Genomic DNA, 144,179 nt, shown 5'->3' on the forward strand with positions numbered 1-144,179 from the left:
AAAGAGTAATATAACTCCATTTTGTTTGTCTTGGACATCAAGTTACAATTTTTTAGCTGTGGTGGGGGCGGGTGAGAGGGTAAGTTTGTGACAGTAAATATTTCGTTTTCCGAATAGCTAGTAGGGCAAAAGAAAGCTAATTTCAAATTCATGTGATAAAGATTACAGAATTCTACATATGTGGCATCTAAGAGTCTCACTTCATATTTTTAAAAGATTATGTTACAAAAACTGCTAAACGTGTTACAAAGTTACCCACTTTTGTGGGTATATCCTTTTACAGAGAAGACAGAATGTGATTCCTAGAAAAAACAAAACAAAACAAGGAAATTATAACGATGCCAAAGTAATTCGTTTGTTAAACTCTCTCGCGTTCTTGAATATTTTAAATCAGTCTTGGACCTGTGGCAAACTAGATTCGTTGAGTAGATGGAAATAGTAAAACAAGAGCTGCCATTTTCATCGCAGGTTGTTTTGCGTTTGTTAAGAGAAATTCTCAGCTTACTGTGGGAGACGCAACGGGAAACATTTAATGAGTCATGGAGTCGTTTACGCTTTATCACTTTGAAAACAGATGTCCCAAGGAGTGAGAGAAGGCAGATATTTCTACCTCCAATGTTGATCTTGCTTAATGGTCATGATAAATATAGAGATACTTCAGGCTACACATATAAGTACCAGGAGTTGATTTTCCCAAGTGCTAGATGTAGACTTAGATTTGATTCTAAATATCTTTTTTATGCAGAAATATTCCATCACTGTCAATAGGCATAATGGTTTGATGCCGCTTGTGGTCGGCAGATACCAGCGCACATATCATTAGGGATACAGTTTATTCACACATTCGGCAATATGCAGTGTACAATGCAGTAGCGAACGTAGACAGTGCCTTATTGAGGTAGGATTTGTTTCCAAAAGTCCATACGCTCCTTGAGGAGATCTTGCCGGGTGACAAACTCCAGCTTCATGTCCAGGTAGTTAGCAGTTTCCGCCGTGAACTTTTCCCAAGTTACTGGACTTCCACCTGTTGTAGGCTCTCTGCGGAAACAAAACGTCCACAATAAAAACCTCGACATAACCACTTATCCAAAAGGCACCCACTGTCACTAAGCACAGTACAACAATAAGCAGTAACATACAACTACTTCAGTGATCTAATGACGGAAGTAAACTGGTGATTAGAAGCGTAAGAATCACGCAGTAGTGAAATGTTTATGACAATTGTAAGTGAGAAACGTATGGAAATGACGTCACATACTTTATAATGTATCGAATAGTCACTGAGGTGTGATGTACTTCTTCAAAAGACAGGGACTTGCATGCGGTGTCAACAGATACTTTTCAGTGCACTGAAGATCAAAATAGCATACTGAAATCAAGGGAGAGAGCAATGTGCACAGGTTTTTCTAATACTCAAAAATCTAACTGCATAAATTATACACAGTGCATTTGTACATATTTATACATACCGGTTTTATGAATGATGTGCCCATGAATCAAATGAGGCCTACATTTGCAGGTTTTTGTCAAAGGAAGTTACTATATGAAAGTAAATAATCCAGAAAAACATTTATATCATCACTGAGATATATTAGATACAGCAAAAAATGACGGAAGTGTGTGTATGTGTGTGTGTGTGTGTGTGTGTGTGTGTGTGTGTGTGTGAGAGAGAGAGAGAGAGAGAGAGAGAGAGAGAGAGAGAGGGAGGGAGAGGGAGGGAGAGAGACTACTTTCTTTGAGTGCGCCTTATTCACAGCCTACTACGTAAGAAAAGCCATTATGACTACCAACCATTATGACATGAAAATGATTTACATTACGTTTTGAGATACTGAAATATCCTCTTCCCAGTATTATAAGGCTCATACGCGACGTCTACGGCAATAAAATTAAGAGATTTAGTAGTCTGGGAGTACTTACCCGAACTTAGCGAAATTTGTCCACAGAGTTGTTAGCAGCTCAATCACCTTCACGTCATTAGAATTCGGGTCCATGTCTGGCCCAAATGAAAGAAACAGGTATTGTGTTTCTGCTGCGTGGCTCATACCTGCAACAGGCGTCTCAGAAGAAAATACGACCTTTGCTTCATAACAGACATAGCTCCAGCTAATCACGTTCACCAAGTGTAAGAAATGAAGGTTCTAGTTCTAGTCCGGCATTTTTTCTTCTACCATTTCACTGCTGATGAATAATTTCGAGAGAAGAACATTTCTCTCATTAATTGCATTCATTCTGGAACTATTAAGCAAATTTTGATCTTATCTATGTATACTGGCGAGGCAGATGTGTATGTGTTATCAACAAACAAGTGACAAGAAGAAAATAATTTTTGTTTTCCTTTAACAGCCATTTCTATTAGTTTTGTCATAATCTGTTTAAAGAATCGTAAAAATCATCACATGTGTAAATGTGTGCAGTATACTTTTTCGTATTATTTAGGCAGTCATGAAATGTGTGGCTAGGGCCTCCCGTCGGGTAGACCGTTCGCCTGGTGCAGGTCTTTCGATTTGACGCCACTTCGGCGACCTGCTCGTCGATGGGGATGAAATGATGATGATTAGGACAACACAACACCCAGTCCCCGAGCAGAGAAAATCTCCGACCCAGCCGGCAATCGAACCCGGGCCCTTAGGATTCACAGTCTGTCACGCTGACCACTCATCTACCGAGGGCGGACTAGGCAGTCATGAAGATAATGTAACTGAATGTTAAGAATCGTCTTGTTCGGGCTGGAAGCCCCTGTCGACGGTTTTTGTTGTATAGGAAGTGAATTTCCGCTTTCAAACTCCACTTCATGCCGAAACGTTGGTTTTTCTCCAGCAGCAGTAGTTTTTTACATTATGACGCGGTACCATACCCAAAAAACTTTTATGTCACCAAAAACACAATGTTTCGACACATTCTCGTAAGTATCATCTACTGTGCGTTTTGATTCACTTTTGTAAAATATCATACAAACATCATGATTGTTTTCCTGTTTCAAGTAAGAAACTCTAGCCTGTGCATTTTGTTTCATTCGCTTGAATTACTCACCTAAAACTACATTATCTCTGAAAATGAATTGCAGCTTTCTAAACGATAAAAGGCATAAAAAGAAATTCATATTCACAGGTAGTGTAGTTTCATGTGAACCGTCGAAACAAATTAAACAAAACTATTGTAGGCATCAAACAAACAAAAAAAAAAAAAAACAGCCGTGAACCATGTATGAAATTTTACAGAAATAATTTGAGATAGACAGAAGTTGACTTACAGGGTTCGGAACACGTGTTGATAAATAGTAAAAGAAATCGTTATGTTTTGCATAAGGCTGAGTTTATAATGCCCTGCTTTAATTTCTTAATTATTTTAAATTTGCCTTGTAGTACCCTCTATAAAAATTAAGAGTGAATCGAGTTTGTAAATGAAAAGATAGGAAATAGGGGCAAACATAGCAGTTACCGATCAGGGACATATATGAAATTTAAAGGTCACATTATGTACGACTTGGAGAAAGGACACTACATTTGTGGAGCGTCAGCTTCGAGGCAACACAATTCCGGCGTTGACTACAGTGAAGAGGGTCATTTTGACGGGAGGAAAGTCATTGTGACCTACGTTGGTGCATCCATAGGTGACGGTCGTAGCGGTGGATGGTCCACTAAGATAATAGATTTACACTTAATTTATCCTTGATATTAATGGCTGAGTTCTGTGACTGTGGATTAAATTACTTGAAGACATAGAGCAGGGAGCTGTTGATGGCTGTAACCATCAGTGTGTCGCGTCATCGAATACTTTGCACGAATCTTCAGTAAAGGATGCAAAACTTCCAGCTGCTAACGTACCACGAACCTGATAACAGAGAATGCAGATCTGCGTACCAACATGTATAGTAAAATGAGAAACAACAGTGACATCAAGAGTATTTCAATTTGTTCATCCTGTCACACTGCCCTCGATGGAATGCAAGTCACTGATTTTCGCATAGGTCGATCACCGTAGATACAGTACTTTTAGCACTTATTTTGTGTTAATCATAATTCGCCCATTTGTAAGCTCCAAAACGTTCATTTGTATCATGATAGTATAACACAAATTTTCTGAACACAAAATATTTCCGATTAAAAAAGTATTTTCCTAAACGGATCGTACCTTAAACCACACTCCTTGAAGATTCCATGCTCATCAAACCCTCAAATCGTGCTTTTGATACCTTCTTACTTTGTAAATTCGCTGCCGAAACTATTGGTCTCTACACACACACTACAATCTCCCTCCTCCCCCCCCCCTCCCCCCGGCATGCACACAGACCAAAGATCCGAAAACCTCTTTCCGACCGTTAAGTTTTTTCTCCAAATAATTCACTCACCATTATATTAACTTAGACTTTTTAGAAGCTTCCCCACCTCGAGTCCAAGAATACTACTGCAAAAAATGTGTTACTGACTATTTAAACTAGAACGGTTTTAAACCCTACCCTCTTGCCTGCAATGATGTGCTAACCTGCTGTAATCCCATACTGTAACACGACCCACCTAAAATATAAGATAATGTATCCTCCTGATACACTTGAATTAACAGCACCCATCGGCTCATCGGCTCCATCAATACAGTACTCCACTCTAAGAAATCACCTGGACCCACTCTGACCAATATATCTGACTAAATGGTTACATCTAGGTCCCACTATCTTCTACACTGCTACCGAAGTCCTGAAGCACATCAGTCCTAGAGCCCAAAATTCTCCAAAAAATTCAGCTGTCCACCAGTTCCGCATTTTATCTAAATGCCATACTCCTTAAATGGTTCCCACTTCCTTTTCTCCCAAATAGATATCTTTATTCAATCCCATATCCATTCTATCACACACATTGTGCCCCTCCCCACTGCATTCAGTTCCCTATAAAATATGGCCGGATAGTTTCTAATTCTAAGAATTTGCGTAGTACATATTTTCTGATTACTCCCACATCAGCTCCCAGTCAATACAACACTTCTACCCCTATTTTCGTGCTACATTCTCATCAAACTGCTACAGAACCGGCTCCCAAGTTTCAGAAGTCGTTAACCGCTACATAGACCACCCCTGTATTAATAAAAAGCTTTTATTTGTGGTTATTGTACTTCGTGTTATATGAACATGCATGGCTGAATTGCCACCACATAAGTCCGTCCGGCCCTCCTCCCTCTTTCTGACGGGCAAATATAATGACAACAAAGCAGGAAAACTTGCTTGACGTATTTAATATCAAAGAGCCTCCCCAATTTCTTTAGTCACGCAACAAATAAAATCAGCAGCCTCCACCATCTATAGCCGTGCTCAGACGTCGGACCCATCATAACTGTTGAAGCTCTGTTTCCTTCAATTTTCTGTGCCATGTGCTCTTCCGTATTGTGTTTTATACATAGCTTTCCTGCCTGTCTTTATTCTCAACTGATTGCGTTTGTGACGGCCGCGGTGGCCGAGCGGTTCTAGGCGACTCAGTACGGAACCGCGCGACTGCTACGGTCGCAGGTTCGAATCCTGCCTCGGGCATGGATATGTGTGATGTCCTTAGGTTAATAGGTTGAAGTAGTTCTAAGTTCTAGCGGACTGATGACGTCAGATGTTAAGTTTTTGATTGCGTTTGCTGTGTCCGATTCTTTCTGTGCTCATATTGTAGCAGAAATGCAGAACGACTGTCTGATTTATTCATCTACTTAGTTGGAAATTATATGTTTATTTTATTAGTAATTGTAAGATATATTAAGAATGTTTTCTTTTCGTTATTGTTATTTTGAAACCTGTGTACAGGCAGGCCAGCAGCAGCATACTACGCCGCTCTTGGGCCTCAGAGAAACACAAAAGATACAAATGAAGACATTTAGAGAAAAAAAAAATACGGTGGACATATAAACGGAGATAAACACTTCTTAAAATACATGGAGCCGTTCACGGGCGTAGAGTCCAAGATAAAATTTGTTCAGACACTTGGACACATACATAGACGAAAATTGTTACACGTGAACGTAGGTGCACAAAACGAATAACACTGAACCACTTAAGCACAAAACGACGGCACACACAGAACACGAGGCGTTAATCTTCGGCGCGCAAATGTTCACTAACCGTGTACGAGTCCGGGGACCTGCCAAGAGAGGAGGAGGGGGGATGAGAGAGGGAGAAGGGAGAGCAGATGCCATGGGCAAGGGAGATAGGGGGAAGGGAGGAAGGGGGAAGAGGGGTGGAGGGAGGGGACGGGGAAAAGGAAAGAGATGGGAGGGAGGGTGCCTAAAGGAAAGGACACAGGACGTGGGGGGGAGGAGGGGAGGATCAAAGTTGATAGGATAGGTAGATGGAGGGGAGGAGGACATCATCAGGGAGGGGGAGCTGGCGGAAGCCACCTTGGGAGAGGGTAAGGAGGGTGGAGAGATGGAGACAGGGTGGTACATGGGAATACAGGTGCGGCAGTGGGCGGGGGTGGGAGAGGATGGGTCAGATAAGCAGATGAGGAGGATCGAGTTTTCGGGAGGTGTACAGGATCCGTATTCTTTCAAGGAAAAGGAGGAGGTGGGGGAAGGGGATGAGATCGTACAGGATCCGCGTGGGGGAGGGCTGACAGATGCGATAGGCGAGGCAGAGAGCATGGCGTTCAAGGATTTGAAGGGATTTATAAAAGTTAGGGGGGACAGAGATACAGGCCGGATGGGCGTAACAAAGGATAGGGCAGATGAGGGATTTATAGGTGTGGAGGATGGTGGAGGGGTCCAGACCCCACGTACGGCCGGAAAGGAGCTTGAGGAGATGGAGTCGGGAGCATGCCTTGGCTTGGATTGTCCGGAGATGGGGAGTCCAGGAGAGGCGACGGTCGAGGGTGACGCCAAGGTACTTAAGGGTGGGAGTGAGGGTGATAGGACGGCCATAGATGGTGAGATAGAAATCAAGGAGGCGGAAGGAAGGGGTGGTTTTGCCTACAATGATCGCCTGGGTTTTGGAGGGATTGACCTTGAGCAACCACTGGTTGCACCAAGCAGTGAAACGGCAAGATGGGATTGGAGAAAGTGTTGGGAGCGCTGCAGGGTGGGGGCAAGGGCAAGGAAGGCGGTGTCATCGGCAAACTGGAGAAGGTGGACGGGGGGTGACGGCAGCGGCATGTCCGCCGTATACAAAAGGTACGGAAGGTGGGAGAGGACGGAGCCTTGGGGCACACCAGCGGAGGGGGAAAAGGTGTAGGAGTCTGTGTTATGGATGGTGACGTAGGAAGGACGGTGAGAGAGAAAGGAGCCGATCAGACGGACGTAGTTAATGGGAAGGGCGAAGGTTTGGAGCTTGAAGAGGAGACCGGAATGCCATGCGCGGTCATAAGCTCGTTCGAGGTCCAGGGAGAGGAAGATTGCGGACCGACAGGAATTAAGCTGGTCGGAAAGGAGATGAGTGAGGTGAAGGAGAAGGCGTCGGAAGAGAAGGACGACTGAAAGCCACACTGGGTAACGGGAAGGAGGCGGTGCTGGCGGAGATGCTGGTGGATGCGACGGGTGAGGAGAGATTCCAGGACCTTACTGAAGACCGAGGTAAGGCTGATGGGACGGTAGGACGAGACGGCGGACGGCGGTTTGCCAGGTTTAAGGAACATCAGGATACGGGAGGTTTTCCACAGGTCGGGGTAGTAATTGGTGGACAGGATTACATTGTAGAGCCTGGCCAGGGTGGAGAGGAAAGAGACAGGAGCTTCACGAAGGTGACGGTAGGTGACACGATCATGACCAGGAGCGGTGTTGCGTTTTGTGCGGAGTGTAGCAATGAGATCCTGTGTTGTGATAGGGGCATTGAGTTCCGTGCGTGCAGTGTTGTCCAAGTACTGGAAACCAGGTGCGAGGGGATGGACAGTGGTGTCAGTTCGATCGCGGACATCGGGGAAGAAGGAGTAATCGAACTGGGTATCATCGGGGATGGAAAATACATCGGAGAGGTAGGAGGCAAAGTGATTGGCCTTACTAAGGGTGTCAGGGAAGGGGTGATTATCATGAAGAAGAGGATAGTAGGGAGAGGGTTTAGTTCCGGTAAGGCGACGGAAGGCTGACCAGAACTTGGATGAGTTGATAGGTAGGGTAGCATTTAAACGGGTGCATGTCTGTCGCCAGTCCCGGCGTTTCTTAGCCGCTATTAAGATTGAAAGGTTTTTTTGTAAAACGCTAAGTAATATTATCATCTATTCGAGAACTGTTTCTCAGCTTTGAAGATGACAGCATATTCTAGAAGGAAGAAGTGGTTATTATACATCTAAAGTCTGACGAAGGAGTTCCAATCAACATCACCTTCGAAAATGAAGACATCCGCAGAAAAACGGGTTAAACGTCAATTATAAAAACTTACGGATAAGTGCTGCCATCTGTTGCTGGGTACAGGAAGTACCAAAATTAACATTGATCTCACCCCTTAATATCACTCAGGGGTGAGACCAGTGTGAATTTTGATAGTTCCCATACCCAGCAACAGATGGCTACACTTATCTCTGAGCTTTCACATTTGAGGGTCAGCCCGTTTGTTCGCTTATGCCTTTGAATGTTTCATGTTATAACTTTAAGCATGCACACAGCTGTACTGACAACTCGTTGGAGCTGTGACTGGAGCAACATGGATGATCTCCATGTTATGTTTACAGTCATTCCTTGATTTATGGACCTCACTTCCTTGGTCTCATGATCACCGACTGTCATCAGTGATTTTCTGGTACTTCGTAAAGCAACACTAACAAGGGAACCTCCCCATCGCACCCCCTCAGATTTAGTTATAGGTTGGCACAGTAGATAGGCCTTGAAAAATTGAACACAGATCAATCGAGAAAACAGGAAGAAGTTGTGTGAAACTGTGGAAAAAATAAGCAAAATATACAAACTGAGTAGTCCATGCGCAACATAAGCAATTTCAAGGATAATCTGAACTGAGGAGCGCCGTGGTCCCGTGGTTAGCGTGAGCAGCTGCGGAACGAGAGGTCCTTGGTTCAAGTCTTCCGTCGTGTGAAAAGTTTACTGTTTTTATTTTTCCGTTCGTTCAATGACGTCTCTGTTAACTGTAATAAGTTTAGTGTCTGTGTTTTGCGACCGCACCGCAAAACCGTGCGATTAGTAGACGAAAGGACGTGCCTCTCCAATGGGAACCGAAAATATTTGATCGCAAGGTCATAAGTCAACCGATTCCTCCACAGGAAAACACGTCCGATATATTTTATACGACACTGGTGACGGCATGTGCGTCACATGACAGGAATATGTTGTCGACCCACCTAACTTGTACACTTGGCGAATGGGTAAAAAGATTCTTCTACCTTGCCCGATTTAGGTTTTCTTGTGAATGTGATAATCACTCCCAAAAAAGTGATAGAAAATATAAGAGTTTTTCACATAAATTGCAGCAAATGAATGCAAGAGTTTCACAGTCCCACTGTTTTCCCTGTGCTCTATCAAAACATATGTTTTCGACGTTTTCAAATTTTTCCGTGTGTAGACCGTCAAATCCATCGGACGGACGGACGGACGGATAATAATTGTCTGAAAATAGGAGATTAAACTTTTCACTCGAGAGAAGACTTGAACTAAGGACTTCTCGTCCCGCAGCTGCTCACGCTAACCACGGGACCACGGCGCTCCTGAGGTCACACTCTCCTTTATGGAGCGTATCTTGCGCATGGACTACTCAGTTTTTATATTTTGCGTATTTTTTTCATAGTTGCACACAACTTCTTCCAGTTTTCTCGATTGATCTGTGTTCAGTTTTTAAAGGCCTATCCACTGTGCCAACTTATAACTTAATCTGAGGGGGGTGCGATGGGAAGTTTCCCTTGTAAGTAAGGGAAGCTATAGCGCGGAGAAATACACCCTTGTCTCAGGTATTTTTACTATGATATTCTCGCATATCTCTGTCACCGCAACATCATTATTATTCATCATCATCATATCCCTTTCCTTCTCATCTTATCTTTGTTTTTCTTCTGTTGGTTCTGCCAATTCTTAAAACATTATCAGTCAGAGGACATCTTTTCATCGTAGAGCTACTTTTGTCACGTTAGCTCATTTCCCTAAAAGTTGTACAGCCTATAACATCTTAGCGTGTAATATTTCGTCCTTGTCTGCTATTCCGTAGGTTTGTTCTTTTTCTCCGACTACTTCTGAAACTGTGACTAAAACCTCCTGAAGCTGAATAATATTCTCTCAATATTTTTATTTCGCTTCATATTTTGCTATTTTTTTCATATTAATTTTCCCTAGTACGTCTTATCCATATCTAAACCTATCCAAGGAGTATTCCAAAATACTGTTAAATCACTATAGCTTGAAAACTCTTGCATACATTGTACTGTCGTAAAATTATGTGTAATTTGTGGTTGAAAAAAAGCATTTCCTGGCAATACTTACCGTATTCTGTGGCACCGTAGCCATCATAGTCGAAGTAATACAAATAGACAGGTAGGTCGCTGGTATTTGCCACAATCCTGGCTAGTTCTTCAGCTGGCTGTATGAAGCCCATATCAGAATACATCTGTAAACAAACAACAAATAAAAATACCACTACCAAGTGAAGAATTTCTGCTATTATCATTCTCTGCTGTTTTTTTTTTAATATTGTATCCCATTAGCTCATTAATAAGATGGTGTAAAGGTGCCGAAAAGTTATTGTTTGAAGGTAAAGGAAGTAACACAGGAATGATGCAATAACTATTGAACCGTTCAGCTTCACTAAGTCGATGATGTTGGAAAATTATCCTGCAACAAACTGTGCACTTTTACAATATTGTTGTGGAGACGCAGACTTCAGAGTACTTGAAGTATAATGTTCAGTGAATTCGCGACCACGGTTTTCCCTCAAATCCGGGCCGTATGAGAATGTGACGAGATAGGCCTAAATTTACCAGGAAAAAAGGAAAGAAAGATAATTCAGGAATTATTCACCATCTATGAAAAGAAGGCTTTGCCTCGACCCACGACTGTAAGCACACATGTTCTTCACAGTGCTATTTCTACAGTGTAATTCATGCAAGTATCATCACAAAGAAACAACGACTACAGGACAAACGTCTATCGCTAAAATGATTTACGTGGCAACAGTTTGCTTGCATTACACAACTGCTGCCTTCACAATCTGGTCGTGTTTATCAGCTGAAGTTTTCTGCTATTTCGCAACAGTCTTATAGGATCTCTTAAGTTCAGCGGGTGACCGATGAAGCAAATATGCTTTTGCCGATACATGCTGACTGAGAATAGTTCAGAGGCTCACGACAACTCAGGAAGCAATCAGACAAGATGGAGGGAATATGTAATCTACTGAACCCCTTAGCCAATACATTTGTTGGTCCCCACATCATTTGATAGGATTTGGTGTGTAAATAAAAATTAATTCTCGAGTAAGCCTCGTGTGGGTGGGAAATAATGGATGTGTGAATTGTTTGTCGCTTTGTCTATAGAAAGACGGAGCGAAGAAACTGCGCTTGGGTGCTACAGTAATAAATGAAACTGAAAACAGATTTCACATGTATACATGTACCTAATTATTTCATCTGACTTTAATCACCTGTCAGGACAACCCTTAAATGAAATCTCAGTATCTTGTATTGAAAAATGTGCAGCCATTCGGATCCGCAGGGGGAGTGTGAAAGGGGGGCGGGGGCGACGTCCACTCACCCCGGTGGAATCTGGAGTAAATAGTGTCGTATCTTTCTTCTTATATAGTGATACATGGTACTTCCTGGAATTAAGGAAAAATTGGAAGGCAAGGCCCTCCAATATATCTTTCTTTTCACACAACCTGTTTGTTTAACAATATACAGGGTGGTCCATTGATAGTGAACGGCCCAAATATCGCACGAAATAAGTATCAAACGAAAAAACTACAAAGAACAAATCTCGTCTAGCTGGAAGGGGGAAACAAGATGGCGCTATGGTTGGCCCACTAGATGGCGCTGCCACAGGTCAAACGGATATCAGCTGCGTTTTTTTTAAATAGGAACCCCCATTTATTGTTACATATTGGTGTGGTACGTAAAGAAATATGAATGTTTTAGTTGGACCACTTTTTTCGCTTTGTGATAGATGGCGCTGTAATGGTCACAAACGTATAAGTACGTGGTATAACGTAACATTCCGCGAATGCGGACGGTATTTGCTTCGTGATACATTACTCGTGTTAAAATGGACTGTTTACCAATTGCGAAAAAGGTCGAGTCCGTGTTGATGAATGGTTGTTGTGATCATAGTGCCCAACGGGGGTGTGCTCTGTATGATGCTCGGTATCCTGGACGACATCATCCAAATGTCCGGACCGTTCGCTGGATAGTTACGTTATTTAAGGAGACAGGAAGTGTTCAGCCACATGTGAAACTTCAACCACGACCTGCAACAAATGATGATGCCCAAGTAGGTGTTTTAGCTGCTGTTGCGGCTAATCCGCACATCAGTAGCAGACAAATTGCGCGAGAATCGGGAATCTCAAAAACGTCGGTGTTGAGAATGCTACATCAACATCGATTTCACCCGTGCCGTGTTTCTATGCACCAGGAATTGCATGGCGACGACTTTGAACGTCGTGTATAGTTCTGCCACTGGGCACAAGAGAAATTACGGGACGATGACAGGTTTTTTGCACGCTTTCTATTTAGTGGCGAAGCGTCATTCACCAAAAGCGGTAACGTAAAGCGGCATAATATGCATTACTGGGCAACGGAAAATCCACGATGGCTGCGACAAGTGGAACATCGGCGACCTTGACGGGTTATGTATGGTGCGGCATTATGGGAGGAAGGATTATTGGCCCCAATTATATCGATGGCAGTCTAAATGGTGCATTGTATGCTGATATCCTACGTAATGTTCTACCGATCTTACTACAAAATGTTTCACTGCATGACGGAATGGCGATGTACTTCCAACATCCTTTCGTATCCCAGTCCTAAAAATGTCAATGCGGAATGGTCAATTACTCCCGAATATTTGTGCCAAATTTTGCCCAACTAGCGGTACCATTGAACGATCTCCGAAAGAAAGGAAAAAAAAACAGATTGGGGCCCTTCCCAACAAGCATCTTTTGAGGCCTTAAAGAAAGCTCTAACGCCGGCCGAAGTGGCCGTGCGGTTAAAGGCGCTGCAGTCTGGAACCGCAAGACCGCTACGGTCGCAGGTTCGAATCCTGCCACGGGCATGGATGTTTGTGATGTCCTTAGGTTAGTTAGGTTTAACTAGTTCTAAGTTCTAGGGGACTAATGACCTCAGCAGTTGAGTCCCATAGTGCTCAGAGCCATTTGAACCATTTTTAGAAAGCCCTAACCACCGCCCTTTGTTGGCTATGACTGATTTCATCAAGGACTTTATTGTACAAACAGAGGCCTCCAAGTTTACGTCTGCTCGAAGAAGAGTCTTGGAGGCGCACTGCAGCTTACGATGATTTTAAGTCGTATTTGGGACACCAACCATTTTTGTTAGAAGTCGATAATCTTGGTTTCAGCTGGGTGTTGGCAAGGCCAAGTAGAGTAGGGCGAACTGCTAGACGGGCAGTACGTATTTTCACGTATCAGTTTAAGGTCAGATATATCCGTGGTTCGGAAAATTTTGTGACCCATGGCCTAAACGGAATGTTGGACCACTACTCGGAGGATCAACTGATGGTGAAGAAACTCCAGAGGGGGTTACTCGGGAGGCACTGGTTAATCAAAGTTGTGTCATTCTTAGTGGGCTTCCGCTTCTTTTTAATGACATTTCCGTGCATCAGGATGGGGACCCAGTGATAAGTAGCATTAAAGAACGGATAAGGAAAGGAGAAAACGTCAGACCCTACTGCTTAAATGGAAAAGTAATTATGTTGCACTGGCGTGGGCAAAGAGGTGAGAAAGTAGTGATTCCGGTGATCTGGTGTCCTTAGTCTTTGAATATTATCATGAAACTCTGGTGGGGAGGTCATTTGGGAGTGTCCGAAACACATATGAAGGTTAGGGACGACTTTGTTTAGAAGGCCATGGATAGACAGGTCAAGGATATGGTGTTAGGTTCTAAAACCTGTGGGATCAGTAAACCGGCCTTGACTTTTGGTCGTCCGATGTTGCGACTGAACCCGTGGAAAAATTGTATGTTGATTTCGTGGGACCTTTCCTACGTTCCAGAGAGGGTAACCGGTATGTGTTCGTTTGTGTAGATGCGTTCATGCGCTTCTGCTGCTTGCTTCCCACTTGAAATATTACCCCGTAAACGTCTATAAAGTGCCTGGAGCGACTTTTTGGTACCTTTGGGCCTTGTCGCATACTGGTTTCTAATAAAGCTGCTTCCTTGATATCAGGGGCATTCCGTAATTTTTGCTTCGAAATAGGGGTGGCTCGTAGTACAACCACACCCTATAACCCGAGTCCTTCCCCGTCTTTGCGGATGAATCACAATCTGAGGGCCGCATTGATCGCTTTCCATCATAGTGATGAGACCCGGTCGGATAGTTCCTTATTTTGATTAGGGTACGCCTTCAATACCGCCATGCACGAGGCCGACAAGGCCACACCGGCTAGCTTGATGTTTGCGTACAAACCTCATTTGGCACTCGGATGATTTGCATCCGAAGAGGATGGACGCGCTTATTGGAAGTGCGCCGTTAATAACTTGAGGGTAGCCCATAGAAAGACGAAAAATCGGTATGACGCTGGAAGGCAGCCGAGACCAGGGTATCAGGTGTGGGTGAAGAACTTTGGGGTGACAAGTCGTGAGGCAGATATAGTTAAGGGAAAGCTTCTGCCCAGATATGTGAGAAATAGGAGAATTTTTAGAACCCATCAAACTTAAACCGAATGTGAAGGAGAAAGCACCAAAATAAGAAAGTGTAGTTGTGCTTCAGTTGATTGATGAAAGGAGAAAGTACAAACATGTTCCGGGAAAATCAGGAATACAGAAATACAAATAGGAAGTGCAGGGAAGCTAAGACGAAATGGCTGCAGGAAAAATGTGAAGACATCGAAAAAGATATGATTGTCGGAAGGACAGACTCAGCATACAGGAAAGTCAAAACAAACTTTGGTGACATTAAAAGCAACGGTGGTAGTATTAAGAGTGCAACGGGAATTCCACTGTTAAATGCAAAGGAGAGAGCAGATAGGTGGAAAGAATACATTGAAAGCCTCTATGAGGGTGAAGAATTTGTCTGATGTGATAGAAGAAGAAACGGGAGTCGATTTAGAAGAGATAGGGGATCCAGTATTAGAATCGGAATTTAAAAGAGCTTTGGAGGAATTACGGTCAAATAAGGCAGAAGGGATAGATAACATTCCACCAGAATTTCTAAAATCATTGGGGGAAGTGGCAACAAAGCGACTATTCACGTTGGTGTGTAGAATATATGAGTCTGGCGATATACCATCTGACTTTCGGAAAAGCATCATCCACACAATTCCGAAGACGGCAAGAGCTGACAAGTGCGAGAATTATCGCACAATCAGCTTAACAGCTCATGCATCGAAGCTGCTTACAAGAATAATATACAGAAGAATGGAAAAGAAAATTGAGAATGCGCTAGGTGACGATCAGTTTGACTTTAGGAAAAGTAAATGGACGAGAGAGGCAATTCTGACGTTACGGCTAATAATGGAAGCAAGGCTAAAGAAAAATCAAGACGCTTTCATAGGATTTGTCGACCTGGAAAAAGCGTTCGACAATATAAAATGGTGCAAGCTATTCGAGATTCTGAAAAAAGTAGCGGGTAAGCCATAGGGAGAGACGGGTCATATACAATATGTACAACAACCAAGAGGGAATAATAAGAGTGGACGATCAAGAACGAAGTGCTCGTATTAAGAAGGGTGTAAGACAAGGCTGTAGCCTTTCGCCCCTACTGTTCAATCTGTACATCGAGGAAGCAATGATGGAAATAAAAGAAAGGTTCAGGAGTGGAATTAAAATACAAGGTGAAGGATATCAATGATACGATTCGCTGATGACATTGCTATCCTGAGTGAAAGTGAAGAAGAATTAAATGATCTGCTGAACGAAATGAACAGTCTAATGAGTACACAGTATGGTTTGAGAGTAAATCGGAGAAAGACGAAGGTAATGAGAAGTAGTAGAAATGAGAACAGCGAGAAACTTAACATCAGGATTGATGGTCATGAAGTCAATGAAGTTAAGGAATTCTGTTACCTAGGCAGTAAAATAACCAATGACGGACGGAGCAAGGAGGACATCAAAAGCAGACTCGCTATGGCAAAAAAGGCATTTCTGGCCAAGAGAAGTCTACTAATATCAAATACCGGCCTTAATTTGAGGAAGAAATTTCTGCGGATGTACGTCTGGAGTACAGCATTGTATGGTAGTGAAACATGGACTGTGGGAAAACCGGAACAGAAGAGAATCGAAGCATTTGAGATGTGGTGCTATAGACGAATGTTGAAAATTAGGTGGACTGATAAGGCATGGAATGAGGAGGTTCTACGCAGAATCGGAGAGGAAAGGAATATGTGGGAAACACTGATAAGGAGAAGGGACAGGATGATAGGACATCTGCTAAGACATGAGGGAATGACTCCCATGGTACTAGAGGGAGTTGTAGAGGGCAAAAACTGTAGGAAGACAGAGATTGGAATACGTCAAGCAAATAATTGAGGACGTAGGTTGCAAGTTGTACTCTGAGATGAAGAGGTTAACACAGGAAAGGAATTCGCGGCGGGCCGCATCAAACCAGTCAGTAGACGCCCAAAAAAAAAAAAAAAAAAAAAAAAAGTTGTGCTGATGGAACTAGTATTATAGTTGTTTGCTCAGCGTAGTAGTTGGGTCCAGTGATTTGACCAATCTGTTCAGACCACCATGTTGCTTTTCCTTGTTGAAATTAACAACTTATGGAAATGAGCGTTTGGCCTCATTGGCCGGGTGGCCCCTTGCGGGGCAGGTCTGGGTCCGGCCGCCTTGCTGCAGGTCTTATTACATTCGACGTCACATTGGGCAACCTGCGCGCCGGATGGGGATGAAATATGATAAAGACACTACAACACCCAGTCCCTGAGAGGAGAAAATCCCCGACCCAGCCGTGAATCGAACCCCGGCCTGTAGAACGGCAATGCGTCTCGCTGACCACTCAGCTATCGGGGCGGACAGTTAATACCTTATAATTTAGAGGCGAAGATGAACTGTTTTCTCGCTGCTTACTATTGTAAGATAGAGTGCAGAATTGTGTTTAATGCGGAAGTGCGAGTTTCAACCAGAATCAACTCTCTGTGGGCTTCAGTTTGGCGAGGAAGGATGTGCCGACATTAATTCGTCAAGAGTTGCGGCGACTTGAATTTCCGCGCCGCCTCGTCGGGACTCGCTGTGGCGCCGACTGCTGGCAGCCGCTCCTTGCCGGCCACGTCGCCACCTCTCTTATGACCCAGCCGTACCTCTGCAAGGGTCCAGGAGTCGGCTCACCTGCCTGCAGCAGGCCGATCGCCGCACCGCCGTGTTAGCATCTTGGTTCGTTTCGGTGTCAACGTCGCTGACACTGAACTTTTTGTTTTCATTAAAGAAGACTTTCCGCTGGTAGAGGAACCAGTTGGGCGCTGCATAAAGACTTGGTCGATGTACTTTAGCGGGAGCTGGTTTTTTTAAATTGTACTAGTACTATTTAATGCAAGCAGATTTGTTGTTTTGGTAAACAGACAGTGTGGGCTGTCTTGTGTATAGAGCTTTTGTGGCAGTCTTGTTCAGGAGTGGAGTGTTAAATTTTTCGTGTTTTAAGGTGGTGCATTCTCAATATCATTTATCTGTATACAAGTTCTTTTGTTCAACACATTCAGTTATACGTTCAATTAATCTAAGTCATTGAAATCAATTGTTTGAAAGTGTGTATCATTTACTGTGTCAAGTAGTATATTAACTATTTATCTTACAGGTGATCCTGGGCTTTTAAAATTTTTGCTGGTTTTCAAACTGTAGTTAATAGTTGTTCAAAAGAATGTCATACGCACTTCCTCGTAGCCCTCCCACCGATTACAAGTGCCAACTACCATTCCACGTTCAAAGTCCGTTAATCTTCATCGTGCGACCTTAATCAAGTAGGGAGTGTTTTCACGTGAGCCGCTGACTGCAAATGACAGTTCCGCCAATGCACTGTCCATTCATACCTTGTGAACGTGATACACCACCGTCTGAATATGAGAATATCGCTATCCAATCACTTTTGTCACCTCAGTGTACGAACACATGCCAAATATATTAAAAAACATTCACAGCAATAATAATAATTAGGTCAGGAGTTCACTATACTCAGCTGGCGACTTCACGGGTAGCGGAGGCTGTGTGGCGTGGACTGGGCGGTTTTTTAGGTTAGAAGGCCTCAGGAAAGTACGGAGTGGGCTGCAATCTCAAAGGGTGCATGGCAAATACAGGACGTGCTTGGGTCAAGGAACAGTCGGAATTGTAGATGTAAATTGTTGTAGTTGTCCTGGGAAAGTCCCTGAGCTACAAGCGCTAATAGAAAGCACAGAAACTGAAATCGTTATAGGTACAGAAAGCTGGCTAAAGCCTGACATAAACTCTGCAGAAATTTTTACGAAATCTCAGACGGTGTTCGGGAATGATAGATTAGGCAGAATTGGTGGTGGAGTGTTTGTGTCTGTCAGTAGTGGTTTATCTTGTAGTGAAGTCGAAGTAGATACTCCGTGCGAATTGGTATGGGTGGAGGTTATACTTAACAGCCGAACTAAGTTAATAATTGGCTCCTTCTACCAACCCCCAGACTCCGATGATACAGTTGCGGAACAGTTCAGAGAAAAATTTGAGTCTCGTGACAAATAAATAGCCCACTCATACGGTTATAGTTGGTGGGGACTTCAACCTTCCCTTGATAAGTTGGCAAAAATACTTGTTCAAAACCGATGGTAGTCAGAAAACATCTTCCGAGTTTGTCCTAAATGCTTTCTCCGAAAATTATTTTGAGGAGTTAGTCCACGAACCCACGCGAATTGTAAATGGTTGCGAAAACACACTTGACCTCTTAGTCACAAACAATCCAGAGCTAATAGAGAGCATCATGACTGATACAGGGATTAGTGATCACAAGGTCGTTCTAGCTACGCTCAATACCGTTTCTTCCAAACCCACCAGAAACAAACGCAAAATAATTTTATTTAAAAAAGCGGATAAAGTGTCACTAGAAGCCTTCCTAAGAGACAATCTCCATTCCTTCCGAACTGACTATGCAAATGTAGACGAGATGTGGCTCAAATTCAAAGACATAGTAGCAACAGCAATTGAGAGAATCATACCTCATAAATTGGTAAGAGATGGAACTGATCCCCCATGGTACACAGGTCCGAACGATGTTGCAGGTCAACAGAAAAAGCATGCGAAGTTCAGAAGAACGCGAAATCCCGAGGATTGGCTAAAATTCACAGACGCGCGAAATTTGGGACGGACGTCAATGCGAGATGCCATTAATAGGTTCCACAACGAAACATTGTCTCGAAATTTGGTAGAAAATCCGAAGAAATTCTGGTCGTATGTAAAGTGCACAAGCGGCAAGACGCAGTCAATACCTTCGCTGCGCAGTGCCGATGGTACTGTTACCGACGACTGTGCCGCTAAAGAGGAGTTATTGAACGCAGTTTTCCGAAATTCCTTCACCAGGGAAGGCGAATGGAATATTCCAGAATTTGAAACACGGACAGCGGCTAGCATGAGTTTCTTAGAAGTAGATACCTTAGGGGTTGCGAAGCAACTCAAATCGCTTGATACGGGTAAGTCTTCAGGTCCAGATTGTATACCGATTAGGTTCCTTTCAGATTACGCTGATACAATAGCTCCCTACTTAGCAATCATGTACAACCGCTCGCTCACCGATAGATCTGTACCTACAGATTGGAAAATAGCGCAGGTCGCACCAGTGTTTAAGAAGGGTAGTAGGAGTAATCCATCGAACTACAGACCTATATCATTGACGTCGGTTTGCAGTCGGGTTTTGGAGCATATACTGTATGCGAACATTATGAATCACCTCGAAGGGAACGATCTATTGATACGTAATCAGCATGGTTTCAGAAAACATCGGTCTTGTGCAACGCAGCTAGTTCTTTATTCGCACCGAAGTAATGGCCACCATCGACAGGGGATCTCAGGTTGATTCCGTATTTCTGGATTTCCGGAAAGCTTTTGACACCGCTCCTCACAAGCGACTTCTAATCAAGCTGCGGGCCTATGGGGTATCGTCTCAGTTGTGCGACTGGATTCGTGATTTCCTGTCAGGAAGGTCGCAGTTGGTAGTAATAGACGGCAAATCATCGAGTAAAACTGAAGTGATATCAGGTGTTCCCCAGGGAAGCGCCCTGGGACCTCTGCTGTTCCTGATCTATGTAAATGACCTGGGTGACAATCTGAGCAGTTCTCTTGGGTTGTTCACAGATGATGCTGTAATTTGCCGTCTAGTAAGGTCATCCGAAGACTGGTATCAGTTGCAAAGCGATTTAGAAAAGATTGCTGTATGGTGTGGCAGGTGGCAGTTGACGCTAAATAACGAAAAGTGTGAGGTGATCCGCATGATTTCCAAATGAAATCCGTTGGAATTCGATTACTCGATAAATAGTACAATTCTCAAGGCTGTCAATTCAACTAAGTACCTGGGTGTGAAAATCACGAACAACTTCAGTTGGAAAGACCACACAGATAATATTGTGGGGAAGTCGAGCCAAAGGTTGCGTTTCATTGGCAGGACACTTAGAAGATGCAACAAATCCACGAAAGAGACAGCTTACGCTACACTCGCTCGTCCTCTGTTAGAATATTGCTGCGCGGTTGTGGTATCCTTAACAGATGGGATTGACGGAGGACATCGAAAGGGTGTAAAAAAGGGCAGCTCGTTTTGTATTATCACGTAATAGGGGAGAGAGTGTGGCAGGTATGATACGCGAGTTGGGATGGAAGTCATTAAAGCAAAGACGTTTCTCGTCGCGGCGGGATCTATTTACGAACTTTCAGTCACCAACTTTCTCTTCCGAATGCGAAAACATTTTGTTGAGCCCAACCTACATAGGTAGGAATGATCATCAAAATAAAATAAGAGAAATCAGAGCTCGAACAGAAAGGTTTAGGTGTTAGTTTTCCCCGCTCGCTGTTCGGGAGTGGAATGGTAGAGAGATAGTATGATTGTGGTTCGACGAACCCTCTGCCAAGCACTTAAATGTGAATTGCAGAGTAGTCATGTAGATGTAGATGTAGTAATAATTGACGCTAATAATAATAATAATAATAATAATAGTAACAGTGATTGACATTTAGAATGATATATATTAGTTTAGAGTATTTGAAGCCTTTTCAGTATTATCGGGACGGGAACGATAAAGGAAAAGAGAAGACTGAAATGACAGTGACAGTGGCTATTACGAAAGAACAAAACATGAACAGGGAACTCTGCCTGAGACGATGGGGCTCATTTCGCTTTCCTGCTACCGATAACTTTCAGCTGGCTCTCACCAGTGAGCGCGGATTACACCTTTGTTCGATCATCGCTGCCTCCCCTAGACTTCAAAAGGAGGCGCTAGAGTCGCATTTGCGGAGAGGCCTCCGAAGAGCGCGGTCCTGGCAATTGGCAGGTAGTTTTCGCAGTCTGGAGCTGGGTACAGTGGCAGTGTTCGGAGCAGCGGTGCGGATCGGCACGATGTCTTTCCCGGGTCGTCATTCACTCTTTTTCACCAGGGCTGGGCAGAAGGCAAAGGCCCGGTTCGCTTAAGCTGTGGCCAACTAGTTCAGCTCTGTGCACCGATTTCCCGGTCCGCAAAATGTTTGAGCAGATGTTCGTGTTTATGTTCATTGAGTCGTCATGCACTCCTTCTTATTTGGATCGCGTGATTTTATGACTAGTGTACTGCCTGTCTTCTTTGTGTGATTTTGAAGTAATATGATTTAATCTGCTCGCCAGCATTCTCTCTCAAAAAATTTGCCATGGTTAATGTTACGGTTATGTAATGTGCCCGGCTGTCACGCATAGCCATATCAAGGGCCTACGCCTTATCTGGTTTTCCCTCTCTCTCTCTTTTGAGTTGTGTTTGTTTTAAAATTGTCATGCAATAGAATCAGCTGTTTCTGAATTTTAATTTGTTTTCACGATGTTTTAGAAGATGGCTGGTTCTCCCTTACTATTATTCAGCCCTTTAAGCATGTTACAAGCTAATGGTAAGACCCTAGCGAGTGGTTATTTATATTCCTACCTGGAAGATATTGTCGCTCCCTTTCAGCAGTTCCCTGTTACCGAAGCTTATTTCCTAGTGCATATACACTTATTCGAAAGGCTCTATAAGTGCAGTTATGGGTGAACCATCACTTTTGATTGTAGTATAATCCTTCTGGTCTGTTAACTCCACTTTTTAAGTTACCGTGTCGGCGGCCTCTTATCGCATGGGTCTGGTCTACTTGCGGTCGTGTGCACGGCTCTCCACCATTACCCAGCGCTGGTTGCTATTGTTTGCAGTCGCTAGTCCTGGTTGTGTCTGCTCAAGTTGAGTATCTTATGTTATCTAACTTGGACTGTAACCGAAATTTTGTCGTCGGCTAAAAGGCCTTTGAATAACTGGCTTCACAGGGGGAATTTTCTGTTTAATGTTTTATACTTGAACTTGTGCGTTTTATTGTAATTTTATGGTGTAAGCCACTCGGGTATCCCCTAAAGGCCAATTGTAATTTTTTTAATATTTATCTTTTGGGGGTCTGCCTAATGTCTTGAATTTTAATTTGTTTCAAGAAACTTATCTAGACCTGTTTTAATTATTTTAATTGGCTGGTATATTTAAACTTTTCAAATTTAAAAATGTTAAGATAGGCCAATTTGTTAAGGTCTTACTTCTTGAATTTGTTTGAGGTTATTATCATTGTAATTCAACGGCTGTCGCTTTCACCATTTGAAGGCCTTCATCTGTATAATGACAAATTAACATCATGCTATTTTGTCGAAACTGCATGATTCTCTTTTCTATGTACATGTATACCCATAATCTAACGCGCCACTGATGATGGAAATCTTTCTCATTGTTATGGTTGTAATATCGCCTTCTCCGTATACGTACTTCCATGTTTAACATTTTAAAGAACATAGTTCTTATTATAGGAAACAGCGGTCTATAATTATTATAAATCAAATGGAAGCAGTCTCGATCGCATATTTTCTTTTTTTAAATGTGGTGACCAGGTGACCGGTTTCGATTTTATTATAAGATCATCTTCAGACCATAGATGTGTGCCGGAGGCAGCGGCGCATGCCAATCGTCTTACTTATGGATGGTGGTGCACCGGCAGACATCTATGGTCTGAAGATGATCTTATAATAAGATCGAAACCGGTCACCGCATTGAAAAAATTTATTCCATCAAGACTGCTTCCAGTTTATTTATACTTCTATGTGGTGAAACTTCTTGGTGTGTGAGAGGTGCTTTACGTTATGTGTATATATGTATACATAAAAAGGTGCATCATACAGTTTTCGCTGCTGCATGATCATAGTCAGCATTGGAGCGTAAATAACTAATTTTGCATCGTAAGTAATGAAAACATCTTCTCTTTAATAATTGATTTACATGACTTAAAATCTTTGCGAGGCACAATTACACTTGAAAGGCACTGTCTCACATCTTGTTTTGGCTGTAGGGCACCATCACTCCAAGGAAATTTATCAGCTGGGAAAACAAAAAGTGAAAGCTAATGTAAAATGTCTGAAGCTGAATTTGTCGGTTCCAAACCGGGTAACGGCACTGTTTAAATAAATAAACATATTGAAGAAAGTGGCTGGTTGCTGTTTTCTTCTATGCCAGAGTCAATCTATATAAATTAACTTCAATTGTCCTGCCGGTTTCTCGAAGGGGACCTGTTGTTACTCAAAAAATTATTTGAAAATAAATGTTGTTTTCCAAGGATAAATGATGTTAGTTGAAGAGGTCTAGTCCTCCCATGTCATTTCCCTGATCCTGGTAACTCCACAAGTCACTGCCGACAAGACGGGGGACTGACGAGAGTGAGCTGCACCTAATGTGGGGGAGTGATGTGACTTGAGATACAGTGAAACGCAGGGACAAACCCGTTTGTCGGATAATTTTCTTTGCTCAGTGGTGAATTTTATTCATACTTTGAGTATGGTATTCTTATTTCCATCTTTCCAGGTACTGTAGACCTCTAAACTGGATTTTATATGGATCGCGAACACGTTCCCTTTTCCAGGCATACGTCTACTTCAGCCGTTGTTATATGCGTACCAATTCCTCCCACGTTCTTTATTAATTCTGCATGCTATGACTCAGGCCTACCGCTGTAATTCTCTTTGCAAAAGCAAAAGGTTTATTAACTTGTATAGTTGTGTGACATAATAGTTTTCAGATATCACTTCACGGACACCTCACCACTAAAAGCTATGCAATGTAACCACTGAATAGTGGAGAGCTAAGAACACACGTAGGGGTGAATTGGAGACGTTCTGAAATCCATCAAACGAAATGTGACTATACGGAAGCTCATTTAAAAGTCTATACAGTTCAGCACGAAGTTGTAAACAGTGGTGTTTTACTTGAATGCAGAAAACATTGATCTGTCTACCATTAATTTCACCGAATGCACGGGAAAGCAGATAACGTCTACAGTAAGACAGTACTTACGTCGTAAACAGCCTGGGTGTTATTCACGGAGAACCCTTCTTCCCCAAAGTAGAAATTCTCCACCTTTACTGCCGCTTCGGTTTGTTCCTCCACAGTTGGCAACGGCAGCTGGGAGCCAACGAGAAGTGTGAAGTTCTCTCTCATGTCCGCAGCGAAAGCTTCGTCTGTCAGAATTCCAGACGCTGAAACAACATACACGTTGCCCGCGAAATGCCACCTTCCTGGATAAGCATGTCGTTTTACATGTATTTTGTTACAACAGTATTTTACGGACTATAAGACGCATTGTTTCCTTCGAAAAACTGCCTCCAAAATTCAGGTGCCTCTTATACTCGAAACTAAAATAAAAATTTCCAGTGTTGATTTAAAATTCCTGTCCGTCTTAAAAATGGCCATATATTAGATGCCGCGGGGAACCTATCTCTATCTGGCAACACTGTATTCAACTGGCAGTAGCAGTGCACCGATGCAACGAAAATGGGTTCACAAGCTTGCTAACACTGCCTCGCTCCCGCCCCGCCAAACCCAGAATCTGTTTAACCTACGACGCGTCGTTGCTGTCTACGGTACCAGTAAACTCGAATTGAAAGTGATTTGTGTTATCGATAACAGTACAATAATTTTGTTAACAGCTAGATATTTAATGGAAAAAGTGAAAGGCATTGATATGCTGCGACCTGTAAATTGAAAGTAATAATATATGCAGCAGTACATGGACACAGGACAGCTGAGAGGCATTTCGGTCCTCCAACGGAAAATGCCATTTCGGATTAGCGGTCTAGAAAAGAAGAACTAGAAAAAATGAGGAAGACTAAATGTGCAAACAAAGGACTGAATGGAAAACGGTCAAAGCTAGAGAATGACCTATTCAAGCGGATTCACATCTCCCAAAATAGCATTAATACAAAAATGATTCAGATACATTCTCGCAAGGTAGCGCGACAATGTAACTTAACAGACTTTAAGGGTGGACTTTTCGGGAAGCAGCGGCCTTGTAATCTATATAATATCAATGAAAAAATTTTGTAGATTGCTATCGTACTTTATGGAAACGACCGGTTTCGGCCTAGATTTGTCCCTTCTTCAGACAGCACCACCAGTTGAAGTTGACTGTGTGTAGAATACTCAGTTGACCTCAGATTCAGCGACAGAGGTCAGCTGACTGTTCTGCACATCGTCAACTTCAGATGATGGCGCTGTCTGATGATGGTCTCAGCCTTCGCCGAAACAGATTATTTTAATAAAGTACACTCGCGATCTAGAGTGTTTTTTCACAGATTTTAAGTGTGGAGTTTTTTGGTGCTACAGGTTTATGAAACATCACGGACTTACCTGCGAAACAAAAACAAAATGTATCTTAAAATGCCACAAGAAAATGAAGAGAAAATATTATCTTTTCATCTCTTTATTACTTAACATCGAAAAAACACCAGTGTTGAACTAAGCCAAACAGCGAATATGGACGAAGCTCCTCTGACATTTGATGTGCCGAGTAAGAGAAATGTTGCCATGAAAGGTGCTAAAACTGTAACTATAAAAATAACTGGACACGAAAATATGCACTACTCTGTTGTCCTTTCCTATTGTGTTGACGGTACTAAACTTAACCCAATGATCATTTTCAGACAAAACAGAATGCCAAAACTTTCTGGAATACCACCAGGTGTTATTGTTCACGTACATGTCAAGAGCAGGATGCACGAGGCTGGTATGAAATTATGGATAAACGGAGTGTGGGGGAGAAGGAAAGGTGCTTTGCCGATGAAGAGTTCTAGTGTTGGATCACTTTAGTAGTCATTTGAAAATAACTGTAGAAGAGAAATTAAAGCGGGAAAATGCATAGCTTGGTGTTATTCCGAGAGGACTTACATCACAACTGCAACATCTCGATGTCTCGATAAGTAAACCATTGAAAAATTTACATGAGAGAGAAATGGAGCAATTGGATGAGGGATGAAACCCAACACGAATTCATGCTGAAGGGAGCTTTAAAACGACCTGCAATCGAGCAAGTGTGTCAGTGAATAAAACAGTCGTGGTCTAGAGTGAAAGAAGCCGTTATTGTTAAGTGCGGCATAAGTAACGCTCGCGATGGCAGCGAAGACCAGCTTACATATGAAGAGGACAACGATGAAGATAAAGATGAATAAGAAGAAGAAGAAGAAGAAAGTTCAGATGACGATTCTGAGGCATATAAAGATCAATTCGGCTTTATAAACTAAGAATTTTTTTAGACTGTCTTTGCAATCTCAAATGTTCAAATGTGTGTGAATTCATAAGGGACAAAACTGCTGAGGTCATCGGTCACTAGACTTAAACATACTACTTAAATTAACTTAACGCTAAGGACAACACACACACCCAAGCTCGAGGGTGGATTCGAACCTCCGGCGGGAGGGGCCGCACGATTAGTACATGGCGCCTCGAACCACGCGGCCACTCCGCGCGGCTGTTGCAATTTATTAACTAAAATAGTAAACATGTTATTTCTTAAAAAACTGTTTAAGAAATAAGGTGCGTCTTATAGTAAGTAAAATGCCGTATGTACAACACACTCTATACCTCTTATAATCCATCCGCCGCAGAAAAGGTGTCAAAATGAGTCGACAAAGCGAAAGATGTAAGATAATTCTTTGGAAACAAGGTATACTTCCCAAAGTAAACGTTGTCTTAGATAGTCCACGATATTTCAGTTGCGATTAATAAAATTTACAAAACACGAACAGGATGGAAGCTCTCAGGACTTAGGTAAGGTCGCCATTTTTCGTAGGACCGCAAGAACAATGTTTCTCACAGCGCATAGTCCTTGAGGATCTGTGATGATTGCCTCACGTGGACTGAAACAGCCTGTATCAGACCAAATGCCAAGGCCAACCACGTGTTGATGGCAGGGGTTTGCGGCACAGATTGTGACGACTCATAGGTAGACTACAGTCCAACAAATAACCATGCACTTCAGCGCTGGATAAACCTTAGTAACTCATCTTTCCACACAATTAACGTCTACAGGAAGATCGGTGCTGAGACTAGTATGATGACACTAATGTGACGGCGATTGTTTACAAAGTGGTTCGTTTTGTTTTCCCAATTATTAGGTAACATTTTAGAAACAAAGAAAAGAGACTACGGTTTTGTGTATTGTATTTATGTTAATTCTTCCTGTACAGCTGAAAGAGTTTAATTTCAAGGGAAAAGAGAAACTGGGGTTTCACATGTGTTGACAACAGGAACTACCATAAGCTGTGGAAACGTTTCCTTTCCAACACGTGCTAAATATGTCTTACATGTATTTATAATGATTTCCAGGTAACAGGGTTTTAAAGTTAATTAGAAAATTGAACCGAAATATTTATACTGCAATGAGATCGTGCAGGTCAAGAGTTCTTCACACTCAAACAGTAAACAATTGTGGAATCTTTCTGACACTAGCTGCATTAGAAATGAAAGTATTCTCTTTTTGATAACACATGAAAATTTCTCGCGAACCGGGCCTCGAATTCGGATTTTCTGTTTGCTGTGAGAGGTCGCCTTAACGACTTTGGCTACCCGAGCATCCTTCCAGGACAGATCCAAATTTCCATACGTTATTCTATCAACGAATTTCTCGCAACTTCACCTGAATTCTGTCAACAGGGTTTCAATTAGATAATCGTAATCAACGTTAGTATTATGTTAGTCATTTTGCCTGTAGAGGCTTCTGATAATCATTTTTAACAACGTCTGAAGAAACATACATTGGTAAATATTTTGCAGCTGTACTAAATTTATGAAATTTCACGTGTCACCAACAGATAATATCTTTATACCTGAATCAGAAAAATTTTGCAATTGCTAATAAATTGAAGTTTAGTACAGCTGCAAGTTCATCACCAGTGTCTGTTTACTCAAATAGTGTTAAAAATTAGTATTACAAGCCTAGATATGTAAAAAGACGATCGTAATACTGAAGTTGAATACGTTTATGTGCTTGTATCCCTGTGGCAGGAATCCGAGTTGCGAGCGATGGGGTCGTTGACAGCCGATCTTATATGCTGATCCAATAAGAACTAACTTTTGGCACCTCTGGAAGAAATGTACTTTGATTTGCAAATTATATCAGTTTGAATGGTAAGAACGTAAGGGGTGTTCTATTGTTTGAAGATAAACAGACTAAGTCAGTGGACATTGTCTTTTATTACAGAGGATCCTTTTCATCACCAGTTATTAATTTTCTGTCGCAGTTTATTATATGTACGTCACGGAGATACAAACATGGTTTGATCATTTTGCCTGGTGTGATCAGTTTGTAAATTGCCCCCCTTCGAAAGAAACTATTGCATTCAAATGAAATGTACTGCAAAGTTACGAGAAAAATGGAGGAGGAGCATTCACAACGACCATGTTTGTTACAAAAATTGATATTTTCTTTTACTTTCAGCATTCTCCGGTCAAAAACATCCTGTGAATGGCGAAGGATTTCTGACGCATCGATAAATCGGACAACAAGGTAATCAAAATTCCTCATATAGATTCACCAGTGAAACTCAGGAGTCTTAATGTCCAAACTCCCAGCTAATTCATTCCAGGTAGTCTCTTATAGTATCTGCAAAAGTAGATTGGACACCACTGTGCTGGAAGCACATTTCTACTCTAATCGTCAAATTTCCTTTCTTCTATCAGTCGGTAGTTACATTGGACTGGCCTAAATATAAAATTTCAATCATTGTTTCTTAGTGTTACTTGTTTACTTTTGGTGTTTCTTTGTCACTTTGTTAGCTGCTATGACACTATTAGCGGATATTAGTTTATTTGTATTTAAAAAATCGGAGTTTATAAGGATTTCTCCGTAATTAGTATGATTATGAAAAGAGACTACGGAGACTTTTCACTACTCATCTGCATGAAAAGAGACTTGTAATATCTTATCTGGTTGCCCTGTTTCTGATTGCAGCTGTCGCGAGACCGTTCGCCTACTTAAAGGTATTTTAGCACATCTGGTAACTCTGAGGAACAGGACGGCAACAGGAATCTTAGCAGTGGGTTTAAAAATCTGTCGAGACGAGTTCAATAGGGATGGAGCCATAGATCTTACGGAGTGTGATGGTGGAAGAAAGAATCCGCCGATTGTATGAATCAACGACACCGGCAAACCACTGAAGTTACTTGGGGAAAATTGAGAACTTAAATCAAGATGCTTAAACGGGATCCCAAGCTGCCCTCCTTCGGAACACAGGTCCACCGTCTTAGCCACAGCGCCAGTTCTCTGTTGATTAGCCACGATGTTTGTCAGGGCTATGTGCATTCCTTAATTTCCTGAAGATATTTTGACGAAAATAAAGAAGGAATGTGCGACAACGGAACATATGTGAATAATATGTTTGTTTGCACGGTCATCTTATGCAGAAGCTGTAAAAATCGGTTTTGTTTGTTTCTCCGCCTTAAGCTCACTGCAATTTAAATAAACAGAGTTTTACATCAGATGCGTTTCGCTTTTATTTATAAAGCATCTTCTGTGCTCATCCCGTAAATTAGATACGTATGTTTGCATATTTTGGTTGTTTTAGAAAAAAAGAGCATTTTGTTAAAGAAATTGGTGTGTAGTTTACTTGCAGTGATTCTGCCTCTGTCCGTGCTAACAAAGAGGGTGTAAGCAATGGTTTGAGCATATGTAAACAATAGGAAGAAACACCATAAGCAAATTGCATGCCAGCTTTATAAGCAAAGTGTTGTTTTTAATATAAAAACAAAAATGTACAAACATATCTACCCTATTTGCAGCATGACGACAGAAGATGTTTTATATACATGAGCGAAACGCGTCTGGTGTAAAATTCTCTTTAATTAAACTGCAATAAGCTTAAGAAAGAGAAACCAATAATAACATCTGAATAACTCTTATTTAGCTAATGGCACTGTAATGATTACCTTTAGAGCAGACAAATCTCAACAAGGAACAGCAGAACTGAAGAAAGCACGTTTGAAAATATGCCTGAAATTAAAATTATTAAAATAATGTAGGCAATAACTAGCACGTCGACAGGAAAACAGTGCAAATAAACAATGAACTTATAAAAGTGGATCGGATTGTATATTTGTCAGTTCGAGGCAACAGCCAAACAGACAGAAAATAAATAAGTATACTGAATACTGAAATTTCTTTGTAGAGTTTTCAGTACACTAAACAGGTTTTTCAAAATTTGGCTCCTTCCTCCCATTGTGTCTCGAAAGAAAGGTTGACTGTGTTTATTTGACTTGAGACCATGTGACAAGTACGATGTTGTAGTGCCTATGTTATTCCGAATAACGATACACTGTTCCTTTAATAGGCACTGTGGCAACTACAGTCGTTATCAAATACATTAAATGTATTCGCAGTTGCGAATATGGACAACCATCGGGAGTGAAATGGAACAACGACTCAAAATTTTTGCTGGTCAAGGACTCGAACACGGATTTCCCTCTTACCGCTCGCGATAAGTAGAAGTATTGAAAATGTGATGGTGTCGGGCGGATCATGTATCTAGCCGAATCGATTGTACATGAAGCAAGGAAATTCTTTGCTGCATTTCAAGAGATGATATCAGATCGAGCTGACGACTTAAATGAAAGCGGGTACATAAGAGACAAACTAAAACTATTATGTGTCAGTCACTCTTCATTTTTTATCATGAATCGTTTCGAGGCCTTACACCACCATCATCGTCATGCGTATCAGTGGATTACATTACATTTTTGTTTTTTGGGTGGAGCCAGTTGTCTTAGATTTCATTTCGATAGAAATAATAAACATTTGTTAACATAATATGGCACAACAATTAAAATTTGTAAACAATAATTAATATACTCACATTACATAAACACAAAACAACAACATAAATAGTCCTGTGATTGTACGGATGTATACAGCCTTGAAAGTCAAATAGCATTCATTCCTAGCTTACATTGCGAATCAAATGCACAGATAACGTAATACAACATTTTGGCATCACAATATAAATTATAAACCTGTATTTCATCACATTTATTTGTTAATCTTTCGGTTTGATGATTTGGGAGTTGCTTTTCTGACTTCCTGTACATCGTCTAGTATACTTGAGATGCTTCTATGAAAGCTCATTGGCACGTTCTCAGCTGTATGAGTGAGTGTGTCTAGTCCATGTTCCCTGTTGTGAACAAAAATTGCGGGTTATTCATAGAGGTTCAGTTGTTGATCTTTTTTAGTTTGTAGAATATTGTTAAACTACTGTCTACGTAGTGTAGAACATGTTTTGTGTCGTTAATGTGACTAGTATCTAAATGTATTTACATGTTCTGTAAACCCAGTTAGGAAACGTCGTCTAGTCTGGCTATAATGGGTGCTTTGTCTCGTAAATATACGAGCTGCAAAATTTGTTTATTTTTTATTTTTGTTGTAGTGCAGTGAATTACATAATGTGTTATGGTGAAAAAAACAACTCTTACGTAACAGTGTGTTAGTATATTAGCAATTCACAACAGAAAACATGGGCAGAACAGAACGACAAAGCTGAGACAGTGGCAGTGAACTCTTTTTGGAAGCCTCTTTGACACATTAGACGTTGTTTCTCAAGCATATTAGGCGAAGCACAGTAACTTTTATTGTTATAAATTTTGCCAGTGCCTAAATGGTAAAATAACTCCCAACACACCAAATCGAAAAATTATCAAATAAATATGCTGAAATATAAGTTTATAAGCTGTTTATTTTTCATATTTTTCGTTAATGCAATAATGATATTCTTGAGCGAAAAGGCCGTGAAGAGTTAAATACACACGTATTTGTTATCTCTGCTTTTTCCCAATGTAAGCTGGTGACGAAAGCTCTGTGACTGACAAAGCACTGTTTTTCTACCTCCATACAAGCTCTGTACTTTTAATGTTGTTTTTTCATATTTGTGTGACACCTAAAACTGATGTTGTATATTTATGACGAACTTCAGGGTTATTTCTGCTGGAACATACTCCAACTAGTTTCATTTTTCTTTAAAATGTGTGATCCTACTGTTATATTACGTTAACAAATACTGGTTATACCATGTTTGTAGCGCAGGAGAACTCTAGAACTCAGAACAGACAACCGACTACAGCCAGCAAACAAAAATGTAATGCAATCCACTCATCCACCTGATTATGACGGTGTAATTTACCTTTTACTGCCATAAATGGTCGTGGTTGACAAATCCACAGCCCATCATGGACGACACAACATCAACGTTGGTAGATGCTCTTAGAAAACATACATTAACAACACACAAAACCCAAACTACAGCCCATGATGTATGCACAGATATAGAGGACATCTTTATCCACATGTGGATATTAAACGTCTAGCGACGACGAAAATGATGATTATGATACGGTGCACTGGAACATAGCTTCGGAAACACACTATAAGATAGGCTTTGAATCTTAAATGTAGTCGCAGGCATCGTTGTCACGTGTTATGTTAGGTTAAGCAATGAGGCACACAGACCAGAAAGAAGTTAAGTAACAGAGCCTAAAAATAATGCACTCCCAGGTACCCATCTACATTGTGAGACGTGTTGTATGTCAGCAGTTATAAATGACATGTTAGTGTAGTAATTTATGTAGTCGGCTTTGAGGTAACAGTGCACTACATTTGTATACAAGTTTGTGTACGTACATTCAACAATGACACTGCCATCTGCAGAAGTGACGCCTGTCATGACGGCGACCTGGTTGTAGCGGCCGTCCCTCAGGATGTCTCCTGGAGACTCGGTGACCACAGCAGTGTCCGACTGTGGCTCAATAACGGGCGAAAAGGCGATTCCCTTGCGGCCTCGCTTCTCCTGTGTGGAGGTAACAGCAGGTGCTGCTCAAGGCACACTCAGTGTTGGAAATGGCAAATGAGAATGTTTATACTAAAGCTTGTGACAGGGGCACTTCTAATTGCAGTGGTCAGTTACAAACAACTCCACACATTCAATAAAGTCACCACATGACCGAACAATATTTACCACACAATATAAAATTCCGATTTTCATTTACATTTAAAGAGATAGCACAGTATAATTTTTTTCACGTTTAAATGTGAATACTTGTAATGAAAAGTTATTTCAGACAGACCACTGAAACAGTAAAAATGTGTTAAATATATTTTTATAATTTAGAAAAGATTACTAATGATTACCATTATTCTGATTAGTTCTAAGATTTTGAATAATCATTTAAAAACAGCTATAGTGTCAGTTACCGAAGTATGGATTACTCATAAATGTCATTTCTTGTGTAGATCGTTTTATGATAAAATGAATCTCTGACCTCTTCCTTCTTTTCGGTGTGTTCTAAGTAGTTGTTATTGAGAAGAGTATGGTGTTGATTGCCAATGCCTGTTAAGGAAACCTTTTAATTGAAAACATCTGTCGTCCAGTAAATTGTGTGTCTGATGACATATCCTTCATAACAAAGTAATAAATAATGAAAATATTAATGAGAAAAAAACCTCGCAGCTAATCATTTTATAGTGATGTATAACAAATTTAGCGATCCTAGATCTTTGCTTTTCAGACAGCAATGTAAAACATGGAGAAAACTACAAAGAAGAGACTAAGATAAGTAACAGACTATGTAACAGGTTTTGTTGGCAAGAACTATTTAGGCAGATCACACCAATGTTCACCACTGAGGTTAGGCGATCAGTTTCAAATATTGATTTTATCCTGATGCAAAATAGTGTTAGACGCTCAAAAGCCGTTGCTGAAACGTAATGAGCCTAACATTCTTAACCATTTCTGTAACTGCAGATTGTAAACTATATTAAGACAAAGAAGAATTAAAGACATTATTGCCAGTGGGCATTGACCTATATCAATTGGAGAAGTTAAAATTTTTTCTGGATTGGTATCGGAACCAGGGTCCTGTGTAAAAGGCTGATGTGCTAGCTACAGAGCTATCCGGACACAATGATCACCATAACCACGCAGACTACCCTAGCATATCCCATCACCACATGTTGGACACAAATTCTCAATTTATGCCACACACTACTGATGCAATGCCTCTGCTCATTAGCATCAATCCTCATGGCGTCTTGCTGATTTGTGTAAGAGTTCAAGCTTGACATGTATCTTCACTGAGGGGATCATTGCCCACCACCATGAATCAAGACACATTAGCTGCTAATGGGTATTGATTTATATCAATAGGGGAAGTTCAAAATATTTGCCGTACCATGGTTCAAACCTGGGCTCCTGCTTACTAGGCAGATGTGCTGGCCACTGTACATAATTAGAGTGATGACGGCAAATGATTCCTTCAGTGCAGTTGTACACCAAGCTAGACATCTCATGGGAATCGGATAGTGCTGCAAGTATTGAGGCTAATGACCAGGAGCACTATATCAATAGTGTGCGGTATAAGTTGAGATTTTTGGGTCTGGTAGGAGGTGTGCTAAAGCTATCCGTGTAGTCGTGGTGACCACTGTGTCTGGATGGCGTAGTGGCCAGTGGATCTGTCTAGTGAGCGGGGACCGATGTTCGAATACCACTCCACCACAAATTGTCAACTTGCCTCACTGATATAAATCAGTGCCCACTGCAGCTAATGCCTTCAAGTTATTTATGTCTTGATCCATAGTGGATGCAGGATCAAACTGGTGCCTTTTCTTTCAGACGTGTCCTGAAGAACAGATATCACATATGTAAAATATTAGTTAAACTCTGACTCATATGTTGTTGTTCTCAATCGGCGAAACTCATACGAAAACCGTGTATTGTACAAAACTGAGAACTGTCCATTTCGTTTTCCTGCAAAATCTTTGCAAATGAAACAAAATATGATCAAAGGATGCAAGTTAATGTATTCGGAAAAAATATGTTCTCCTGGTCACTTACAAATAACTGACAGGCCAATCACTCTGTTTAAAAATCTGTTTAGTTATGACAGGAAAAGACGTGTTCTCTGGTTAGAATGTAAAACATAACACGAAAAACATAGCAGCTCGTAACAGTCCCCCATCGTAAACATTTTACTTTCTGTTTTATGCTCTGGCTTCCTGCCAGTGTGAACAGTTGGTCATCAACTGTTTGAAAAGCTTCTAAAACACAACGAGAATTTAAGACTATTTTCGTACTTAATATTTCAGCAGTTGGCCCTGTGTCATTATACAGGTCCAGTGTACCTATTCTAAGACAAATTTGCTCCTGTCATTTGTTTTTACAGATGATTCCTGACAGGATTAACACAGAGCATGTATGCCCATTATCATTGAAATTTATTTCTCCCTATTATGTCAACTACTTTATAGGTGTCTGAACTTAATGTACATGTGTTAACAGTTTCGGAGCTCTTGTTAGTACCAAACTGTCTGAAATTCGTTCTTCCTTATTTCACAAGCATTACCTCGACGGTTCGTAAAGGCACCAATTCTTGCTTCACCAGAAGTCTACGTTTCTCTTAACTTTCCAAAGACTTGCCTTCTCGTTCAGGAATATAAATGCTGTTATTCAGAGTATCGTGATAGGGAGTATATGGATTCCACGTAAAAGCAATGAAAGTTCTGAGCTCATAACAAATGTATTTGACTTTGTGGAAGATGGAGCTGTTATTGCAAGCGTTGAAATGGTTTAGTAAGCATTCTGGACTGTCCAGAAATTCAAATAAATTTGTTATGAGCTCAGTACTTTAGTTGTTCCCACGTGCAATCCACTTACCCCCTAGCACGATACTTTGAATAACCGCGTTTACAGCCATCAGTGTCTCATGATATTATGATTTTTTTGAAGTTCAGTTGTTTGGAAATGTTCATTCTTCTCTAGCGTCTCCAGATGCAACTCAGACCTTGCTAGGTTGTGAGGAGGTGAGCAAGTCCCGACTCCACTCTACAAGAATAGCTGACTGTTGGACTGTTGCACCAGCCGGCCTGAGTGTGGTTTTTAAGCGGGTTTGCACGCTCGTTTAGGCTAATGCTGGGGCAGAGAAAATCTCCCTATCATGAAACACGATACGCAGTTATGTTAGGCTAACTGACGAAAGTGATGACAGAAATGGTATCACGCCACAAAGTTTAATAACATAATTTTTTTAGGTCATGAAAGCAGAGGGTTAATGAGAGAAATGAGAATTCACTTCTCATCCAGTTTTCGCTGTCTCAGCGAACTGGCGGTAATACTTGTCGGCTTAATATATTTTTCTGCTGAATTACTTAAAAATTTCGTGTAGCTCAATGGACAGGTAAAAATCTTCGATATAACGGCACTCCATCGACTTGAGTATTGCTAATCCATCATGATTATGCAACTTGGGAAAGGGGATCTGGAAATCGTTTCATAAACAAGTAGATAGATGAAATTTCCTTGCAGACCAGGGCTCAAATCCCTGACCTCTTATTTTGCTTACAGAGCTGTTACAACTGAACAAAACATCCACGATTCTCGTCCCGTCCATACTACCTCAATCCTAACAGTATTTATCTCCTGAGTTCCAAAAGTCACGGAAGCATTCCTGTATACCCTGGGGGTGAGGGGGGGGGGGGGGGGGTCAAGCGATCCTAAAAAGACGTTATCGTAAAGTTGAAACTTACTGATAGTGCTCTGTTTTCAAACTTACTGACATATCAAAAAAACAGTTCAAAAATGTGTTATAAACTGAGTCGAAGACCTTGCCTTTCGAAAGCAATGCTCTTTAGGACTGAGCTGTATGGGCACAAGTGACGACTCGTCCTTTGCTATGAGAATGAGTTGGGGCGTGTCTGCGTAACTCATTTGGAAAGAGAATGTTCGGGATTTGAGTCTTAACCCGTCACATAGTTGTAATCTGCCAAATAGTTTCAAAATAACACTCCACTGCAGAAAAACGCCTTTGTTTTCATTATTACCACCGTAATTGGCGTATCATACCCGTGGTTCTCTCCCCCTTCCTTCGCTATATACAAAACGAACTTTCCTCCATTGAACTTTTTCGATGTACTTCGTCATCCTATCTGATGCGGATCCCACTCAGTGCAGCCGTACTCCAGAACAGGTTGGACAAGCTCAGTTTTGGCATTTTCTTCAGTTGACCCGTTGCATCTTAAAAGGGTTCTTCCAATAAATCCAGGCCTTGGTTCGCTTTCTTCACAACATTATCTACGTGGTAATTCCAATTTGTTATTCGTAATTGTAATCCCTAAGTTCTTAGATGAATTTACAGCCTTTACATTTGTGTGATTTACCGTGTAGCTCAAATTTATCTGATTTCCTTCAATGTTCATACATATGACTTCATATTTTCCATTCTTTAGAGTAAATTACCACTTTTCGCATCATTCAGATATCATGTGTAAATCATTCTGCAATTGGTTTTGATCATCTGACGACTTTACAAGACCGTAAATGACAGTATTATCTGCAAATACTCTAATAGGGCTGGTGAGGTTTGTCTCTTAAATCCTTTACGTAGATCAGGAACAGGAAAGAGTCTATAACGGATCCTTGGGGAAGCCCGGGTATTACTTCCCTTGTATTCTATGACTTTCCCTCACTTACTACGAGCTGTGACTTTGCTAACAGGAAACCATAAATCCAGAGGCATAACTCAGGTGATTCCATGTAACCAAATATTTTGATTAGAAATCGCTTGTGAGGAGCTTTGTCAAAAGCCTTCTGAAAATCTAAAAGTATGTAATCAATGTAGGATTCCGTATAGATAGCCCTCGTTACTTCTTGCGAGTAAGGAGCTGATTGCGTTTCAGAAGAAACGGTAGTTTCTGAATCCGTGTTAGCTGTTTGTCAATAAATCGTTATCTTCGAGGTAATTTACAATGTTCGAACACAGACTTTGTTCCAAAATCCCATTGGAAATCTAGGTTAGTGATATGAGTCTGCAGTTCAGTGGATTACTCCAATTTTCTTTCTTGAGTACTGGTGTGACTTGCGCAACTTTCCAGTCTTAAGTACGTATCTTTCGTTGAGCGGGCGTTTTATATGTCTGCTAACTGTGGATCTATTGTATCAGCATTCTCTTAAAAGAACATGAGTGATATAGAATCTCGACCGGAGGCCTTGCTTTTCTTGAATAATTTAAGCTGTTTCGCTACACCGACAATACATATTTCTTGGTTTCTCATGTTAGAAGTTGTTGTTGAGTCGAATTCTGGGATATTTATTTCGTCTTATTTGGTAAAGGAATTTCTGAAAACTGTGTTTAGTAAGTATGCTTTAGTGACACTGTCATCAATAACAATACCACCTGCCTCCTCTTGGCGTAGTATTGGTTCTGCATTCGCTTTTCCACTTCACATCTATCGTCAACAAGCTTAGAACGCTTGAAAAGCGACTGAAGGGATTCTCACTCACAAAAATTTCGATGACTAGTCTATTTTTCAGGTCACTGAGTGCTCCTGGCCCACCCAGCCTGCTGTTAGCGCTTCTCTACTGACAATGCAATACCCCCCCCCCCCGGTCCCATCCCCCTTTCTTTTAAAGTGGTGGTTCCACCTGTAGTTACATCTAGTGGTCAATTCCGCGTTAAGTATGGCTGTCCAGATACTTTGATCATATAGTGTGTATTACTACACTGGAGAGTATCGCACGAAGCAAGTGTCCTTCATATGAAAATATTCAGAAAAACTTCATCAGAAATTTTGTCGCTAGAGCTCAGATTCACCTGGCATCAACGATCAGGAGGACAGGCGATTCAGGTAATTCCCTGGCAGAATGTCGAGCGATTGCTGCCACATACTGTCTAGGACCAACAAAATTGCCACAGTTCGACTCACGAAGTCTGAGAGGGCCTGGCTGTTGTCCCTGGTGAGGTCTGCGTGGTCGGCGGCCCTCAGGAAGGCAGCGACGGCAGAGTCGTTGGCGCCCTGCGGCTGGAAGCCGAGCGCCGCCGCCAGGCGGTACGCCTTCTCTCTGGGGCTCTGCTCCACGCTCCAGTTGCCGTTTGCTACGCCGCTCTCCATGATCACTCCACGGAACAGACCTGTAAAAATAGTCTCATTTCGTCAAAATAATCACACGTGATTAAGGAGACTGAACTTTCGTATCTCGTCTATTTACTGTCAGGAGACACATTGAGATGGCAAAAGTCATGGGATGTCTCCTAATATCGTGTCGGACCTCATTTTGAGTAGCGTAGTGCAGCAGCTCGACATGGCACCTGCGCAGCAAGTCGTTGGAAGCCTCCTGCAGAAATAATGAACCATGCTGCCTGTAAGTCGTCCATAACTGCGGAACTGTTGCCATTGCACGATTTTGTGCACAAAATGACTTCTAGATTATGTCCCACAAATGTTCGACTGGATTTGCGTTTGGCCACCTGGGTGGCTAAATCTCTCGCTCGAAGTGCCCAGAATACTCTTCAAGCCAATCGTTGCCCGTTGACACGGCGCATTGTCATCCAAAAATGTTCCAAATTTTTTTGTGAAGTTCATGAATGGCTTCAAATAGTCTCCAAGCAGCCGAAAATAACCATTTCGAGTCAATGATCGGTTCAGTTTGACCAGAGGACCCAGTCCATCCATGTACACACAGCCCACAACATTATGGAGCCACCACCGGATTGCAAAGTGCATTGTTTACAAATTCGGTCTATGACTTCGTGCTGTCTGCACCACACGCGAACCCTACCACCAGCTCTTAAAAATTGAAATCAGGACTAATGTGACGAGGGCACGATTTTCCAGTCGTCTACGGTCCAGCAGCTACGGTCACGAGACCTGGAGAGGCGCTGCAGGCGATGACGTGCTGTTGGCGAAGGCACTCGCATCGGTCGCCTGCTGGCAACTTTAAGTACAGTTTCTGTCTTGTAATAAATGTCATTTGATATACTTTTATTGTTTTGCCACATTTTTGTTCTATTGCCAGCTTGGGACACAGGTGTATGCTGTGCAATCTGCCACCCGTTTTAATGAACTATAGCAGCAAACCGTTTATGGTACTTGGGATTATTGGACTGAATTAATAGGAAGTTACAACATCCGAACGATGTCAATGTGTGGGAAGAACAATTGTTGATGTCCGTGTGAGCTAAAATATTTGTTACTTTACTTTTATGGCCTTTCTGCTAGATATACGTAGGAGGAAGCAATATATTGGCTGACTCTTCTAGAAAAGCGTGTTATGGATTTCTGACAGGTTACCGCATCTTCTTGCACAAGAGATCTCTTGTAGTGTCTGCCACTGGAGCTACAAGAGGGTCTCTGCAATGCTGTCGTGTTGACTAAAGGAAGGTGCTGTTCTTCTTCAGATCTCCTCTTTGTCTTCCATCTATTCTTTCAGTTATTGGTCCGAGAATGTCGAGGAATATTCAAGCTTCGGTCGAAAAATCGTTTTACAAGTTACTGCTTTCAACGTTATCTTTACAGGTTGCCTATATTTGCCTACTATCCATAACGGATCCATAAATTTAAATCGACCCTACTTTTACTACTTTGAAATATGCATTCTGACTTGACTTCTTGTGATTTTAATATTTCCAAATCATGATCACGTAAACTATTTATACGCTGATGTTACGTATGAGTAACTGTTTCCCTGTGCTATGTCTTGGCTGTAACACAGCAATACAGTAATTATCTTTTCTCTGGAAAAATAAACAAAAAGTTATCACTAAGGCCTTTGTAGGAAATAAACTCGTTTCTATCTCCAATTCTGCAGTGTTAAGTCTGCTAGAGCTTGAAGCGGGAACTATTTAGATGACCTACATCAAACATTTATACGGTTATTACAATGTCTGTATTTTACTGACACTGCATAGTTAGAAGCCGTTGTCTTCCAGACATGAATGTATGTTTGAAGGACATTAGCATAGAACTATACAGACGATGAAAAATACAGACACTATAATAATTATGTTTCACGCTAAGGCAAAATATTGTCTCTCCATGTGCGGTAATGACCTAATGTGCGAGCAGTATGGGACGTAGACACTTGGACGTATGAATGTTTGGATTGTTTCCAGAGCCTTCTGCTGATAGCGGAAGCGGTTAAGACCATCGCTCGCGACAAGCGGGAAATCAGGGTTCGAGTCCTGGCCCGGCACAAATTTTCATGTGTCTCTAGTAAATACACTCCTGGAAATTGAAATAAGAACACCGTGAATTCATTGTGCCAGGAAGGGGAAACTTTATTGACACATTCCTGGGGTCAGATACATCACATGATCACACTGACAGAACCACAGGCACATAGACACAGGCAACAGAGCATGCACAATGTCGGCACTAGTACAGTGTATATCCACCTTTCGCAGCAATGCAGGCTGCTATTCTCCCATGGAGACGATCGTAGAGATGCTGGATTTAGTCCTGTGGAACGGCTTGCCATGCCATTTCCACCTGGCGCCTCAGTTGGACCAGCGTTCGTGCTGGACGTGCAGACCGCGTGAGACGACGCTTCATCCAGTCCCAAACATGCTCAATGGGGGACAGATCCGGAGATCTTGCTGGCCAGGGTAGTTGACGTACACCTTCTAGAGCACGTTGGGTGGCACGGGATACATGCGGACGTGCATTGTCCTGTTGGAACAGCAAGTTTCCTTGCCGGTCTAGGAATGGTAGAACGATGGGTTCGATGACGGTTTGGATGTACTGTGCACTATTCAGTGTCCCCTCGACGATCACCAGTGGTGTACGGCCAGTGTAGGAGATCGCTCCCCACACCATGATGCCGGGTGTTGGCCCTGTGTGCCTCGGTCGTATGCAGTCCTGATTGTGGCGCTCACCTGCACGGCGCCAAACACGCATACGACCATCATTGGCACCAAGGCAGAAGCGACTCTCATCGCTGAAGACGACACGTCTCCATTCGTCCCTCCATTCACGCCTGTCGCGACACCACTGGAGGCGGGATGCACGATGTTGGGGCGTGAGCGGAAGACGGCCTAACGGTGTGCGGGACCGTAGCCCAGCTTCATGGAGACGGTTGCGAATGGTCCTCGCCGATACCCCAGGAGCAACAGTGTCCCTAATTTGCTGGGAAGTGGCGGTGCGGTCCCCTACGGCACTGCGTAGGATCCTACGGTCTTGGCGTGCATCCGTGCGTCGCTGCTGTCCGGTCCCAGGTCGACGGGCACGTGCACCTTCCGCCGACCACTGGCGACAACATCGATGTACTGTGGAGACATCACGCCCCACGTGTTGAGCAATTCGGCGGTACGTCCACCCGGCCTCCCGCATGCCCACTATACGCCCTCGCTCAAAGTCCGTCAACTGCACATACGGTTCACGTCCACGCTGTCGCGGCATGCTACCAGTGTTAAAGACTGCGATGGAGCTCCGTATGCCACGGCAAACTGGCTGACACTGACGGCGGCGGTGCACAAATGCTGCGCAGCTAGCGCCATTCGACGGCCAACACCGCGGTTCCTGGTGTGTCCGCTGTGCCGTGCGTGTGATCATTGCTTGTACAGCCCTCTCGCAGTGTCCGGAGCAAGTATGGTGGGTCTGACACACCGGTGTCAATGTGCTCTTTTTTCCATTTCCAGAAGTGTAGTATGGCTGAAATATTATCATATTCACAGTTTTCAGATAAATTTCATATAAGATATTTTTCCTTGTAGATACAACTACTCCTGCACCACAACCAAATCTTAGTTCATTGTAGTGTCCGACCTATATACAGCCTTAACGAGGCACCGAGAGAGATGAGCCTGTGGCAATCGGGAGGACAGTGGTTCAAAAATATGTTCGCCTACCAGACCTAGGTGTTCCGTGCTTTACCAGAATTCGAAGATAGTTCCATTAAAAAGGACACAGCCAGTTTCCTTCCTTATCTCTCCCCAGTCTCAGAATGTCCTACGTCTCTAATGACATTTCATATCTGAGTGACGCATTTAGTGTGAATGACTGTTCTTCCATCTCCACAGAATCCATTCACTAGAAATCAGCTACAAATGCGGCTGGAAAACATGTCTGTTTTTTCTCTGCGGAAGTAAATTCTAAGAGTAACATAATGTCACATTCAAATTACACTTTGACACTTTTCGTTAATATTTTGATGTAACAAGCTCATTGAGCACTGTTATCTGCATTCCCCATTTACTATAAGAATTATTCATTAAAGTAGCAGACCTTTGGGCTCCGAATCCCCGAATTATTTGTAAGCGGACGGAACCTCCACTTACCAACCTCATTTAGTTTTCCTGTCAAGCAGTGATTTCAAAACGGAATCATTTAAACTTTCATCTAGCAAAGACGTGATAGTGAGGTTCTCGTACCAGACTTCCGTTACTTACTCGGTATTGCACAGACTGGACTAAATATAACAATTTGATACCAATAGAAACTGAAGACATAACACTAACACTATCTATAAAGCGAAATACTACGTCCAGGCCCGACTCCATTGAATACTGTCGCCTAAAAAATTGTCCCTAGTCTTTTACGAATCCTTGCCATTCTTTGCAGTATCATCTTTTACTGAGATTACTACTTAGAGCAGTCTAAATTATCCTAAAGTCTAACCCTAATAACCTATCAGCCTCACGTCTGTTTTTAGCTAAATCTTGAAACCATCCTTAACTAACAGCTCCACCTCCACATGGCAACACACCAATTAAGACCCATGTGGTCTACGACGATAAACAACTTCAACTCAAAGACCTTATTTCCTATCAATTAAATAAACGTAAATGCTCAATACTGTTTTTTTCCTTGATGTCGAAAAAGCCTCTGGCTGTGTATGAAATTCTGGTCTGGTCTTCAAACTACTGACCTATCCACACGCCACTCACCACATCCACTTAATAGCATCACTCTCCTACATGTCTCACAAGCAGTCACACCCACGTCTGCATCTTTCACACTGCTGCTGGCATGCATCACTGAACCCCAATCCTTGCACTCCGTTATGTTCTTAACAGTACAAACATCTATTCCTTACCTATTTCTTCCAACAAGCGGACGGCATCAATTACTTTGCTACCCTTTAAATTCTCTAACTATTCGTTACCTCCTCTAATGCCACCTCAAACTCCTCACTAAAGGGCGTAACAAATGAATCCTATAAGTAAACCAAAGAAAAGCCAAGCCAACAACTTTTGCCTCATCAGTCGGCGATTCCGTCGCTCTGATTCCTATCTTCAGTCAAGTAATTCCTGTTACTAACGCTGTAAAGAGAACTACACCAATTAGAATGTAAAAATAAAATAAACTCCTGTTTTAAAATACGGAGATATGTCTTAGTACAGCTCATCATGGTGAAACAGAGAATTGTGACTAACTGAGTCACGATACTCATAAATGAGGCATTATCTGGCAAAAAGCTAAACAATAGCTTGAAACAATTTACGTTTAACCCAAACAGTAAGTATAGAGTCATATTTCCCGAAATATGTCCTTCCATTATCTGTCCTCTAATTGCAAATGTGAAGTTTCAATGAAGTGATCAAAACAAAGTTGAATGGAATAGTTCATTGCGACGCTCTGGACAACGTGAGCACTGTGGCTTTAGACTACGGCATTAAGGATGCATGGAAAATGATATAAGTAGGTAACCATAGAGTTTCAATTAGGAAATCAAAAAATGAGTTACGTTATTATCTCTTGTTTGTAGCTACAACACGGCGTCATGTCAGACGCTGATCTCTGTGCAGATAGAACACTCAAAACAAAATGCAGCGGCCCATTTGTAAAGCGGGGTATTGTAAAGTGATTCGGTTCGACAGCAGCAGAAACACTGCATCTGTGTCACACGACTACAGAAATCATGTAGACTGACCTGACACGACAAACTACTCTACAAGTAAGGTATAAAAATGTAGCACGTAGTTTAACTCTGCTAGTAATGAATTTCCCTTCAGCCGCCAACGTATTCGGCTCTGATGCTTTTACGTTATATGGTTTTAAGATGTAAGGCCACATAAATATAGAATCATCAATCAGTCTACATATGGATTAATAAAACTTTGAGCTGATTGTCAGTAGTTATTAAAAATAGCGTAAGGTTGGGTCGATTAGGTTGGGTCGATGCCATTTAAGTCGTTCCTAGATTTCATGAGCTCATACCCTCTGCGGTTTAAAGAAGTTGGGGGAAGCAAAACTCAACCTGATGCTAAGGTTACAGGTAATTCCTTTGATACGATTCAGTAATCGGATTTCAACCTTTATAATAGCAGACCTTCAACAATATCTTTTATAGTAACAATCAATGTCTAACACTCCTTCCATATGCCATTTGACAGATTCAAAGCCAATATGTGCGATGTAGTCTGTACAAACGTATTTTTTCGTGTTTCAAGCTGTATAGTTAAGGCATTTTCTGAGTAAAAATTTTCTGAATCCCAATAGCGAACAGATTTATAAATGAAAAAAGTACTGGCTTCCAAACTCTGATACAGGATTACATTTCATACCCCATAAAATAAATGTGCAAATATGATATTAAAAATAGGCTGTTATAAAAAAGGTCAAAAGTGTTCGTTTCATAAAAAGGTCTAAAAACGTCGCAAACTGTTCCTTACTCAAAAAGATCTACATTTAGGTCCTCACTTGTAAATTTTTATAGCAATAAGTGTCTGGTATTGGTATTAGTCGTATTAGAGTACAGCACTAGCGTGGTTTGGTGGAATAAAATTGCTTACAGGACTGAAAAGCAAATAGCTTTCTCACCACAGGCAATCAGAAAGAGGAAAAATATCCACATACTGGTGAGGGGAAATTGCACACATTTGAAATAAAGAAATTTCACGTTTTTCTGTACAGTGCAAGCTTCCATTTAATAATGAATAAAAATTACTGATTATTGCACCCATGTTAAACCTCAAAAAAACAGATCGAAAATTTTTTATTACCTCGTTTGTATGGCAGTTCTAAAAATACGGATCATATTTAGTATTGACTTGAATAGCAAGCTCGTTATGGTCCAACATGCAATATGCAAATACCCATGTGTTGTGCCATTTCCCAGTTGAACCAGAAATGATTTCGAAAAATGGTTTGCGAATGATGACAAGGTGAAACTGATCCTGGATGAGACTCACCTCTAGCCGCCGGAGAGAAGAACAAGTGTGAAGTGGAGGAGCCGCCTGCGCTCTCCCCGAAGATGGTGACCTTGTCCGGGTCGCCGCCGAAGGCGGCGATGTTGCGCTGCACCCACTGCAGGGCGAACACCTGGTCCTTGAGGCCAGCGTTGCCAGGAATGTCATCGTTCTGAAGGCTCAGGAAACCTGGCACATGCCACAGCAAGTGTATGGATGAGCATCAGTTAGTGTGAGTGCGGAATTGTCTTTTAAGTAAGTGAGACTAAATTTGCTAAATTCTCATGATATATGTGCAAACTATACCAGCGCTATCCTGACAGTAATATTAATTTTCATGTACCTTGGGAAGCAGTGGACGGAGTGAAACTGTCATAGTATCACTAGCAGTCGAGATGATAGGCATTTTATCGACGTGGCTATAACGGATCATGCAGCCACGTCTCGATCCCCGAGTCCACAGATAGGGACGTTTGCAAGACAACAACCATCTGCACGAACAGTTCGACGACGTTTGCAGCAGCATGGACTATCAGCTCGGAGACCATGGCTGCGGTTACCCTTGACGCTGCATCACAGACAGGAGCGACTGCAATGCTGTACTCAGCGTCGAACCTGGGTGCACGAATGGCAAAACCTCATTTCTTCGGATGAATCCAGGTTTCGTTTACAGCATCATGATGGTCGCATCCGTGTTTGGCGACATCACAGTGAACGCACATTGGAAGCGTGTATTTGTCATCGCCATACTGGCGTATCACCCGGCGTGGTATGGGGTGCCATTGGTTACACGCCTCGGTCACCTCTTCTTCGCATTGACGGCACTTTGAACAGTGTACGTGTCATTTCAGATGTGTTACGACCAGTGTCTCTACCCTCCATTCGATCCTGCGAAACCCTACATTTCAGCAGGATAATGCACGACTGCGTGTTGCAGGTCATATACGGGCCTTTTTGGATACAGAAAATGTTCGACTGCTGCCCTGGCCAGCACATTCTCCAGACCTCTCACCAATTCAAAGCGTATGGTCAATGGTGACAGAGCAACGGGCTCGTCACAATACGCCAATCACTACTCTTGATGAACTGTGGTATCGTGTTGAAGCTGCATGGACAGCTGTACCTGTAGGCGCCATCCAAGCTCTGTTTGACTCAATGCCCAGGCGTATCAAGGCCGTTATTACGGCCAGAGGTGGTTGTTCTGGGTACTGATTTCTCAGGCTCTATGCACCCAAATTGCGTCAAAATATAATCACATGTCAGCTCTAGTATAATACATTTGTCCAATGAATACCCGTTTATCATCTGCATTTCTTCTTCGTGTGCAGTTTTAATGGGCAGTAGTGTATATTTTGGTGAGAATCTTGGAGCTGCTGACATTCATTATGAAACTTGTGCTGCCAACGGACTAGATGTGATGAATGAGTGTTAAATTATCAGTGGTGCGTCAGTACTGTCATTTGTTTTAAAGGGAAAGACAAAAGTTCATGATGTTGACTGAAGTTACCGTTCGTGTTAGTGAGCAACGAACTTGTACAAAAAACTGACAGAAATATTCGAGGAACCGTGGCCTCATGATATATCGACTGTCGGACATCTTTTTGCAGATTTATTTGACGAATTTTCACGAGGTCGTGGCCAAGCAGTTAGGTTTCCTCACATTCTGTACTTGTTGCATTTCAGTATTCTCAAGTAACATCATTTTATGCAGAAAGGACTTTTAAATTCGTTAAGAGATACGATAAATGCTTAATTGTGAATGAGATTAAGTCTATAGCTAATGAAACTGTGTAGCTTCAAGATTTCTTAATAAGTTTGCATTTGTGTTCAGTCTATGCGAGAATTTGCATGGGTGAAGTAATTATATTATTTGTGGCAGTGATCACAGCTCTTGCTTTTATTGTGGCAAAACAGGACATACCAACAAGATTACCATTAATTATATCTGCGCCGTGACAATCCATCAATTGTTTATGATCGACAATGGGACAGCGCGCAAATTGTAAAAGCAAAGTAGTCAAAGTGGAATGGACCGATTTTATGAGGATTTAATAGACATCGTTTGGCCCCAAAATTTATTTGGAGTTGTACACATGCAATAAGCTTCTATATTCTGAATCATTCATCTCAAAGTTATCGCTGAATCGGCGTATGAAACTGGAGAAATGCCTTGGTTTACCCCATTCTTATGAATATAGCCAGAGAGTGGCTAACTGCAATTCGAAGAGTCGTGGAATTCGCTTGTTTAACCACTTTGGTTTTATTTCAGTCAAAACTGTTGATATACAGACCACAGCTATGTTGAAGATGTCATCCCATCTTTCACTTATAGAACAAGAAAAACAATCAATGTGGTCGTTCATCGACTCCCATAAATAAAGAAAAGGGAGCGGCAGACAGGAAAGGTGGTACCTTCGCTTGGAGCCTGTTATTAATAAATGCTGTATTCACTATAAATCGACATCATTACCTATAAAAGTCGTTTCTGATTTAGGGAACCATAGTCTCTACACCACGTGATTCTAAGTTTTTCACATAAAGTATAATGTATCAAATGAGGGTTTCTTGAGGTACCTGCAGTGAGTAGGAGCCCATGCTTGGAAACTCCATCCAATCAAGCTAAAGAGCGCAGAAAAAGTGAAGACCAACGCAAACTGCATACCACTCGAGCATTAATTACAGCCGTGTTCATCGAAGAAGCAATGAAGAAATAAAGGAAAGGCTGAAGGGTGGAATTAACATTGAAGGTGAAAAGATATCAATGATAAGATATGCTGATAATATTTCTACGGTCAGTGAACGTAAAGAACACTTACAAAATGGAATGAACACTCTAATGACAACGGAATATGGATTAGGGTAAATTTAAGAAAGACGAAACTAATGAAAACTAGCAGAAACGAGAACAGCGACAAACTTAGAGTTGCTGATCAAGAAGCAGATGCAACCTAGATGGCAAAATAACCAACGACGGGTGAAGCAAGGATGATACAGAAAGCAGACTAGCACAGGCAAAAGTCATGGCCAGGAGACGTGTACTAGTGTCAAACATAGGCCTTAATTTGAGGAATATATTTCTGAGAATTTGCGTCTGGTGCAAGGCAGTGAAACATGGGCTGTGTGAAAACAGGAAATGAAGAGAATCGAAGCATTTGAGATGTTGTGCTACAGAATAATGTTGAAAATTAGATCGACTGATAAGGTAAGGTGTGAGAAAGTTCTCTACAGAATCGGTGAGGAAAGGAATATATGGAAAACACTGACAAGAAGAAAGGACTGCAGGGTAGGACACCTGTTAAGACATTAGGAAATAGCCCCCATTATACCACAGGCAGCGGCATCGGGTAAAAACTGTAGAAGAAGACAGGGACAATTTATTGCATACGCTTCATGGCAGCTCAGTAATGCTGGACGAGATTATTCCATTATGGAGAAAGGAATGCTAGCAGTGATTTTTGGAACTAGGTACTTTTGTCTTTACTCTATGGCAGGCATCCAAGTTATTGGAGATGGAGGTTGCAAGTGGTACTCTGAGAGGAAGAGTTTGGCACAGGAGAGTAATTCGTGGCGAACTGCATCAAATAGGTCAGATGACACAAAAAAGAAAAAAAAAGTGCAATCCTGCCTTGCATGAATTGGACGAATGCTTCATAGGTTTCCATAGATACGTGGCACAAGCTGCCTATGGACAGGTCATGAAGTCAGCATAAATTAAGGCGAGGCTCTGTGGGCATGGGGCTGGAAATGGAAATGCCGTGTGGTTAGGGCCTCCAGTCGGATAGACGGTTCGCCTGGTGAAAGTCGTTCGAGTCGACGCCACTTCGGCGATCTGCTTGTCGATGGGGATGAAATGACGATGATAAGGACAACACAACATCCAGTACCTGAGCGGAGAAAAACTCCGACCCGGCTGGGAGTCGAACCCGGGCCGTTAGGAATGACATTCCGTCGCGCTGACCACACAGCTACCAGGGGCGGACGGCATTGGGCGGACACTCGATAATTTCACAGATGCATTCCATCGGATTCAGATTAGACGGATATGGTCGCCATGACATCAACGTCAGGTTACCATCATGCGCTTTAAAACTCAGTAGCACTGCTCTAGCCTTGTGAAATACAGTTATGCTGATGGGAGGTGTCATCGATGCCAGGGAAGACTTCAAACACGCAAGGGTCTTGAAGGTCTGCAGTGATATTCTCGTATGGTATAGCTCCCACGGTGCCTTCATTTGCTACTACGGGTCATATTGAAACCCAGTTGAATATCTTCCGTAATATAACACTGCTCGCACCACCCTGCGTCCTTGATGAGAGGCATTTTCCGAGCTACCGTTTTCCTGGATGACGGCATAATGGGACACGACCATCGGCCTGGTGTGATAACGTAAATCATCATCCGATCGGGCAACACGTTTTCAGTGATTCACTGTCCTGTCTTGGTGATTTCGTATCTAATGCAATAATAACTGACGATGTCATTGGGTCAGCGTGGGAACACGTAGGTGTCGTCTACAGCGGAGACTCTTGTCCCACAATGTAAGCTGAACGGTGTGCTCCGAAACATTGTGCTTGCACCAGCTTCTGCCACAATCGCCACCTGTCTTTCTTACAGGTTGGGCAAGTTTCCGACCAGCAGTTTCTGTGATGGGCCATGGATTCCAACACCTTGCCATAATCTCGTGGTTTCAACGTATTTTGACCACACCTCGTCGCCACGCTTACGATACTAGCACACGAGCAGCGGACCAGCTTAGCTGTTACCGAGATGCCACACGTGACTGGCAATAACAATATGCCGTTTGCCAAAGTCACTTATGGCAGAGGATTTCCCCATTTGTGGTCCGTATCGCCGCTATAATTTCCTCATCACCCTCTGCTCCGCTTATACGGTGTGTAATGCGTACGAGGTAGATATTTTTATATTTTTTAATTTAATTTTATCCATTGCCGTCAGAGTTTCTTCCTTGACTGTATTAATTTCGTAAAATAAAGAACTTACTTCAGTCACAATTGTGACTTTATTTCAATGCACTGTGCGTTACGAGTCCTAGGAGCTCGGCTTCTGGTGCACTGGAAGTCTACATCCTTTTTTTTCAGGTTTGGTGTTAATTCTGATCATGGTACGATTCCATTAGTATATTACAAAGTGGCTCATTGTGCAAATAAGTTTAGCAAACTAATACAAATAGAGAAATATCGTACTGTTTCCAGTGGTGGATGCAGGGTTTTGTAGGACAGTATGACTAAACACGTTCAAATACACGTATATGCTTTTCATTCTGCAGCACATACTGTAAACACAAGGCAAAACAAATGAAAAAGTTTCTAATGTAAAGATACTGCATTTCTATAAATACACAGATAATATTTCATAGAAGAAAGACACCTATTACATTACTAGTTGTACAGGATATCATTTACCAAACAAATATCTGTGTATGTGTCAATTGTGGGTTGTTGTTGTTGTTGGTGGTTTAGTAGTCTTCAGTCCAGAGAGTGGTTTGATGCAGCTCTTCATGCTACTCCATCCTGTGCAAGCTTCTTCATCTCCCAGTACTTACTGCAACCTACATCCTTCTGAATCTGCTTAGTGTATTCATCTCTTGGTCTCCCTCTACGATTTTTACCCTCCACGTTGCCCTCCAATAGTAAATTGGTGATCACTTGATGCCTCAGAACATGTCCTACCAACCGATCCCTTCTTCTAGTCAAGGTGTGCCACAAATTTCTCTTCTCTCTAATTCTATTCAATACCTCCTCTTTACTTATGTGATCTACCCATCTAATCTTCAGCATTCTTCTATAGCACCACAATTCGAAAGCTTCTATTCTCTTCTTGTACAAACTATTTATCACCCACGTTTCACTTCCATACATGGTCACACTCCATACAAATACTTCCAGAAACGACTTCCTGACACTTAAATATATGTTAACAAATTTCTCTTCTTCAGAAATGCTTTCCTTGCCATTGCCAATCCACATTTTATATCCTCTCTACTTACGTTATCAAATGATTGTATCATTAAATTCACTAATGCTTTTAGACTTAAACACTTTGACAAATCCACAATAGCCAATCACATGTACCTAAACAGAGACTAAATGACACCCACAACTGCCTAATTGAACTCCCTACAGAAAACCATGGTAAAAAATTGGTTTATTACAATAGTTGGAAATAATGTTTCACAAAGAAAAGTCTTCAGAAAACATGTTGAATGAACAAACAGAGTTTAGCAACCATAGTTTTCTCAGTGATCTTAAAAGTTTTATTTCTTCCTGAGAAAACGAATATTTAATTGCGCAATTATTGGACAACTTAATCCACATTTGAAATATTCACAAATATCTATTTTGAAAATGGTACCCTGTATAGCTAATACTTTAATAGCTTTCCACCTTGTTTGAAGTAATAACACCCATGTATTTGTGGAAATGTAGCATCTTGAGTTGAATGGGAAGTGTGTATATGTACATAAACATGTGTGTTCATACTGTGATTCAAAACCATTTATACAGCACTGGAAACAGTAAGCTATTTTCCGATCCGTATTACTTTGTAAAGTTACATTCACAAAGTGCCACTTTATTATATAATATAAAATATCAGAACTATATTAAACACGAAAAAAACCCAATCTAAATTGTCAAAGCATCTGAATATTAGTCCTCAGGCCTCGAAATGTATTGGGCATTGAAATAAAGTCTCGGCTCTGCCTAAAGGCGGTAGTTCATTATTTTTGTATATGGTACTGTAGTATGTTCACATATGTTTGTACTGGTTGCTTTCCCCTGCATCTAATAGTCTTCCTGTAAACACGTCACATAATTTACTACCTAATGTTTTCTAGATGACCGTAACTGCACCACTACGTGTACTATGTCTTTGAATACAGACTTACCCTTCTGTGTCCACGCATCTACACTTAACCACCTGACCTGCTACCCAAAGGAAAATAACCAATAATGGTCTCCTCTTACCACATGGAGATACAAACCAAACTAAAAAATTATGAATTCTAATAGCTGTAATTATTCTTCTTCAAATGACATAAAGATTGATATACTGTTATTTATACACCGTACAGTGCTACAGGTAGTACAGGAAAGCAGCACAGTGATAGATAAATGCAACTAATAACATCTTTTCTTATCTGGTGAGGTAGCACAGAGGTTAGCACACTGGACTCGCATTCAGGAGGACGATGATTAAACCTGTGTATGTTCATTCTGACTTAGATTTTTCGTGACTTCCTAAATCGCTTCAGAGAAATACCAGGATGGTTGTTTAGAAAGGACAGCCGATTTCCTTCCCCATCCTTCTACACTCCTGGAAATGGAAAAAAGAACACATTGACACCGGTGTGTCAGACCCACCATACTTGCTCCGGACACTGCGAGAGGGCTGTACATGCAATGATCACATGCACGGCACAGCGGACACACCAGGAACCGCGGTGTTGGCCGTCGAATGGCGCTAGCTGCGCAGCATTTGTGCACCGCCGCCGTCAGTGTCAGCCAGTTTGCCGTGGCATACGGAGCTCCATCGCAGTCTTTAACACTGGTAGCATGCCGCGACAGCGTGGACGTGAACCGTATGTGCAGTTGACGGACTTTGAGCGAGGGCGTATAGTGGGCATGCGGGAGGCCGGGTGGACGTACCGCCGAATTGCTCAACACGTGGGGCGTGAGGTCTCCACAGTACATCGATGTTGTCGCCAGTGGTCGGCGGAAGGTGCACGTGCCCGTCGACCTGGGACCGGACCGCAGCGACGTACGGATGCACGCCAAGACCGTAGGATCCTACGCAGTGCCGTAGGGGACCGCACCGCCACTTCCCAGCAAATTAGGGACACTGTTGCTCCTGGGGTATCGGCGAGGACCATTCGCAACCGTCTCCATGAAGCTGGGCTACGGTCCCGCACACCGTTAGGCCGTCTTCCGCTTACGCCCCAACATCGTGCAGCCCGCCTCCAGTGGTGTCGCGACAGGCGTGAATGGAGGGACGAATGGAGACGTGTCGTCTTCAGCGATGAGAGTCGCTTCTGCCTTGGTGCCAATGATGGTCGTATGCGTGTTTGGCGCTGTGCAGGTGAGCGCCACAATCAGGACTGCATACGACCGAGGCACACAGGGCCAACAACCAGCATCATGGTGTGGGGAGCGATCTCCTACACTGGCCGTACACCACTGGTGATCGGCGAGGGGACACTGAATAGTGCACGGTACATCCAAACCGTCATCGAACCCATCGTTCTACCATTCCTAGACCGGCAAGGGAACTTGCTGTTCCAACAGGACAATGCACGTCCGCATGTATCCCGTGCCACCCAACGTGCTCTAGAGGGTGTAAGTCAACTACCCTGGCCAGCAAGATCTCCGGATCTGTCCCCCATTGAGCATGTTTGGGACTGGATGAAGCGTCGTCTCACGCGGTCTGCACGTCCAGCACGAACGCTGGTCCAACTGAGGCGCCAGGTGGAAATGGCATGGCAAGCCGTTCCACAGGACTACATCCAGCATCTCTACGATCGTCTCCATGGGAGAATAGCAGCCTGCATTGCTGCGAAAGGTGGATATACACTGTACTAGTGCCGACATTGTGCATGCTCTGTTGCCTGTGTCTATGTGCCTGTGGTTCTGTCAGTGTGATCATGTGATGTATCTGACCCCAGGAATGTGTCAATAAAGTTTCCCCTTCCTGGGACAATGAATTCACGGTGTTCTTATTTCAATTTCCAGGAGTGTATAATCCGAGCTTGTGCCCCGTCTCTAATGACCTCGTTGTTGTGGGGTGTTAAACACCAATTTCCTCCTCCCTCCTAAGAATTTTTTTGTTAACGAAGGCCTTTCTGATCATGATGCCCAGCTAGTTACAACAGATGACACAGCTTCTTATAGTAATACAAAACTGTCCTCCAAAGCAGTGCATTCAGGTAACGATTTAATAATCGCCAATTTTAGGGAAAGATTGCAAAAGACTGGGATGAGATGTACAGGGAACCTGATGCTAATTTAAATTTTAACCTATTCGTAAGAACTTTGTGAGTGTATTTGAAAGCAGTTTCCTAAGAAATCAGTGAAACATGATTGTAATAAGCCATCTAATAAGCTGTAGTTTCTTAAAGTGAAGAAGAACGTCTTTTAAACAAAAAAGGAAAATTTATCCTTTAGCTAGAAGACTTAATGATCCAGAAATAGTCAAACATTAAAAAGCCACTGCCCAGTATTTAGTAAAATTATTAAAAAGTCCAGTAGAATGTGCATTGTGCCTGAGATTAGTACCTCTGGCAATCAAATTAAAATAAACTGGAATATTGTTAAAAGGGAAACAGAGTGACTGAGAGCACAAGAAGACTGTACTTTTATCATACCCATTGAGCAGTTTGTCAACAAAAAGTGAGAAGTGAAAAATGTATTCAGTTATTGTATGTATTGCAGAAAAAAAGAGATCCAGCTGCTCATTAGAGAATGCAAGGTTGTATATTGAAGAAATTGAAATTTAACCCACGTGTCCTGCTGAAATTTAGAAAATAATGTATTCAGTCTACAGTAAAAGATCACCTGGGATTGAGGGCATTTGCAACAGAGAGCTAGAGGCTAGTTCGTAACAGATAAGTAGAATTCTCAGCCACAAATATAGTAGTGCACTGATAGAGGAAATTTTTCTTGATAGACTGAAATATGCTATTCTAAAAACTGCCACGAAATCTCATTTCTGACAGCTTTCTCCATAATTCTTGAAAAAGTGTTGTATTCATGAGTAAGTTACATATTTGTAAAAATTATGTATTAACAAAATGTCAATTTGGTTTTCAGAAAGGCTTTTCAACAGAAAATGCTATATATTCTTTTACTGATCAGATATTAAATGCTCTGAATAACTGGACATCACTTACTGATCTTTTTGCGACCTCTCAATGGCTGTTGATTGTGTGATTCATGAAATTCTTCTAGATAAACTTCAGTGTTGTGGTGTGTGTTGGACAGTTCTTCAAATGTTTTAACTGGCAGAATGCAGAAGGTTGAAATTAACAGTGAAGATAATCTGCAAAAATCGGCATGGCCTTTTAACTGTGCAGGTATCAAGAATGGTGTCCCCCGAGGATCAATCTTGAGTCCATTATTGTTCTTAATATACATTAATGACTTTATTTATTTATTTATTTACAAAGGGCGTTCAGAAAGTTTTGTATAGTCGTTTGTAATTTTCTTATTTTCAGCAGGAGGAAAATGAAATTTTTTCTGAACATACTTGGAACATTAGCTATAAGTCGGAGTATAAAAGTGTTTTCTTTTAGTTACAGGTAAGCCATGATAAGGGTCACCGTGGTCTAGGGGTAGCGTTTTTTATTCATAATCAAAACGTCTTCGGTCCCGGGTTCGATCCCAGCCACTGCCTAAATTTTGATAAATAATCAGCATTGGCGGCCGAAGACTTCTGGCATAAGAAGTCAGACTCATTCTGCCAATGGCCTTGTCTAAGAGGGCGGAGGAGCGGATTGAGGTTCAGGGCACTCTCTTGTCCTAGGGGTGGGAAATTTCCCCTAAAGGCGGAAGAATCAGCAATGATCAACGACATGAGGATGCAGAAGGCAATGGAAACCACTGCATTAAAGACACGTAATGTATATCCACAAGACATGTTCCCTGTAATTGAAGAAGTGTCATGATGATCTCTCCCTTGGCAAAAGATTCCGGAATAGCCCCCCATTCGGATCTCTGGGAGGGGACTGCCAAGGGGGAAGTTACCATGAGAAAAAGATTGAATAATCAACGAAAGGATAACGTCCTACGAGTCGGGGCGTGGAATGTCAGAAGCTTGAACGTGGTAGGGAAACTAGAAAATCTGAAAAGGGAAATGCAAAGGCTCAATCTAGATATAGTAGGGGTCAGTGAAGTGAAGTGGAAGGTAGACAAGGATTTCTGGTCAGATGAGTATCGGGTAATATCAACAGCAGCAGAAAATGGTATAACAGGTGTAGGATTCGTTATGAATAGCAAGGTAGGGCAGAGGGTGTGTTACTGTGAACAGTTCAGTGACTGGGTTGTTCTAATCAGAATCAACAGCAGACCAACACCAACAACGATAGTTCAGGTGTACATACCGACGTCGCAAGCTGAAGATGAACAGATAGAGAAAGTGTATGAGGATATTGAAAGGCAATGCAGTATGTAAAGGGGTACGAAAATCTAATAGTCATGGGTGACTGGAATGCAGTTGTAGGGGAAGGAGTAGAAGAAAAGGTTATAGGAGAATATGGGCTTGGGACAAGGAATGAAAGAGGAGAAAGACTAATTGAGTTCTGTAACAAGTTTCAGCTAGTAATAGCGAATACCCTGTTCAAGAATCACAAGAGGAGGAGGTATACTTGGAAAAGGCCGGGAGATACGGGAAGATTTCAATTAGATTACATCATGGTCAGACAGAGATTCCGAAATCAGATACTGGATTGTAAGGCGTACCCAGGAGCAGATATAGACTCAGATCAAAATATAGTAGTTGTAATGTCTCTTGCAGCGGTCCCTCCGCGATATTTTCAGAAATTTTATAAATTATATAACTCAGTATATATCTCGAAATATCTCTTCTTATCTTACCGATTATCAATGCAAAGTAGTTTCAAGCCCAATTATTCCTTGGAGCGTCCATTTACTCCATGGAATAGCTTCTCTGCTGTCTATGTTTTCTCTTATGAAAAGAATAGGGGACTTCTTGCCGATTAGTCGTGAAAGAAGGATGTATATGTATGTATTGTTGAGCTAGTCGCCATCTTAATGAGATTCTGTATGAGAAGGAATTTAATACAAGAACTAAACTAAAGTAAGTGTGTTCGCGTATTATTTAACTGATTATTATTGACAGTGTCTGCTTACTACGCTGTGTTGCACGGGATCAGTGGGGAACGTCTGATTTACACTGGACGAACCTGCCGTTTTGTATGCTCAAGATATCCAGTTACTTCAAATAAATAGGGTAACACGGTCTTAGAAGCAGATCTCCGGTCTTCCCCATGTGATCACCGAAAATTAATAATTATTACAAATGTTTCCAGGAGATCGACTGACAATTTTCGTCGCACCGAGACTTCGAAATTTCTTCACTGCCTTATGGAATTTAAGTTAAGCTCAATTTTATCAGGATAGAACAGTATTGAACTGTGTGAATGTGATAAGCCTGCTTTGTCAATGAAAATTCCCTTAATATACGCATGTTTTTACTATCCTGATCAGTGAAGCTAAATCAGGCCGGTGTGAGAGAGGTTTTTAAATTGTAGATCCCACACAATATATATTAAATAGTGATGAAGAGTAGGCTGAAGTTCAAGACATTAGTCAGGAAGAATCAATATGCAAAGAAGTGGGATACGGAAGTATTAAGGAATGACGAGATTCGTTAGAATTTATCTAACGCTATAGATACAGCAATAAGGAATAGCGCAGTAGGCAGTACAGTTGAAGAGGAATGGAAATCTCAAAAAGGGCCATCACAGAAGCTGGGAAGGAAAGCATAGGTACAAAGAAGGTAGCTGCGAAGAAACCATGGGTAACAGAAGAAATACTTCAGTTGATTGATGAAAGGAGGACGTACAAACATGTTCCGGGAAAATCAGGAATACAGAAATACAAGTCGCTGAGGAATGAAATAAATAGGAAGTGCAGGGAAGCTAAGACGAAATGGCTGCAGGAAAAATGTGAAGACATCGAAAAAGATATGATTGTCGGAAGAACAGACTCAGCATACAGGAAAGTCAAAACAAACTTTGGTGTCATTAAAAGCAACGGTGGTAACATTAAGAGTGTAACGGGAATTCCACTGTTAAATGCAGAGGAGAGAGCAGATAGGTGGAAAGAATACACTGAAAGCCTCTATGAGGGTGAAGATTTGTCTGACGTGATAGAAGAAGAAACAGGAGTCGATTTAGAAGAGATAGGGGATCCAGTATTAGAATCGGAATTTAAAAGAGCTTTGGAGGAGTTACGGTCAAATAAGGCGGAAGGGATAGATAACATTCCATCAGAATTTCTAAAATCATTGGGGGAAGTGGCAACAAAACGACTATTCACGTTGGTGTGTAGAATATACGAGTCTGGCGATATACCATCTGACTTTCGGAAAAGCATCATCCACACAATTCCGAAGACGGCAAGAGCTGACAAGTGCGAGAATTATCGAACAATCAGCTTAACAGCTCATGCATCGAGGCTGCTTACAAGAATAATATACAGAAGAATCGAAAATAAAATTGAGAATGCGCTAGGTGACGATCAGTTTGGCTTTAGGAAAAGTAAAGGGACGAGAGAGGCAATTCTGACGTTGCGGCTAATAATGGAAGCAAGGCTAAAGAAAAATCAAGACACTTTCATAGGATTTGTCGACCTGGAAAAAGCGTTCGACAATATAAAATGGTGGAAGCTGTTCGAGATTGTGAAAAAAGTAGCGGGTAAGCTATAGGGAGAGACGGGTCATATACAATATGTACAACAACCAAGAGGGAATAATAAGAGTGGGCGATCAAGAACGAAGTGCTCATATTAAGAAGGGTGTAAGACAAGGCTGTAGCCTTTCGCCCCTACTCTTCAATCTGTACATCGAGGAAGCAATGATGGAAATAAAAGAAAGGTTCAGGAGTGGAATTAAAATACAAGGTGAAAGGATATCAGTGAACGGTTCGCTGATGACATTGCTATCCTGATTGAAAGTGAAGAAGAATTAAATGATCTGCTGAACGTAATGAATAGTCTAATGAGTACACAGTATGGTTTGAGAGTAAATCGGAGAAAGACGAAGGTAATGAGAAGTAGTAGAAATGAGAACAGCGAGGAACTTAACATTAGGATTGATGGTCACGAAGTCAATGAAGTTAAGGAATTCTGCTACCTTGGCAGTAAAATAACCAATGACGAACGGAGCAAGGGGGACATCAAAAGCAGACTCGCTATGGCAAGAAAGGCATTTCTGGCCAAGAGAAGTCTACTAATATCAAATACCGGCCTTAATTTGAGGAAGAAATTTCTGAGGATGTACGTCTGGAGTACAGCATTGTATGGTAGTGAAACATGGTCTGTGGGAAAACCGGAACAGAAGAGAATCGAAGCATTTGAGATGTGGTGCTATAGACGAATGTTGAAAATTAGGTGGACTGATAAGGTAAGGAATGAGGAGGTTCTACGCAGAATCGGAGAGGAAAGGAATATGTGGAAAACACTGATAAGGAGAAGGGACAGGATGATAGGATATCTGCTAAGACATGAGGGAATGACTTCTATGGTACTAGAGGGAGCTGTAGAGGGCACAAACTGTAGAGGAAGACAGAGATTGGAATACGTCAAGCAAATAATTGAGGACGTAGGTTGCAAGTGCTACTCTGAGATGAAGGGGTTAGCACAGGAAAGGAATTCGTGGCGGGCCGCATCAAACCAGTCAGTAGACTGATGACCAAAAAAAAAAAAGCCATGATGGACCGTGAAGGAGATGTCAGGTTGAACGACAGTCGGTGATGGAGTTCTTCTTCAAGACCGGCGATGACTCTGCCACATTCACAGGAAGTTGCTCCCTGTTTATGGGGGGACACAGTGGATCGCAGCAGTATCCAGCGGTGGTTGCAGAGGTTTAAAGAAGGTGATTTCTCTCTACTGGACCATCCACGATGCAGCAGACCATCGACGGCAGTGAGTGTTGTTGTTGTTGTGATTGTGGGGGAGGAGACCAGACAGCGAGGTCATCGGTCTCATCGGATTAGGGAAGGACAGGGAAGGAAGTCGGCCGTGCCCTTTGAAAGAAACCATCCTGACATTTGCTTGGAGTGATTTAGGGAAATCATGGAAAACCTAAATCAGGATGGCCGGACGCGGGATTGAACCGTTGTCCTCCCGAATGCGATTCCAGTTTGCTAACCACTGCGCCACCTCACTTGGTAGTGAGTGATGTGAGTAATGGGACCATTGACCAAATTATCCAAAGTGACATATATGTGAGGAAACGACAGCTTGCTGAAATGACTCATTTGTCATTGGGTAGTATGGTATCACGAGGCATTTCAGCAAGATGTCGTGTCGTCACACATGTCTTATTCTGGATGATTTGATCAGTGGTCTTCTTATTTACATCACTCACTGTTGTGGATGGTCTACCACATCGTGAATTGTCCAGTAGAGAAAAATCGCCTTCCTTAAATTTCTGAAACCACCGCTGGATACTGCTGCGATTCACTGTGTCCATCCCATAAACAGGGAGCAACTTCCTGTGAATCGATGTGGCAGAGTCATCGCCAGTCTTGAAGAGGACCTCCAGCACTACTGTTGTCGCAACCTGACATCCACGTCACGGTCCATTATGGGCCACTCGTAAATGAAAGAAAATACTTTTGTACACCAACTTACAGCAAAATGTTCCAAGTATGTTCACAAAAAATTTCATTCTCCTACTGCAAAAAGTAAAAAAAAAACAAAAAAAATAGAGATGACGGAGCAAAACATTTTTAACAACATTTGTCCATGTCAAATTTCGTAGGACCAAAATTGAGGCGCATATCTCCAAGGTCACCAAACGTATCATGAAATTACAACATAAAAATAATAACATGTAAAAATAAAATCTTTATGAACTCAAAAAAAGTAAACGCAACAACAATATAATGTAAGAATCGGCTTCAATTTTCAAGCAACTCCTCAAACAATAGAAGGAGTGATCCATGAGAAAAGTCTTAAGTTTCGATTTGAAAGCGCGCTGATTACTACTAAGATTTTTGAATTTTTGAGGTAGCTTATTGAAAATGGATGCAGCAGTATGCTGCACACCTTTCTGCACAAGTGTGTGTGAAATCCTATGGGACTTAACTGCTAAGGTCATCAGTCCCTAAGCGTACACACTACTTAACCTAAATTATCCTAAGGACAAACACACACCCATGCCCGAGAGAGGACTCGAACCTCCACTGGGATCAGCCGCACAGTCCATGACTGCAGCGCCCCAGACCGCTCGGCTAATCCCGCGCGGCCTTTCGGCACAAGAATTAGGGAAGTCCGATCCAAACGTCTGCCGAGTATTAACTGAGTGAAAGCTGCTTACTCTTGGGAAATGACAGTAAAGGATATGTGTAATGAGAAACCAATGTCAACATAACCAGACTAATAAAGAGGCTTCGATAAGAGGTTCGCGAACTTGCACCACTTATTGCCTGAACTGCCTCTTTCTGACCAAAAAATATTCTTTCAGAATGGGAGGAGTACCCCACAATATAATTCCATACGACATAAGTGAATGAAAATAAGCAAATAAGACTGATTTTTTTGTCGAATGACCACTTATTTCAGATACCATTTGAATAGTAAAAATGGCAGCATTAAGTCTTAGAGCAAGATTCTGGACGTGGGCTTTCCACTACAGTTTGATATCTATCTTAACACCTAGAAATTTGAAATGTTCAGTTTCATTAATGAGATGTCCATTCTGTGAAATTAAAATGTCAGGTTTTGTTGAATTGTTTTGTTGTATTAGAATCTGAAAAACCGAGTCTTACTGTGATTTAGCGTTAGTCAATTTTCTACAAGCCATCAACTTATGTCATGAACTGCAGTACTTGAAACCGAGCCAATGTTGCATACAAATCTTCCTTTACTACCAAGCTAGTGTCATCAGCGAGCAGAAATATTTTAAAGTTACCCATAATACTAGAGGGCAAATCATTTATATAATTGAGAAACAGGAGTGATCCCAGTACTGATCCCTAGGGCACCCCAAAGTCGACCATACACCACTCACACTCCACATAACAGCTATTTTAAGCACTATGAATTATGACCTTTTGCTGTCTGTTGTTAAAGTAGGGATGAACCAATTGTGAGCTAATCCCCATATTTCGTAATGGTTCAACTTCTGGGGCAATATTGTGTTATCAAGACAATCAAATGTCGTAGCTAATTCAAGAAATGTTCCAAGCGTTCTCACAGTGAAAAGAGAATACAGCATGTTCAGTTGTGAAACTACTTCTAAAGCCGACCTGTACATTTGATAGTGAATTATGTGATATAAAATGATCAATTGTCCTTACTTATACAGCCTTTCCAATAACTTTAGCAAACAATGATGGTATAAAAATAGGTCTAAAATTGTCTACTTTATCCCCTTCTCCCATTTTATAAAGCGGCTTTACTACTGAGTTCTTTATTCGTTCAGGAAACTGACCTTTCCTAAAGGAAAAATTACAAATATGGGTAATTACAGGGCTAATATGTGCAGCACAGTACTGTAATATTATGCTAAGTACTGAATCATATCCATGATAGTCCTTAATAATCAGTGATTTAATTATTGACTCAATTTCCCCCTTGTCTCTATCACAAAAGAGTATATCAGACATCAATCTCGGAAAGGCATTTGCCAAGAGAGTTATATGATTCCCTGTAGACTAAGTTTTTATTTAAATCACCAGCAATGCTCAGAAAATGGTTGTTAAATACTGTAAATATATTTGATTTATCAGTAACAGAAATATTTTTAATATGGACTGACTTTAAATCGTCGACCTTGTGCTGCTGACCAGACGATTCCTTCTCAACTGACCATACGATTTTAATATTTTTTCAGCGCGGTGCCATCTTAAGTCTATGGAATCAAACGGAATACTGTTTTCTACGTACATGGCCACTCCCCCACTCCGCAAGGAACTCCTTTAAACACAGTCAGATAATCTGTATCCTGGTAAAGGAAGCCTCTGGATTGTCGAATTATTTAAGTGGTGCTTCGATACACCAATAATTTGAGAGTCAACATCTATAAGCAGTTCACAAACTTCATCTCTAATACCTCTTATATTTTGAAAAAATATACTAATTCCTTCTCTACTTGGAAAGATGACGTCCTCTGAAGGTGATTCCTTAGTTAGAGGGACTTCCTTTATGTAGGTATACCTATCAGCTGACTTCAGCCTAAAAAGGTGCAGCTCTAAAGACCAACTACTACAGGAATTTTACCTGACTGAACCCACCACCACCCACTACACTGTCACCTACAAGCTTTGCCAGCCTCCCCTTTCCATACTTACTGAGGTGCACGCCATGACTAGTGAAACCCGATACACTGATGGACTGAACTGTCACCACTGCCACCCTATATTCTCAACGATGCATAGCTTGCTCTTTCTGCCGATAATACAAGTTAGTAACCACACCAAAAAACGGGGACTGAAGAGGAAATTAAAAATAATGTCTTCTAGAAAATTATTAAAAATATCACAGCAAATGAACCCTCACATCATTTTGAGAAAACATAGTATATTCAGCTGTGAACAGAAAATGGCATACCACCATTGATAAATATAGACTTTGAATAGAAGTCGGTTGCTCAGGCAGAATATCCAAAATTTCTGTCTGTGTGCTCTGATGGAAAACTGAATTGGAAGAACCACAATGATGGACGGCTGAAACGTTTGAATTCAGCTACTTATGGTATTATGATTACTGCAAATTTTGGTGATAAGCAAATCAGGAAATTAGCCTAGTATGCCTAATTTCATTCACTGTTTTCGTGAGACATCATATTCTTGGGTAATTCATCATTAAGAGAACAAGTATTCATTGCACAAAAATATGTAATCAGAATAATAGTTGGAGCCCACTCAAGATCATCTTGCAGATGTTTACTTAGAGAACTAGGGTTATTCACAGTACCTCAACAGTACGTACATTCGCTTATGAAATCTGTTATTAATAATCCACCACAATTAAAGAATAATAACAAATTGCATAGCTGAAAATCTAGAAGAAAGGATGATCGCCATTATTCTTGCTTAAATCTGACTTCAACATATGTAGGGGTCAATTATGTTGCCTCAGATATCTTTCATCATTTACCACACAGCATTATATTTTTAAAAAATGAAAAAAAATTTTCCCTGACAATACCTACTCAATAGACGAATTTTTAGGTATGAAGTATCAATTGCATAAAAAAAAAGAAAAATTAATTATGTCCTGTAAAGAAACCTTAAGTTAAACTGACACGTTCATTACGAAATATCGTATTCATGGCCCATGTAACAAGTATTAATGTAATGTAGATTACCTTACCTTGTCATTCAGTTGCAACACCAGAAGAAGTTATCCACTCTCATTGTTGGCAATTGTTATAATGTTTTGGCTCATGTCACACGTACGGAATAACATATTGTAGGGTATAGGCACATATCCCTGTAAACCTCAGCCACTGATATTAAGGAGCGCAGAAAAAGTTGAGGGGTATGCAAACTCCATGCCACTTAAGCATCTGTTATTATTCATGACTGGAATTATGACCATCATTCTATCTCCTTAAGTGTCAGCGGAGAAGTCGTTAAATAGGCGTCTTTTCTGGAGACATGAACTGTTCGATTTTGTTTCTAGGGCTGGAGCCACCATTGCCACTGAGGTACTCACCAATGGAACCAACGCGGTAATTAAAAGTGACCAGCAGCACCCTCTTGTCCATGAAGTAGTCGGGCGCCCTATTTGTAGATGAGCCCACCGTGTATGCCCCACCGTAGATGTTGACCATTACTGCCAGTGGAGAGCTGTCGTTCACCAAAGGTACGTACACGTTGACGTATAGGCAGTCCTCAGAGCCAACACCTTCCTGGGGGCACTCCGAGCCGTATGTCAGCGCATCCCGCGTTCCAGACCAGTTGGCTGCTGGCTGCGGCGCCTGTGGTCATAAATGACACAATCTGCTAAAGACATTTTGCTTTTCGAATGTTTTTCTGGCATGGAGTAAAACAGAGCGCTTGTTGAAGGGAATGAATAGGTTTCTTAGCATAGATTGGCTGAAGGATGAACAAAGAAATGACGAAGGTGAACAGCAAAATTTGGAAGGATACATTTGGGTAAAAATTTAACGTATTCTCTCCTCCAAGAAGCAATATTATGCAGGATGACTGAAGCAAACACGACAGCAAAAGTATTTTGATACAGTCAAAGAAAGCTTCTTCAATAAAAGAACTCAGCTGGTTCCAAAAATTAATATCCTCAACGCGTACGTTCGGAGCGTGGCATTGTATGGAAGTGGAGTATGTACTATGGGAATCGGAAGAACAAGAAACTCTCTGAAATGTAGTAAAAATAAGGTATCAAATCAAGAAGTACAAAAATTAATAGTGGAGAAAAGAAGCCATATTAACTCCTTACGAGAAGAAGGAACAGGTTGGTGAGTCATCTACTACAGAGTAGTTATCTTGGAGCTGGAAGGAGCAATAAGCAGAAAAATAGTGGGGTTAGACGAAAATGAGGGTGGTGAGTGTAGTAGTTATCTATAGAAGAAAATATAAGCAAAAGATAGGAACGGAGCAGTTAGCAAAAAACTGCGCTCAAAATTTATGACGTGAGAAAAATAGTGAGTATAAGGTTTTCTAAGTCACTACAAAGTGTGAGTTACGTATTTCTGTTGTCCTATAGATTAGTGATCCTTCAGTACCGATACTTGGAAATACAGTTCTTATCATGTTTATTGTGTCTTCGCGAAATGGAGCTGTATGCAGACAGCATGAGAATATTTGTCTATTTAGCCCAGAAAACAGTTCCAGCAATTATGCGAGTAGGTTTTGAAATGACATGAATTATCGGGACGTAGTTTCCATGAAAGACGTAGGTTTTAAAATAATTCATAATCCACATAGAACATCCTAACATGGGCTCACAACAGTTTGTGAGTGAAATGCCAACTGAAGAGCACGTGCACCGCTTCAGGATGTTTGCATGAAGCCAACAGAAAGTGCCTGAAAAGTTACAAAATTGTATCCTGTTACAGTGCATAGAAGGAGTAATACTGTGTGAAAACTAAGAGACACCACACCACTCAGTCACCCCATGGGCCTGTGGATATTCTTATCCAGTAGAAATGTCTAGACGCCACACCAGAAACACAGACACATTATGTGGGTCAGAAATAACGAAACGTCTATACTACAGTTAGAGAACATGCAACCAAATTTGGCTACAACACCTCCTATAAATCTGCCATAAATCTATATTACCTGCCCATCTTAAATACACTGGAAATTCTTTAGAAACTGTAGGGAGTAATCTAATGATACTGCGTATACTAAACAAAGGCAACAAAGTGGATCTTTTTGAAGCCTTGAAATTTTTTTATGAATAAAAGAGAATACTATACGCGTAACATACCTAACTACGAAGATGGATCAGTGGCAATGAACTTTTTGATGGCGTCTTAAGCATAGTGGATAATATACAATAACTTTTGCTGCTATCGCCTCTTTAGTGCCTGAAATTACGTGAACTTGAATCCAATGAACGCATTACAATCGATTCACTAACAAATAAATATCAGTCTATATAAGTTTCTTAATAAGGCTATGCTCATATGACAAAATTCTAAAGCTGTAAGCGAGCTCGCACACACACACATACACACACACACACACACACACACACACACACACACACACATACACCGGTAGATTTTTTTTTCAAGTTGTGTGCTATTCAGAGATACAAATGTGTAACTAAAATGACCTCCAGAATGGTTATCATTAAACTTTCGCTACTTGAGAGGGCCGCCATGAAATACGACTGATCGTAGGACAATGAAACATTGTGGAAACATATATAAGGACATATGGAAGGGAAACTAAGAAAAAACCATCGAAAGAAAGACATTTTGATTTTCACGTCGGAGGCTAACATTTGTTACTTTCTTACCATTTCTAACTCTTGCTTAATATGACGACCGTTTAGACACACAACAGGCTGGAACCACACTGGAGACTGCTCTACTGCTGCTTGAAACATCTCAGGTGGGATGTTGTTTTTCTCGCTTCCCACGCCCGGGTTCCCGAGTTCGATTCCCGGCGGGGTCAGGGATTTTCTCTGCCTCGTGATGACTGGGTGTTGTGTGATGTCCTTAGGTTAGTTAGGTTTAAGTAGTTCTAAGTTCCAGGGGACTGATGACCATAGATGTTAAGTCCCATAGTGCTCAGAGCCATTTGAACCATTTTTGGGATGTTGTTTACATCCCTCGCTATGCTCAGCTTCTGCCGCCGCATTACTGTTCAGCATTCTCATACATGGGAATAATAACTTCTTCCACAATTTATGGCGCATTTGGCTGTCGGTCTCTTCCAGGAGCAATTCCGAAATGGCCAGCTAATTTGATCTCCAGAATCATGTTACACTCTATTTGTATCAACTGTTTCACCTGTATATGAGGTTGTCATCCCTCAAGACGCGTCGCGGAAGAAACTGAAAGTGACCGACATAAATATTTATTTTAATTTATAACTTAAACAGTCAGAGTTTCCTTGTCAGATTCTAAAACGGATGTCGTAAGCTGAAGATTTCGAAAATTACTTCCAACTCTCCGAATTATTGCTACGAAAACTGTAAAGTGATACGCCGCTTCCAGCAAAAGTTTAGTTACAGGTAAAGTATCACTTACAAACCACGGACAAATCATTCTGCACTATATGCAATAATCCTCAGTTGACTAGTGCCAGTGTCGTCGTAACTGCCGTCTGCTTCACATCTGCTGTACAGCGAGCTACGTAAATTGAAGTATTAACTGTGTTTTTCTTACTTGTCACTTCTATTTCCGTGTGTTTTTACTTTTAGGAAGCTTTAATTTCCGTGTACTACTAATAGTGTTCCATAGATTTCGTGTTTGCTTTGAATACAGTCAGAGAGAGTCCCTTTAGTCAATTGTAGTGCCAGTAATGTAAGTGTTTGTTCTAAATACAGTCTAGAGACAGGTAGTGCTTGTTTTCATTGTTTTCAACAAGAAGTGTCTACTAACTACAGTTTATTTAGCTATCAGCTGTCTTTAGTGAATTAGCAGTCTAGTTAAAAGTTGATTAACTCTCTACAGTAAATTGCTGATTTATTAGGATGGATAGGATGTGTGACTACTGGATACGGGCGCAGCAGGAGCTGGCCACTGTTCGCGAACAGCTGAACGTGCTGATGGCCACGGTCAGCCGTCTTCAGGCTGTTGCTTCGGAGTGTAGTGGCAGTGGGGAGTCTGGTGCGTCGCATGGTACACCCCAGGTGTTACATGCTTCACGCACTGTCCCTGCTGTCGAGACATCTTTGCGGGTACCGGGCGCCGTTGGGCTACCCTCTCCCCAAGGGGAGTGGTGGGTTCAGCGGTGTTCGCGTCGCACTAGGCGGAGGGTCAATGTGGAGGCTGGCCACGTGGCATCGCCCGCTCTGCCTGTGAGTGGACATATGGCCGCTCCTTCAGCAAGGTCCGAGCAGGCACACGGGGGGAGGAGTTTATTAGTGATTGGGAGCTCCAATGTTAGGCGGGTGATGGAGTCCCCTAGGGAAATAGCGAAAAGATCGAGCAAGAAGGCCAGGGTGCACTGTGTCTGCTTGCCGGGGGTCTCATTAGAGATGTGGAGGAGGCTCTGCCGGCGGCGATAGGGAGAACTGGGTGCACCCGACTGCAAATTGTTGCTCATGTCGGTACCAATGACCCTTGCCGTCTGGGTTCAGAGGTCATCCTCAGTTCATACAGGTGGTTGGCGGAGTTGTTGAAGGCGGAAAGACTCACTCGCGGGGTGGAATCTGAGCTAACTATTTGTAGTATCGTTCCCAGAACCGATAGCGGTCCTCTGGTTTGGAGTCGAGTGGAAGGCGTAAAACAGAGGCTTAGACGATTCTGTGGAGATCTGGGGTGTAAATTTCTCGACCTCCGCTATCGGGTGGGGAAATGTAGGGTCCCCCTGAATAGGTCAGAAGTGCACTACACGCAGGAAGCGGCTGCAAAGGTAGCGGAGTACGTGTGGAGTGCACATGTGGGTTTTATAGGTTAGAGAATTCCCTCCCTAGGCCCGACAAGACGCCTCCTGAGACGCGACAAGGTATTAGTAGGCAAAACGCAACAATATTAATGTGGTAATAGTAAACTGCAGGCGTGTATATAGAAAGGTCCCAGAACTGCTCTCACTAATAAACGGTCACAATGCCCACATAGTAATAGGGACAGAAAGTTGGCTGAAACCAGATGTAAACAGTAATGAAATTCTAAACTGAGATTGGAATGTATACCGCAGAGACAGGCTGGGCAGTGAAGGGAGAGGGGTGTTTATAGCGATAAGAAGTGCAATAGTATCGAAGGAAATTGACGGAGATCCGAAATGTGAAATAATTTGGGTGGAAGTCACGGTTAAAACAGGCTCAAACATGGTAACTGGATGTCTCTATAGGCCCCCGGGCTTAGCAGGTGTTGTGGCAGAGCACCTGAATGAAAATTTGGAAAATATTTCGAGTAGACTTCCCGTCCATGTTATAGTTCTGGGTGAACATTTTAATTTAACAGATAAGGACTGGGAGACTCAAACGTTTATAACGAGTAGAAGGGACAAAGAATCCAGTGAAATTTTTTTAAGTGCGTTATCTGAAAACTACCTTGAGCAGTTAAACAGAGAACCGACTCGTGGCGATAACATATTAGACCTTCTGGTGACAAACAGACCCGACCTATTTGAAACAGTTAATGCAGAACAATGAATCAGCGATAATAAGGCAGTTACTGCATCGATGATTTTAGCCATAAATAGAAATATTAAAAAAGGTAGGAAGATTTTTCTGTTTAGCAAAAGTGACAAAAAGCAGATTTCAGAGTACTTGACGGCTCGGTGGACAAAGTTCAAAACCATCGTAAAATATGCATTACATGAGTATGTGCCAAGCAAGATCGTGAGAGATGGAAAAGAACCATCGTGGTACAAGAACCGAGTTAGAAAATTGCTGCGGAAGCAAAGGGAACTTCACAGAAAACATAAACATAGCCAAAGCCTTGAAGACAAACAAAAATTATTCGAAGCGAAATGTAGTGTGAGGAGGACTATGCGAGAGGTGTTCAATGAATTCGAAAGTAAAGTTCTATGTACTGACTAGGCAGAAAATCCTAAGAAATTTTGGTCTTACCTCAAAGCGGGAGGTGGATCAAAACAAAATGTCCACACACTCTGTGACCAAAATGGTACTCAAACAGAGGATGACAGACTAAAAGCCGAAATACTAAATGTATTTTTCCAAAGCTGTTTCACAGACGAAGACTGCACTGTAGTTCCTTCTCTAGATTGTCGCACAGATGACAAAATGGTAGATATCGAAATAGATGACAGAGGGATAGAAAAACAATTAAAATCGTTCAAAAGAGGAACGGCCGCTGGACATGATGGGATACCAGTTCGATTTTACACAGAGTACGCGATGGAACTTGCCCCCCTCCCCCTTCTTCCAGCGGTGTACCGTAGCTCTCTGGAAGAGCATAGCTTTCCAAAGGATTGGAAAAGGGCACAGGTCATCCCCGTTTTCAAGAAGGGATGTCGAACAGATGTGCAGAAATATAGACCTATATTCTAACGTCGATCAGTTGTAGAATTTTGGAACACGTATTATGTTCGAGTATAATGACTTTTCTGGAGACTAGAAATCTACTCTGTAGAAATCAGTATGGTTTTCGAAAATGACGATCGTGTGAAACCCATCTCGCCCGAGAAGGCCATAGACACGGGTTCCCAGGTAGATGCCGTGTTTCTTGACTTCCGCAAGGCGTTTGATACAGTTTCCTACAGTCGTTTAATGAGCAAAGTAAGAGCATATGGACTAATTGTGTGATTGCATTAAAGAGTTCCTAGATAATAGAAGGCAGCATGTCCTTCTCAATGGAGAGACGTCGTTCGAAGTAAGAGTGATTTCAGATGTGCCGCAGGGGAGTGTCGTAGGACCGTTGCTATTCACAATATACATAAATGACCTTGTGGATAACATCAGAAGTTCACAGAGGCTTTTTGCGGATGATGCTGTAGTACTTCGAGAGGTTGTAACAATGGAAAATTGCACTGAAATGCATGAGTCTCTGCAACGAATTGACGCATGGTGAAGGGAATGGCAATTGAATCTCAATGTAGACAAGTGTAATGTGCTGCGAATACATAGAAAGAAAGATCCTTTATCATTTATCTACAATGTAGCAGGTCAGCAACTGGAAGCAGTTAATTCCATAAATTATCTGAGAGCAGGCATTGGGAGTGATTTAAAATAGAATGATCATACAAAGTTGATATTCGATGAACCAGATGCCAAACTGAGATTCATTGGAAAAATCCTAAGGAAATGCAATCCGGAAACAAAGGAAGTAGATTACAGTACACTTGTTTGCCCACCACTTGAATACTGCTCAGCGGTGTGGGATCTGTACCAGATAGGGTTGATAGAAGAGATAGAGAAGATCCAACGGAGAGCAGCGCTCTCCGTTACAGGATCATTTAGTAATCGCGAAATCGTTACGGAGATGATAGATAAACTCCAGTAGAAGACTCTGCAGGAATGACGCTCAGTAGCTCGGTACGTGCTTTTGTTGAAGTTTCGAGAACACACCTTCACCGTATATCTTGCGAAGAGACCATGTGGATAAAAGCAGAGAGATTAGAGCCCACACAGAGGCATACCGACAATCTTTCTTCCCACGAACAATACGAGACTGGAATAGAAGGGAGAACCGATAGAGGTACTCAAAGTACCGTCCTCCATACACCGTCAGGTGGCTTGCGGAGTATGGATGTAGATGTAGATGTAGATGTAGATGAAGATCCACGTTGGCTGAGAGAAGTCGGTAAACAACCACCTTGGCCTGTCAATATACGGTGCGGATTTTTCAAGAACTGTATTATTAATCCTTGTTTTATTGCAGGAACTCTGAATAACTACAAGTGCATACGATTCCTAGCAGATATGCTACTGCTTTTATTGGAGACGTTCGACTGGAAATAAGGCAGTTTATTTGATACCATCATTACTCATGTCCCACACATTCCCCCCAGATAATTACAGACAAAACAGAGAAATCGGTCGTTCGGGAAGCATTATGTTACATGCTCTCCGTCTACAATTTTTTACCCTTCACACTAACACCACATAATAAATTGGATGATCCCTTGATGTCTCAGAGGGTGTGATCATTACCACCTTATTGGTTACCTATCTACCCATCTGATCTTCAGTACTGTTCTGCAGCATCACAGTCCAAAAGCTTCTATTCTCTTCCTGTTTGAACTGTTTATTATACACGTCTCTCATCCACACAAGGCTACATGCCATGGCAAATATGTTCAGAAAAGACTTTCTAAGACTTCAGTTTATACTCTATGTTAGTAGATTTGTACTCTTCAGCAGCGCTTTCCTTGCCATAACTAGTCAACATTTTTTGTCCTCTCTACCACTGCCACCATCAGTTATTTCTATGTAGAAATAGCAAAACTCAGTGTCCCGTTTCTTATCTAATTCCCTCAGCTTTGCCTGATTTATTTCGACTATATTCCATTACCCTTTTTTTTGCATTTGATGGTGTTCATCTCATGTTCTCCTAACGAGACACTGTCCATTCTTTGAAACTGCTTCTCGAAGTCCTTTGCTGCCTCTGACGGAATTAAATTATCATCGGCAAACCTCAACACTTTTAATCTCGTGAAATATGTTCCATTGACATTAAAGACCCAAGGAAGTGTTATAGGCCCTCTGTTGTTCCTGATCTATATTAACGACATAGGAGAAAATCTGAGTAGCCGTCTCAGATTGTTTGCAGATGATGCTGTCATTTACCGTCTTGTAAAGTCATCAGATGATCGAAACGAGTTGCAGAATGAGTTAGATAAGGTATATGTATGGTGCGAAAAATGGTAATTGACCCTGAATAAAGAAAAGTGCGAAGTTGTTCACATGAGTACTAAAAGAAATCAGCTCAAATTCGATTACGAGATAAGTCACACAAATATGAGGGCTGTAAATTCAACTAAATCCTTAGGGATTACAATTACAAATAACCTAAATTGGAACGATCACATAGATAATATTGTGGGTAGAGCAAACCAAAGACAGCGATTCATTGGCAGAACACTTAGAAGGTGCAACAGGTCAACCAAAGAGACTGCTTACACTACGCTTGTCCGCCCTATTCTGGAGTATTGCTGTGCGGTGTGGGATCCGCATCAGGTGGCACTGACATATGACATCGAAAAAGTACAAAGAAGGGCAGCTCGTTCTGTATTATCGCGAAAGAGGGGAGATAGTGTCACAGACATGATACGTGAATTGGAGTGACAATCATTAAAACAAGGGCGTTTTTCGTTGCGACGGGATCTTCTCATCAAATTTCAGTCACCAGTTTTCTCCTCCGATTGCGAAAAGATTCTGTTGGCACGCACCTACAAAGGGAGAAATGATCATCACGATAAAATAAGAGAAATCAGGGCTCGCACAGAAAAATTTAAGTGTTCGTTTTTCCCGCGCGCCGTTCGAGATTGGAACGGTAGAGAAACAGCATGAAGATGGTTCATTGAACCCTCTCCAGGCACTTTATTGTATAGCAGAGTAATCACGTAAATGTAGATGTAGGTGGAGATCTCTATCTACGATAATGAACACAGATCGATCCAATGGATAAAAATTTTTACCAAATCTGTGATTAAGACCCAGGTTTCTTGCTCAAAAGGGCAGATGCGCTAACCACTACGCTACCCTGGTACTGTACCTAACATATAAGCACAATTTACTCTAGTGAACCTCTCCCCAATGCAAACTTCAATTCGCGTTTCAACCGAACCTGATATTTCCCTTCTTAACCCGTATCAGTGATGCAGACGCTCTCCAACACTGGAACAGCTAAGGTGCTATTCCATTGTTGGTGAGCCCCGAAAATACGGATACGAGTTAAGAGTGCGAACATCAAGATGGATATAGACATGACTTGTAGTTTTTGTTAGGGTGGGATGCTAGGGGTGTGCGCTAGGGTAATCCAAACAGCTATTCTAGATGCAGTGACAGGGTGGAGCAGTGGTAGCACGTCTGTCTAGTGAGTAGAAAACCCTAGCTGGAATTTGGTGTTGGTCCAGTTTTTTTCACTAAATGAGCATTTATCCATTCTCAACATTTTTATTTCTTCTCCCTGAAGTTAAATTCCTTTTCCAAATTTTCTCTGTGACTTCCTCTACTGCTTGCTCATTCTACAACTTAAATAACACCAGGGACAGGCTACAACCCTGTCTCACTCTCTATCAACAACCGCTTCCCTTTCATGCCCCTTCGCCTGCACTCCTCGCAAGACTCTTACAACATCCGTGTCGTTTGTTTACAATTTGTACATAACATTTCGCTCCCTGTGTTTTACCCACTGCCTTCAGAATTGCAAAAGTGCATTCCATTCCAACCGGCATTTTCAGAAGTTTTCTCAAAATCTTTAAAAGCTATAAACATATATTTGCCTTTACTTAACCTATCTTCCAAGTGAAATCGTAGGGTCACTATTGCTTCGAGTTAGAATTTTGCAAAGCATAACTTAGAGTTCGCAAATACCCACACCTGTCAGCACTTGCTTTTCTTGGAACTGGAATTATTACACTCTGCTTTAAGTCTGTGCTAATTTCGCCTGTGGAGGTGGAAGAGTTTTGTCATGGCTGGCATTCCCAAGGAACCAGTGGTTCCGATGGAATGCTGTCTATTCCAGGGGCCTTGTTTCGACTTGTGTCTTTCAGCGCGTTGTGAAATTCTTTCCGCAGTATCATATCTCCTGTCTCATCTTAATCTGTATCCTCTTCTCCAGTACTGTCTCCAAGTACATTTCGCTTGTATAGTCCTTCTATATACTCCCAACTTCCAGCTATCCTTTCTTTGTTCAGTACAGGTTTTGCATCTGAGCTTTTGATGCTCAAACAGCTGCTTTTATTTTCACAAAATGTCTCTTGAATATTCCTAAGGCACTATCTATCTTTCCCCTATTGGTATAATCTTCTATATCCATTCGCTTCTATTGTAGCCACTCAAGCTTAGTCATTTTTAATATTCCTATCAGTCTCATTCTTAAGACTTTGGATTCCCTTCAGCCGTCTTCATTTGCTGCATTTCTATGTTTGCTACATTCATAAATTAAATCTAATATTACCTGTTACATCCTAGGATTTCTACTAGGCCTTGCCTTTTTACCTTTTTGTTCCTTGCTACTTACACTATTTCGTCTCTTACAGCTTCTTCTGCATTCCTTCATTTCATTTCCTGTTCCACTCGCAGGCAGAGAGAGGGAAAAATGACTATCTGTATGCCTCAGTATGAGCTCTAATATCTCGTAGTTCGTACTCATCGTCTTCACGCGTAGTGTATGTTGGCGTCAGTAGAATCATACGGCAGTCAGCTTCAAATTCCGGTTATCTAAATTTTCTCAATAATGTTCGTCGAAAATAACGTCGCCTGCCCTCCAGGAATTCCCGAAGCATCTCCGTAACCTCTACGTCTTGTACGAAACTGCTGCTGGCAGATCTAGCAGCCCGCCTTTGAATTGCTTCGATGTCTTCCTACAATCCGACCTGATGTGGATCCCAAATACTCGAGCAGTACTCAAGAATAGATCACACCGGTCACCTTTACAAGCGAACTACTCTTTCCCAAAATTCTTCCAATAAACTGAAGCCGACCACTTACCTTCAAAAATGGTTCAAATGGCTCTGAGCACTATGGGACTTAACATCTGTGGTCATCAGTCCCCTAGAACTTAGAACTACTTAAACCTAACTAACCTAAGGACATCACACACATCCATGCCCGAGGCAGGATTCGAACCTGCGACCGTAGCAGTCGCGCTGTTCCGGACTGAGCGCCTAGAACCGCTAGACCACCGCGGCCGGCCCACTTACCTTCCCTAACACTGTTTTTACATGCTCATTCCACCTCGTATCGCTTTGCAACGTTACGCCCAGATATTTAAGCGACTTGGCCGTGTCAAGCAGGACGCTACTAACGCTGTATCAGAACAATAAGGTTTTTTATCCTATTGATCCACCTTAAATACCAACTAGGAAACAGGTAGGGCCTCTTTAATGACAGCTTGAGTTAAGTAAAATTAGCAGATAGAAAACAGGCAGGCCTTCAATGATAACAGCTTTAGTTAAGTAAGATTACCAAACAGAGAACAGTCAGGCCTGAAATTACCAAACAGAAAAAAGCAGGCCTTCTTTAATACCAGCTGCCGTTAAGTAAAATTACCAAATAGGGAACAGGAATACCTTCTTTAATAGCAGCTTCAGTTAGGTAAAATTACCAAATGGAAAACAGGCACGCCTTCAGTGACAACACCTTCAGTTAGGTAAAATTACCAACTAGAGAACAGGCAGGCCTTCGGTGACAACAGCTTCAGTTAAGCAAAATTACCAAACGCAAAACAGGCGGGTCTCCAATAATGACAGTTTCAGTTAACTAAAACTACCAAACAGAATACAGGTAGGCCTTCATGAATAACTGATTCAGTAAAGTAACCGAGAGTATGAATTGCCTCCTCACAAGGGGTGCGCCAGAAGGCTTACGCGCAAGGAGCACAAAACTACACCGAATAGGAAGGACAAGAAAGGTCATAACTAGAGGAGCAACCTTCAAAGGCCCTTTTCGTTGGGTATAGACCGGCAAACGAAATATTAATACAGCAAGGTCAATTACATGAAAGCAACAACAACCAGCCAAACAGTATTCCCGCGTCACTGCAAGATACTGACTCTACTACGATGGCGAAAGAAAAATAGGCTGCCAAAGTCGATTATATAGATTGACCAACTATGAATTTTGAGACGCAGGCACCTCCTACGCCAATAAAATGAAATAATGATGACATCTGCAATGGCTGAAGGTATCTCGAAACCGGCACCCGGCCGTATTACAAGAGAAAGGTACTTATCTGGTGTTCGAAGACTTTCGGCAGAGAGGTCGGCTAAAAACCAACAATCTAGGTACGACGGAGCCGTCTGGCCACAACTTAAAAGAAATACGTTATCTCTCCGGCTCAGGAAACACCATCGGGTCACACAGTTTAAGTTAGCCTGTTAACAAACATCCAAGGCCAGTATCGACTCAGGAAAAACAAACAACACCCACAATTCAAGGAACCCACTGGTAATGAAATAAATTAGTTAAGAAGTCACAATGATTGCAAAAGACCTGTAGGTATCAATAAGAAAATAACAGTTAAGACCTCAAAATCCAAAACAACTTAAGTTGACGAATCGAAGATGAAGCTTGCCGGTTCAAAAGGGGCCCAGAATTCAGCACAGCGAAACTGGCCTCAACTGCCTCATAGTTGAGATCGTCCCACAGATGATTGGCCAGACTATGCACGAAGTCGGCACTCGAAGTCAGCTAGGTATTCAAATCGGCCCACCAATATCCCCAGCAACCATTCGCCAGACTCCGTGCCTAAAACGATTGTGCAAGTGTTCGCCTTAGTCACCGGCGGACACCTCACACCGTCACCCACTCTCCGTTACCACTTCCCAACTTTCCACGACACAACACTCCCTATCCCCCATCAGCAACCTCGAACAAAGATCTTAGTGGCCTCAAACCAGAGGGACATACGACAGATCGAGAGAGAGGCTCCATGAAGACGAAAGGCGACACCACCAACCCCACCACGGCTCAGACACTTTACTGATAAAATTCTGACGGTCGGAGTGTCTTTATTCTGAACGCCGTCTCACTTATGTTGCTACATATCGACTAATGAGTGTTCATCAGAATACCTCGAACGACCGTCTAGCCTGAAACAACCCCATGTGCACTCCACAAGTTTCCTGCTAGCAGAGTAACTGCTTCCTTCAAGTAGTGCACCCCTCTCCCCACCTGATAACGCAGGTCTAGAAATCTGTGGCCATCGCAGAGTCGATGAAGCCTTTGGTTAAGACCCTCCACTCAGCTCCAGACCAAAGGACCCTGATGAACTCTGGCAACAATGCTGCAAATTGCGAGCTCTGGTTGATCCCCATTAAATAGTCTTCACCACCTCTACCAGCCGCCTGTATGAACTGAAGATGGCCTCAAAACCCATGTAACACACGTCGTTGTTACCGACTTGAACCACAACTTCAAGACGACAGCACGCTGCACGCTCAAAGTCTCAGGCAGAGCTGCCTTCACATCTCAGATAAGGCCCTCTGGAGGGCATATTGACTTTCGTTCCAGTCCTGAACACTGTCTGTCCAAGCAGCTCCATAATATGCCTAACATCGAAGTTCCCGATAACTAGTAATCCTCTCTCCCCGTGTGTCTGCTCGGACCCTGGTGAAGCAGTGACTAAATAGGACCCCTATTTCGAGCGAAATGAACGCTTTACCACGCGCCACTCACCCTGCAGTGAGGGATGATGCACCACCTCGGATACAGCAGGAGGTGCCTCTGTAGCGGAGCCATTGGGCAAAGCTAGCGTCACCTGAGGTGTCCCACACGACGCGCCACATTCTCCGCCGCCGCTACCCACCAAGGAAGCAACATTAGGGTGACTGACCATAGCTAAAAGTGCATTCAGCTGTCCGCGACCGCTGCAAGCTCCTCCTGCGTCCGCAAGTAGCATGCACACATCCTAACCTGATGAACATAAGCGATGTCATCAGTCACAGAAATCAATCGCTGTTATCAGTTATCTAGAAGTATATACAGGGTGAGTCACCTAACATTACCGCTGGATATATTTCATAAACCACATCAAATACTGACGAATCGATTCCACAGACCGAAAGTGAGGAGAGGGGCTAGTGTAACTGGTTAATATAAACCATAAAAAAATGCACGGAGGTATGTTTTTTAACACAAACCTACATTTTTTTAAATGGAACCCCGTTAGTTTTGTTAGCACATCTGAACACATAAACAAATACGTAATCAGTGCCGCTTGTTTCATTGTAAAATGTTAATTACATCCGGAGATATTGTAACCTAAAGTTGATGCTTGAGTACCACTCCTCCGCTGTTCGATCGTGTGTATCGGAGAGCACCGAATTACTTAGGGATCCAAAGGGTACGGTGATGGGCCTTAGGTACAGAAGAGACTGGAACAGCACACTACGTCCACATGCTAACAACTTTATATTGGTCTTTTTCACTGACGCACATGTACATTACCATGAGGGGTGAGGTACGCGTACACACGTGGTTTCCGTTTTCAATTACGGAGTGGAATAGAGTGTGTCACGACATGTCAGGCCAATAGATGTTCAATGTGGTGGCCATCATTTGCTGCACACAATTGCAATCTCTGGCGTAATGAATGTCGTACACGCCGCAGTACATCTGGTGTAATGTCGCCGCAGGCTGCCACAATACGTTGTTTCATATCCTCTGGGGTTATAGGCACATCACGGTACACATTCTCCTTTAACGTACCCCACAGAAAGAAGTCCAGAGGTGTAAGATCAGGAGAACGGGCTAGTCAATTTATGCGTCTTCCACATCCTATGAAACGCCCGTCGAACATCCTGTCAATAGTCAGCCTAGTGTTGATTGCGGAATGTGCAGGTGCACCATCATGCTGATACCACATACGTCGATGCGTTTCCAGTGGGACATTTTCGAGCAACGTTGGCAGATCATTCTGTAGAAACGCGATATATGTTGCAGCTGTTTGGGCCCTGCAATGAAGTGAGGACCAATGAGGTGGTCGCCAATGATTCCGCACCATACATTTACAGTCCACGGTCGCTGTCGCTCTGCCTGTCTGAGTCAGCGAGGATTGTCCACGGACCAGTAATGAATGTTCCGTAGATTCACTGCCCCGTGGTTTGTGGAACCCGCTTTATCGGTAAACAGGTAGAACTGCAACGCATTCTCTGTTAAAGCCCATTGACAGAATTGCACTAGATGATTAAAGTCATCACCATGTAATTGCTGATGTAGCGACACATGAAACGGGTGAAAGCGATGACGATGCAGTATGCGCATGACACTAGTTTGACTCAGTCCACCGGCTCTCGCAATGTCCCGTGTGGGTTCATGGCAACAGCAGCTAACACACCAACTGCACCCGCTTCTCCTGTGACGGGCCTGTTACGGACCCGTTTGCGTGCTATGACCATACCTGTTGCATACAGTTGGCGGTAGATGTTTTGCAATGTGCCGCAGGTTAGATGCTCTCTGTCCGGGTACCGTTCTGCATACACCCTGCAGGCTTCAGCTGCATTTCGTCGACACTCGCCATAGATGAGTATCATCTCCGCCTTTTCAGAGTTCTAATACACCATGGTCACAGTTCCTACAACACTACACTATCACAGACGTCTAGTAACACGGTGTACTACAGTTGGTCTGCGTGCGGAGACGAATGCAGAATAACGATTGCAGCAAGCGCTACATGCGGACACTGCGACAGCTAGACCAAACCACAACACTGCACTACAGCCACACTCGACAAACAGGGTCGTCATCGTAAACATGTCCTTGCAGATGCTGCTCGCCGACCGTGGCCCGTGTTTGTTACAACACGCAACTGAACGTCGGAGGTTTCAAGCGTCAACTTTAGGTTACAATATCTCCGCATGTAATTAACATTTTACAATGCAACAAACAGCACTGATTACGTATTTGTTTATATGTTCAGATGTGCTAACAAAACTAACGGGGTTCCATTTAAAAAACGTGGGTTTGTGTTAAAAAACATACTTCCGTGCATTTTTGTATGGTTTGTATTAAACAATTACACTAGCCCCTCTCCTCAAGTTCGGTCTGTGGAATCGGTTCGTCAGTATTTGATGTGGTTTACGAAATACATCCAGCGGTAACGTTAGGTGACTCACCCTGTATATGAGAAAGGCGTTCGTGAGAGAGGGGCAATTACCCGATTTGTTAGAAAAACTTTAATGATGTGTAATTCTGCGACAAAAGACGTTACTTGTACAACCAAAGGGTTCGATTCGCAAGAAGTTACTAACAAAACGAAATCGTTCAATTTGTTCTTCGAAATTGTTCGCCGCTTCAGTCCCTTACTAGGGTTAATCAACCGAAGACTGAGAGGAATTTCACTTCAAAATCGGCATGATTACTCTGCAACTCACATTTAAACGGCACGTGGGGAAAATTAACGCCTAAATCATTCCGAGCGAACTCTGTCGTCTCTTACTTTTTTATGGGAGTCTCATTCCTTTGTGTAGGTAGGAACCAACGAAATGTTTTCGTAATCGGAGAAGAAACAACTTCTTGAAAGGTTCTCGGTGTTGCGTCGGATGATATTGTCTAGCCGGCAGAATATTTCTGCGAGGCAGTGATTCATCATCTACAGGTGCGACAGTATAAGATGGCTGCTCGTATTCTACCCGCTGCGCCACAGCGTCGCAAACATTCTCAATAAAATCCAACGCGAGACGCTACTACAAAGTTGCTCTGCATTCCCGCGAGATATGCTCACGAAATTACAATAGCTCACATTCAAATCCGAATCATGGAACATATTACACACGTTAATGTACGCTGAGGTGAGGAAAGTGATGGGATAGCGACATTCACATATACAGATGACAGCAGTATCGTATACACAAGGTACAAAAGGTCAATACATTGGCGGAGTTGTGATTTGTGCTGAAGTGATTCATGGTAAAAGGTTAACGATGTGATTATTGCCACACGACAGGAATTAACAGACTTTGAAAGCGCATGAGACATTCTGTTTGGGCAATCGTTAGCGAATTCAATATTCGGAGATTCGCACAGTCAATCGGGTGCCGAGAATACCAAATTTCTGGAATTACCTCTCACCGCGGACAATGCACTGGCCGACGGTCTTCACTTAACGACCAAGAGCAGTGGTGTTTGCGTAGAGTTGCCATTGGTAACAGACAAGCAAAACTGCATGAAATAAAAGCAAAAATCAATGTGAGACGTACGACGAACGTATCCATAAGGGGCTATAGCAGCAGACAACTGAAGCGAGTGCCTTGGCTAACAGCATGATTTCGTCTGCAGGGCCTCTCTGAACTCGTCACCATATCGGTTGGACCCTAGACGACTGGAAAACTGTGGCCTGGTTTAGATGAGTCCCGATTTCAGTTGGTAAGAGCTGATGCAGGATTAGAGTGTGGTGCAGTCCTCAGGACGCCGTTAACGTGAGTTGTTAATAAGGCATTGTGAAAACTAGTGATTTCTCCATAATAGTGTGGGCTGTGTTTACATGGAATGGACTCAGTCCTGTGGATTTTAAGTTATGTGGAGACCGTTTGCAGTCATTCATGGATGTCATGTTCCCAAACAACAATGCCATTTTTATAGATGACAGTGCACCACACCACCAGGCCACAATTATTCACAATTAGTTTGAAGAACATTGTGGACAGTTGGAATGAATGGTTTGACCATCCAGATCGCCCAGCAAGAAACCCATCGAACCTTTATAGGCCATAACCAAGACGTCAGTTTACGCACAAATACCTGACCCGCCATCACGTTCGTAGTTATGGATGGCTATACAGGCGGCATGGATCAACTTATCTGCACGTCACTTCCACGACTTGTTGAGTACATGCCACGTCGAGTTGATGCACAACGCCGGATTGAAGGACGTTCGGCACGACTATTGTCGCCTATGTGTTCATATCGTACGTAATCATCACGAGGATAAAAGTAAAGAAAGTTTTACGATATTGCGGTGCCTGTGTTGTTCAGAAATATGATGCAACGTTCGGTCGGGCACTCGTGCATGTTCAAAGAAACAGGCACTGCGGCGACTACAGCCGTTATTAAATACATTAAATGTATTACCTGTTGCAAATATGGACAACCAAATGCTGTGTAATGGAACGACGACAGTGAAAATTTGTACAGGAATGGGATTCGAACCCGGATATCGCGCGCACTGTGAATGAATGCCTTACCATTTTTTTGCTGTTCTCGTTCACTTGGTTTTCTTTTCCTGTTTTTTAAGATAATGTTAAACGTATGAAAATCTTTGTTCTTCAAACATAAAAGACGCGTTAATCATAAGAAATATTTCTTGAAAACTCCCCCGAGGGAGCTGTGTAAGCAAGACGTCTGTGCCGCTAGCCTGCTGTAGAGCGACTGAACCCGTATTTCCCGCCTATCTTGAGTGGATGCCTTACCATTTGGCTATCCAACACTCAACGCCAGAGCCAAACTTCCATACCTCGTAATCACGACTCTGCATCCTGTACTCATATATCCATTACATATACACTCCTGGAAATGGAAAAAAGAACACATTGACACCGGTGTGTCAGACCCACCATACTTGCTCCGGACACTGCGAGAGGGCTCTACAAGCAATGATCACACGCACGGCACAGCGGACACACCAGGAACCGCGGTGTTGGCCGTCGAATGGCGCTAGCTGCGCAGCATTTGTGCACCGCCGCCGTCAGTGTCAGCCAGTTTGCCGTGGCATACGGAGCTCCATCGCAGTCTTTAACACTGGTAGCATGCCGCGACAGCGTGGACGTGAACCGTATGTGCAGTTGACGGACTTTGAGCGAGGGCATATAGTGGGCATGCGGGAGGCCGGGTGGACGTACCGCCGAATTGCTCAACACGTGGGGCGTGAGGTCTCCACAGTACATCGATGTTGTCGCCAGTGGTCGGCGGAAGGTGCACGTGCTCGTCGACCTGGGACCGGACCGCAGCGACGCACGGACGCACGCCAAGACCGTAGGATCCTACGCAGTGCCGTAGGGGACCGCACCGCCACTTCCCAGCAAATTAGGGACACTGTTGCTCCTGGGGTATCGGCGAGGACCATTCGCAACCGTCTCCATGAAGCTGGGCTACGGTCCCGCACACCGTTAGGCCGTCTTCCGCTCACGCCCCAACATCGTGCATCCCGCCTCCAGTGGTGTCGCGACAAGCGTGAATGGAGGGACGAATGGAGACGTGTCGTCTTCAGCGATGAGAGTCGCTTCTGCCTTGGTGCCAATGATGGTCGTATGCGTGTTTGGCGCCGTGCAGGTGATCGCCACAATCAGGACTGCATACGACCGAGGCACACAGGGCCAACACCCGGCATCATGGTGTGGGGAGCGATCTCCTACACTGGCCGTACACCACTGGTGATCGTCGAGGGGACACTGAATAGTGCACGGTACATCCAAACCGTCATCGAACCCATCGTTCTACCATTCCTAGACCGGCAAGGGAACTTGCTGTTCCAACAGGACAATGCACGTCCGCATGTATCCCGTGCCACCCAACGTGCTCTAGAAGGTGTAAGTCAACTACCCTGGCCAGCAAGATCTCCGGATCTGTCCCCCATTGAGCATGTTTGGGACTGGATGAAGCGTCGTCTCACGCGGTCTGCACGTCCAGCACGAACGCTGGTCCAACTGAGGCGCCAGGTGGAAATGGCATGGCAAGCCGTTCCACAGGACTACATCCAGCATCTCTACGATCGTCTCCATGGGAGAATAGCAGCCTGCATTGCTGCGAAAGGTGGATATACACTGTACTAGTGCCGACATTGTGCATGCTCTGTTGCCTGTGTCTATGTGCCTGTGGTTCTGTCAGTGTGATCATGTGATGTATCTGACCCCAGGAATGTGTCAATAAAGTTTCCCCTTCCTGGGACAATGAATTCACGGTGTTCTTATTTCAATTTCCAGGAGTGTATTCCCCTAAAGGGGAGATGTTTTGCTTGGAAGTCTCTTGCCTGGCGTCGGCAGACAAATATAGCATTGAAGTGCCTGCGTTATTCAGCAGTACGATGCAAAGTTTCTTCAGACACACGTGCATGGAAGTATGGCCCTAGTCGCGAGTCATGCTCGGATAGTCAAATGGTAAGGTGGCCATTCGCGATAAGCGACAATAGAAAGTTGGACTCATGGTGCGGCACAAATTCTCGTGCAATTAACAGCGGTAAAGTCTCTACAAGGCGAGCTGTACTTACCAGTTACTTACGGTTTTACACTGGGTTAGTTTTGTGTTTCAACGTTTATCTCTTGAATTTAAACCGTTGAAAACTTTACAAACAATGCATGAAACTAAAATCACTGACATGCGTGAGGAGCTGCTCTGCTCGCATCTGTTCAAGGTGCTGATTGTTTTCTAGACGGGGTGTCGCATTCCACACAGTTTCCTGCAAGATGAGAGAGGGCGCTAGGGTTTAGCGGAGGTACTCACCCTGAAGCGGAGGTCTCCGAGCGGTGGTGTTGCGAACGGGATGCCGACGAACCGGTTGTAGAGTGTGCCGTTGAGCGACGTGGCCACCACGCCCCTGAGGGCACCCGTCTCCACCGTCACGAACACATCCTCCCCCTGCAACAGATCCACGTGTGACGAACTCTGGAACAGAGTGAACGTTATGTACAACATAAATGTATAAGCGTAACTCAGAATACTGCCGTCACGTTGAAGGTCTGCATGTTAACTTGAGCAGCTGAATGTAATGGGGAACGCATTGTTTGTATTGATGCTGTTGCGACCAAAGTTTTCAGGATTTGTCGCTAAGTCTTAAGGCAAATTCCGGAATTTGCCTTAAGACTTAGCGACAAATCCCTTTCCATTTCCGAGCTGGAAACCGCTGTCCGAAACTCATTTCGCAAGTGTCCACAACGGAACGAGATCTTCAACAATGTTAGCCAATTGACACTGTTACACCACTGAAATACACATAATCACACCGTGATGTTTATATCTGGAAGTTCTCCTTGGAATCCGAGTAAAAATATTTCCAATTCTTCACTTCCGACCAAGTTTGTCGAGAGGTTTTCTTTGATTGTAAGGCCTAAATCAGAACTGGTAATACTTCTGAAACACCTGGCATTTGTGACCCACTTCTAATTCAGTGGGACTGAGCTGAAAGAAACTGAGCTGTGCTACGTACCAGATATCCAGCAGCGAAAACTTCTTTTATAAAAGTAGTATTTGATATCATATATTTAAAAAATTGAAAACCTTGAAAAGAATCTTACTGTTATTCCGTTTCATGATCGTTATAAATGGAGAGATGCCAAGACTAGAATGGTGTTAAAGGCGACACTCAACATTCGTATTAGAATGACGACGAGCCGGGACAGATAAATACCAATATCTTAGGTGAAACGGAGTGTGGGAATAATTCCTGATACATAATGTAGAATAAGGTGTCAGAATTACTAATAACTACCGCTTAGTTTCACTGCCTGTCTATCTTTATTAGTGACTTTGGAGGATAAAGTATCGTGTAACAGTTATGTAACTTGGTCAGAATGAAAGGCACGAAAAACTATCGCTACACGCAACACTTCTGGTCAGGTTAGTAAAGGATCATCAACACGCAGTCAAACAGGAGTAACGCAGGAGTAGGTACAGTAATGAATAGGAAAATGTGAATGTGGGTAAGCTACAACGAACAGCATAGGCAACAATAGCTAAGGTAGATACAAAGGCAACACACACTAGTAGCACATGTTTGTATGCTAACTAGCTCTGAAGACGATGAAGACATTATGAGAATATGCGACGAGATAAAAGAAATTATTCAGATAGGTAAAGTAGACAAAAAATTAGCCCTTATGAGGTAATGGAATTCGATAGTACGAAAGAACGAGAAGAATAAATTGTATAAGGACAAGAACAGGAGAAGATGAAACAAAGGGGAAGTCGCTTGATAAAATCGCGGACAGAACGCAATTTAATTGTTGCCATTATGTGGTTAGGTAACTTCGAAAAACGGTTGTATATGTTGAAGAAATCCGGAGACAGAAAAATATTTTAGATAGACGAGATAATAGTAAGAAAGAATTTTCGAACGATGTTCTAAAATGTAGTACGTTTACAAGGACACAATTGAACTGTGAGCATAATTAGTTATGAACTGCCTATTAAAACATAAGAAATACCAAATAGGTAGCAAATTAAGTAATGGAAGCCGGGTAATATGACAGAACCAGACTTTACTGAGAGCGTCAAAGGTAATATTGTGAAAAGATTCACTGAAAGGAAGAAGAAATAAAACAGAAGACGAATCTTTAGCAGTGAAGCTAGCAGACCATCAAATTGGTAGGAAGAAAAGACCCACTAGAAACCCTGAGGTAACACACAAAAAAGTAATTGGCGGAAGTATAAAATATGAAAACACGATAAATGAAGCCAACACAAGGGAATACAGACGTCTAAGAAATGAAACTAAGAGGAATTGTAAGTGACAAGACAGGAATGTTTGGACTAAACGCAAGGCTGCATGTGCATGCACGACTATGGGAAAAATGAATGCCGCCTACAGGAAAATTAAACAGACCTTTGAAGAGAAGAGAAGCACCTGCAGATAGAAGCAGTACTATTTTTTTATAAGCAAAGAGATGCAAGCAAAGGTTGGAAGGTGCGAAGGATGTGTAGAGGGAAGCAAACTTGAAGAAAATATTTTAGAAAGAGAAGATGAAGTAGATAAAGATGAGATGGGCGATACACTGCTGGAAGAATTTGACATAATAAGAATTTGACGTATAGGAAGATTCCAACGTCGGTTTCGGTCAAAATAGAGACCAGTATTCAAAGACTAGTATCTGTAGATTTGTGCTTGACACAGCGATCACTTCAAACATCATCTGACGACTCACAGACATCAGCCGGCAGGTGATGTTTGAACTGATCGCCTGTGTCAAGCAGAACTCTACAGATAACAGTTTTTGAATGCTGGTACCTGTTTTGACCGGAAAAGAGCTTGGAATCCTCCTACACGTCTGTCAGAGGGCCCGAAGATGGCGTAATATATCGCCAAATCTGATATCCCAACAAAATAACAGGTTGGAAATTAGACTGCTGAAAAGTTTGATTTGATGTAGATTTAGAGAGCATGATTGCAGAATATGGACACGGATTACATACAGAAGAACGGAAAAGCTGATAGACCGAAAAGTTTGAATTCTGGAGATATGAAATTGCACGCCAAAAAGCTGACGATACGACATATCCTAGAAGGCAGGCTGAAGATATGGATTTAGAGAAAGCTTTTTACAAAATTGATTGGAATAGATTTAAGGAAAGTTTTTACAAAATTGATTGTAGTTCTAAAGTTAGTAAACCAGACTGCAGCTATAAGAATTGGAGCACAAGGAGAGGAACCAGTGATTCAGCAGGGAGTTAGACAGAAGTGTAGTCCGTCCATCAATGTTTTTCAGGATGTACATCGAGCAAGCAGTGCAGGAAACCAAGGAGGAATTTAGTAAGGGAATTAAAATTTAGGGAGAAGAAACAAAAGCTTCTGAGGTTCTCCCATGACATAGTAATTCTGTAAGAGACGGGAAAGGCCTTGGAAGCTATGTTAAACGGAAAAGATGCTGTCTTGAGGAGAGGCTTTAAGCTGAACGTCAATGAAGATAAAATAGTGGTAATGGAATGTCGTGGAATTAATTCAGATGATACTGCTAGAATTAGATTAGAAAATTAGACACAAAAGTGTAGATGAATTTGCTATTTGAACAGCAGAATAACTGACAATAACCTGAGTAAACAGGATCGTACAATGTAGCCTCTGTGAAGTTTGGAAGGTAGGAGGCGGTGTACCGGCAAAATTGAAGGTGTGAGGACAGGTCACTAGTCGTGGTTGGGTATCTCAGTCGGTGGCGGCACGGTAGCTCATCATGTTCGGTCAGAGGATTAGCCACCCTCTGTAATAAAAAAAAAATCTGATTTAATGGAACAAGCGTCATAGGACGTTCGCCCCGAACAAATAGAACGAACAATCACGAACAGAACGAGACAAAAAAGTCTGTTGAGGACTTTTCCGTGAAAGGCAAAGGTCTCGAGTTCGAGTCTCGGTCTGTCAGGAAGTTTCATATCAGTGTACTTTCCGCTGCAGAGTGAAAATATCATTCTAAAAATAAATTTATTCCACAAACTGGCTAAAAGAAGGGATCAATTGATGGGACATATGTTACGGCATTCAGTAATCACAATTTGGTAGTAGAACGAAGTGTTGTGTGCAAAACTTTTAGATGGAGTCCAATGTTCGACTAAGATGCTGAAGGTTGCAGCAATCATGCATAGATGAGTAAGCCTACACAGAATGGAACAGCATGGAGAGCTGCATCACACCATCTTCCAGAATGAACACCACGACGACATCTCCACAGAGTATCCCATCTCTTCTGTATATTAATCAAGTAATATACCTAAATAAAAGACTTTCACCAACTGAAATATTCTGTAACTTGGCCAAAACCTTTAGTGTAATCATTTGTGATTAAAAAAAAAAAAAAAACCACCAATGTCGTGGTATCTCGAATATACACTATCATCGAAATCTTAGAAACAAGAGGAAACGAAAAAAATGGAACGACCACATGTGAGCATCGCAGTAAGTGACCATCAAGACATCTTCAGAGATGCTTCTTTCTCTATAGGAAACAAGTGCACCCAGCTTCAAACGTACAGGTGACTCAGTGGTGACGAAAGCAGTACCGTTAATTCAAAATGCTCCCTTCCAGTTTCCACGTACTTCATGAACAGAGCGTAGCCTCTTGCTACATTTACTGTCTAATGTTACAGAGACATCATTTGGTAACTGTTCTGCTATATTCCTCAGTTGCCTAGTTTCAGTCATACTGCGTATCGTTTCAAAGTTGTGGTGATGATTCCAAATCAGTGGAGAAGTTCAAAGTTGATCATAACTCAGTCGATAAATAGTCATTACTGGCCGCCAAAATTCAATGGTTTCTATAAGGACATCTCATGAGTTGTATTTTCCGGCAGATAATGGATGTGTCGGCGGCAAATAGCAAACGATTAACAAGCTAGGTCCTTAACCGTGCACTCGACCTCAGGAGCTTGACAGCTGGTCCTCCGGACTTGAGTTGTTGAATCATGTGGAGCCTGTGCTCCTTCGGCGTAACGAACTGGGTTCCAGAAGTAGACTCAATGACTTTTCCAGGTCTCAGTACAGCCATTCCTCAGGAATCGTATAGATAGGAAGTAACGCTTTTGGATCACATCTTAGTATGCCACGTCACAAGTCACACATCCTAGGAACAAACGTTTCCTACGCTGAACGTTTTGTTCCTGTGCAAAAGACTTACTAAATGTGCTCCTTCTCAGGTCAGATATACATTCTACTTAAAAGGTGCTGTAGGCAGTGTTGTGTTACGGCGTAAAGTCAAGCACCGGCATGCCAGCGGAGAACGCTAGGGAAGAGAGGGCTGTGAGAAGAGGTCAGCCAATCACTCAATAACTGACCGCCCTCCAGGACGACAACACGACAGCAGCAGCTCCTATACGAAGGAAACATAAGCGCCGCGTCAGACCGGTCGCGGCCCCAGTCGAGGAAAAGCTTCGAGAGTAGCGACCTGAATAGAAGCCAACATTTGGCGAGAAGTAAGCAGAACCCCGTGCCTGGCTACCATTTTCTTTTTTTTTATGAGGTTTTTATGTTTTGCTTGCACCTTAATTTTACTTGTTTTTTCTTTGTACGTGTGTGTTTACTTGCTTTAACGGTGTCTCTTATAGTGGTTTTTACTAATCGATGTTTTCAGGTGGACGTTGTCAAAGTTTTCTTTGCCTATGCGCTTATTTTAATTGCTTGTCTTCTCTGTTTATTGCAATTTTCTCTCCCATTATGAGTAACCCACCTCTCCAACCCCTTGCTCAGGCGCCTCAGCTGCAAGCGAGAGATGCAAAGCCGCTAACACAGATGTTTCAGTTTCAGACCCAACAAATAGTCACGCTGCTGAGAACGGTATAGAAACTCCTGGTGAAGCAAACAAATACAGTGCTACAAGTAACACCTGCAGCTGCGAGTTCCACGCTGCCTTTTCACCAATTTAACGGAAGTGACGAGGAGTAGCTCGAGCAGTTGCAACAGTTTGAAGCCCACAAGCTCGCAATGTACTAGATGCTGTGAAACTACATTACTTTTGGTCAACAGTAGAAGTGCAGTTTTTCACCTCATTCAGGAATTGTTCCCTGACGCCACTCCAAGTAAACTGTCCTATGATCAGCCGGCCGGTGTGGCCGTGCGGTTCTAGGCGCTGCATTCTGGAACAGAGCGACCGCTACGGTCGCAGGTTCGAGTCCTGCCTCGGGCATGGATGTGTGTGATGTCCTTAGGTTAGTTAGGTTTAATTAGTTCTAAGTTCTGGCGACTGATGACCTCAGAAGTTAAGTCGCATAGAGCTCAGAGCCATTTGAACCATTTTTCCTATGATCATGTTGTAGATTCGCTAACTAACAATTATGACCAACAAGTGACAGTGGCTGCAGCTAGGTACCAATTATTTCGTTGCAAAAAGTGATCAGACCAAACTTATCGCAGGTGGGTAACAGATTTGCAGGGTATTAAGAGGAAATGCAAATTCAAATGTGCTTGTGGTGCTTTATATCCAGATGTTATGTTGCGTGATGTGATTGTATACAACTTAACTGATGTCAAACTTAGAGAACAGATTTTGAAACAGTGAGATCCATCATTTCAGCACATAGTGCAGATACTAGGTCAGTGTAATTCAGGTGCCATTTCGGCTGATAAACTTCAGCAGCGACCGGCCCACTAGGTAGCGACAGCTTGCACTTGCCACGCCGTGTAAGCAGTTCTCCACGTCACGTATACATTTCTCTAAACAGACGGCTACACAGGCGAACAGAATTACGTCAACCCTCGGTGCTATACACGGCACACGCACCAGAACTGCCCGTACCGACAAGTACAGTGTTACGTTTGTGGCAAGAAAGGCCCCGTACAATCCGTATGTCTGCAACGGAACAAACATAAGTACTCTGCCCACACACAAAAGTCTATTCACAAGACCCATGTAATCAATGTAATGTGTTCAAAGCCTGCTGCGGGCATTAGCAAAACTAGCAAGCAAACAGTTTCTTCAGTGCTACACCAATCCAACAAACTTTTTGTTCTATTGCATATTTGTGGAAAGCGTGTGAAATTTCAGATAGACACGGGTGCCTCTGTTACATTTCTGAATCGTAACAAGTAAGAACTGTTCGGCTCCCCACGCCTGTCTAAAACTAGCCCGCACCCAATGAATTACAGTGGACATGACATTCACGTTCTCGGAAAATGTACTTTGCCTGCTATGTATCGCTCGCATACACAAACTGTGACTTTCACTGTACTACAATCATGCACTTGTGAGAACATATTTGGTCTTGATTCGTTTGATCTCTTTGGCTTTCAGATTCAGTGACTGCATTCACAGCTAAAGACAGTGTAGCTGATTTGCTGAAAGAATTCTCTCAACTCTTTTCTGAAGGTTCAGGCAAGGCTAACAATTTTCGTTGCACATATTACTATGAAAGGCAATACTCAGCCGAAATTTTGCCAGGATAGAGCTGTTCCCATTGCATTACGGGACAAAGTTACTGCTGAACTTGAAGAATTGCAAGATAGCGGAGCTATTGCGCCCGTATCAGATAGTCAATGGGTAAGTCCACTGGTTTTGCTCCCCAAACCGTCAGGTCACATTTGCCACTGTGTTGACTTTATAACTACAGTCAATCCACAAACTGTGATTGGTACTTATCCATTGCCATGTCCAGAGGATCTCATGGACAAATTAGGTGCTGGTCGCTACTTTTTAAAAATTGATTTGCGGGAAGCATGTCTTCTAACACCGCTAGATGAAGCATCTCAAAAGTCGTGTGTTGTGAACATTCATTTGGGCTTATTTAAATATTTGCGTTTTCCTTTTGGCAGTGCTTCCGCACCCGCCTTTTTCCAACAGTATTTGGAACAGCGCAAGTACCAAACTGTTCAAACTAGTTGGACGATGTTGTCGTAGCAGGTCGTACACCTGTAGAATACGTAGCAAATTTCTGTGCTTTGTTCCGTGTGTTATCTGATGCAGACCGGACAAGTGTGATTTTTATAAACCTTAGTTGCAGTATCTTGGTCATATCAAAAACAGTCAAGGTGTACATCCTCTTCAGTCACACTTGTTAGCCATACGTGACCTGCAAGTTCCTCGCAATGTCACAGAATTGCAGTCAGTCTTGACTGACAATGAACTATTATATTCCCCGTTCAAACCGAATGCTGTAGAAATTTCAGCTCCATTGAATCGCTTCGTCGCAAGAACGTTCCCTTTGTTTGGACAGACGAGTGCCAAGAAGCGTTTCAAAAGCTTAAAAATGCATTGCTCAGTGATCGATGCTTGGATCACTTTGACCCTGACAAACCAGTTGTGTTGCAAGCTGACGCTCCCTCTTACGGAATCGGTGCAATGCTTTCGCACAGATTTGGTGATAAAGACAGGTCTATTGGTATTGGACCAAAAGTGTTGTCCAAAGCTCAGTGTAACTATTCACAAACAGAGAAAGAGGCACTGGCTATTGTTTATGGTGTCACCAAATTCCACCACTATTTGTATGGCAGAAAATTCTACTTAGTAACCGATCACAGGCCATTACAGTCCTTGTTTCATCTGACGAAGCCGGTTCCTATTGAAATTGCCCAAAAATTGCAGAGATGGGCTTTGTTTTTGTCTCAATACCAGTGCGAGATTGTGTATTGACCGACAGCTCAACATGGTAATGCGGACGCACTTTCATGGCTTCCGATTGGCCCTGATACAGACTTTGACTCTTGAGCTCCATCTTGTTGTCATATCGTTGCTCAGGATTCTGAATTGCTTTAATCCTTTCCTCTGAACTGTAGGAAAATTGGACAGGTCACGGAAGATGATTCAGATTTGAACATTTTGCTACAGTACATTTGCACTTCTTGACCTCGCTCATTGCGTAGCATATAGATCGCTGATACTTCGCACGTCGGCATAGCCTCGCTATACAGCGTGATGTGATTCTTGTTCAAAATGACAGTGGACGGTCACATTTGTTGATCCCTAAAGCTTTGCTAAAAGAAGTGTTGCAGTTACTTCACCAAGGACACTGGGGGGATTGTTCGTACGAAACAGTTAGCACGTCGACATTGTACTTGGCAGGGTATGGACACCCAAATAGAACAGATGTCGTTACAGTTTCACGCATGTGCGGAAAATCAGTCCTCTCCGCCACAAACATTCTCTGCTTGGCTCAAGTCGCAATCACATGGCACAGAGACTTTGCGGAATCTTTTTGGAACATTCGTTGGTTGATTGTGGTAGACTCTTACAGCAATTTTCCTTTTGCTGTGCTAATTAAATCTACAACGTCACGTAACGCAATTCAGGTGTTGCCCTCCATTCTTTGCCTCGAAGGTTTGCTTGAAGTCATAGTGTCGGACAACGGCACTCAGTTCACGTCAAATGAATTTGAAAAATTCTGTGAACGCAATGCATACAACATCTAACATGTGCACCACAGTCAAAGGGCGGAGCGGAACGTTTTGTAAGAACCTCCATGCAGCAGATGGGCAAACGTCGCACCACACACAAGAGGGATCAAGCATTGCAGCTGTTTCTCGCCTCATATCGTCCGCATCCACGAGATGGACCATCACCGGCGGTATTGCTTCATGATCATCGCCATCTGATACTGAACCTCCTGCCGACCCTCCTCAGCATCCGTTGCCGAAGGGAGATCGCAAGTACCGCTTCGCGCCGCATAATATTCTGTTCTTGAGGGTTTTTAGTGGCAGCAGACGGTGGGCGCGAGGTGAGATCTTTCATCGACCTGACGCATGCATGTATCTCATTTCAGGCCCAGATGGATTGCAGCCCGACATCACAATCAAATTCGCCACTGTCATGTGCACGGTGATCTATCTGTGTCTCTTCCGACAGATTCGCGGATCCCGAGGACAGCGCAGCCATAGCAGCACAGGGTGTCTTAACGACAGAGTGGGACGACCCAGTGGAGACAGAGCTTTCGCCTCCTCCGCCTCCTCTCGTCCTACGATGGAGCTGGAACCGTCCACACCGAAGAGGCCGACGCCTTTTCCGTATTCCTACGGGTCTTAGGAGGTGGACGCGTACCCTTCTGGTCGTTTTCCGGGGAACGTTTCCACCAGACCGAAGGCCAGACGGCGGGGTACTACTGGAAGCATGACCTTCTCTGCAGCCACAGCTTTCAGTCCATTGCAGCGTCCACGGTCATGCCTCCCCCGCCGTTATCGTGCTCCCTGTACGACCACGGTCGATCGCTTTGTGGGGAGGGGGAGGGGGAGGGGGAGAACGTACGGCGCAGAGTCAAGCGCCGGCAGGCCAGTCGGGAACGACAAAACGTAGAGGCCTACGAGAAGAGGTCAGCCAATCGTTTGCTGACCAACCCCATCTCAGGACGACAACGTAACAGCAGCGGCCTCTGTGTGAAGAGAACATAAGAGCCGCGTCAGACTGGTCGCGACCCTAGTCTAAGAGAAGCCTCAAGACTAGCAACCTAAATAGAAGCCAACATGTTGTATTTAAAATGTCTTGTGATTCACATGGACATAGTTCTGTAATCGTTCAAACATACTATCAAGGAAACATGTATATTATTAGCAAAATTTATCGTGAACATGAATATGTCTCACTCAGTTCATACCCCATGTGATGCTTGCCTGAGATTCACTTTGTCTTTAGCAGTACTCTGTAGGCCACATTCAATCCTCTATTTTTCAAGGATTCTGGTAATCTTCTGAAAGTATTTTCAAGTCTTACCAATTCTGACGAATACAATGTCGAGAATTGCAGCTAAATTTACTACACGGGACTTCAAGTAATCTGCGATATTACAATCAGATTATAGCAACTTAAGTCCTTAAAGAAATCCATCAACTGCATATCTATCACTAGGCAAAACCGTAAAACCGTCCTCTCAGCTAATGGTAGGCCATGACGTTTAAGGATACGAGATTTGAAATAAATTACTTGTGTATTTCCATTTCACTGAAGTGCTATTCTGCACCAATTCGCCAATCACCTAGCCGTTAACACACAATTAAATGATAATATTCGTCTTTTCCGGTTCTGCAGCGTCAATGTAAGATGTACAACAGCTCACAAATTTTGCGGAAAAACAGCAAAACAATTGTGCTACAGCTGCACGGGTATTGAGATGGGACAAGTACTCAGTACAAATAGTACGTCCAAGAGCAAACACAAGTACAGTACAGTTCGGAAACGCTCTATTTTCAGTAAAATAAACAGAGGGAACGTTCAAATGACTTAATTCAACTGGTTGCGAGTACACAAGTAACAAGATTCTTGTCACGGACGCAGTCGTACAGGAGGCAATATGGCACAAAGCGTGCAGTGTACCAGAAGTAGGGGTGAAGCAATAAGTCATGAAGAGTCGGTCAGAGTACCTGGAGCAGCTGGGGGCGCGGTGCTGAGTCTGCGACTCCCACACAGAGGGCAGCGGCCAGCAGCAGCGCCGCACTGCGCATGTTTCTGTCTCTGACCGCCATGTCTGTCTTCTGGCTGCCCTGTAGTCGGCAGCTCACGTTACAACTTCTTCAGTGACCGACCTGTCATTCTTATCTCAGAGGTATATTACGCAAAGCACTTCATATCAGTCTACGTGGTGGTAACAGTGTAACTTATCGTATCGTATCTCTACTGAGATTGCTGTTCAAACAGGAGCTCAAACCGTCTTGCATCACAATTTAAATAATGTCAGTAACCTATTCAGTTTAATGCTTTGGTAACTGGAGTGATTGCATATGGAAAGTGAAAAGGATAGACCGAGCGAGGGTACTCAGTGGTTAGCGCAATGGACTTGCATTCGAGAGGACGATGGTTCAATTCCCCGTCCGGCTACCGAAATTTAGGTTTTCCGTGATTTCCCTAAGTCACTCTAGCCAAATATTGGGACGGTTCCTTTGGAAAGCTCAATCCGTTCGTACATCGAGCTTGTTCTCCGTCCCTAATGATCACGCTTCAGACGGGACAATAAACTCTTATCTTCCTTTCTCCCTTCGAAGGTATTTCTACGCACATTGACAGATGTAAATTCTGCGTCTAGTTAAGACGCCACCGCTTTCAAGCATCTTATTCAGACAAGGAAAGTACGTTGTTTTTTTTATCATTTAGTCCATAATACACATCAGGTGAACAGGTACTAAGTACCAACTTCTCAGTCAAATTTGGATCTCAGAACGTGTCACCTTTCAGTAGTCGGGCCGCACGGGATTAGCCGAGCGGTCTATGGCGCTGCAGTCATGGACTGTGCGGCTGGTCCGGCGGAGGTTCGAGTCCTCCCTCGGGCGTATGTCTGTGTGTTTGTCCTTAGGCTAATTTAGGTTAAGTAGTGGGTAAGCTTAGGGACTGATGACCTTAGCAGTTAAGTCCCATAAGATTTTACACACATTTGAACATTTGAATTCAGTAGTCGATCAGCTGTTTGTATCCTGCTGCATAATGTCCGTAGATTAATTTTAAATAGAAACAATTGGTGTGTATTGTACAGGAGACAAATATATTTATGCCATTTGCTCAGTTAAAATATTTTAGAATAGTGGCATTGCTATTGTAAAGGATTAATAGATTCTTAAATTATAGTAAAAGTGATATTTAGTAACCTGTTAATGGTCTTCATTTAGCCAGACATGGAAACAAATGCTTAAGAAGTCTATAAAACTATTCATTTTCAATCGTTTTGATAGCAGTCAAGCACAAAATGCGAGATAACAAATTATTTATCATCCTAACTAACTAAAATCATTACCTTACGTGGTAATTGTTGTTATCATTGTAGGTTCTGTGAAATACGGAGAGCAAAAGCCTGACGAGAGATTAGATTATCATCCTAAATGAAATCGCCACTTTGCATCGTATTTTTTGGTATCTTCGTAGATGCCACACGCGGAGTCACAAAATAATTTGTGTTCCAAATGTGCCAGCACTGTTCTGCCAGCCATTTTTAATCGACAGTGATGTATCCGATCCTTTTCCGGTGAACAGAATTCTAGAGAAACGTAAGCAAATGGTAAATCTCTCGCTGCGTCGTATCTGTTCGAAACTAAGACTTCAATTTCAGCCACGCGGGGTTGCCGCGAGGTTTGAGGCTCCCTGGCACAGATTGCCAGGCCCCTCCCGCCGGAGGTTCGAGTTCTCTCTCGGGCAGGGATGTGTGTGTTGTTCTTAGCATAAGTTAGTTTAAGTAGTGTGTAAGTCTAGGGATCGATCACCTCAGCAGTTTTATCCCTGAGGAATACACTCACCCAGCCCACGTTCAGTGTTTCGGATGAGAAAACGCAACGAAATTGCTTTTACTTACTTTAACCTGGAAACCCACATGAGACTCTGACTCTTATTTTGTGGCCTGAAATGTTACCCCTGCATATTACATATTACCCATGCGTAAGCAAACGTAATACAGATTTAAAAAGGGGATTGGGGGGAGGGGGTTTAACCAGAGTTAACCAAGACAAATCTCATATTAGAAACATAGTTTTAGAACTCACGCACTTTTTAAATCTGCATTTAAAGAAATTGCATCTGATTGATACAATGTGTGCAGTGAAAATATTTTTTCTATCCGTGCCCCACTTCGGCCAATAATCCGAAATCACTGAGACAGTGTGGCAGCAGAAATTATCTCGATGTCTCCGTCTCCGTTGGCATTTGTCTCGAAGTTCAATAGCGACTCACACTTATCTGCATGGCCGCAATTTTTATTTACTAAATCTGTAGTCTCTGCATTCGGTAGGCTACATCACCCTACAGTTGTATACAATTAAAATGAGTGGGATATGTTTCGAGAACATGGTTTTTGAGCGAACGCATGCGGAGGTGCGACACGCGTAAAAAAATTAATTAAACAGAGATCAAGGGCAGAGGACAGTAAGTTAGTAAGAAATCGAAATTATGCTGCAGAGTCGTGTAATGATCAACATTCAAATACGGGACAACATACCTCATGTATAAATACAGTTCAATGGAACATGTGCCTTTGTACCCCATTATACTGAGGAAACGCACTTGAAACCTCGAATGAATTAATAAAAATTGGCAATTGATCCCAACGTGTTCTAAGGGGGCTGAAAGCACTTTTAAGATCTAACATTTCGTATGTTGCTTGAGCCTACAGAATGTATCATGCTCAGAAATATAGTTGTGCCTGATATGAAAGGCCACGTAACATACAACCGTGTTCAAGACAAGGCGTCTGTACTGCGGAGTAAATCAGCAGGACGAGTCACAGCAGCAGAGTATCCTGTCAGTTGACGTGAGACCTCCCAAAACGAATTCTGCCTCTTCGGATTCCTACTGATTGGCTCCACTCATACCTCGTACAACCCGGCAAGACGAACCTTACTGTATCCAACCACAGACGTGATGCTTTTGCGCACAGATACATGGCTGCCCACCTTTTAGTTAGGTTAGCGTCGCGCACACGAATATGCGGCATGGAATGTGGTTTGTGCCACAGAAGACGCCTTTCATTTTGAGTAGGACTCTCAAACTGAACATTTTGCAACGTATCCTATCCATACTGATACCGATGAATTGTGGAAAAATAATCATTCGATCTGCGTTTTAGTCCAGAGACTTATTTCACGCACTTTAATCACGGTTAGACAGACCATCTTATTCGTTGACAAGTTGAAGCCTTTTTAGTATTTTTGGAAGACTTCCCGAAGTGCTCAGGACCTGGGATACTCTCTACTTTGGTAACTCCAGCGAGATTCCCGGGAAATGGGGGAGAGGTGGTTTACTCGGAAATGCACCTCTTCTAACGACACTTGTATTAGTAACTACTTTACATGTAATTTTATGAAAATTTTTTGCTCATGTTATTAGTCGATAACAGAGACGTTACCTCTGTAAGGTTGATATTCACTCACTGATGTGATTCCGTCGCCTGTCTCTTGTTTAATTATGTGAAATTTTCTCTCATTCCTGTAGTATTTAACCTTATGGTCTGTCTTTGGAAAAGTCGGACGAAAATTCTGACTGCTTCCATACTAGCACAAATAAACTATTGTACTTATAGATAAAAAGTGTGTTGAGATACTGATTCAGGAAACACGCCATTCAAGCAACGTTGCGTTTAATCGGAAAGCTATTTAAATAACGTCAAAACTGGTTTCTGGAATATGCATTTCTAGTTAGCCTTTATTCATTTATTGTTAGTAACATATTATGTGCTTGAGCTTATTTGATAATAAAAAGAATAGTTAAGTGGCATCCCCATGATATTTTGCTTCCAAGAAAATACGAGACAAAAAATAAATATTGACATCATGTATTTTGTAATGATGGGATTGTGCACTGTTATAGGAATATAAATTGTTGTCCATCTCTTTTTCTCAGTTCACCATTTATAACAAGTGCGAGAGAGGAAGGAAACCTAGGACTGACAGAGATTCAGAATTTCCAAACCTGTTTCGACGAACAATACGCCCTTGCTGCAAATTTTCAAATCAGACCTTTATCATACATTTTAATTTCTGACAAAGATTCAGAATTTCCAAACCTATTTGGACGAACAATACTCCCCTTGGTGGAAAATTTCAAATCAGACCTTTATCATACATTTTAATTTATTCACAGAGTAGTGCCATTACCAAAATTTCACATGCAGAGCGGTCAAAATTTTTCAGATCGAATTACGTTCTCGAGTATCAGTTTCACTATAGCACGTAATGGTGGTAAAATGGGGAGCGGAGCTTCTAGAAGGCGAGGCGATCTGAGATTTAATAAATTGGCACCTTTTTAATAGGACACATTTCACTGTTGGTAATACTTCTTTACTATTTTTGAAATAAAGTAAATCTCCATTTATTTTGTATATTTTATTGGAGTAATTTTTATAGATAGAGAGAAACGAACACGATCAGCCAGCAGTAAAGCTGTAGAACAAGCTGTCGAAATATTAAATAAACTTGAAGCAGTCATTATTGCCATTAAAACTGTTTTGACTACTCAGACCAAGTTGAAAACGGAGTTATTAACTAAAATTGAGCAAAATTTTCGTGAACAGAAAGACATTTCTTATGCACAGACAGAATTATCGCGCGCACAGGAACAAGTTTCTACTGCTAATGCCAAAACACATGCTGACCTTGTCAATAGAACAGAAAATGTTATTGAGCATCAGGAGGTCATAATACCAGACCAACTAAATATCATCAGAAACCGATAAAAGGAAACGTGGCCCAACGTCTAGAAGAAAAAACAAACATAAAACCAATTTAAATGACGTGAAATATTTACAATGAGGGCAACTATAGAATGATAAAATCGAAACAGTACTTTAAGCAGACAAAGAAGAAACTGACATATGCATAAGTGAAATGGTAGATAACAATTTAGGACAATGAAGAAAGAGCATATTATTCAGATAGCAAATCTCAGTAAACACATTACAGGATTAAAGATATCATTACTCCCGGATGGGTAGCATGAATTTGTAGGAAAAGATGCACAACAATCAAGCAAGACATTAATATATTAACTCAAGTAATTTGAGTCAATATGTTCTCAAAATTGCCGGCCGGGCGGCCGAGTGGTTCTAGGCGCTTCAGTCTGGAACCGCTCGATCACTACGGTGGCAGGTTTGAATCCTGCCTCAGTCATGGCTGTGTGTGATGTCTTTAGGTTAGTTAGGTTTACGTAGTTCTAAGTTATAGGGGACTGATGGCCTCAGATGTTACGTCCCATAGTGCTCAGAGCCATTTGAATTATTTTTTGGTATCAAAATTGGTGTGATTCACAATTCATACAGTCTGAGTGGTATTTGTACCACGAGCCAGATCCAGTTCGTAAACCTAACTACAGTGCTGCAGCCAACAATGAAGCCAAGTGAGATGAAGCAACACTCTGGGCAATAGAGGCTGCAGGTAACTTCGAAACTCATGAGGAAGTTTGAAGGTATTTATTTGCAAAATACTGGTCCAGATAAGTTTAAGAACGACTCCATAAAGATATTTTCAATCCCAAACTGTATAATGATCTCCAGGGCAATCTCTGGCCCTCCTTCACTATATATGATAACTAGGTCATGTATTAGGATGACAAAGTTACAAATGGTGAAGTGCTTCGCATTTTTAAAGCGAAATAGCTCGTACAAATAAGGGAAAACCAATAAATGCACCATTGAAAGATCTGGATCCTTGTCTTGATGTTTGTATTATTTAAAATCAGACACTCACTCATAACTTACACACTAATAGCCCACATGATACTTACGGTAGAAATCATGATAATGATACTAAGGGCCATGGTTACTGCTTCTATCGCCCAACAAATAGACTGCTGCAGCTTAGAAGTGTTAACTAATATGAACACCTACACTGTGTGATCAAATGTATCCGGACACTTGGCTTAAAATGACTTACAAGTTCGTGGCACCCTCCATCGGTGATGCTAGAATCTAGTTTGGCATTGGCCCACCCTTACCCTTGATGACAGCTTCCACTCTCTCATGCATATGTTCAATCAGGTGCTGGAAGGTTTCTTGGGGAATGGCAGCCCATTCTTCACGGAGTGCTGCACTGAGGAGAGGTATCGATATCGGTCGGTGAGGCCTGGCACGAAATCGGCCTTCCAAAACGATCCCAAAGGTGTTCTATTTCATTCAGGTCATGACTCTGTGTAGGCAAGACCATTACAAGGATGATAGTGTCGGGTAACCAATCTGCCACAGGCCGTGCACTATGAACAGGTGCCCTATCGTGTCCAAAGATGCACTCGCCATGCCCGAATTGCTCTTCAGCAGTGGGAAGCAAAAAGGTGCTTAAAACGTCAAAGTAGGCATGTGCTGTGATAGTGCCATGAAAACAACAAAGGGCGCAAGTCCCCTCCATGAAAAACACGACCACACAATAATGCCACCGCCTCCGAATTTTACTGTTGGCGCTACCACACGCTGGCAGATGACGTTCAACGAGCATTCGCCATACCCACTGTTGCGTCTGCCACAGACGGCCCCTGCCAAGCAGACTACACTCAAGACACCCCTGTGTACGATATAACATACACAAGCACTTGCAGAGGCAACCAAGAGGAAAACAATTCTTCAAAACGAACAGAACTTGCTAGAGACTAATGCGAACCTTTTTCTTTAGAGGTCGCCTCACAGATACGGGGAAAATTGGAGTACTCCGCCGGCCTCCCCCGGTTTTATAAGGCCAGCGCAGCAGCAGTACAGCCAGTTCCTCGCCGAGCTGGGACTAGCTCCGACGGACCTCACCGACGCTCTTGATGAATGGTCGTCTACAAGTTATTTGTTCTTGTGTGTATATAGTGAATGTTCGAGAAGTGTAGTTCAGTTTCAGTAAACGACATTATACTGAGTGTTCTACAATACTGAGTATTCTCTACCCACATTCTACCATAGTATCGCTACAATGTTTTTCCACTGTTCAATCGTCCAATTTTTACGCTCCTTACACCAAGCCAGGGGTCGTTTGGCATTTTCCAGCGTTATGTGTGGCTTATGTGCAGTCGCTCGACCATGAAATCCCAGTTTCTCACCTTCACCTGTCATACATGCTTGCAGTGGATCTTAATTCAGTTTGGAATTCCTGTGTGATAATCTGAATAGATGTCTGCCTATTACACATTGTGACCCACTTCAACTGTCGGTGGTCTCTGTCAGTCAACAGATGAGGTTGACCTATATGCTTCTGTTCTGTACATGTCCCTTCACGTTTCCACTTTACTATCACATCGGAAACAGTGGACTGGGGATGTTTACTAGTGTGAAAATCTCTTGTACTGATGTATGACACAAGTGACACCCAATCTCCTGACCATGTTCAAAGTCCGTGTGTTCCGCGGAGCGCCCCATTCTGCTATCTCACGATGTCTAATGACTACTGAGATGGGTGATATTGAGTACCTGGCGGTAGGTGGCAGCACAATTCACCTAATTTGCAAAAAGTATGTTTCAGGTGATGGCCGAATGCTTTTGATCACATAGTGTTCCTAGAAGCCATAGTTCCAGAGTGGGCATAACAGAAGTTCTCAGTCATCTGACTGATAGTAAATCAGAAAATTAGATAAAGCCAAAATGTGCCCCCCTGGTGCAGTTTCTGAGAATCGTAGGGGCAAGCAGCATCCATCAAATTTATTAAGATCTAATGGAGTACACATGCAAGATGTATTGTGCCAGGAGGACACAGACTGTGATGCAAATGATGAACACAATGTGCAGTCAGGAGACAAGAGCAGAGTTAAAAGATAAAACATAGTCATAATTTTAGACAAAAGTGCAGAATTAAGAAACTTATCTGATGGGGTTTTACAAGCACTGATGATGGAAACGGAGTACGAACATTTTCTTGGAACAGGATTAATGATTGTGGAAACAGTTAGCCCCAATTGTAACCCAACAGAAATTTTGACACCGTTGCAGGTCGAATTAGGGGAAATGTTTTCACAGTCATTTGTCGTTGTAGATGGTCTGACAACTAACTGCATTGTCGGAACGGACTTTTTAAGTGAGTGGTACACAGGTGTCAATTTCTCTGCTAGGAACTACATGTCAAAGGAGTTGTCATGAATTCACTGTGGATTTGATTACTGATAAATTTTATCAGGGAGTTAAACTGAGATTTACGGGAGAGTCCAAGGATGCCAGGAAAAATGATGTAGACAAAATAAGCACAAATGTACAGGGTGCCATAAATAAGAAAGATAAAGAATCAGGTTATATCTATGATACATTAATTATAGAATCATAACAAATGTTTAAATTTTACAATACTGTATTTAAGGGATGTCCTGTATTATACATGGATTTCAGTGTAAACTGGAAGTATGTCCTCATGAAACATAGTGTCATGCTTCCTACAGTGTTCCTTGGGCCAAGCGACCAGCGGTGACGACAGAAATTGGAAAACTGTTAGATTGGATTCGCTTTGTATTCCTTTACTTGCTGTATTTAAGCCAGTAAGTAGCACGCATTTAGTCCTTGATGAAAGTTTCATAAACAGGTTGTTGGTTCTGATCAGGACCAGCCCAGAAAACTGGGAAGAAGGGATTCAGAACTTCCACTAGTCAAAATATCCAGATATAGTAACAGCTACCCCCACTTCCGCAGAACATCTCAAAATACAGCGAAAATTTTTGCGAAAATTTGAGAAGGGTAGAGGCACAGTAAATTTAGAGAAATCTAAATTTCAGTGCAATAATATAACATTTCTTGGGCATATCAGCACACCACAGGGGCTTGAACGTGACAACTCTTAATTAAGTAGTGTTAAGAAATTTCCATTTCCCAAATATATGAAACATTTAAATCCTTTACTAGGTTTAGCAACTTTTTATCATTCATTTATTCTGAATCAGTTAGCAAACAGTGAAGATCTCTCACAGTCACAGCTACTCAAAAACATGTTCAGTAGTACAGATCCAGGAAATGCCAACGATCTATTGAAAAAAGTCAAGCAAGCTCTTTGCAATGCAAAGTTACTATACCATCCAGATATAAGACAGGATTTTTGTCTCTCAATGATACATCAGATATTGGTCTAAGAGAGTGTCTGTTTCAGATAAAATGGCTCTGAACACTATGGGACTCAACATCTGCGGTCATCAGTTCCCTAGAACTTAGAACTACTTAAACCTAACTAACCTAAGGACATCACACACATCCATGCCCGAGGCAGGATTCGAACCTGCGACCGTAGTGGTCACTCGGTTCCAGACTGAAGCGCCTAGAACCGCACGGCCACACCGGCCAGCTCTGTTTCAGATACATCCAATTAATGCTAAACAACCATTTCCACAGTTGGATTCACAATCACGATCCATAGCAGTTGCGAGAGATCCTACTCCATCGCTGAATTAGAAGCATCAGCTATAGTGTGGAATTTCAAGAGATATTGTCGCTACCTATGTGGGCACTGTACAAATGTGTATTGTGACGACGAAGCCCTTAGCTTTCTATTAAATATCAATTATTGCTTGCAGGTTTAGAAAGAGTGTCGACTTCCTGACAGGAATATTGTTTTAAGACTGTATACGTTAGGGACCAAGGTAATGTGATAACACACACCCTATCTAGTTTATACCACCTGTCAGTGATATGATATAACATTACATTTTACTTAATGAAAGTGAGCCTAGGAGAAAATTTTTCTTGAGTCAAAGCAAAACATGGCAGTGATGCATACAACTGATCTTAGTTAGCTAAGAGGGAAGCATCAGCTGCAAAAAATCCACTTAAGAAGTTAATCTCTCATTATAAAGCCCATAACGGAGTCTAAGTCTATAGAAGACATCCCAACTCTAATGCCCTATACGTCTGTAAACCTTTTTAGGCAGAAAATAAACTTATTTGGTATGTAGATCATGCATGGGGTCACTTTGGAGTGGTTAAGTATGCCAGGATGACGGGGGAGTATTGTTATTAAAATAAATTAAAAAAGAAGTAGCTTGTCTGTTTTTCTACAAGACAAAATCTTCCAATACCTATAGAAAGGGTGAACCGCATCCTGTCCTACCTATTAAATCATTACAGACAGTGGCTACTAACAACCGTGACCTACTGCCTTGAATCAGAGCAGGAATGGGGTTTGTGGTACTTTTGTACGACATTTTTTCTAATCATGTGTGGCTGTATTTGGCACGTACTACAAGTTAACCTATAATTAGAAAGGTGCAAAATGATTAAATGCGGAGGTTTGTTCAGTCTGATGCAGTTCTTTCATATAATTGCACTACTTTCGCTTGTAACGAGTGGAAGGATTTTCTGCAAGAACTTGGATTTAAGCAAATACGAAAATCTAAATACTATTATGGAATTACCCTGGAGAGGGTGTTTAGAGAGCTATACCAGTTTATGAGAACTTACTGTCGCCACAGGCTACATACGTTTGAACAGCATTTAAATCAATTTGAGGAAAAAATGAATGATTTATCACGTACTTCCACAAAACGAACTAGACCAACCTGATGATAATTAATAGTTTTCAGCAATTACTAAGCTTCCATGCAATGAATCCACATGAAACGAAAAAAATTAAGCAATTTGTAATTACACTTTGTGACATAGCAACTCATTGACAGCAATTGGTGACAGATGCCCACATATCAGCTGGGTGACAGTGTCCTCATATGGTATCATAACATCTCTGTTAAACAAACGTAATGAGAAATGACAACTAACGTACACGCTAAGACAAAAAGAGAGAAAAAAAGCACAATGAACGAATTGTCCGAATGGAACTGAAATTGTTAGATGTGGTGAACTTGTACAGACAAATACAAGGTTATAATTTCAGGTAAAATGGATAATTTATTCAAAAGTAAAAGCTTCATAGATTGAACAAGTCAGTAGCGCGTTGATACACCTGTGGCCCTTTTGCAAGCAGTTATTCAGTTTGGCATTCATTGATAGAGTTACTGGGTCCCAGTGAAGGATACTGCGCCAGATCGTCAAAGTTCTGAGATGGTCGGAGAGCCCCAGCAACAATGCTCCAAATGTACTCGATTGGGTAGTGATATGGCAATCTTGTTAGCCAAAATATTGTCTGGCAAGCACGAAGATAGGCCGTAGAATTTCTTGTCTTGTGCAGGCGGGTAGGATAGTTTGTCACGAAGGGCAACAAATGTGTCTTAGAATACCACTGACGAACCTCTGTGCTGTTAGGCTGCCGCAGCTGACGACCAAAGGGGGTCATGCTATGGAAGGAACTGGCACGACCGCTGTCGAGACACGTCTTCGGTCTGGAACCCTGTTGACTGGAGTAGAATTGCCTTTAATGATGAGTCCCGCTTTTAATAGAGTCCTAATGACCAGAGAATACCTGCCTGGAGACTCCCTGGACAGCGGTAGAATACTAGCCTGAGAGTCGCCCACGATATGGTCTGATATCCACGGGAGATGGTCTCGGGTGCCTTTTCTTTTCATTGAAAGACCCCTCTCGTTGTTATCTGGGGCATCCTTACAGCGCAATAGTAAGTCGGCAATATTTTCTAAGCCCCAGTTTATTGACCACCATAACAAGCCATTCTGGGCTTACATTTCACCAAGGTAGTGTCCTCCCACACACAGTGAGAGCTTCTGCTGCTTGTCTTCCTATGTACACATAAACATACGTTATGTACGTTTCTGTATCTCGACAATTGTTTTTTCTGATAGATGTACACTGACCCACTGTAGAGGATTCACCATTTCGATGAAGGGAAAAGTGATGGATCCCATCATGCGCTTAATGCAGGCATAAGTGCAGTCAGCTATGGTGGGAAATGAATAATGTCAGTTTTATAACTTTTACAACTGTATTGATACGAGTATATAGATGCAAATTCCGATATCGGTAGTTTTATTATAGCCAGATTTGTTTCATCTTTACTTACTTGCTTTCTAGTAATTCAGTTACGACTAGGAAATGCAATTTCTTCCCGTGTGATATTTGGAGGGCTGTTCGTTAAATGTACTGTGGGGCGGAATTGGACCCAAGTTGACTTTTTTTATTTCTTTCTTGCGGCCTTTCTCCCGCTGCAACGCGGGCTCGGCCGTGTTACTATTGATTTGCTGCTGTTATTTGCAGAGGGTGGCTGGATACCCTTCCTGACGCCACCCCGAACCTCCGGTGACGGAATTAGTGTACCATTTCGGGTTGTGTCTAGTATAAGCCATGTAATAGTGCGAACTTCTACAAATATCTGCGAGTAGTGTAACTGAGGCGGAACGTGGGGACCAGCCCAGTGTTCACCTAGCAGGATATGGAAAACCGCCTAAAAACCACATCAAGGCTGGCCAGCATACTGGCCATCGCCGTTAATTCGCCGAGCGGATTCGATCCAGAGCTGGCGCACTTACCCGAGTTCAGGAAGCAGCGCATTAGCGCTCTCGGCTACCCTGGTGGGTGGAGCCATGTTGACTCTACGTCGCTTATTGCGATTCATTGCAATAGTGGTATGTAGACAGTGTGCAAGAGCGTTTGGTCTGCTAACGCAAGAAAAATGGTCAAAACAACTTTGAGAAGCACAGAACATTTTATAGCATTTACCGGATTCCAGTGTTATACGTTGGAAACAGGGATGTGTGAAATTCATGATAGCGTTGTAATCCAAGATGAACACACTCTAATTTGAGGTGTCATAGTGACTTGAACACTTAGCATGGTACACGAAGTGAGCTGCAGAACCTACTAACTGTTAATCTGGTTCACACTGTCATGCTTTACAGCCCACTGTTACTGCCATAACAACAGATGGATGCTACGGGAACCAGCGCATTGAATGCAAATAATAGTTAGCGCTGTCATTAGAGCCGCAGCACACTGCAGACCTTCGAGTGCAATGATGGGGGATACCCACTTGCAAGCTATTGGTACATAAACCTGGCCTACTTTTCGAGTGACAAATATGAATAGAATATTAATTATAGAAAACGCTTTCAGCGAAGAGTATCTTTCTTCTTCAAAATATCGAGAGAATTAATTTGCAATAACTAGGAAATCGTATACCTAATGGAATTATTTGTTTCTCTGCTCTCACGAAAATATTGCCACTGAGTATTAATGTTCAACTTTATTTTAAAGATAATATTCTTTGTACTATTTTATTTGCTTCACGCACAATATATTGCTGATATGCTGCCCCAAGTTTCGGCCACCAGCCTGTTACCCACCACTTGGATGACATAACGTGATGCCCTCGTTGACAGATTTATGACTTTGTTGGCTTCATGCACCTACAAACATGCATAAGATATATGATAATACGAAAAATGAAATTCCACGTTGGAGCTCCCTATTCGCCATTCTTAGTGGTTTGCTGTGGACTTGACATGAAGCAAAACCGGGACGTGAGCCAACCAAGCACAAATACGAACGACATTACCAATCCGATGGGTGGCGATGTAATAAATTTTAAACGTAATCTCGATGTCACCTGAAAAATCATAATTTGTAAACAGAAAATAAGATAACATATCCTCAATGATGAAACAGTAATTTGAACACACATATAAATGTTATTGGAAAAGTTGATTAAAATTATTTCACAAAATAATTATGGTAATCAAAAACTGTTATTATAGATTTATGTATGTTGCAAATATATAGTGAACGTATGGATGTAAATGATTATTCTTTCGTTTGATTATTCAGCTTGGTACATTGTAACTACAAACACGAGCAACATCACTGTCTATTTATTTGTGAAAAGCAATAAATTTGGCTGTAGCGGAAATGGTGTAAAATGAAAACAGTTATGAAATTTGAATGAGATTAATTGTTTATTTCCTGCATTTCTTCTATCTACTTCGACAACTTGGCTAACTACAAGTTTATGATAAACATTTGTGCGCGATTCTTACCAACATTGTAATGAATAAGGTAACTGACTGACTTATTTAGTGTTACAAAGAGTAAAGGATTATTTACTGCCTCCGTCACTAACACTACGTATGATTTATTTCTTTACTAGCGCAGGGTGTAGTATCGATCATTATTTTAAATGTACGACGATCGTTCAATAAGGAATGCCCCACGATATTTAAAAAGCCTTTAATGTACATAGACAAACGTCCTTGTTGGAGTTTGTTGTGTACGCCGCTGATGTTTCGAACCACTTTGGCAGATGGGAGAGCCGTAGTACAGCGTCAAAATGCCATCTACATACGACTCACGTTAGAAGCAGGGTGCTGTTATTGAATTCTTGTTTCAGAAAAAGGAACCGTGGTGAACATCCATAAACGTTTTTGGGCAGTATATAGGGATGATGCAGTTGATAGGAGTACGGTTCACCGATGGGTAAAGAAAGTTACAGCCTCAGGAGACGCAGAAACAGAGCTAAATGACCAGCCACGCTCGGACGTCGTGTCACAGCCACTGCTCCAGACATGCTGAACAGTGCGGATGCCATTATTAGTGCCGATCGGCTCATCACAACTCGACAATTGGCTCTACAGTTGCCAGTCAGCATTGGAAGTGTCTACAATGATAGAGACTCTCGGATACTCAAAGAGTGGTGCTCACGATGGGTTGCACGAATGGTCACAGCGAACTACCACATTCAAAGAAAGGCCATTTTATCTGAATTGTTGGAGCGTTTTTAGACCGACGGAGAGGCCTTTCTGTCACGGATCGTTACGGGGGACAGAGCTGGTTGCACGACTTTGCCCCGGAAACATAAAGGCAGTCCATGGCGTAGCATAATCCTCATTCTCCACAACGGAATCAATTCAAGACGGCTCTCTGGGATTGTGATGGCGTAATTTTCGTGGATGTGATGCCTAGAGGGTCAACCATCAATTCAGAGGCATACGTGAAGACTTTGAATAAAGTCAAGAATCGTTTCCGACGTGTCCGATTGGACAAGAATCCAATAGAAATCTTGCTCCAACACGATAATACATGCCCACACATAAGTCTGAGGACCAGATAATACATCGCCACATTGGGTTGGACATCATTGCCTCATCTACCTTAGAGTCCAGACCTGGCACCCTCGGACTTCCATCTCTTTGGGCGCCTAAAGATTCTTTACGAGGAACACACTTTGAAGATGACGAGAGTGTTAGTCATGCACTGAAAACATGACTAAGCCTAAGGGACAAGAGCTTTTACTAGCAGGGAATACATGCTCCTCCGCAACGTTGGCGTACTGCTATGAACGTGATTGAGACTATGTAGAACAATAGGACATGGACACGACATGTTGATGTATATTGTCACCAAATTCTAACTCTTAACAATAAATATGTTCTGAGAAAAAAGAAGTTGGTCATTACTTATTGAATGACCATCGTAATTTTATGTATTTTTTTCTTAAGTAATTAATGAATGAGAGAGAAATTATCTCCTTAAAATATTCAATTGCTGATGCAAGTCATACTTAGAGGAACAGCTCATTCAAATAACGTGACGTTTTATCAGGAAGCTAATTAAATATGGCAAAAAGTGGTTTTTGGCATCCTCACTTGTAAGTTAGACTTTCTTATTCTTAAGTTTATTTCATAGGTTCGTTTGGTGAGCACGAAAGATTCAAGGAGGTGCTCAGCCAACTCCAGTGGCAGACACTGCAAGAGAGGCGCTCTGCATTACGGTGCGGTCGGCTGTTAAAGTTCCGAGAGTGTACGTTCCTCGAAGAGCCAACATTTATACACTCCTGGAAATTGAAATAAGAACACCGTGAATTCATTGTCCCAGGAAGGGGAAACGTTATTGACACATTCCTGTGGTCAGATACATCACATGATCACACTGACAGAACCACAGGCACATAGACACAGGCAACAGAGCATGCACAATGTCGGCACTAGTACAGTGTATATCCACCTTTCGCAGCAATGCAGGCTGATATTCTCCCATGGAGACGATCGTAGAGATGCTGGATGTAGTCCTGTGGAACGGCTTGCCATGCCATTTCCACCTGGCGCCTCAGTTGGACCAGCGTTCGTGCTGGACGTGCAGACCGCGTGAGACGACACTTCATCCAGTCCCAAACATGCTCAATGGGGGACAGATCCGGAGATCTTGCTGGCCAGGGTAGTTGACTTACACCTTCTAGAACACGTTGGGTGGCACGGGATACATGCGGACGTGCATTGTCCTGTTGGAACAGCAAGTTCCCTTGCCGGTCTAGGAATGGTAGAACGATGGGTTCGATGACGGTTTGGATGTACCGTGCACTATTCAGTGTCCCCTCGACGATCACCAGTGGTGTACGGCCAGTGTAGGAGATCGCTCCCAACACCATGATGCCGGGTGTTGGCCCTGTGTGCCCCGGTCGTATGCAGTCCTGATTGTGGCGCTCACCTGCACGGCGCCAAACACGCATACGACCATCATTGGCACCAAGGCAGAAGCGACTCTCATCGCTGAAGACGACACGTCTCCATTCGTCCCTCCATTCACGCCTGTCGCGACACCACTGGAGGCGGGCTGCACGATGTTGGGGCGTGAGCGGAAGACGGCCTAACGGTGTGCGGGACCGTAGCCCAGCTTCATGGAGACGGTTGCGAATGGTCCTCGCCGATACCCCAGGACCAACAGTGTCCCTAATTTGCTGGGAAGTGGCGGTGCGGTGCCCTACGACACTGCGTAGGATCCTACGGTCTTGGCGTGCATCCGTGCGTCGCTGCGGTCCGGTCCCAGGTCGACGGGCACGTGTACCTTCCGCCGACCACTGGCGACAACATCGATGTACTGTGGAGACCTCACGCCCCACGTGTTGAGCAATTCGGCGGTACGTCCACCCGGCCTCCCGCATGCCCACTATACGCCCTCGCTCAAAGTCCGTCAACTGCACATACGGTTCACGTCCACGCTGTCGCGGCATGCTACCAGTGTTAAAGACTGCGATGGAGCTCCGTATGCCACGGCAAACTGGCTGACACTGACGGCGGCGGTGCACAAATGTTGCGCAGCTAGCGCCATTCGACGGCCAACACCGCGGTTCCTGGTGTGTCCGCTGTGCCGTGCGTGTGATCATTGCTTGTACAGCCCTCTTGCAGTGTCCGGAGCAAGTATGGTGGGTCTGACACACCGGTGTCAATGTGTTCTTTTTTCCATTTCCAGGAGTGTATTATAGCTGTTTCCTACCTATATCTCGTGACTTCCCAAGAACCATTCGTGAGTGGATTAGGAAAAGGGGAATACACAAAATACCTTCCGACACGCCGAAACGATATATATATATATATATATATATATATATATATATATATATATATATGCATTTAAAATGTGATTCTATAGAAGTATGGCGAAGATTAAGTGAAATGATAACATAAGAGATGCGGTTCTTCATAAAATTGGCAAGGAGAGAAACGTGTGGGATGGAGATTGGAATGTATGCAACGAATAATTGCGAACACTGGGTTCAAGTGTTACTCTGATCTGAAGGGGTTGCTCAGGAGTGGCAGCATAAAGGAAAAAAGGAACAGGCGCAGTGGAGCTAGTAGCTTAACAGCAGGACTTTTGCTGTGGTAACAATTGATAGGCGTTTGGGACTACGAAACATGAGAGTACGGTCATTCACTTTTGGCAGATGGTTTCATGCGGCAGTAGACCGGCAAGCTACAGATTTGCTAGCGAAAGTGTGGACGGGACTGTGTAGTTCGTGGTGTGACCTCCTGACCATGCCATCTTTCATCTGTTATGGTTATACTCTTTTCTTTGCTGAGATTGTAGAGGAACTTGGAAAGAGTGTGTTTCAGTTTGACTGGAGATCGTTAATGCTGTATTTTTACAGTTTAGTAGTTGTAACTTGGAAATTACCTGAGTGCACTCGAATTGCTACAGGGCATTCATCAGTAGTGCCATAAGTTTGACTTAAACGGTTTTATCTTGCGCAATCAAAAGAGACCAGCGTCCATTATCAACACCAGCACAGCACAGAGTATTAAGCAAGCCTACTAGTTACATTGTGCAATTACACTGTGTAGTGCAACTGTACGAGTCCACAAAAACCTGGAGTGCGTGGAGTGCAGACCCGGTGTGCGTTTATGACGTCGAGTTACGACCTTCTGGCCTAAACGTTTCATGTCATTCTACGTACATCCGACATTATTATCAATATAATTTTTCTGTCGCTATCGTGTATTTCAGCCGTGGTGTGAAAGAAACATTTATTCCACTTCCAGATATATTTACTTTTAAATTATTCTTAATATCGTGCTTTATAGCATCATGATAGTCATTTTGTTCTAACAAACCATTCAAACTTCTAATGTATTGGTTTTAGCAGTGAAAATAAAAAGATACCAATTTTCGGCTAATACATTGTCAGGCCACAGTAATGTGACCACCTGTCTAAAGCCTGGCAACCGCCTTTTGCAGCGTAGGCAGCTGTAAGATACGCAGGAAGAGACTCAGGTACCGACTAGCAGGTGGAACGTTGCCGACTCCAGCGCCGTGGATAGCTCCACTACGTTTCTCGGTTCAAGATCCATAGCGCGAACAGCCCGATCGACGTGATCTCACAGAATATCGACTGGATTTCAGTCCAGGGAGTTTGGTGGCCAGGGGAGTACGGTAGACTAAAATGTATTCCTGGTGCCCTTCGAGCCACGCATGTATACCGCGAGTTGTGTCACACTTGTTGGTAGCTGACATCGTACCTAGGAAAAACGAATTGATTGTACCTTCCAGAATGACGACCTCACCAAGGGAATGCCGTTCGGCTTGGACCCTTCGAATGACTGTCTCACGACATTTGCTCTCATGCGTCTTACGCCGTACACACCAACTGCCATTCGTCCGATATAGCTTAAAATGTGATTGATAGGAAAAGGCCACCAGTTGTCACTCAGTGGACGTCCAGTTGGGGTAATGGCGTCCGAATTCCAGCTTTCGTCGCTGATGAACAGCAGTCACCCTGACTATATACACCAGGCGCCTACTGCGGAGGCCCATTAGCAGCAATGTGAGGAGACACCTAATGCTGGTAGCTCCTTGATTCACCCGGGCAGTCAATTGCTCAACACTTGCACGTCTGTTCGCCCGTACACATTTCCGCATCCGTCGTTCACCCCTCACATCTACGGCCCGTGGTGTACCTCAGTAACCTTCGCGGGATAGTGGCATTTTGGCACGCACAGTATATTCTGACCATGACGGTATGAGAACAGTTTATAAACTTAGCCGTTTCGGAAATGCTTCCACCCTGGGACCGAAACACAATGATCATGCCCTCTTAGATGTCAGATAAATCGCTCCTTTTCTGTATTTCGACAACGACTGCACTGATGTTCCGCTCCCCCCCCCCCTCCCCCGCCCCCCACCCACCATACTTTAAATACAGTGCACAGCTAGTTCTGCCCCTTGCCGTCTGTAAGTAGTTACTGCACGTTAACGCTGAACATAAATGGTGGTCACATTAATGTTGCTGGACCGAGGACGTTTCAGTATTTTGATCTTTATAGAAATTAAAATAAAAAATCTGAGTTTATAAGCACAGAACAATTAATATTATTAATGTTTGTCATTGGTATATATATAATGGTATCTATACACAGTGTGTGATTTAAATGTTTTCCAGCAACCACGGCTTCAAAGACAATGACAAGTGTTGTAGCTACCTTGGCTGGTGACAAACCGACTACTTACTCTTACTCGAGCATCGATTTTTAATGTACTTTTCTGCAATAATGACTGTATCTTTCAATCTATATAACTGAACGGCCAATCTGGGGCACAAAAATTGATGTACAGTATTCCATATAAACTGCGTCTATTTCTTGAGGCAGCGCTATTCATGGCGCGCAAATTACCCAGACTATAGTAATCCAGTACTAGAAAATGAGTGTGTTTGTTGATTTCCAACATATTTTGCAAATAATTTAGAATCTTCTCGAAACATATTCTTGCTTATACTTCAAAAAAGGAAAAACATTTATGGCTTATTATATTTTGACTGTTCGAGCAATAAATCTGAAATTTCACGCATGAGGTTTTAATTTATTACTTCTTTCCTTACAACTCCGTTGGGGACACGTTTTGCGGACAGCATCCATAAATACCCTGAATGTACCTGCAAAATTATATCTTTATACGACTTGCAGTTCTGGGGACAGGACATTTTCTACTTAGGAATTCATTTTTTTAGGAAATGGTGTTTGGGGGAGTTACTGGTACATCACAGTTTGACAATTTATAGTTAATGCCATCAGTGCTAATGTACTGAAGCAATGACTGCATTCTAGACACCATAGTTTAACATAATACATAAAAATACTTTCAAGCGCCCAAGAAACTCGTATAGGCATGCATATTCAAATACAGAGATATATAAACAGGCACAATACGGCGCTGAGGTCCGCAACGCCTAGACAAGTATCTAACACAGTTGTTAGATGGCACCTTATGAAGCTTTCAGTGAGTGTTTTAGTCGGCGCACGAGCGAAAGGATACAGCAACTCCGACGTAGCCATGAAGTTGGGACTTTCCCGTACGACCATTCCACGAGTGTACCATGAATATCAGGAATCCGGTAAAACATCAAATGTCCGACAACCTTGCGGCCGGAAAAGATCCTGCTAGAACGGGATCAGCGATGACTGAAGAGAATCGTTCAGAGTGACAGAAGTGCAACCTTTCCTCAAATTGCTGCAGGTTTCAAAGTTGGGCCATCAACAAGTGTCAGCGTGTGAACCATTCGACGAAATATCACTGATATGGGCTTTCCGAGCAGAAGGCCCACTCGTGTACCCTTCATGACTGCATGACACAAAGCTTTACGCCTCACCTGGGCCCGTCAACACCGACATTAGACTGTTCATGACTGCAAACATTTTGCCTGGTCGAACTAGTCTCGTTTGAAATTGTTGGAGTAATATGAGACCCCTGATATACATAGATACGACTCTGAAAGGTGACATATACGTAAGCATCCTGTCTGATCAGCTTCATCCATTCATGTCCATTCTGCATTCTGACGGACTTGGGCAATTCCAGCAAGACAATTCAATTCCCCACACGTCCAGAATTGCCACACAGTGGTTCCAGAAACACTCTACCGAGTTTAAACACTTTCTCTTGCCAAAAAGCTCCCCGGACATGAACATTATTGAGCATATTTTGGATGCCTTGCAATGTGCTCTCCACCCATCGTACCCTTACGGATTTATGGACAGTCCTGCAGAATTCATGGCGTCAGTTCCCTCCAGCGCTACTTCAGGCATTATTCGAGTCCAAGCCACGTCGTGTTGCGGCACTTCTGCTTGGTCAAATGGTCAAATGTGTGTGAAATCTTATGAGACTTAACTGCTAATGTCATCAGTCCCTAAGCGTACACACCACTTAACCTAAATTATCCTAAGGACAAACACACACACCCATGCCCGAGGGAGGACTCGAACCTCCGCCGGGACCAACCGCACAGTCCATGAGTGCACTTCTGCTTGCTCGTGGAGGCCCTAAACGATATTAGACCAGTGTACCAGTTTCTTTGGCTCTTCAGTGCATTTACGTGGGCAATTTACGAAAGTTTAGCAAAATAAAATTACTGTACATTTTTTGTTTGTTTCTAGTCAGATTTTGCAAGACATGCGGGTAATAGTTTTTAGAGCGAGAATGTTTTTTGCGTTATTCAGTTTCAGTTTTTACAAGCTACTCAGTTTATATTATGTAAGAATTAATTAATACTGTTATAAAAATCTCTTTCTTGCGGTAAATGAACGTGCATTAAAACTGTAGTGAAATCTCGTGTAGGTGTATTGATTGTGTAGAGTGCATTGCGACTGACCACATACAGTAGCAGTTCGAGATACCCAGTGTGGCTTGTAAACAGTCTGAGCATGTGCCCTAATTTAAATGTGTTCCATATCTTTTGATCACGTGTCATAGACCAGGTATATTGTGAGTGAATGCGAAACGTTGTTGTTGTTGTTGTTGTTTATGTTCAATATGTTCTTTATATATGTACCACCCATTTATTTGGCGACATACATGAATAGTGGTAAATAATCATGTATTATATAATAAAACTGTTGACATGTACTGTTTACCACGAACAATTTTAAAAGTGAGGCCTGAATGAGTTAACCCATTGTCATTTGCATTTTCTTATGGCATTGTAAGCTCAGTTTGAGTTTTGCGACCAGATTATGCCAGCTGACGGCCTAAAGATGAAAATTGTTGCAGAATAATGGAACCGAAGTTTCATCACCTTATGCGAAAATTTACTTTTGTTTCTATAGTAAATTTATTTGTTTTTTAAAACCGGTAAAAGTCCTTATAATCAATAATTACAAAACTCCTTTATCCTCCTAATTCATTGTTGTACGAGAGTGGTGACACACGATAGCTTTGCAGGGTCCCCCAGAAAATTATCTAGGCCGTTTACTGCTGTGTCTGGTCTTCCTTTATTAAGATATAACTATGTCTGATATCTCTTTCCTAATAAACCAAATAGAAAACATTTTTTACTGTAACATGGAAGGAATCATTCACGCCGCCTTTTTGTTCAAATGGCTATGAGCACTATGGGACTTAGCTTTCGAGGTCATCAGTCCCATAGAACTTAGAACTACTTAAACCAAACTAACCTAAGGACATGACACACATCCATGGTCGAGGCAGGATTCGAACCTGCGACCGTAGCGGTCGCGCGGTTCCAGACCTCCTTTTTGTGCACTCGCCGATACTCATAAGCCTGCCTCAAAGTTCTGTAAATATCTAGCTGTCTGTTGGGGTAACAGATTTCTGGGTGAGAGCTGTAAGCTATGTCTTCGGTTAATCGTGTGAGCTCTGATGGGTGTCAGCCAATGGGGAAGCTTGATGGAAGTTTTGATTCGCAAGGCCCCGTGACCGGCAGATAGACACTCTTCTGTTCCACCGAATGCCTCGATGACGTCGCACCGATTCTGTTTCGTAGTATAGACGCTTTGTTTGTGGTACTGAACTGAACACATTCAACCGTCTTCGTTCTAGGTTATGATGAGATTGTTACTGGCTACGCACATTTGTGTTGCATTTACGTGATTGAAAATTATATTGCTTTTCGGTCTATAGCGCATCAGGTTCCCTTCAATGATCCATTTGACAGTCTAGTTTAATTTCGGAAATGTAATGTCTCTGTTCGCATTTCCAAATTTTCATGTCAGCTGTCTCAGGTTTCATGTGGCTTATCTCATTTTTCTTCCAGTCTTAACGTAATACGTTTTTCAGGCATTAATCCTACTCCGTGCTGATTTTCTTTTATCTCTTATATCCACTGGTGATGTAAAGACACGTAGTCCGCAGAATTATATTTCTATAAGAAATATGTTATCGTATACTCAACTATTGCTCACTGTACTAGGACTGACCACAATTTCGGTATTTTTGCGATGTTATCGTTCCGTCTGGTTTTTGTTCAGTTTATTCTTCCACGTTTTCCATGTCTCCACGTGAGTTCACTCAATGAGCATGTTCCCGAAACATACTACAATCATTGAATTCTGTTTAAAACTCTGACAGAAAAACATACTTTAAGCAGAGGTCACAGTTTTATAAAAGAAAGTTTTCAGACATACCGGTTAGATTACGACGCTGTTGAAGTTCGCCGGCCGGTGTGGCCGTGCGGTTCTAGGCGCTTCAGTCTGGAACTGCGTGACCGCTACGGTCGCAGGTTCGAATCCTGCCTCGGGCATGGATGTGTGTGATGTCCTTAGGTTAGTTAGGATTAAGTAGTTCTAAGTTCTAGGGGACTGATGACAACAGATGTTAAATCCTATAGTGCTCAGAGCCATTTGAACCATTTGAACCGTTGAAATTCGAGACATGAGCCAGCGAATATGAAAACTTTGACATACTTTCTGCTGCCACACTAGCTCGCTACTTTCAAGTTGCTTGTTATTGTAGGGCACAGAGAGCAAAACATCTGTATAAGATGCAGTCCTTTCACGTGTATTATTAGCAGCTGCATGAAGTTATTCCGTTGCTGAGTTTAAAATTATTGTTTTTGGTATCATACGGGTAAAATTTTATACAAAGGGCTAACATTTTCGAACGTATAAACCGGAGTTATAGTTCCTTATGAACTACCAAACTGAAGAAAAAAGGTAGTGGTAGGCTTTGAATATAACCTGTCTGAATATATAGCGCAAACAGATGTTTTATTCAGTTAGGATGCTCAACGACAAGGTGTGCAGCGCCACTCCTAAAATTTGGTTTGAATGATTGAATGTTAAAAAGATTAAAACTGAATAATATAAAATTAGAGTTGAAACTACACTCACTCGCATTCGCCCGCAAAGGACCCTCGATTCTCCTACTTCGGTCCTGGGTCTTTTACGGCTAATACTGCTCACGACCACTCAAACGTGACGCTATTGATCGCTGCTTACCACAGGTATTTTCCTGAAATTTTCAGACTCACACCACCCCTCAGCTCGTTTTCGTAGGCTAGCGAGACTGCATACAATCGCACTAGAAACCTGTTGTCGTGAGCCGCTTTGTTCGGACGTCCTACTGAATACTAGACCATACAGGCATTGAGAAACCATCAATGTTGTAGTTCAAAAAGAAGTATTGAGGTTTAAACTTTTGTTATTATGTCAACAACGTCCCAGTTGCAACAGGACTGCAAGCTAATGGCAAATGTCAGTGATGGTACAACGCCGATTCCTCACTGCCATTTGCGATGCACAGTCCTGTGAAAAGTGTAACAGTCATCGAATTGCGTCTAACACCTCGAAACAGCACTCAGACTCACCAATGACAAGAGGCCACCACAGCCCCGATGACTCACTGCCGACCACCACAACTATAACCGAAAACTTCCCTGTGCAAAACGCCCCTACCACCTGGCCGCAGCTCTCTGCGCCTATTCCTAGGCTTTGCCTATCCCTTGAGTGGATTGAAGTGCTACTGTCACACAACAACGTATTTGTACATTGATTACTACGTGTTATATGAATATCTGGGTACTAGAATAAGAGCCTCGATATTGCAATCATTTTGATACATCATATTATATGTTTTTTGACTGAGGAATACACCGAACATAAATAGAAGTAAATCTAGAGATCGCATAAGTTACGTAAAACTCAAGCTCTGCTACTTAAGCTTAGTGGTCGCTTAAAATTCAGATTATGCTACTTGCTCTTGCTGTACAGTTACTATCTTTGTTTCCAATGGATTAATACGCATTTTACTTGACGTAACCAGGTTATCATTTGTAAATGGTGTCGGTACTTTGGGTCTGCGGGATAATAAATTATGTAAGCCACGGGGTCCACGAGAAATACGGGATGTGCAACGAACTTGCGACCACCAGACTAATAGACTTGTCCACCACACTTCATGAAGGGCCCAGCGGAAATCTATATGTAATTGAAGAGATACCCAATAAAGGTACTAAGTTTGTAGTGTGCTGTCGAGAGCTTGCATGCATTGAAATTCACAGTCAAGAATTATTAACCCTTTAACTGTTCTGGACGTGTTAAAGCGCGCGCCTTTGTACCTGCCCTTGTGTGCTCTGAACGTTTTACCCGCGCCACCAGTCCTTCTACCTGGTACTCTGAACACGTCTACGCGTAGACACGTTCAGAGGACGAGGTAGAAGGACTGGTGGCGCACGTAAACACGTTCAGAGCACACAGGGGCAGGTACAAAGGCGCGCGCTTTAACCCGTCCAGAGAAGTTAAGGGGAACACGTCTGAAATAGTTAATCGCTCCCCTCTGGAGACCGCTGCCCGCACTCTTTTTTTAAGACCTACTGTGTCAGTTGCTGTGACGCCACGGCCTGTCTTTCTCGTGGATCTCGTGTAAACTAGGGCAGACGGTGTGAGTTGAACGCGAGGCTGCCCGCGGGAACTGTGGGCATTTCTACCGTTAAGCGGGCCCGATCCGCGCGCAACTTGCAATCTCTTATTGGCGAACACGACTGAAGATTGTTGATAATCCGCGCTCAAGTTTATGGTCACTTTAGAACCTCTAGATGGTCGTAGTTATTATAGTACAACGCTGGAATTAATACTTACGAAACAATATGACTTTGCGATCAGCTCGTACGTTATGTTCTGATTTCTTCTGAGCTCGAAGGCAACGTCTCAGCTTCGTTCGAAATACTAAAGGCACATTCAGACGACAGAAAAGAGGCCCGCCGTCTGCTGGTCGGCAGAGGCGCGACACAGCGACCAAGAAATAAATAAACAATTATCATTTCACATCACACAGGTTGATAACAATTACAAGCAGTGCGAAAGGTTCCAAATTCTACTGTTCAGTTCAGTAGAGAGCGGAGCTGGGGGAAGTGCAGGTACAGGTATCGACAAAAGGAGAATAAAATATTACTCTTGTCGACTTAATTTCCTGGTCCTAGATGGAACACATACATAATGTAATAAGCAAAGAACACATACTTTTTTATCCAGCATATATTAACTTAATACTAGTAACCTTCCTGAGAAGTGTGAAGTTCGGTGATGGCCTACTGCTGACGAAAAAGAATAAAAATCTATTTTTATCGCACTGCTATTGTCTTCAGACGGTTTTTCGCTAGCATCTCGATGTTTGGAGTGAGACTACTAGTCATGCACTCAGATGAGCATCAGTAAAACCACTAGGATTCCATTTCGTTAATTTGATTGTTGAGAAAACATTTTCACACAAATATGTGGTCCGAAATATTACAGATTCGAGCAATTATTCCAAAGAGATGTGGAAACTATTCTCGAGGAATGTTCCTGTTAAACAGTTCAGTATTCTCTGCAAGTGTAAAACTTCTCAGCTACACTCAAACTCAATTATCTCCATTTGGATTTCAAGAGGCGCACAATCAACACCCACTGCAAAAAGTGTGCAAAAACACTAAAATCAAGTTCAAATCGATTTAAATCACTAAATATGCTATCAAAGTTTTGTAACAAAGCCTGTAGCATCGTAACAAATTCATCAAAGTATTCACTCAAAGTCTCGTTTTCTAGATTTATATCATTTATAAATAGTGCAACATTCTATAAGTACGCAAATGAGCTTCCTGGAAGTTGCTTTATTCACAAAAGCAGTTTTTTTTAAACCAAAGCCGGTGTGAAAAATATCGATGATTAGGTGAGTCAGTCTTTCAGGGTTCTACTCAATACTTTCAGGTGCTTTGTAAGATCATTTAGAAAATCAGGCTCTAATATACACAGGAGGACATCAAACTCTTTTGCTAGCGTTCCTTTCTTGTCTATGAATTATAGTACATCTTTACATAAGGACACAACTAACGCACTTCATAAAAATACGGTAGCTCGCCATAATCACACCCCAGCTCAACCGGGAAGGATTTAAACTTCCTATGTCACAAATTGTACCATTTCAGTTTACTGACTGTTTTTACAACGTCAAAGACACTTCGAAACAGACAACACTAACGACAGGAAATAAACGCGCCTGTCTTGCCACGGGCATTGGAAAAGACAAGCTATGTTTGCACACACGTGGAGGAGGAACTGCTTGATGACTGTGCACACGGGAAATAAGTGCGGGCACTCACGAGCCCAGTGCCCATTTGCCCAGCCGTGATGTAAACGATTCTTATGCCAGTGTTGGCTACATCTAATCACTAACCGTTCCATCAGTGCTTTCCACTTACCCCAATGCTGCACTGCTATTCTTCATTCTAATAGTGTAGTGCTTGTGTGTGGCTTAATCGCCATATTTTTACATCAAAAGTTATCCCCCTGAACACTGTTCATATGTATTTACACCTATGTTATATATTTCATTCGCTATAGCATTAGTTAAATCTGATTCACGCGTCAAATTTCAATGAATGTGTCGTCATTCCCTGGTTTTGATGAGTACGTATTACACCTAATTCCCTTGGTTAACCACTGTCTTGCCGCTGGCACTAAGATTATGCTCATTTCATAGTATAAACACAAAATGAAAATAATACTTAATTTAGTTAATTGCTTGCAGTGTGCAAAGACTTTTCAGTAAAGGCACGTTCCTAGTTTCACTCCACTAGTCAGATGATATTGTGACATATACGTGCTTGTTTTATTTATATAACATTGTTCAATTTTTTGCCTACTTCAGAAATTTTATAGGTCTTGACCAGAGCAGTTTCCCATGGATATAGGTCATGCAGTCATGTTTGCGTCCGTCTCTATAACTTGCTTAACCATTGCTCTCTGGCCCTTTACATACCTTCCCATTCCAGTGGCTTATGCGGTAGACCGGGTGGATCCCGTTCATTATGTCCAGTAATTTCTTAGCTGTTATTGCTTGAAGTCAAGATGCAATCGGAAAGGGATGTTTCGTCGAACAGTGTATTAATAGCTTTAGTTGTTGCCATTTCAAACACTAGTATTGCAGTTTTCGTTGACCACCCATATCATATTTTTCAATCAAGAAAAATGTCTTTCATATGTATTGTGCATTCTGTATGGGAGCAGAGCAAATTAATGAGGACATTCCTTCTTCCCTTCCATTGTGCTTCCTATGTAATCGTGTATGCTGTACAGTCGTCTGAAGATCGAAATGTTTCGAGCAACTGTCAGGTGTCCCCTCCACAAAACCAGTTCCATTTTCACACAGGATTTTCTCCACTTCTTCACAAAAGAGCATCATTATTTTTTGGTCACAAGCAGCTCTAAGGAGTACTGCTTCATTTGATGTTGTAACGTATCGATACTATAGTCCTTACTTATCGCTGGCTTCTGGAACTTTCGAAGCCTAGCGCGCCTTTTTTTCTGAGGGAGCATTGTCTTGTTGTATAATGACAACAGTGCCCCAGCAGTAGTGCCCACACGTCTCCTTGGCGTACTGAAGGAGGAAGCATTGTTGAGTTTCAGCACGGACCTGTCGCGAGCAGCTAATTGATCGACATATGGTATGAAGAATAGATAGAAAGATAAGAGTTAGAAGTGTTGTGTCGCATCGTAGAAGAAAAGTGTATAATTCAGTTACTTTGTAGAGAGGCGCTCGAGATTAAATGTGAGATTTATGGTTGTAACACTGACGTGTCTTTGAATCAGCAGCTATCGTGCAGAAAGACATTGATCGTAGAACGTTAATGGAAAGGCCTCCCTAATCAGTGATTACCTGTTTAATTAATGCGGAAACATAACCTAATAATGGTTATTTCAGCGTGAATGAGAAACATGGGACTGGATGAGAGCAAGCGTCGTCCGTGAAATGTGTTAAGTTCTAAAGCGACGATAAAATAAAGTCTTTGGTTTCTAATGTTATTATTTCAAAGTGATATTTTCCATTCTTAAACTGAATAACTTTAATATAAGAAAAGTGTAAGAGACACTATTGGTATTAGCCACATGTTCAGGTCTGTTCCATGACAAAGCTTTTTCTCTATTAGCCGTCTTCATAGACGACGTGTAATATGGCTGGATATTTCGTTTGTAATATTATATGAACTAGTATTTATCGCTAGCCATCGCTACGAAATCACTGTAAGCCCAGAAAGCGTAAAATGTATTTACAGTGATGGCTAAATGTGGAGCAAAAGTAATTTCTCCTGTATGCTTACTTGATTGTATAAAATCCTGATACTTCATTTCAAGACAAATCGTATTTACCGGACTAGTGATGCATGTGTGCTTAAAAGGATTAATGGTAATTTTGATAATGAGCTATGCATTCCATGCTTCCTGGTGGAACTAATTTGCAGAATAATTTGCAGTATTAGGCTCTCTTATAACGTGGAACCTGCACTTTGGAGACGAGGTCACATTTTCAAAGATGAAATTGACCAGCCATATCATTCTATGGTAACATTAATTAAAAATATTACCACCAGATAGTCCAAGTACTGCTAATCATAATGGATATCCTGCTCAGTAAGCGGATGATCCGTTACAAAAGTCTTACAATTCCTGATGCTATACTTCTTGAAAAGAATGTAGAACTTACTTACGCAAATATTTCTTTAATTATTTATCTGAGAACAAAAAGTGAGCTTCAGTCACAACATGAATAAAGTATTCGTTTTCGTTGTCATGAGAATTGCTGTTGTTGCCTCATTTATTTCGTACGCTACATAATGCTAATTACTATAACGTTTATATCACAATCCAATTAATGCAGGTGAAACTGGTACCACATTCTATGGAGAATATTGCACCACCAGTATTCTTTTAATTGCTCCTCTTAACCCAATCGAAATAGTGAAGGAAACAGAGGATCAAATAGGTAAAAAGACAAGGCCTAGTAGAAGTCCTTGGATACCGTAGGAGAGATAGAATTTAATGTATGAACGGAAAGGAACTTCAGACCTTGGCTGTGAGTGGTCATTAACTGAAATTAATGGGGAAACTAGAAATTTGTGATGCACCAGGATTCGAACCCAGCACAAATTTTCAACTTTCTCTGTTGATTTCAGTCAATGCCCACTCACATCCAAGGTCTGTAATTCCTTTCTGTCTTAATTCGTAATGGCTGCTGGATCGAAAATGGTGTCTGATTTTGGACGTGTATGAAAGAACAGAAAGCACATATACAGGGTGAGTCACCTAACGTTACCGCTGGATATATTTCGTAAACCACATCAAATACTGACGAACCGATTCCACAGACCGAACGTGAGGAGAGGGGCTAGTGTAATTGTTTAATACAAACCATACAACAATGCACGGAAGTAAGGCTAAAATGGTTCAAATGGCTCTGAGCACTATGGGACTCAACTTCTGAGGTCATTAGTCCCCTAGAACTTAGAACTAGTTAAACCTAACTAACCTAAGAACATCACACACATCCATGCCCGAGGCAGGATTCGAACCTGCGACCGTAGCGGTCTCGCGGTACCAGGCTGCAGCGCCTAGAACCGCACGACGGAAGTATGTTTTTTAACACAAACCTACGTGTTTTTAAATGGAACCACATTAGTTTTGTTAGCACATCTGAACATATAAACAAATACGTAATCAGTGCCGTTTGTTGCATTGTAAAATGTTAATTACATCCGGAGATATTGTAACCTAAAGTTGACGCTTGAAACCTCCGACGTTCAGTAGCGTGTTGTAACAAACACGGGCCACGATCGGCGAGCAGTATCTGCAGGGACATGTTTACGATGACGACCGTGTTTACGAGTGTGGCTGTAGTGCAGTGTTGTGGTTTGGTCTAGCTGTCGCAGTGTCCGCATGTAGCGCTTGCTGCTATTGTTATTCTGCATTCGTCTCCGCACGCAGACCAACTGTAGTACACCGTGTTACCAGACGTCTGTGATAGTGTAGTGTTGTAGGAACTGTGACCATGGTGTATTCGAACTCTGAAAAGGTGTAGATAATACTCATCCATGGCGAGTGTCGACGAAATGCAGCTGAAGCCTGCAGGGTGTATGCAGAACGGTACCCGGACAGAGAGCATCCAGCGATCTGCACAATGCAAAACATCTACCGCCAACTGTATGCAACAGGTATGGTCGTAGCACGCAAACGGGTCCGTAACAGGCCCGTCACAGGAGAAGCGGGTGCAGTTGGTGTGTTAGCTGCTGTTGCCATGAACCCACACATGAGTACACGGGACATTGCGAGAGCCGGTGGACTGAGTCAAAGTAGTGTCATGCGCATACTGCATCGTCACCGCTTTCACCCGTTTCATGTGTCGCTACATCAGCAATTACATGGTGATGACTTTAATCATCGAGTGCAATTCTGTCAATGGGCATCAACAGAGAATGCGTTGCAGTTCTACCTGTTGACCGATGAAGCGGGTTTCACAAACCACGGGACAGTGAATCTACGGAACATGCATTACTGGTCCGTGTACAATCCTCGCTGGCTCAGACAGGTAGAGCGACAGCGACCGTGGACTGTAAATGTATGGTGCGGAATCATTGGCAACCACCTCATTGGTCCTCACTTCATTGCAGGGGCCCAAACAGCTACAACATACATCGCGTTTCTACAGAATGATCTGCCAACGTTGCTCGAAATTGTCCCACTGGAAACGCGTCGACGTATGTGGTATCAGCATGATGGTGCACCTGCACATTCTGCAATTAACACTAGGCTGACCCTTGACAGGATGTTCGACGTGCGTTTCATAGGACGTGGAGGACGCATAAATTGGCCAGCCCGTTCTCCTGATCTTACACCTCTGGACTTCTTTCTGTGGGGTACGTTAAAGGAGAATGTGTACCGTGGTGTGCCTACAAACCCAGAGGATATGAAACAACGTATTGTGGCAGCCTGCGGCGACATTACACCAGATGTACTGCGGCGTGTACGACATTCATTACGCCAGAGATTGCAATTGTGTGCAGCAAATGATGGCCACCACATTGAACATCTATTGGCCTGACATGCCGAGACACACTCTCTTCCACTCCGTAATTGAAAAAGGAAACCACGTGTGTACGTGTACCTCACCCCTCATGGTAATGTACACGTGCGTCAGTGAAAAAGACCAATATAAAGGTGTTACCATGTGGACGTAATGTGCTGTTCCAGTCTCTTCTGTACCTAAGGTCCATCACCGTTCCCTTTGGATCCCTACGTAATTCGGTGCTCCCGATACACACGATCGAACAGCGGAGGTGTGGTACTCAAGCGTCAACTTTAGGTTACAATATCTCCGGATGTAATGAACATTTTACAATGTAACAAACGGCACTGATTACGTATTTGTTTATACGTTCAGATGTGCTAACAAAACTAACGGGGTTCCATTTAAAAAACGTAGGTTTGTGTTAAAAAACATACTTCCATGCATTTTTTTGTGGTTTGTATTAACCAGTTACAGTAGCCCCTCTCCTCACGTTCGGTCTGTGGAATCAATTCCTCAGTATTTGATGTGGTTTACGAAATATATCCAGCGGTAATGTTACGTGACTCACCCTGTATATTTAATTGATGAGGGAGAAAATATTGAAAAGAATGCAGCAAAATACACTCCTGGAAATGGAAAAAAGAACACATTGACACCGGTGTGTCAGACCCACCATACTTGCTCCGGACACTGCGAGAGGGCTGTACATGCAATGATCACACGCACGGCACAGCGGACACACCAGGAACCGCGGTGTTGGCCGTCGAATGGCGCTAGCTGCGCAGCATTTGTGCACCGCCGCCGTCAGTGTCAGCCAGTTTGCCGTGGCATACGGAGCTCCATCGCAGTCTTTAACACTGGTAGCATGCCGCGACAGCGTGGACGTGAACCGTATGTGCAGTTGACGGACTTTCAGCGAGGGCGTATAGTGGGCATGCGGGAGGCCGGGTGGACGTACCGCCGAATTGCTCAACACGTGGGGCGTGAGGTCTCCACAGTACATCGATGTTGTCGCCAGTGGTCGGCGGAAGGTGCACGTGCCCGTCGACCTGGGACCGGACCGCAGCGACGCACGGATGCACGCCAAGACCGTAGGATCCTACGCAGTGCCGTAGGGGACCGCACCGCCACTTCCCAGCAAATTAGGGACACTGTTGCTCCTGGGGTATCGGCGAGGACCATTCGCAACCGTCTCCATGAAGCTGGGCTACGGTCCCGCACTCCGTTAGGCCGTCTTCCGCTCACGCCCCAACATCGTGCAGCCCGCCTCCAGTGGTGTCGCGACAGGCGTGAATGGAGGGACGAATGGAGACGTGTCGTCTTCAGCGATGAGAGTCGCTTCTGCCTTGGTGCCAATGATGGTCGTATGCGTGTTTGGCGCCGTGCAGGTGAGCGCCACAATCAGGACTGCATACGACCGAGGCACACAGGGCCAACACCCGGCATCATGGTGTGGGGAGCGATCTCCTACACTGGCCGTACACCACTGGTGATCGTCGAGGGGACACTGAATAGTGCACGGTACATCCAAACCGTCATCGAACCCATCGTTCTACCATTACTAGACCGGCAAGGGAACGTGCTGTTCCAACAGGACAATGTACGTCCGCATGTATCCCGTGCCACCCAACGTGCTCTAGAAGGTGTAAGTCAACTACCCTGGCCAGCAAGATCTCCGGATCCGTCCCCCATTGAGCATGTTTGGGACTGGATGAAGCGTCGTCTCACGCGGTCTGCACGTCCAGCACGAACGCTGGTCCAACTGAGGCGCCAGGTGGAAATGGAATGGCAAGCCGTTCCACAGGACTACATCCAGCATCTCTACGATCGTCTCCATGGGAGAATAGCAGCCTGCATTGCTGCGAAAGGTGGATATACACTGTACTAGTGCCTACATTGTGCATGCTCTGTTGCCTGTGTCTATGTGCCTGCGGTTCTGTCAGTGTGATCATGTGATGTATCTGACCCCAGGAATGTGTCAATAAAGTTTCCCCTTCCTGGGACAATGAATTCACGGTGTTCTTATTTCAATTTCCAGGAGTGTATAAACGTATATATGAGTTTGACAGAAAGTGCAATAAGGCTGTGCAGACTATAGGAGCATATAATTTGAACTAGGGTAATCAGAGACACAGCCTACAAGAAAATTTAAAAGAAGTTTGGAGAAAAGATAAACAGCTTTATGAATATGAAGAGCTCTTATGGAAAGAAGGGAAAACCATAATGTAGAAGGAGTGTATAGACTACACAAGCGAAATGAGCTCCAAGGGACTATTATAGGAACGGAAGAGGAAGGAGTCGAACATGAGACAGAAAATATAATACTGCGAGAAGAACTGGACTTATACTGAAAGACCAAATTCAAAATAAGGCTCCTGGAGGAGACAATTCTTTGTGAGAACTACTGGTCGTGAGGTATGGACAATAAACATTTCATAGTGGAAGACAATAGAAGCTATCGAAATGTGATGCTACATAAGATCGCTGAAGATACGATGGGTGGATTATGTAACCAATGAGAAGGTACCGAATAGAATTGGGGAGAATATAAAGCTACGGTATAACTGCACTAAATGGAGGGATCAGTTGACAGAACAAATTCTGGGACATCAAGGGGACTCCTGTTTAGTAATGTAGGGATATGTGGAGCGTAAATATTGCAGAATGAGATAAAGAGATGAATATAATAAGCAGGTTCAAAAAGATGTAGGTTGCAGTAGTTATTCGGGGATTAAGAGGCTTGCAAAGGACAGAGTAGCATGGGGAGTTGCAACAAACTAGTCTTCAGACTCAAGATCACTAAACGAAAACAACCCAATCGCATCAAATAACGAGCTGTAGTTGCATCAGTTGCTCTGGGATTTAAGTCTTTTGACGAGCTTAGCACGCAATTGCACAGTTTACTAAAAGAAACCGTCGAGTTCAATTTGTCGCCAGTAAATGACTCTTAAATGTATTCTAAAACGAGCCACAAGCCATGTGTGTCACATGGTAGCTGATCTCAGCAAACAGACAACATGGCATAAATAATAATTCGCGGTGTTGATGAGGAGGGTTCACAGAACTTTACTTGCTTTAGTTTCCAGCAGTGATAACGGAGTTCGTGATTTGTCTTTCAGTGATTCGGATTTCTTGGGGACTTTCTTCTACTGATTATAATTTTGAAGAGCTGACAAACTGAAGGTTTGTCAATAGAAATAAGTGATATGAGCTTATCATTATTAAAAAGAGTAAAATTTTAATAACATTCCTTTCAGTATCGAGAAGTGGAGAAAGTTATTTCCGCACCTTATAGGGGTAACTCTGTGACAGCACACGTAAGTGCAGAAATACATGTGGCAACTGAAATGGTAGAAAACAAGTCTCATTAATGGAATTAAGGATATCTGTAGGTGGTTTACCAAAGAAGTCAATATTTTATTTCCCATTATATCATTGGTTCTAAATATAGGATGAAGTTCATCAGAACACTGAATTAAATTTTTTATGGTTTTCCTTTCTCTCAAAGTACTGAACTTCATACTAAGTGCGTAACAGTTTGATGTGGTTACCTTCGTTATAGAATAAGTTGTGTCCTACGTTGCTTACTCGGAAGCTTCCACTGAACAGATACGCAGATAAGAAGTGACAGTTTTGATTAATTACCTTGCTTAGTTCAGGTCAGTTACTTTTCTCATTCTTATTTCGTTTCAGTGAGTATAGGACTACACTTATTCGGATATTCAGAAGATTTGCAAAATAAATCTTATCCAGAATGAGATTTTCACTCTGCAGCGGAGAGTGCGCTGATATGAAACTTCCTGGCAGATTAAAACTGTGTGCCCGACCGAGACTCGAACTCGGGACCTTTGCCCGCGATAGGCAGAGGTCCTGAGTTCGAGTCTCGGTCGGGCACACAGTTTTAATCTGCCAGGAAGTTTCAAATCTTATCCAGCTGGCAAACTTTTTGACAAATGTTTTTCTGCTACGCGTAAAACAAAAGTCATAAAATTGGACAAATCTTTAACGAAGTTCCAAAAGAAAGTTCCAAAAAAAAATTTACTTTAAAATTTATAGGGTAAAGTTTACAATATTCCACATAATATGTGGAATCGAAATGTGTCAGTACATATTTTTATAAGATAGTGTTACAAAAACTGCAAAAAATATTACAAAGTTGCCCACTTTTGTGATACAGTAAATCTTTCTACGACGACGGTAGATGGAAATGTCGTGTGGCTAGGGCCTCCCGTCGGGTAGACCGTTCGCCTGGTGTAGGTCTTTCGATTTGACGCCACTTCGTCGACCTGCGTGTCGATGGGGATGAAATGATGATGATTAGGATAACACAACACCCAGTCCCTGAGCGGAGAAAATTTCCGACCCAGCCGGGAATCGAACACGGGCCCTTAGGATTGACAGTCTGCCACGCTGACCACTTTTTTTTTTTTTTTTTTTTTACCTTTGGCTTTCGCGGGCAAGTGCTCTACCAACTTTTTTTTTTTTTTTTTTTTTGTCCGACCGAGGCTCGAACTCGGGACCTTTGCCTTTCGCGGGCATGTGCTCTACCATTTTTTTTTTTTTTTTTTTTTTCAAGACGCGAACCACCGCCCCAATCAACAACTCAACAGGGGGCAGCGATGCTAGTTTTTTTTTCTTTTTTTTTCTTATCGTAAGCGGTCGCCTTACCAATTTTTTGTACTTTTTACTTTTTACATTTTTTATTTTTTTTATTTTTTTTGTTTTATTTTTTTTATTTTTTTTGTTTCCTCTGCCATCCTTTTTTTATATATAGATGGAAAAAGGCGTCTTTCAGTTACGACAAACAAAATTAGAATGTACATCCGTAGCAACAACAGAACAAGAGTTTCTTCTAAACTATGAAAGAGAATTTGAAACCAATAGCGTGGTGATAGATAATAAAGAAAGAAAAACGTAACCAAATCCCGCATGCCATTCCGTGCGCATGGCCCATCTGCGTACAGATTCCATGTTCTAAATTGGTACAACATTTATCAGCGTTTGGAGCTCCATGACGGCGGTCATACACTGCCCGGTACTCCCCAACTGCGAGGGGGGTTATCGAAGACACTGCGTAAATAGTTGGCAAATAGTTGTCGGTATCGGGGTGTACACTCAAGTGTGCTATGACTGTCCTGGAGAAATTGCCAGTAATCAAGCACCATCTTCTCATCATCTCGAAAGAGGTAGTATATGGACATGCCTTTAAACCATGTGAGAGCATGAGTCTTCGCAGGTGGGAAATAAGTATCCTCTGGACAAAGGAGGAGCCGTGGCTCAATTGTGCGAGGCGCGATACGTAGGTAGCAGGCGAGGATCTTCTGCACTAGCAGCCATACCTCTAACGCCGATCCACATATTAAACGGTGGTCGTCAGTATCCACGAGGTGGCAATGTGGACAAAGGGGGGAATCCGCCATCCCAATAGCGTGCAGCCTTTGTCGTGTTACAACCTTCCCGTTCACCACCTGGTACCACGCGGCTCGTACCCGCGTGGGGAGGAACGGCTTCTGGACCGCTCTCCACACTGCAGGCCATAGGGTCGTAGGGCTCTTCCTCTCAATCACATTGCGAGGGATTGACCTTAGCAGCAGTCTGTAAAAGTCTCTCGCCTTGGGAGGGCGAGTGTTGGGAAGGTCTGGGTGCACGTAACTATACTCAAGAATAAATGCCGAGAGGTGCGAGAGTGAGGGTGTAATGTGCGCAACCGTGACAGGTGGCAGAAGAGACGCCGGCAGCAATTCCTCTAACAGACTACCAGTAAGGGAAGCATCTTTGTGGGTCCACAATTTCATCATTGTGCACAAGTATAATGCTGTAGCCCTCGCTCGTACATTTATAAGTCCCAGTCCGCCATCAAGCGGAGGGAGGGTGAGTGTTTCGTAGCGGACTTTGAATAGGTGTCCGGCGGTAAGGTAATATCCAAACGCTGCTTGCAGTCTGTGTGCCATCGCTGTCGGTATCGGTAGGACCTGGGCCATGTGGATCATCTTAGTTGCCACGTGAAGGTTGAGGTATTCCACACGCTGTAGGAGGTCCATCCGTCGAAGTAAGTTCCGGCGAACTTCTGTGCGTATTGCCTGTAGTATTCGTGCATAGTTCATGGCAGCTGTGAGGCGCACATCCTGTGTAAATGTTATGCCCAAGAAACGGATCTTGTTAACGAGTGGGAGTGGGGCTAAAGCGCCCTCCTGTAGACCTCTCCCAATGGGCATCGCTGCCGACTTGGCCACATTCATGAGGCTGCCCGCTGCCAAACCATAGCGATTGATCCATTGTATCACTGAGCGTACCTCGTCACCAGATCGGACAAGTAATAGAAGGTCATCAGCATATATCCTGCAGTGAAAGGTGTGATCCCTCAATGACATGCCCGAGAGCCTGTTTTTCAACCCTCCAACAAGTGGTTCGAGTGCGATCGCGTAAAGGATCATGGAGAGAGGGCAGCCTTGGCGAACTGACCGTCGGATCGGAAAGGGACCCGCAATCCGTCCATTCACCAATACACGGGATGCAGCTCCACGGAAAAGGCGCTGAAAGATGTCGAGAAAGTCAGGCGGGAAGCCCATGCGGGCCATAATGGACAGAAGGAACTTGTGGTTGACTCTATCGAAGGCGTGGTCGAAATCAATGGAGATCAGAGCAGCTCGAAGGCGACAGGATGTGGCGATGGCTATTAAATCCCTGCATTCACTGGTTGCCCTTTGCATGTTGGTCACTCCGCCCTGTGTCGTTTGCTCCATTGAGAGGAGTAGGGGCAGAACCGTCTTCATGCGGCTGGCGAGTAGTCGGGCGAAGATTTTATAGTCTGAGTTGAGCATTGTAATGGGCCTGTAGTCCTCGACCGTCCGACCTCTGGAAGGCTTGTGTACCGGTATTAGGAGACCTTCCACGAATGCAGGTGGCACATGAGAACCGGGGGGCATCAGTTCTTGGTACATGATGATCCATCGGGGCATCATGAGATCGCGGAAAGTACGATAAAACTCGAGCGGCAGTCCGTCTGGCCCGGGAGATTTGTTGAGTGCTCCCTTGTTAAGCGCGTCCACGATGTCGTCTCGTGTAATCCCACCTAACAGTGTCGCCGCTGCTGCATTGTCGAGGGTGTGCGACACGTGCTGCAGTATGTCGTGATCGTCCGCTCCCTCGTCCTCTGTATTCACCTCGTCGTAAAAACCGGCGATAGTGATCTGCGAAGGCTTCTGTAACTGCCGCCTGAGTCATTACGACCCTACCACCTGGCAATACGAGGTCCGTGATCAGCTGCTGTCGGCGTCGGCGGCTGTCGAGCACGATGTGATGCATAGACGGGTTTTCTCCTTCCACTCGGTCTTGACGTCGCGATCGCACTACGACCCCCTCCAAACGTTTCCTCGTAAGAGACAATATTTTACCTTTAATTCGGCGGCTTTCCATTTGTCGATTTGGAGATGGTGGTTGGCTGTCGAGTTCGCGAAGCATCGTGTAATAAAAGTCCAATGTGTGACGATGCCAAGCTGCGATATCTTTTCCGAATTGTGTTAGCACACGCCGAAAAGCTGGTTTTGCACAGTCCACCCACCATGCTAGAGTCGATGGGTATCGGGGAAGACGACGTTCGCAATCCAGCCATGTGTTGGCGATAATCTGACGGCATTCCGGGGCTTGAAGATGTGCCACATTCAGCTTCCAGGGTCCTCGGCTGCGCCATACCCGCTGCTGTTGTAGAGTGAGTGTGCATATGAAAGCGCTATGATCGGAGAATGCAAGCGGCCAACGTTCGGCGTCCAATACTCCCGGCGCTAAAGCTCGTGATACATAAATGCGGTCTAGGCGACTGGCGGAGTGACTAGTAAGGTATGTCGGCCCGGGACGTTCACCGTGCACCGTCTCCCACGTGTCGGTGAGAAGCAGATCTCGAACCAGGAGCCGAAATTCTTGACAAGTCGAGAAATGTGGGACTTGGTCTTTGGGGTGGAGCACACAGTTAAAATCGCCCCCGAAGATATATGGCTCGAAGCGGCTGATAAAGAGGGGGGCGATATCCTCCGAGTAGAACAGCGATCGTTCGCGGCGTTGGTCAGTTCCTGATGGAGCGTAAATGTTAATGATGCGCGTTCCCAGTGCTGTGATCGCCAACCCCCTTCCTGACGGAAGGTAAGTCACTTCTTCGACGGCAATTCCGTCGCGCACTAGTATTGCCGTACCGCTGCCATTCCGGTCCGCCGGTGACACATATGTCACATAACCGTAGAAAACGGGGAGGGCCGCTATATATACTTCTTGCAACAGGGCAATGTCAACATCGGAAGAACGAAGCATCTCACGCAGCAACTGGATCTTCACTGCCGTTCGTATCGTGTTGAGGTTAAGCGTGGCGATACGATAAGCTTGTTGCCGAACCGCAGGTGTTAAGTTATCCATTAAGACTGGAATGACCTATGACGCTTCTGACTGTATTGACACCTTCGCATCCCCCCAAACCTCACCGGCAGTCCTTGCTAGAGAGCCGGCGCCAATGGCGTGGGCCCTGTTGGCGTAACTGGCATGGTTCCGTTGTCGTCGTGGTCATCCGCCCACGTCGGGGAAAGTAAGATCGGCCTCCCTAGCTTCCTCAGGACACGGCATGGGTGCTTGCATTCCAGAAGGTGGTGGGCAGCATCTGTCCTGCAGCTCGGCATCCGATTTTGCCACTGTAGATACATGTGGTTTGTCCTCAGTTTCGTTCGATGGTGTCACACTGCAGCAAATGGCGGCTGCCTCTGTGGTAGCGTCGTCATTGAAGGTGGAATCGTCATCCTCTGGAGGCTGTGTCGCATCCCGTTCGGAAGTTGCTCTACGCCTCCGCTTCCGTCGCTTCGGAGAGCGTTGCTTCCTGGTGTGTCCTTCTGTGTCAGACGATGGCAAAGAGTCACGACGATCCGGCACAAAGGCAGCCGTAGGCACAATAAGCGAGTCTACGGCCATGCTATCGTCATGTATGTTGTTATCAGTCGACGGGGGCGGCGGCATCGGAGTTGAATCCGTATCTTGTGGAACGGGTGTGTCATCATCGCCCTGTATTGGAGCATGGAGCCGCGACCCAACAGTGGGTGTCGGCTGTCATGGTGAAGTAGTAGCTGTCGTGAGGGCTGCTGCATAAGTCACAGGAAGCAGCGTCGGCTGCGATGGCTGGTCCACTTCAGCCGGCGGCAGTTGAGTGATGCGACGTTGCATACATTCTGATCTGAGGTGTCCCTCCTTCCCACAACCAGAGCAGGTCTTCGGTTGCCCATCGTAGATGACGATGGCACGGCAGCCACCGATAGTCAGATATGAAGGTACATGTCTTTTAAGTTCTATTCGAACCTGGCGGACTCCGTTCAACACCGGATATGTCTGGAATTGCGTCCATTTTTCCGCAATATGATCATGGACCGTGTCGTAGGGGCGCAGCGCTGTCACGACGTCCTCCGCCGGTAGTTCGAAAGGAAGTTCGAAAATTCTGATCGTGCGAAGTCCCATGCCAGAATAATCGACGTGCACAGTCCCCACATTGCCATCAGCATGGCAGAAACGGAGGCCCTGTTTCGTGTCCCGAAGGATCCGTTCACATGTTGCGTCGTTGATGATCTTGACATATACGATACTATTCACAATGGACAAGTGAATGCCGAGAATGTCGGTCGCCGGGATTTTAACTTCTTCTCGTAGAAATCGTTCGACTTCGAGTGCTTTGGGCCGTGCAAATTCGTTGCGGAACGTAAATTTGAGCGTCGATTTTCTGTATTGGTGCACCATAATGATCTATATGCTGAGTACGGCACGCGCGAAACGGCCGAGTACTATGTAAACAAACACGAGCGCTCGCTCCGCGGCAGGAACACAAACAGCGCGTCCTCACCGCAGCACAGCCAAAGGCCAACGCTAAGATTAGTCGAAAAGAAAACAAGGAAAATAAAATTGATCCCAAAGTAATTTTTTTCTAAACTCTCTCCCGAACCGGGTTCTTGAATACTGTAAATCAGTCTTGGACTTGTCTCAAGCTAGATTCACTGAGTAAATAGAAATATTAAAACAAGAGCTGCCAGTTTCATCACGGGTTGTTCTGCGTTTGTTAAGAGAAATTCCCAAGAATTTCCTGTGGGACACAGGAAACACTTTATGAGTCATAGCGTTGTTTACTCTTCAACATTTCGAAAACTGATGTCCCAAGGTGAGAGAAGGCAGATATTCCTTCCTCCCAGATAGCTCATGATAAATATAGAGAAACTCCTGGTTACACAGACAAGTTCCGGCTGTTGACCTTCGCATATACCACACGTATATGTAGATTTGAATGAAAATATCTTTTGTATGCAGAAATACTCCATCACTGTCTACAGGCATTCAGGTATGATGCTGCTCTTGGTCGGCAGGTACCAGCACACATATCATTACAGGTACAATTTATTCACACACTCGGCAATATACAGTGTACAGAGCAGTAGCGAACGTAAACAGTGCCTTATTGATGTGGGATTTGTTTCCAAAAGTCCATACGCTCCTTGAGGAGGTCCTGTCGTGTGACAAACTCCTGCTTCATGACCAGTTGGCAGTTTCCGATGTGAAATTCTCCCATGTTACTGGACTTCCACCAGGCGCAGGCTCTCTGCGAAAACGAAACAGGGGTCATAAAAAACTCGGACTAGCCACTACTAGTGGACTGGTACGCCGTGGTTTCACTAGCACAGCAACGTTGAACTACGGTCTGTTTGCGTATCTAAAAGCACCCAATTCCAACAAGCACAGTAAAACATACACGTATTATAAAATTACCATGAAATTCAACATGAAAATAATTTGTCAATGGTCTTAAAAGTAGCACTAATGTACTTCATCGGTCTAATGAAGGAAGTACACTGATGGTTACAAGCGTAAGAAACACGTAGTGGTGAAACGTTTCGGATAATTTTAAGTGAGAAGCGTGCGAAAATGACGTTAAATACTTTAGAGTATGTTTCAAACACTCATATAAACTGTGACGTATTTTTTCAAATGGTTGGTACTTACATACGGTGTCAACAAATACTTTAAAGTACAATGAAGATGAAAATACCGCTGTGAAGTCAAGGAAGAAACGTGTACGGGTTTTTCTATAACTCAAAAATCTGACTGCGTAAGTTAGGCACTGTGCATTTGTACATGTTTGAACTTACTAGTTTTATGAATGGCAGTGTGTCATGAATTAAATTAAGTCTACATTTCCAGGTTGCTGCTAAAGAAAATTACTGTATGAAACTAAAATAAACGAGGAAAAACTTTTATGTAACTGTTATATATCAGGTAGAGACAAAGATGACGTACATGCGTATGAGTGTGTGTGTGTGTGTGTGTGTGTGTGTGTGTGTGTGTGTGTGTGTATGTGTATTTTCTTTGAGTGCGTCTTGTTCACATTCTCCTACCCAAGAAGAGTCGTTATTTCTACCATTATATAACATCAAAATAATTTGCATGACGTTCTGAGATAGGGTAGTATCCTCTGTCCGCTATTATAAGGCTCATACTCGACGTCTATATCAATAGAATTAACAAATCTGGTAATATGAAAGCGCTTACCCACACTTCGCGAAATTTGTCCACAGAGTTGTTAGCAGCTCAATCACCATCCCATCATTAGAATTCGGGTCCATTTTTGGCCCAAATGAAAGAAACAGGTATTTGGATTCTGCTGCGTGACTCATACCTGCAGGTAGAAAAATACATGCTATGTTTCATAACAGACCTAGTTCAAGCTAATAAAGTTCACTAAACGTAAGAAATGACGGTTCGCGTTATAGTCCGGCATTTTTTTCCTACCATTTTACTGCCGATGATAATTTCGAAATAAGAACATTCCCCTCATTATATTGCCTTCATTCTAGAATTGTAAAGCAAGTTTTGATCTTGTGTGAGCATAGTGCTGGGGCTAATGTGTATGTGTCATTAGCACACAAGTGAGAGGAATAAAACAATTTTTGTTTACCTTAAACAGCCATTTATGTTCGTATTTGACATTTTCTATGTGTTTCGATTCATTTTTGTAAAATGTTATGCAAAGTTCATGGGTGGTTTCCTATTTTAGGCATAGAAACTGTAACTTGTACGTCTTATTTAATTCGTTTTAATCTCTTACCTGAAATTACATTATCTGTGGAAATTGATTGCAACCTTTAACGATAATAGGCATGAAAACACCCGCGAACTTCGTATGACATTTTACAGAGATAAATCGGGACGGACAAAAGTTGACATACAGATATCGGAAAACATCTGCGTAAATAGAAAAAGGAATCGCTTCGTCTTGCACAAGGCAGAGTATATAAAGCCCAACTTTAATTTTTTAGTTATTGTAAACTTGCCTTGTAGTTCAAATGGTTCAATTGGCTCTAAGCATTATGGGGCTTGATATCTGAGGTCATCAGTCCCCTAGACTTAGAACTACTTAAACCTAACTAATCTACGAACATCACACACATCCATGCCCGAGGCAGGATTCGAACCTGCAACAGTAGCAGCAGCGCGGTTCCGGACTGAAGCGCCTAGAACAGCTCGGCCACAACGGCCGGCCGTACCTTGTAGTAACTTCTGTAAAAAGTAAGAGTAAATCGTGCCTGTAAACGAAAAGGTAGGAAACTTAGGGTCAAATATAGCAGTTACCGATGAGAGACAGAAGTGGTATTTAAAGGCTACCTTATCCACGACTACGAGAAAGGCAGTACATAAGTAGAGAGTCTTAGATTTGAGGCGGTACACCTCAGGCGTTGACTCCAGTGAAGCAGGTCATCTCTACTGGAGGAATGTCACTGTGACCTACTTTGATGCATCCATAGGGGACGGTCGTCGCGGTGAATGGTACACCAGATGATAAACCATACACATAATTTATCCGTGATATTAATTGCTGAGTTCTGTGGCTGTGGATTACATTACTTGTAGAAATACAGCAGGTAGCTTTTGGTAGCTGTAGCTATCAATGTGTCGCCTCCTCGAACACTGTGCACAAATCTTCGGTAAAGAGTGCAGAGCTGCCCACTGCAAGAGTACCGTGAGCCTGTCATTAGGGAATCCAAATTTGCGTTGGGTATACCGACGTCTGCAGTAGAATGCGGATCAACAGTGACATCAGGAGTATTCTAATTTGTTTATCTAGTGTCACTGCCCTCTATAAAGCGCAGTGGTCGACCACCATACATGCAGTATTTTAAGCAGTTATTTTGTATGAATGACAAACATTCGCCCATCTCGATGCTCCAAAACGTTCATTTATACCACGTAGTGTAGTAAAATATTTTTCAACTAAAAAAATTTCGGATTATAAAAGTACATTTCTAAATGAATCAGTCCTTAAAGCACATTCCTTAAAGATTCCGTAGTCGTCAAAACTTTAAATTGTGCCAATTGCTTTGTAAGTTCCCGGGTGCAACCTTCGGTCTCCCCTCCCCCACCACTGCCCCTGCACGCACACACACACACACACACCAAAGATCCGAAAACCTCTGCTCGAACGTTAAGTATTTCCTCCAAATAATTCACTCACGACATCAACTTAGACTTTTTTGAAACTTCCCCATCTCGAGTCCAACAATACTACCGCAAAAATGCGTTGCCAACTGTTTAAACTAGGACAGTAAAATCCAACCCTTCTGCCTGCAACAGTCTGTTAACTTTCTGTAATCCCACCCTGTAACACGATCCACCTAAAACCCCACATAAAGCAGCCTTTTGATACACCTCAATTAGTAATACCCATCGGCTCCAAGAGCACAGCACTCCATGCTAAGATTTCACCTGGACCCATTTTCACCAACATATCTGACTAAATGGTTAAATCTTAAATGGTTAAACGTAACCCCCACTGTCTTCTAGTTTGCTACCAAATTCCTACAACACATTTCTCCAAAAAATCCAGCTATCCACCAGTTCCGTGTTGCATCTACATGTTGCACTCCCTTTGTGGCTCCCACTTTCGTTCCTCCAACAAAGAAATCTTTATTCAGTCCCATATCTGTTCTGTTCCACACTTAGTGCCCCACCGCTTTGCATTCAGTCCCCTACACAGATATGGCCAGATAGTTTCTCATTCTGAGAAGTTGCATGGTAAATACTTTCTCATTACTCCGACATCATGTTAGTGATATTAAGATTTGTTGTTCAGTACACATCCCAGAAATCTGCTCCCAGTCAATATCACACTTCCACCTCTATCCTCGTGTTCCACTCTCACCAAACCACGTATAGAGCAGCTCCCACGTTTCAGAAGTCATTAACTGCTTGTACTAACGCAAAAACGTGTATTTGTAGTTACTGTATTTCGTTTTACATGAACTAGTATCACCTGTGGTGGAAATGCGGCCAACTGCATCAGTGTACCGATCTGTGATGTCAAATGTCGTGTATCTTAAAGTGTCTGAAATACTAGCCGCAGCCGTGGCAAATTCTGCATTGTAGCTATTTGTATTCTTGAAATACTTCTTTGATTTCTGTTTAATTGTTTGGTCGTTTGAAGAG

General features: G+C 42.8%; 1 protein-coding gene across 1 annotated transcript; it reads right to left on the reverse strand.

Moving 5' to 3' along the window:
- Positions 1-890: 890 nt before the first annotated feature.
- LOC126412998 (esterase B1-like) lies at positions 891-97,541 on the reverse strand. The gene is made up of 10 exons (XM_050082891.1): positions 97,440-97,541; positions 86,408-86,569; positions 65,912-66,176; positions 46,493-46,678; positions 39,288-39,493; positions 33,216-33,381; positions 17,376-17,542; positions 10,375-10,498; positions 1,921-2,047; positions 891-1,038 (listed from the first exon to the last, which is right to left on the reverse strand). Exons 1-10 carry the CDS (start codon positions 97,539-97,541, stop codon positions 891-893), a joined length of 1,653 nt encoding a protein of 550 aa, XP_049938848.1.
- Positions 97,542-144,179: the final 46,638 nt, after the last annotated feature.

The sequence above is a fragment of the Schistocerca serialis genome, chromosome 7, assembly GCF_023864345.2.
Source record: "Schistocerca serialis cubense isolate TAMUIC-IGC-003099 chromosome 7, iqSchSeri2.2, whole genome shotgun sequence".
Lineage (NCBI taxonomy): Eukaryota > Metazoa > Arthropoda > Insecta > Orthoptera > Acrididae > Schistocerca > Schistocerca serialis.

Coding starts and splice junctions, on each gene's coding strand:
- LOC126412998 (XM_050082891.1), bottom strand. CDS start 97,541: ATGGCGGTCAGAGACAGAAACATGCGCAGTGCGGCGCTGCTGCTGGCC. Junction 17,543..33,215: donor TGGCAGTGTCATTGTTGAAT/GTACGTACACAA, acceptor TAAAAAAACCAG/CTCCCGCTAAAGTACATCGA. Junction 1,039..1,920: donor ACAAATTTCGCTAAGTTCGG/GTAAGTACTCCC, acceptor TTGTTTCCGCAG/AGAGCCTACAACAGGTGGAA.